At 45.2% G+C, this 141,157-nt stretch overlaps 1 long non-coding RNA gene and 51 other non-coding genes across 52 annotated transcripts; 51 read left to right on the plus strand and 1 right to left on the minus strand.

The window, feature by feature from the left end:
- Positions 1-9,940: 9,940 nt before the first annotated feature.
- Positions 9,941-10,012, plus strand: trnaw-cca (transfer RNA tryptophan (anticodon CCA)). The gene has a single exon. It is a non-coding gene; the product is annotated as a tRNA-Trp (tRNA).
- A 567-nt stretch (positions 10,013-10,579) lies between these two features.
- On the plus strand, positions 10,580-10,652 carry trnav-cac (transfer RNA valine (anticodon CAC)). The gene has a single exon. It is a non-coding gene; the product is annotated as a tRNA-Val (tRNA).
- A 685-nt stretch (positions 10,653-11,337) lies between these two features.
- Positions 11,338-11,420, plus strand: trnal-cag (transfer RNA leucine (anticodon CAG)). Its single transcript has one exon. It is a non-coding gene; the product is annotated as a tRNA-Leu (tRNA).
- Positions 11,421-14,352: 2,932 nt separating this feature from the next.
- On the plus strand, positions 14,353-14,424 carry trnaw-cca (transfer RNA tryptophan (anticodon CCA)). Its single transcript has one exon. It is a non-coding gene; the product is annotated as a tRNA-Trp (tRNA).
- A 567-nt stretch (positions 14,425-14,991) lies between these two features.
- trnav-cac (transfer RNA valine (anticodon CAC)) lies at positions 14,992-15,064 on the plus strand. Its single transcript has one exon. It is a non-coding gene; the product is annotated as a tRNA-Val (tRNA).
- Positions 15,065-15,749: 685 nt separating this feature from the next.
- Positions 15,750-15,832, plus strand: trnal-cag (transfer RNA leucine (anticodon CAG)). The gene has a single exon. It is a non-coding gene; the product is annotated as a tRNA-Leu (tRNA).
- A 3,572-nt stretch (positions 15,833-19,404) lies between these two features.
- trnav-cac (transfer RNA valine (anticodon CAC)) lies at positions 19,405-19,477 on the plus strand. Its single transcript has one exon. It is a non-coding gene; the product is annotated as a tRNA-Val (tRNA).
- Positions 19,478-20,153: 676 nt separating this feature from the next.
- On the plus strand, positions 20,154-20,236 carry trnal-cag (transfer RNA leucine (anticodon CAG)). The gene has a single exon. It is a non-coding gene; the product is annotated as a tRNA-Leu (tRNA).
- Positions 20,237-23,155: 2,919 nt separating this feature from the next.
- On the plus strand, positions 23,156-23,227 carry trnag-ccc (transfer RNA glycine (anticodon CCC)). Its single transcript has one exon. It is a non-coding gene; the product is annotated as a tRNA-Gly (tRNA).
- Positions 23,228-23,794: 567 nt separating this feature from the next.
- On the plus strand, positions 23,795-23,867 carry trnav-cac (transfer RNA valine (anticodon CAC)). Its single transcript has one exon. It is a non-coding gene; the product is annotated as a tRNA-Val (tRNA).
- A 685-nt stretch (positions 23,868-24,552) lies between these two features.
- On the plus strand, positions 24,553-24,635 carry trnal-cag (transfer RNA leucine (anticodon CAG)). The gene has a single exon. It is a non-coding gene; the product is annotated as a tRNA-Leu (tRNA).
- Positions 24,636-27,555: 2,920 nt separating this feature from the next.
- Positions 27,556-27,627, plus strand: trnaw-cca (transfer RNA tryptophan (anticodon CCA)). The gene has a single exon. It is a non-coding gene; the product is annotated as a tRNA-Trp (tRNA).
- A 567-nt stretch (positions 27,628-28,194) lies between these two features.
- On the plus strand, positions 28,195-28,267 carry trnav-cac (transfer RNA valine (anticodon CAC)). The gene has a single exon. It is a non-coding gene; the product is annotated as a tRNA-Val (tRNA).
- Positions 28,268-28,944: 677 nt separating this feature from the next.
- Positions 28,945-29,027, plus strand: trnal-cag (transfer RNA leucine (anticodon CAG)). The gene has a single exon. It is a non-coding gene; the product is annotated as a tRNA-Leu (tRNA).
- A 2,920-nt stretch (positions 29,028-31,947) lies between these two features.
- Positions 31,948-32,019, plus strand: trnaw-cca (transfer RNA tryptophan (anticodon CCA)). Its single transcript has one exon. It is a non-coding gene; the product is annotated as a tRNA-Trp (tRNA).
- Positions 32,020-32,586: 567 nt separating this feature from the next.
- trnav-cac (transfer RNA valine (anticodon CAC)) lies at positions 32,587-32,659 on the plus strand. The gene has a single exon. It is a non-coding gene; the product is annotated as a tRNA-Val (tRNA).
- Positions 32,660-33,344: 685 nt separating this feature from the next.
- Positions 33,345-33,427, plus strand: trnal-cag (transfer RNA leucine (anticodon CAG)). Its single transcript has one exon. It is a non-coding gene; the product is annotated as a tRNA-Leu (tRNA).
- Positions 33,428-36,352: 2,925 nt separating this feature from the next.
- On the plus strand, positions 36,353-36,424 carry trnaw-cca (transfer RNA tryptophan (anticodon CCA)). Its single transcript has one exon. It is a non-coding gene; the product is annotated as a tRNA-Trp (tRNA).
- A 567-nt stretch (positions 36,425-36,991) lies between these two features.
- Positions 36,992-37,064, plus strand: trnav-cac (transfer RNA valine (anticodon CAC)). Its single transcript has one exon. It is a non-coding gene; the product is annotated as a tRNA-Val (tRNA).
- Positions 37,065-37,749: 685 nt separating this feature from the next.
- trnal-cag (transfer RNA leucine (anticodon CAG)) lies at positions 37,750-37,832 on the plus strand. Its single transcript has one exon. It is a non-coding gene; the product is annotated as a tRNA-Leu (tRNA).
- Positions 37,833-40,757: 2,925 nt separating this feature from the next.
- On the plus strand, positions 40,758-40,829 carry trnaw-cca (transfer RNA tryptophan (anticodon CCA)). Its single transcript has one exon. It is a non-coding gene; the product is annotated as a tRNA-Trp (tRNA).
- Positions 40,830-41,396: 567 nt separating this feature from the next.
- On the plus strand, positions 41,397-41,469 carry trnav-cac (transfer RNA valine (anticodon CAC)). The gene has a single exon. It is a non-coding gene; the product is annotated as a tRNA-Val (tRNA).
- Positions 41,470-42,154: 685 nt separating this feature from the next.
- trnal-cag (transfer RNA leucine (anticodon CAG)) lies at positions 42,155-42,237 on the plus strand. The gene has a single exon. It is a non-coding gene; the product is annotated as a tRNA-Leu (tRNA).
- Positions 42,238-45,162: 2,925 nt separating this feature from the next.
- On the plus strand, positions 45,163-45,234 carry trnaw-cca (transfer RNA tryptophan (anticodon CCA)). Its single transcript has one exon. It is a non-coding gene; the product is annotated as a tRNA-Trp (tRNA).
- A 567-nt stretch (positions 45,235-45,801) lies between these two features.
- On the plus strand, positions 45,802-45,874 carry trnav-cac (transfer RNA valine (anticodon CAC)). The gene has a single exon. It is a non-coding gene; the product is annotated as a tRNA-Val (tRNA).
- Positions 45,875-46,559: 685 nt separating this feature from the next.
- Positions 46,560-46,642, plus strand: trnal-cag (transfer RNA leucine (anticodon CAG)). The gene has a single exon. It is a non-coding gene; the product is annotated as a tRNA-Leu (tRNA).
- Positions 46,643-49,575: 2,933 nt separating this feature from the next.
- Positions 49,576-49,647, plus strand: trnaw-cca (transfer RNA tryptophan (anticodon CCA)). The gene has a single exon. It is a non-coding gene; the product is annotated as a tRNA-Trp (tRNA).
- A 568-nt stretch (positions 49,648-50,215) lies between these two features.
- On the plus strand, positions 50,216-50,288 carry trnav-cac (transfer RNA valine (anticodon CAC)). The gene has a single exon. It is a non-coding gene; the product is annotated as a tRNA-Val (tRNA).
- Positions 50,289-50,973: 685 nt separating this feature from the next.
- On the plus strand, positions 50,974-51,056 carry trnal-cag (transfer RNA leucine (anticodon CAG)). Its single transcript has one exon. It is a non-coding gene; the product is annotated as a tRNA-Leu (tRNA).
- A 2,933-nt stretch (positions 51,057-53,989) lies between these two features.
- On the plus strand, positions 53,990-54,061 carry trnaw-cca (transfer RNA tryptophan (anticodon CCA)). Its single transcript has one exon. It is a non-coding gene; the product is annotated as a tRNA-Trp (tRNA).
- A 567-nt stretch (positions 54,062-54,628) lies between these two features.
- trnav-cac (transfer RNA valine (anticodon CAC)) lies at positions 54,629-54,701 on the plus strand. The gene has a single exon. It is a non-coding gene; the product is annotated as a tRNA-Val (tRNA).
- A 685-nt stretch (positions 54,702-55,386) lies between these two features.
- On the plus strand, positions 55,387-55,469 carry trnal-cag (transfer RNA leucine (anticodon CAG)). The gene has a single exon. It is a non-coding gene; the product is annotated as a tRNA-Leu (tRNA).
- A 2,925-nt stretch (positions 55,470-58,394) lies between these two features.
- On the plus strand, positions 58,395-58,466 carry trnaw-cca (transfer RNA tryptophan (anticodon CCA)). The gene has a single exon. It is a non-coding gene; the product is annotated as a tRNA-Trp (tRNA).
- A 567-nt stretch (positions 58,467-59,033) lies between these two features.
- On the plus strand, positions 59,034-59,106 carry trnav-cac (transfer RNA valine (anticodon CAC)). Its single transcript has one exon. It is a non-coding gene; the product is annotated as a tRNA-Val (tRNA).
- A 685-nt stretch (positions 59,107-59,791) lies between these two features.
- trnal-cag (transfer RNA leucine (anticodon CAG)) lies at positions 59,792-59,874 on the plus strand. The gene has a single exon. It is a non-coding gene; the product is annotated as a tRNA-Leu (tRNA).
- A 2,925-nt stretch (positions 59,875-62,799) lies between these two features.
- On the plus strand, positions 62,800-62,871 carry trnaw-cca (transfer RNA tryptophan (anticodon CCA)). The gene has a single exon. It is a non-coding gene; the product is annotated as a tRNA-Trp (tRNA).
- Positions 62,872-63,437: 566 nt separating this feature from the next.
- Positions 63,438-63,510, plus strand: trnav-cac (transfer RNA valine (anticodon CAC)). Its single transcript has one exon. It is a non-coding gene; the product is annotated as a tRNA-Val (tRNA).
- Positions 63,511-64,195: 685 nt separating this feature from the next.
- Positions 64,196-64,278, plus strand: trnal-cag (transfer RNA leucine (anticodon CAG)). The gene has a single exon. It is a non-coding gene; the product is annotated as a tRNA-Leu (tRNA).
- A 2,933-nt stretch (positions 64,279-67,211) lies between these two features.
- trnaw-cca (transfer RNA tryptophan (anticodon CCA)) lies at positions 67,212-67,283 on the plus strand. Its single transcript has one exon. It is a non-coding gene; the product is annotated as a tRNA-Trp (tRNA).
- A 567-nt stretch (positions 67,284-67,850) lies between these two features.
- On the plus strand, positions 67,851-67,923 carry trnav-cac (transfer RNA valine (anticodon CAC)). Its single transcript has one exon. It is a non-coding gene; the product is annotated as a tRNA-Val (tRNA).
- A 685-nt stretch (positions 67,924-68,608) lies between these two features.
- Positions 68,609-68,691, plus strand: trnal-cag (transfer RNA leucine (anticodon CAG)). The gene has a single exon. It is a non-coding gene; the product is annotated as a tRNA-Leu (tRNA).
- A 2,925-nt stretch (positions 68,692-71,616) lies between these two features.
- trnaw-cca (transfer RNA tryptophan (anticodon CCA)) lies at positions 71,617-71,688 on the plus strand. The gene has a single exon. It is a non-coding gene; the product is annotated as a tRNA-Trp (tRNA).
- A 567-nt stretch (positions 71,689-72,255) lies between these two features.
- trnav-cac (transfer RNA valine (anticodon CAC)) lies at positions 72,256-72,328 on the plus strand. The gene has a single exon. It is a non-coding gene; the product is annotated as a tRNA-Val (tRNA).
- Positions 72,329-73,013: 685 nt separating this feature from the next.
- On the plus strand, positions 73,014-73,096 carry trnal-cag (transfer RNA leucine (anticodon CAG)). The gene has a single exon. It is a non-coding gene; the product is annotated as a tRNA-Leu (tRNA).
- A 2,925-nt stretch (positions 73,097-76,021) lies between these two features.
- Positions 76,022-76,093, plus strand: trnaw-cca (transfer RNA tryptophan (anticodon CCA)). Its single transcript has one exon. It is a non-coding gene; the product is annotated as a tRNA-Trp (tRNA).
- A 567-nt stretch (positions 76,094-76,660) lies between these two features.
- On the plus strand, positions 76,661-76,733 carry trnav-cac (transfer RNA valine (anticodon CAC)). The gene has a single exon. It is a non-coding gene; the product is annotated as a tRNA-Val (tRNA).
- Positions 76,734-77,418: 685 nt separating this feature from the next.
- Positions 77,419-77,501, plus strand: trnal-cag (transfer RNA leucine (anticodon CAG)). The gene has a single exon. It is a non-coding gene; the product is annotated as a tRNA-Leu (tRNA).
- A 3,219-nt stretch (positions 77,502-80,720) lies between these two features.
- trnaw-cca (transfer RNA tryptophan (anticodon CCA)) lies at positions 80,721-80,793 on the plus strand. The gene has a single exon. It is a non-coding gene; the product is annotated as a tRNA-Trp (tRNA).
- An 11,498-nt stretch (positions 80,794-92,291) lies between these two features.
- Positions 92,292-92,374, plus strand: trnal-gag (transfer RNA leucine (anticodon GAG)). Its single transcript has one exon. It is a non-coding gene; the product is annotated as a tRNA-Leu (tRNA).
- Positions 92,375-105,953: 13,579 nt separating this feature from the next.
- On the minus strand, positions 105,954-111,265 carry LOC147090885 (uncharacterized). Its single transcript, XR_015075297.1, has 2 exons — positions 111,044-111,265; positions 105,954-106,192 (listed from the first exon to the last, which is right to left on the minus strand). It is a non-coding gene; the product is annotated as an uncharacterized LOC147090885 (long non-coding RNA).
- Positions 111,266-115,661: 4,396 nt separating this feature from the next.
- Positions 115,662-115,733, plus strand: trnaw-cca (transfer RNA tryptophan (anticodon CCA)). The gene has a single exon. It is a non-coding gene; the product is annotated as a tRNA-Trp (tRNA).
- A 1,730-nt stretch (positions 115,734-117,463) lies between these two features.
- On the plus strand, positions 117,464-117,535 carry trnae-cuc (transfer RNA glutamic acid (anticodon CUC)). Its single transcript has one exon. It is a non-coding gene; the product is annotated as a tRNA-Glu (tRNA).
- The last annotated feature ends 23,622 nt before the right edge of the window (positions 117,536-141,157 follow it).

A 141,157-nucleotide genomic window follows, 5' to 3' on the forward strand; every position in this document is an offset into this window, starting at 1 on the left:
GGGTTGATGCTGTATTCTGGGACAGCTGTGGCGCAGTGGGGAGCGCCCTCGCCTCTGAGTCAGAAGGTTGTGGGTTCACAGTCCCACTCCAGGGACTTGAGCACAAAAATCTAGACTGACACTCCCAGTGCAGTGCTGAGGGAGTGCTACACTGTTGATGAGAGGTGAGTGATCCCATGGCACTATTCCAAAGGACAGCAGGGGGAGCTTATCCTCAGTGTCCTGGGGCCAATATTTATCCCTCAATCAACATCACTAAAAAGCAGATGATCTGGTCATTATCACATTGCTGTTTGTGGGAGCTTGCTGTGCGCAGATGGCTGCTGCGTTTCCTACATTTCAAATTCATTGGCTGTAAAGCGCTTTGGGACGTCCAGTGGTCGTTGAAAGGCACTGTATAAATGGAAGTGTTTCAACTGAATGGTGTTTCTCAATAATCTGATGGGGTTGTCACTAAGCTGAGACGAATGCACAGCCAGTATCCCTGATCATGTGGATCAGAAAATGAGACACATACAGTAATGGGCCAGAACTTCGGGTCTCCACAGGTGAGTACGCGCGGGGTACTCACGCGTAGGCCCAACGAAAGTGCCGGTTTTGTGCATGCACTGCGCATGCGCGGGAAACCGGAACTTCCGTTCCCTTAAAGGAAGGGGTTCACATGTCGAACGCGTGCGCTGGACAGGCAGCGCGTACGCCTGGATCTTCCGGTTTTTTTTCCAGGTTTCTCCGGGAGGGTAAGTCTCCAGGAGCTACACTTCTAAAAAGCAGTCACAAGGCCTTATTTTTAACAAGGTAAGTGCTGAATTAAGTAAAATTAAAACATTTTTTCCACAGGTTTATTATTTTTAAATACTCTAAAGAAAGGTGGCCTAGAAATTGGGTTGGTAGCGCCAGCGCTGAGCGCCTAAAGAGACCTAGAATTGGGGCGAAGCACTATGTTGGGGTGGACGCTATGATGATAGCGCCAACTCAGATATTGACTATACATTTAGCGCCTGCGCTAAGTGTTTGCGCGCGCCCGCGAGCGCAAGCAGCTCATGACGTCATTTCAGTGTGCAACGCCTTTCAGGAGCACCTGAGCGCATATTGGGTGGCGCCCGGAGCCTTAGCACCCAGCACTATTAGTGACAGTTTGAGGGAGGGCTAACAGGCCCTTCTCGGAGTAGGGGGGCGCTATTTAAAGGGGACAGCTCCACTGCAGAATTTTCTGCCACTTGGCCTGCTCATTGCGATCGCTGCTAAAGAGAGTTGGCGAGCTAATGTGGAGCGGAGTTCTGGGAATTTAGCTTTACAGTACTTGGGACCTTCAACCCTGTCCGAAGCACTTGCAGCACTACACCTAAAAGCCTTTTGACCAACTGGCATCGGAATGGGAGCTTGTTGGGAGGGCGACGGCCTCATTGCCCAACACTGTGAAGGGGCAGAGAGATGGCGGGAGAGAGGGCCGGGATTGGCCAGAAGGAGGAGGGGCAATGGAGGTCGGCCAATGCGATGGGATGCTGCGAGGGTCTTTAGGCAGCAGGTGACAAGCCTTGACATGTCGGAGGAGCAGTGTTTGGAAAGGATCCGAATCTGGAGGGACATTGTTACTGATCTGTGCCACCTGCTTGGTCAGGATCTGCAGCCGCGTGAACGCTGCAGAACCTCTCTGTCCGTGTTGGCTAAACTGACTGATGGCCTCCATTTTAATGCCAACGGATCCTTTCAGTCAGCCATTGGGGACAATGTGACTGTCACTCAGGCTGCAGTCCACTGTTGCATCCGGCAAGTGACAGATGGCCTTTATAGGCGAACGCGTCATTTCATTACCTTCCCTCGGACCCTGCACAAGCAGGCGGAGGAGGAGGTGTATGAGGAGGAGGAGGATGAGGAGGAGGAAGAGCAGGTGGAGGAGGAGGAGGAGGAGGAGGAAGATGGAAGGGCTGCTGAAAGTGGAAGGTCCATAAGTTAGAGGCTCCTCTGGACTCCTGTCGACACCCCTGTGGCGGAATGATGAGAGTCTTAACTCATGCGCACTTTGGATGTTTGAGGGCCTCTGAATGCCAGCATCACTGAAAGTGGTCACATGCACCATGCCACATTGAAACTTCTGTTTATTGGTACAAAATTCTTTCATTACAGCTAAACAACGTCATGTCAGCAGAAACCATAACTTTCAAAATAACTGTTCGGCAAAGCCGCAAAACTCAACAAACCTTCTGCAAATATAACAGCATGTGAGGGTGTCCTTGAATTTGGACAAACAAACGTCTCAGCACCTCCCTCTACAACTGGCCCCTTGAGGGAGAATGACTTCTCTTTCGCGCCTGGCCCCTTCCCTCCCTGCTGCTTCTACGTAAGTGGACCCCAGTGGCGGGCTCAAGGCTGGGGGATGCATCCTGACTGTTTGGAAGCGCAGAAGCCCCTGAGGGACGGGCTAGCCGACCTCTGGGCTTGGAGGGTGCAGACGCAGGATGCTTGCTGTGACCATGGCTGGAAGCAGTGTGGCCTGCAGGTGGTGGCAGCTGCAATGCAGGCGTCCCAGCGCTGGCATGTGCAATGGTCTCCTGCCGAGAGAGGACACCTGCACCATGGTCGGACGACACACTGGCTATCTGAGGGGAGCGGCTCGGCTCATCCGCCACAGTCGCATGCTCCACTGATTCTTGGCCTTGTACGGGAGTGGAAGGGCCCGGGGTGATCCTGTCTGATGCAGAGAGGGTGGCTGCAGTGAGAGATCGCATTGCGTCAATCTGGCTGTGGAGGAGCCCAGCAAGTGACTGCGTGGCAACAGTGAGGACCTGTGTGCCAAGTGCCAGTGCATCGGAGAAGGCCTGGACAGTTCTTCCCATTGCTTCGGACAAGGCAGGTGCCAACTGCTCCACTGCCTCGGACAAGCCCTGCACAGACCTTTCCAGGGATTGTCCGAAACCCTGAACAGTCCTTTCCCTCACCGACACAAAGCCGTGGACAGTCCTCTCCATTGTTGGGCCGAAGCCCTGGATAGTCCTGTCCATTGTTTCCCCGAACACCTGGAGAGACCTCGCCATTGCTGCCCCAAAGCCCTGCAGAGTCCACTCCATTGTTGCCCCGAAGTCCAACATACTCCTAGCCAATGAATCTATTGACTCAGGCATCTTCTCCACTGCAGCCATCAGCTCCGTGTGTCTGAGCCGGGCCTGTTTGCTCATCTCAGCCAGGCGACGGACCTCATCTGCACTCTGTGCAGCAGTCATGACGACCTGCCTTGCCCTGCGGGGAGACGGTGGCCGCACTTGCCTATCCCCCGTGCGTGGCTGCATGCCGCTTGGTCCGGCAACTGCGTCATCCTCAGAGCCCCCCCCTCCCCTCCAGGGGACTACTATCCCCAGACGGTAGATGTGTCAGCTCCCCGGATTCTGCAACAGCTGGTCCGGATTCCTCCTGGTCCTCGCCTCCGGTGGCACTGGCACTGGCAGCTTCAGCGCGTTGAGCCTGAGTTGGTGCTGCTTCATCTGAAAGTGGGAGGTGGAAGAGTGGCTTTAGCAAAAGGACAGCTTTGCTGAAAGGCATGCCAGATTGCGGCAAGGCTCTGACATGGCTGCACACTGAGGATGCATGCTGGCGGGGGGACCAAGTGAAAGGCAACAGGTGAAAAAGGTGAGCGTCTTACACTCGCTGTCGGTAATGGGGTCGGCAGATGCAGTGGTCACAGGACCAGACAGACGTCCTCCAAGTATCTGGTGCACTCTCTCCTCCAGATCCGTGAGAGTGACCACTTGTGGAGGTCCGCCACCGGTTCGACACTGCTCCTTTCGAATCATCGCCAGCTTGGACTGCAGGGGAAAGAAGGGGAAGTTCTGTAACATGATGACTTGAGATCTCATCGCATGCCCCCCATGGTGCAAGAGCCCTTACATGAGGCCTGGAGACCTCTTCGCATGCCCCCCATGGTGCAAGAGACCTTACTTAACGCCTTGAGACCTCTTCACATGCCCCCCATGGTGCAAGAGCCCTTACATGAGGCCTTGAGACATCTGTCCATGTGTGTGGCCAGAAAGGGTCATGGGTGCTTGCTGACAGATGGCCATTGGGGCATCATGGCAACAGGGTGCCCGAAGTCAGCTGCAGATGGAGGGAAGCACAAGTTTGGTAAACCATCACTCACCCTAACGATCCGTGTGAGGTCGTTGAATTTCTTCCTGCACTGAACAGGGGTCCTGGTCGCCATGCTGCTGGAGTTGACCCTCACAGCAACCTCCCTCCAAGATCATCGGTAGGCCTTCTGATTCGGCCTCATGCCATTATCCGGATACAGGACCTCTCGACGGTGTTCAACTGCAGCCACCAAGTGGTCCAGAGCCTAAGTGCTGAAGCACTCTGCTCTCTGTCTAACCTTCTCCATGATGAACAAGTTTGTACCGCCAGGCAAGGGCGAGCGCCGAATCTGAGGCCTACAGGGCGTTAGGTGTTGATGCTCAGGCTGACTGACCCACCCCTTTAAGAGCCGGCCGGCGCCTGCAGGTCTCGTGCTTTCCCGTCATTGAGTTCACCTGCGCTGCGCCCGTCCGCGTCGATATTGAGTAGCGCCTGACCTTTTGCGCCTTAAGAGCACCGTGCAACGGCTGATTTAGCGCCTCAATCCCCTCTGGGGGCGATGCAACCCAATATCACGCCAGGCAGCGATAAGTTTCGTCTGGCTATAAACTTTGCGCATCACCAGTTCTAACGCCTCAAGCAGGGCTATACCCAATTTCTAGGCCGGTAAGTTAATTTTTAGCCCCATTAGAAACTGTAATTAATTTTTTCAAAAATTTAAATTATTGTTTAAAATAGTTATTTTATGTAATTTATGGTTATTTTAAAAATGTGATTTAAAAAAAAATTATTGAAGTTTTAGTTATGTTTTGGGGCTGATCTCTAATTCATGGATTTGACAGGTCTTCCTGTCAAATCTATGAATAAAGATTCCCTGCTACCATTGGCTCCCCATGGCCCACGTGATACCAGGGGACGGTTTGAACTAACTACGCCCCTGGGATATGCAAGCACTGCGTACCGGCAGTTGGAGCAGGCCCAGGATCGGAATTCCACCTGGGCCCACAGCACAACGGCCGGCGCGCTAGGTAAGTGCAGGTCGGAAGCTTGCACCCGCGGGAAGCCCCCGACCCGAATTTCTGGGCCAATGTTTTCTGTACAACATGAAACTGAGCACTACAGGTCAGATAAACACAGGTTAGATACAAGCATAGCTCCCTTTGCAGTATACATGATGCTATCAAACACTGCCAGGCAGGTACAATACAACAAACACAAAGATAAATTCCCTCTGTACTGTCCATCACATCAAATACTTCCTCACTTTCCTGTGAAGTTTCTTCTTTCTGTCTTTTCAACCATTATATTTTCCTTCCTGCTATCCTTGCTCTTTGAGTGTCAGCTGTGGCTCAGTGGGTAGCACATTTGCCTTTGAGTCCAGATGCTTGTGAGTCCAAATCCCACTCCAAGGAACTTGAGCATATAAAGCTAGGCTGACACTACCAGTGCAGTGCTAAGGAAGCGCTGCACTGTCGGAGTGTAACTTGAGCATATAAAGCTAGGCTGACACTCCCAGTGCAGTGCTGAGGGAGCGCTGCACTGTCGGAGGTGCTGTCTTCTGGATGAGACATTAAACCAAGGCCCTGTCTGCTCTCTCAAGTGGACGTAAAAGATCCCGTGGCACTATTTCGATGAAGAGTAGGGGAGTTCTTCCTGGGGCCAATATTTATCCCTCAATCAACATCACTAAAACAGATTATCTGATCATTATCACATTGCTGTTTGTTGGAGCTTACTATGTGCGAATTGGCTGCCATGTTTCCCACATTACAACAGTGACTCCACTTCATTGGCTGTAAAGCGCTTTCGGACATCCAGTGGTCATGAAAGGCGCTGTAGAGACGCAAGTCTTTCTTTCTTTCTCTTCCTCCCTCCATTTCTCCTTTTTCTTTTTCATCGATGTCAGGCCTCAGCTGGAGTATTGAGGACAATTCTGGACACCACATTTCAGGAAAGATGTAAAAGGCCTTAGAAAGGGTACAGAGGAGGTTTACCAGGGATGTCACCAGGGATGAGGGGCTTCAGTTATGAGGAGAGGTTGGAGAAGTTTGGACTGTTCTCCTTGGAACAGAGAAGGTTAAGAGGTGACCTAATAGAGGTTTTCAAGATGGTGAGAGGTTTGGCTCGATAAATAGAGAAAAATTTCCATCAGGTGAGTGAGTCGATAACCAGAGGTCACAGATTCAAAACCATTGGAAAAAGATCTGGAGGGGAGATGAGGAGAATTGTTTTCACTCAGAAAGTTGTGAGGGTCTGGAACGCTGGATCTGGAAAGGCGGTGGAAGCTGATTCCATAAATCATTTTAAAGCAGAGTCGGACAGGCCCTCGAGATTGAGCAACTTACAGGGTTACGGACAGAATGCGGGGAGGGCGAGACTAAGCGTGACTGCTCTTTCAACGACGGGCCGAATGGCCTCCTTCTGTGCTGTAAGTTTATCTGCTTCGATGATGTTCTTTTATTTTTTTCTTCCCTTCTTTACATTTTTATTTTCCTCACCCACCCTCACAGTTCAGGAAAGCCAGTTACAAAGCAGGTCTGGGAGGAACAAGTCCGAATATGACGAAGATTGCAGAGTGGGGAGAAGTAGGCTGTATCAAAGGGAAAACGAAGTTAGCAGCAACTGCATTTGCCCATATAACATCTCAAGCTAGCCACTGAATCACAATACTAATGAGGCACAAAGGGATAAAGAGCGCAAATATACAATAACAGCAACTTGTATTGAGACAGCACCTTTAACATAGCAAAATCTCCCAAGGCACTTCAAAGGAGCGATTATCAAACAAAATTTGACACCGAGCCACATAAAAAGGTAATGGCCCAGAAATTCGGGTCCCCACGGGTGAGTACGCACGGGGTACTCACGCGTAGGCCCAACGAAAGTGCCAGTTTCGTGCATGCACTGCGCATGCGCGGGAAACCGGAACTTCTGTTCCCCTGAAAGAAGCGGTTGAGAGGTGGAACATGTGCGCCGGAGAGGCAGTGCGTGCGCATCGAACTTACGTTTTTTTTTGCAGGTTTCTCCGGGAGGATAAGTCTCCAGGAGTTACACATATAAAAAGCAGGTGCAAGGCCTGCTTTTAACAAGGTAAGTGGTGAATTAATTAAAATTAAAACATTTTTTCCACAGATTTATTATTTTTAAATATTTAAAGAAAGTTAAGTTTATTTTTAGCCCCATTAGAAGATATAATTAATTTTTTCAAAAATTTAATTATTGTTTAAAATAGTTATTTCATGTAATTTATAGTTATTTTAAAATGTGATTTTTTAAAAAATTATTTGAAGGTTTAGTGATGTTTTGCAGCTGAAAGTATTTATAGGTTTGACAGCCCTTCCTGTCAAACTTATGAATGAAGCATTCCCTGCTACCATTGGCTCTCCATGGCCCACGTGATCAAAGGGGATGCATCGAACTAACTGCGCCCCTGGGATACGCAAGCACCGCGCGCCGGCAGTTGGAGTAGGCCCAGGATCGGAATCTCATGCGGGCCCACAGATCAATGGCCTGTGCGCTAGGTAAGTGCAGGTCGGGGGCTTGCACCCGCGGGAAGCCCCAGACTCGAATTTCAGGGCCACTAGGTTAAGTGCTCAGTAAAAGAGGTAGGTTTTAAGGAGAGTCTTAAAGGACAAGAGAGAGCTAGTGAGATCGAGAGGTTTAGGGAAGGAATTCCAGAGCTTAGGGCCCAGGTAGCTGAAGGCACGGCCGCCAATGGCGGAGCGATGAAAATCGGGGGTGCTCAAGAGGCCAGAATTGGAGGAGCGCAGAGATCTCGGAGGGTTGGACGAGGTTACAGAGATAGGGAGGGGACGAGGCCGCGGATGGATTTGATAACAAGGATGAGAATCTGAATTAACTTGGGTCATAAGGTGACTAATATGCGACAGATAGTTGTCGTGTAAAAATTATAACTTTGTTGCAACGTCTCTCTTAGCGCTTCAAGACAATCCCATATTTTTTTGCTGAATGTCAACAGGATGGGGCTTGGAAGACCCCCGCGTACAGATGTCAGCGTAAGTGGTATTACACATTATTGGAACATTTTCTTTCTTAGGATTGAAATTGAATAGTGCGTAGCCGCGGTAGCATTGGGAAAATACCCGTTTAGAAATACTCTTTGCTTCCTGTCTGCCAACCAGTTCTCTATCCAAGTCAGTACCTTACCCCCGATCCCATGTGCTTTAACTTTGCACGCCAATCTGTTATGTGGGACCTTATCAAAAGCCTTCTGAAAGTCGAAATACACCACATCCACTGGTTCTCCCTTATCTATTCTACCAGTTACATGCTCAAAAAATTTTAACATTTCCATCTGAACTGGTACTGAAAGTGGAGACGGTTCCACAGTGTAGCTGTTATCACGTTTGCGGAACCATTTGGTTGGAACTTGCTCCTTCTGCTTGTCCAGGGGCGAGATTGCTCTCCTGTGTGAGGAAATAACAACTAAGAACAAACGAATTAGGAGCTGGAGTAGCCCATATATTGTGTAAAATGAGATATGGGTAACAGTTAACAGTTAACATGCAAAGCACAAAACCTGCTGACAAGGGTGGTGCTGTTGCTGTTTGGTGAACCGACCGCTACCTAGCAGAAGCTGTACGCCAACTCTCCAACACCTCCTCCTACCTCCACCTGGACCATGACCCCACTACCGAATATCAAGTCACCATTTGCAAGACTGTCACTGACCTCGTATGAGAAGAGATTGAGTAAATTAGGACTGCAGTCTCTTGAATTCGGAAGAATGAAAGGGGATCTCTTTAAGCATGCAAAATTATTACAGGGTTTGATCGGTTGGATGCTGGGAGAATGTTTCCCTTGGCTGGGAAGTCTAGAACCAGGGGCCACAGCCTCAGGATAAAGGTTAGGCCATTCAGGACTGAGAGGAGAAGAAATTTCTTCACACAGAGGGTGGTGAATCTTTGGAATTCTCTACCCCAGAGGGCTGTGGAGGCTCAGTCATTGCGTATGTTCAAAACAGAAGTCGGTAGACTTCTGACTGGTAAGGGCATCAAGAGATATGGCAATAGGGCCGGTGAATGGAATTGAGGCAGGAGATCAGCCATGATCTCATAGAATCCCCTACAGTTGCTTAAAAATCTGTTCCATTACCTCTTTTTTCCAGTTCTGACGAAAGGTTATCGACCTGAAACGTTAACTCTGTTTCTCTCTTCGCAGAAGCTGCCTGACCTGCTGAGTATCTCCAGCATTTTCTGTTTCAATTCAGATTTCCAGCTTCTGCAGTATTTTCTCAGTTCGCATTTCTTTCATTGTGCAAAACAAGGTTATCGCTCAATTAATGACGCTTTGAAAGCAACATAAAAGTTTAACAAATTAAATACCGCTCAACCTGGGAGCTCGAACCCACAAATTCTGAGATTAAGAGTCTCATGCTTTACCGACTGAGCTAGCCGGGCCTGTTAAAACTGCATTTCATTGTCGCTGATTGCAGTCAGGTACCTGGTGGCTCCGGCCCGGTCACAACAGCATGTCTGAGCCGCATTTCTGCAAACTACGAAACAAGTTCTCCAGAAGCCCAAGGCGTATAAGGAACTCAAGCAGCAATAATCCCTTTCATTAACCACAGGGGTTCAGGCAATTTTCTGATCGCAAAACGCTTTAGTCCTTGTCAATATATCTTGTCTATTTCCCGGAGATTCCCGATTCTGTCTTTCTCTCTGGCTCTGTTTATTGTGTCTGTGGCCACCTGCGGGTTGATTTTGAAGGAATACCTGTGTTTGTGTCTGCTTGTTACGTTAAACAAATGAGGGCATGAGGCGCCTCTGTGCATGACACTGAGGAATCAGGAGAAGGCAGGAGGAATGAAACAGTGTTTGTGGAACGTGTGTATATAAAAACAGCGCGGTTTAGATGGTAGGACCTCGTGGCGCAACGGTAGCGCGTCTGATTCCAGATCAGAAGGCTGCGTGTTCAAATCACGTCGGGGTCACTGTTTTTCCGGGTAATTCCAGAATTATTGTTTTCTTTGCCGTTTCACAATAACCAGACACTTGCTCCAAAGACTGTCTCACTCTTTCCCCAGTGTCAGGGAGAGAAGCGCCACAATTCCTCATTTATTTAATGTGACAAAACACAAGCACAGGTATTCGCTCAAAATCAACCTGCAGGTGGTCACACAGAATAAACAGAGCCAGAGAGACAGGCAGAATCGGGAAACACAGGCAAATAGACGAGAGATATTGATAAGGTGAGAAAGCGCTTTGCGATCAGGAAATTGCCTGAATCCCTGTGGTTAATGAAAGGGCTTTTGAAGCTTGATTTCCTTACACACCTTGTAATTCAGGTGAACCTGGTTCATGGTTTGCAGAACAAGTTAAACGCCTGGGTTAAACCAGAGGGAAGGAAATTCGACAGTTTAATGAGTTTGAAAGGAACATTTTTGACTTGTGCAGTTCGGTCAGAGAAATGCCAGTGAAAGGAAATCATTGCAGAAAGAGCGATTCTGTAGTGTCCCTTCTGTCTGAACAGTGCTTTCTCGATGCTCAATTCAGCAGAGGTTTCCGTAGTGTAGCGGTTATCACGTTCGCCTCACACGCGAAAAGTCCCCGGTTCGAGCTCGGGCGGAAACATTATTTTTCTGTGAAATAAATTTAACAGGTTTCTTGTGTCAGAAGCAACGAACAATTTAAAGCAGACTCCTAAAATACACAGTGCGTAAATTCTGAAAGGGTATAAATCTTCGTCAATGAATAAACTTTCACAAATTATTAAAGTTAAATTACTCAACTTTCGACTGTCCCTTACTGTGAGCATTTATTTCATTCTGCAAAACAACGCTTTCGGTTAATGAATGTTGATTAAAACAATTAAACCACTAAACTACCAGAACACACATTAAAGAGTTCTTCACAATTGCTGATATTTCTTATCTTTTTTCTGGTGTTTTTTCAGCTCTTGGTCCTTTTCAGCTCCTGACTGCGGATATTCCTCTGATTAAACGTGAACAAACTGAAATATCTCGCAGCCCCGGCCTCGGTTAATACCAACAGATCTAAGCCGCATTTCAGGCCCGAAAACAAACCCATTAATTATTCGCTTCTCCCCAGCTCCAGAGCTCAGATTGATACTGCCCATCCCTGGAGCTGCAAGATAATAGGGACCCGGGACAAACCTCCCCATACACCGAGCACAAGCTCAGGAAAACCCCGGGGGAGATGATATCCCGGTCACTGAGCCTTCAACAGCATTGAACAAGCACCCGGACGGAAGCGTTCTTCATGTGGAAGTGATGAGATGCAGAAATTAATGTAGCAAGTCAGGGTGGCCGAGCGGTCTAAGGCGCTGCGTTCAGATCGCAGTCTCCTCTGGAGGCGTGGGTTCGAATCCCACTTCTGACAGTCTTTACTTTTAATTACCAAGCGGAACTCATTTATTTTCACACCACTGTCAAGCACTTTGGGACATCCCTTAAAAGTGGGATTCAGCAGTTCACCTGCTCCATTCACATAGAAACATAGAAGATAGGAGCAGGAGTAGGCCATTCGGCCCGTCGAGCCTGCTCCGCCATTTAATGAGATCATGGCTGATCATCCACATTCAGTACCCTGTCCCTGCTTTCTCCCCATATCCCGTTATCTCTTTAGCCTTAAGAAATATATCTAACTCCTTCTTGAATATATTTAATGAATTGGCCTCAACTGCCTTCTGTGGTACAGAATTCAACAGGTTCACCACTCTCTGGGTGAAGAAATTCCTCCTCATCTCAGCCCTAAGTGGCTTACCCCTTATCCTTAGACTGTGACCGCTGGTTCTGGATTCCCGCACCATCGGGATCATTCTTCCTGCATCTAGTGTGTCTAGTCCTGTTAGAATTTTGTAAGTTTCAATGAGATCCCCTCTCGTTCTTCTAAACCCTAGCGAATATAAGCCAAATCATCTCAATCTGTCTTCATACGTCATTCCTGCCATCCCATGTATCAGTCTGGTGAATCTTCGCTGCACTCCCTCCATGGCAAGAACATCCTTCCTCAGATAAGGTGACCAAAGCTGCACACAATACTCAAGGTATGGTCTCACCAAGGCCTTGTACAACTGCAGCAAGACATCCTTGCTCCTGTACTTGAAACCTCTCACTATAAAGGCCAACATTTGCCTTCTTAACCACCTGCTGCACCTGCATGCTTACCTTCAGCGATTGGTGTACACGGACACCCAGGTCTCATTGCAGTTCCCCTTTTCCCAATCTATTGACATTCTGATAATAATCTGTCTTCCTGTTTTTGCCACCAAAGTTGATAACCTCACATTTATCCACATTATACTGCATCTGCCATGCTTCTGCTAAATCACCTAACCTGTCCATATCATACTGGAGTTTCTCTGCATCCTCCTCACAGCACACATGCCCACCCAGCTTTGTGTCGTCTGCAAACTTGGAGTTATTATATCAAGTTCAACCTTCTAGATCATTCATATATATTGTGAGTAGCTGGGGTCCTAGCACTTATCCCTGCCCTACCCCACGAGTAACTGCCTGCCACTTGGAAAAATACCCGTTTAGACATACTCTTTGCTTCCTGTCTGCCAACCAGTTCTCTATCCAAGTCAGTACCTTACCCCCGATCCCATGTGCTTTAACTTTGCACACCAATCTCTTATGTGGGACCTTATCGAAAGTCTTCTGAAAGTCCAAATACACCACATCCACTTATTCTCCCTTATCTATTCTACCAGTTACATCCTCAAAAAATTTTAACATTTCCATCTGACCTGGTACTGAAAGTGGAGACGGTTCCACAGTGTAGCTGTTATCACGTTTGCGGAACCATTTGGTTGGAACTTGCTCCTTCTGCTTGTCCAGGGGCGAGATTGCTCTCCTGTGTGAGGAAATAACAACTAAGAACAAACGAATTAGGAGCTGGAGTAGCCCATATATTGTGTAAAATGAGATATGGGTAACAGTTAACAGTTAACATGCAAAGCACAAAACCTGCTGACAAGGGTGGTGCTGTTGCTGTTTGGTGAACCGACCGCTACCTAGCAGAAGCTGTACGCCAACTCTCCAACACCTCCTCCTACCTCCACCTGGACCATGACCCCACTACCGAATATCAAGTCACCATTTGCAAGACTGTCACTGACCTCGTATGAGAAGAGATTGAGTAAACTAGGAATGCAGTCTCTTGAATTCGGAAGAATGAGAGGGGATCTCATTAAGCATGCAAAATTATTACAGGGTTTGATCGGTTGGATGCTGGGAGAATGTTTCCCTTGGCTGGGAAGTCTAGAACCAGGGGCCACAGCCTCAGGATAAAGGTTAGGCCATTCAGGACTGAGAGGAGAAGAAATTTCTTCACACAGAGGGTGGTGAATCTTTGGAATTCTCTACCCCAGAGGGCTGTGGAGGCTCAGTCATTGCGTATGTTCAAAACAGAAGTCGGTAGATTTCTGACTGGTAAGGGCATCAAGAGATATGGCAATAGGGCCGGTGAATGGAATTGAGGCAGGAGATCAGCCATGATCTCATAGAATCCCCTACAGTTGCTTAAAAATCTGTTCCATTACCTCTTTTTTCCAGTTCTGACGAAAGGTTATCGACCTGAAACGTTAACTCTGTTTCTCTCTTCGCAGAAGCTGCCTGACCTGCTGAGTATCTCCAGCATTTTCTGTTTCAATTCAGATTTCCAGCTTCTGCAGTATTTTCTCAGTTCGCATTTCTTTCATTGTGCAAAACAAGGTTATCGCTCAATTAATGACGCTTTGAAAGCAACATAAAAGTTTAACAAAATAAATACCGCCCAACGTGGGAGCTCGAACCCACGACCCTGAGATTAAGAGTCTCATGTTCTGCCGACTGAGCTGGCCGCGCCTGTTGAAACAACATTTCATTGTCGCTGATTGCAGTCAGGTACCTGGTGGCTCCGGCCCGGTCACAACAGCATGTTTGAGCCGCATTTCTGCAAACTACGAAACAAGTTCTCCAGAAGCCCAAGGCGTATAAGGAACTCAAGCAGCAATAATCCCTTTCATTAACCACAGGGGTTCAGGCAATTTTCTGATCGCAAAACGCTTTAGTCCTTGTCAATATATCTTGTCTATTTCCCGGAGATTCCCGATTCTGTCTTTCTCTCTGGCTCTGTTTATTGTGTCTGTGGCCACCTGCGGGTTGATTTTGAAGGAATACCTGTGTTTGTGTCTGCTTGTTACGTTAAACAAATGAGGGCATCAGGCGCCTCTGTGCATGACACTGAGGAATCAGGAGAAGGCAGGAGGAATGAAACAGTGTTTGTGGAACGTGTGTATATAAAAACAGCGCGGTTTCGATTGTAGGACCTCGTGGCGCAACGGTAGCGCGTCTGACTCCAGATCAGAAGGCTGCGTGTTCAAATCACGTCGGGGTCACTGTTTTTCCGGGTAATTCCAGAATTATTGTTTTCTTTGCCGTTTCACAATAACCAGACACTTGCTCCAAAGACTGTCTCACTCTTTCCCCAGTGTCAGGGAGAGAAGCGCCACAATTCCTCATTTATTTAATGTGACAAAACACAAGCACAGGTATTCGCTCAAAATCAACCTGCAGGTGGTCACACAGAATAAACAGAGCCAGAGAGACAGGCAGAATCGGGAAACACCGGCAAATAGACGAGAGATATTGACAAGGTGAGAAAGCGCTTTGCGATCAGAAAATTGCCTGAATCCCTGTGGTTAATGAAAGGGCTTTTGAAGCTTGATTTCCTTACACACCTTGGAATTCAGCTGAACCTGGTTCATGGTTTGCAGAACAAGTTAAACGCCTGGGTTAAACCAGAGGGAAGGAAATTCGACAGTTTAATGAGTTTGAAAGGAACATTTTTGACTTGTGCAGTTCGGTCAGAGAAATGCCAGTGAAAGGAAATCATTGCAGAAAGAGCGATTCTGTAGTGTCCCTTCTGTCTGAACAGTGCTTTCTCGATGCTCAATTCAGCAGAGGTTTCCGTAGTGTAGCGGTTATCACGTTCGCCTCACACGCGAAAGGTCCCCGGTTCGAGCCCGGGCGGAAACATTATCTTTCTGTGAAATAAATTTAACAGGTTTCTTGTGTCAGAAGCAACGAACAATTTAAAGCAGACTCCTAAAATACACAGTGCGTAAATTCTGATAGGGTATAAATCTTCGTCAATGAATAAACTTTCACAAATTATTAAAGTTAAATTACTCAACTTTCGACTGTCCCTTACTGTGAGCATTTATTTCATTCTGCAAAACAACGCTTTCGGTTAATGAATGTTGATTAAAACAATTAAACCACTAAACTACAAGAACACACATTAAAGAATTGATCACAATTGCTGATATTTCTTATCTTTTTTCTGGTGTTTTTTCAGCTCTTGGTCCTTTTCAGCTCCTGACTGCGGATATTCCTCTGATTAAACGTGAACAAACTGAAATATCTCGCAGCCCCGGCCTCGGTTAATACCAACAGATCTAAGCCGCATTTCAGGCCCGAAAACAAACCCATTAATTATTCGCTTCTCCCCAGCTCCAGAGCTCAGATTGATACTGCCCATACCTGGAGCTGCAAGATAATAGGGACCCGGGACAAACCTCCCCATACACCGAGCACAAGCTCAGGAAAACCCCGGGGGAGATGATATCCCGGTCACTGAGCCTTCAACAGCATTGAACAAGCACCCGGACGGAAGCGTTCTTCATGTGGAAGTGATGAGATGCAGAAATTAATGTAGCAAGTCAGGATGGCCGAGCGGTCTAAGGCGCTGCGTTCAGGTCGCAGTCTCTTCTGGAGGCGTGGGTTCGAATCCCACTTCTGACAGTTTTTACTTTGAATTACCAAGCGGAACTCATTTATTTTCACACCACGGTCAAGCACTTTGGGACATCCCTTAAAAGTGGGATTCAGCAGTTCACCTGCTCCATTCACATAGAAACAAAGAAGATAGGAGCTAGGAGTAGGCCATTCGGCCCGTCGAGCCTGCTCCGCCATTTAATGAGATCATGGCTGATCATCCACATTCAGTACCCTGTCCCTGCTTTCTCCCCATATCCCGTTATCTCTTTAGCCTTAAGAAATATATCTAACTCCTTCTTGAATATATTTAATGAATTGGCCTCAACTGCCTTCTGTGGTACAGAATTCAACAGGTTCACCACTCTCTGGGTGAAGAAATTCCTCCTCATCTCAGCCCTAAGTGGCTTACCCCTTATCCTTAGACTGTGACCGCTGGTTCTGGATTCCCGCACCATCGGGATCATTCTTCCTGCATCTAGTGTGTCTAGTCCTGTTAGAATTTTGTAAGTTTCAATGAGATCCCCTCTCGTTCTTCAAAACTCTAGCGAATATAAGCCAAATCATCTCAATCTGACTTCATACGTCATTCCTGCCATCCCATGTATCAGTCTGGTGAATCTTCGCTGCACTCCCTCCATGGCAAGAACATCCTTCCTCAGATAAGGTGACCAAAGCTGCACACAATACTCAAGGTATGGTCTCACCAAGGCCTTGTACAACTGCAGCAAGTCATCCTTGCTCCTGTACTCGAAACCTCTCACTATAAAGGCCAACATTTGCCTTCTTAACCACCTGCTGCACCTGCATGCTTACCTTCAGCGATTGGTGTACACGGACACCCAGGTCTCATTGCAGTTCCCCTTTTCCCAATCTATTGACATTCTGATAATAAGCTGTCTTCCTGTTTTTGCCACCAAAGTTGATAACCTCACATTTATCCACATTATACTGCATCTGCCATGCTTCTGCTAAATCACCTAACCTGTCCATATCATACTGGAGTTTCTCTGCATCCTCCTCACAGCACACATGCCCACCCAGCTTTGTGTCGTCTGCAAACTTGGAGTCATTATATCTAGTTCAACCTTCTAGATCATTAATATATATTGTGAGTAGCTGGGGTCCTAGCACTTATCCCTGCCCTACCCCACGAGTAACTGCCTGCCACTTGGAAAAATACCCGTTTAGACATACTCTTTGCTTCCTGTCTGCCAACCAGTTCTCTATCCAAGTCAGTACCTTACCCCCGATCCCATGTGCTTTAACTTTGCACACCAATCTCTTATGTGGGACCTTATCGAAAGCCTTCTGAAAGTCCAAATACACCACATCCACTGGTTCTCCCTTATCTATTCTACCAGTTACATCCTCAAAAATTTTTAACATTTCCATCTGACCTGGTACTGAAAGTGGAGACGGTTCCACAGTGTAGCTGTTATCACGTTTGCGGAACCATTTGGTTGGAACTTGCTCCTTCTGCTTGTCCAGGGGCGAGATTGCTCTCCTGTGTGAGGAAATAACAACTAAGAACAAACGAATTAGGAGCTGGAGTAGCCCATATATTGTGTAAAATGAGATATGGGTAACAGTTAACAGTTAACATGCAAAGCACAAAACCTGCTGACAAGGATGGTGCTGTTGCTGTTTGGTGAACCGACCGCTACCTAGCAGAAGCTGTACGCCAACTCTCCAACACCTCCTCCTACCTCCACCTGGACCATGACCCCACTACCGAATATCAAGTCACCATTTGCAAGACTGTCACTGACCTCGTATGAGAAGAGATTGAGTAAACTAGGACTGCAGTCTCTTGAATTCGGAAGAATGAGAGGGGATCTCATTAAGCATGCAAAATTATTACAGGGTTTGATCGGTTGGATGCTGGGAGAATGTTTCCCTTGGCTGGGAAGTCTAGAACCAGGGGCCACAGCCTCAGGATAAAGGTTAGGCCATTCAGGACTGAGAGGAGAAGAAATTTCTTCACACAGAGGGTGGTGAATCTTTGGAATTCTCTACCCCAGAGGGCTGTGGAGGCTCAGTCATTGCGTATGTTCAAAACAGAAGTCGGTAGATTTCTGACTGGTAAGGGCATCAAGAGATATGGCAATAGGGCCGGTGAATGGAATTGAGGCAGGAGATCAGCCATGATCTCATAGAATCCCCTACAGCTGCTTAAAAATCTGTTCCATTACCTCTTTTTTCCAGTTCTGACGAAAGGTTATCGACCTGAAACGTTAACTCTGTTTCTCTCTTCGCAGAAGCTGCCTGACCTGCTGAGTATCTCCAGCATTTTCTGTTTCAATTCAGATTTCCAGCTTCTGCAGTATTTTCTCAGTTCGCATTTCTTTCATTGTGCAAAACAAGGTTATCGCTCAATAAATGACGCTTTGAAAGCAACATAAAAGTTTAACAAAATAAATACCGCCCAACGTGGGAGCTCGAACCCACGACCCTGAGATTAAGAGTTTCATGTTCGACTGACTGAGCTCGCCACGCCTGTTGAAACTGCATTTCATTGTCGCTGATTGCAGTCAGGGACCTGGTGGCTCCGGCCCGGTCACAACAGCATGTTTGAGCCGCATTTCTGCAAACTACGAAACAAGTTCTCCAGAAGCCCAAGGCGTATAAGGAACTCAAGCAGCAATAATCCCTTTCATTAACCACAGGGGTTCAGGCAATTTTCTGATCGCAAAACGCTTTAGTCCTTGTCAATATATCTTGTCTATTTCCCGGAGATTCCCGATTCTGTCTTTCTCTCTGGCTCTGTTTATTGTGTCTGTGGCCACCTGCGGGTTGATTTTGAAGGAATACCTGTGTTTGTGTCTGCTTGTTACGTTAAACAAATGAGGGCATCAGGCGCCTCTGTGCATGACACTGAGGAATCAGGAGAAGGCAGGAGGAATGAAACAGTGTTTGTGGAACGTGTGTATATAAAAACAGCGCGTTTCCGATTGTAGGACCTCGTGGCGCAACGGAAGCGCGTCTGATTCCAGATCAGAAGGCTGCGTGTTCAGATTACGTCGGGGTCACTGTTTTTCCGGGTAATTCCAGAATTGTTGTTTTCTTTGCCGTTTCACAATAACCAGACACTTGCTCCAACGACTGTCTCACTCTTTCCCCAGTGTCAGGGAGAGAAGCGCCACAATTCCTCATTTATTTAATGTGACAAAACACAAGCACAGGTATTCGCTCAAAATCAACCTGCAGGTGGTCACACAGAATAAACAGAGCCAGAGAGACAGGCAGAATCGGGAAACACCGGCAAATAGACGAGAGATATTGACAAGGTGAGAAAGCTCTTTGCGATCAGAAAATTGCCTGAATCCCTGTGGTTAATGAAAGGGCTTTTGAAGCTTGATTTCCTTTTCCACCTTGGAATTCAGGTGAACCTGGTTCATGGGTTGCAGAACAAGTTAAACGCCTGGGTTAAACCAGAGGGAAGGAAATTCGACAGTTTAATGAGTTTGAAAGGAACATTTTTGACTTGTGCAGTTCGGTCAGAGAAATGCCAGTGAAAGGAAATCATTGCAGAAAGAGCGATTCTGTAGTGTCCCTTCTGTCTGAACAGTGCTTTCTCGATGCTCCATTCAGCAGAGGTTTCCGTAGTGTAGCGGTTATCACGTTCGCCTCACACGCGAAAGGTCCCCGGTTCGAGCCCGGGCGGAAACATTATCTTTCTGTGGAATAAATTTAACAGGTTTCTTGTGTCAGAAGCAACGAACAATTTAAAGCAGACTCCTAAAATACACAGTGCGTAAATTCTGATAGGGTATAAATCTTCGTCAATGAATAAACTTGCACAAATTATTAAAGTTAAATTACTCAACTTTCGACTGTCCCTTACTGTGAGCATTTATTTCATTCTGCAAAACAACGCTTTCGGTTAATGAATGTTGATTAAACCACTAAACTACCAGAACACACATTAAAGAGTTGATCACAATTGCTGATATTTCTTATCTTTTTTCTGGTGTTTTTTCAGCTCTTGGTCCTTTTCAGCTCCTGACTGCGGATATTCCTCTGATTAAACATGAACAAACTGAAATATCTCGCAGCCCCGGCCTCGGTTAATACCAACAGATCTAAGCCGCATTTCAGGCCCGAAAACAAACCCATTAATTATTCGCTTCTCCCCAGCTCCAGAGCTCAGATTGATACTGCCCATCCCTGGAGCTGCAAGATAATAGGGACCCGGGACAAACCTCCCCATACACCGAGCACAAGCTCAGGAAAACCCCGGGGGAGATGATATCCCGGTCACTGAGCCTTCAACAGCATTAAACAAGCACCCGGACGGAAACGTTCTTCATCTGGAAGTGATGAGATGCAGAAATTAATTGAGCAAGTCAGGATGGCCGAGCGGTCTAAGGCGCTGCGTTCAGGTCGCAGTCTCCTCTGGAGGCGTGGGTTCGAATCCCACTTCTGACAGTCTTTACTTTTAATTACCAAGCGGAACTCATTTATTTTCACACCACTGTCAAGCACTTTGGGACATCCCTTAAAAGTGGGATTCAGCAGTTCACCTGCTCCATTCACATAGAAACATAGAAGATAGGAGCAGGAGTAGGCCATTCGGCCCGTCGAGCCTGCTCCGCCATTTAATGAGATCATGGCTGATCATCCACATTCAGTACCCTGTCCCTGCTTTCTCCCCATATCCCGTTATCTCTTTAGCCTTAAGAAATATATCTAACTCCTTCTTGAATATATTTAATGAATTGGCCTCAACTGCCTTCTGTGGTACAGAATTCAACAGTTTCACCACTCTCTGGGTGAAGAAATTCCTCCTCATCTCAGCCCTAAGTGGCTTACCCCTTATCCTTAGACTGTGACCGCTGGTTCTGGATTCCCGCACCATCGGGATCATTCTTCCTGCATCTAGTGTGTCTAGTCCTGTTAGAATTTTGTAAGTTTCAATGAGATCCCCTCTCGTTCTTCTAAACTCTAGCGAATGTAAGCCAAATCATCTCTATCTGTCTTCATACGTCATTCCTGCCATCCCATGTATCAGTCTGGTGAATCTTCCATGGCAAGAACATCCTTCCTCAGATAAGGTGACCAAAGCTGCACACAATACTCAAGGTATGGTCTCACCAAGGCCTTGTACAACTGCAGCAAGACATCCTTGCTCCTGTACTCGAAACCTCTCACTATAAAGGCCAACATTTGCCTTCTTAACCACCTGCTGCACCTGCATGCTTACCTTCAGCGATTGGTGTACACGGACACCCAGGTTTCATTGCAGTTCCCCTTTTCCCAATCTATTGACATTCTGATAATAAGCTGTCTTCCTGTTTTTGCCACCAAATTTGATAACCTCACATTTATCCACATTATACTGCATCTGCCATGCTTCTGCTAAATCACCTAACCTGTCCATATCATACTGGAATTTCTCTGCATCCTCCTCACAGCACACATGCCCACCCAGCTTTGTGTCGTCTGCAAACTTGGAGTTATTATATCTAGTTCAACCTTCTAGATCATTAATATATATTGTGAGTAGCTGGGGTCCTAGCACTTATCCCTGCCCTACCCCACGAGTAACTGCCTGCCACTTGGAAAAATACCCGTTTAGACATACTCTTTGCATCCTGTCTGCCAACCAGTTCTCTATCCAAGTCAGTACCTTACCCCCGATCCCATGTGCTTTAACTTTGCACACCAATCTCTTATGTGCGACCTTATCGAAAGCCTTCTGAAAGTCCAAATACACCACATCCACTGGTTCTCCCTTATCTATTCTACCAGTTACATCCTCAAAAAATTTTAACATTTCCATCTGACCTGGTACTGAAAGTGGAGACGGTTCCACAGTGTAGCTGTTATCACGTTTGCGGAACCATTTGGTTGGAACTTGCTCCTTCTGCTTGTCCAGGGGCGAGATTGCTCTCCTGTGTGAGGAAATAACAACTAAGAACAAACGAATTAGGAGCTGGAGTAGCCCATATATTGTGTAAAATGAGATATGGGTAACAGTTAACAGTTAACATGCAATGCACAAAACCTGCTGACAAGGGTGGTGCTGTTGCTGTTTGGTGAACCGACCGCGACCTAGCAGAAGCTGTACGCCAACTCTCCAACACCTCCTCCTACCTCCACCTGGACCATGACCCCACTACCGAATATCAAGTCACCATTTGCAAGACTGTCACTGACCTCGTATGAGAAGAGATTGAGTAAACTAGGACTGCAGTCTCTTGAATTCGGAAGAATGAGAGGGGATCTCATTAAGCATGCAAAATTATTACAGGGTTTGATCGGTTGGATGCTGGGAGAATGTTTCCCTTGGCTGGGAAGTCTAGAACCAGGGGCCACAGCCTCAGGATAAAGGTTAGGCCATTCAGGACTGAGAGGAGAAGAAATTTCTTCACACAGAGGGTGGTGAATCTTTGGAATTCTCTACCCCAGAGGGCTGTGGAGGCTCAGTCATTGCGTATGTTCAAAACAGAAGTCGGTAGATTTCTGACTGGTAAGGGCATCAAGAGATATGGCAATAGGGCCGGTGAATGGAATTGAGGCAGGAGATCAGCCATGATCTCATAGAATCCCCTACAGTTGCTTAAAAATCTGTTCCATTACCTCTTTTTTCCAGTTCTGACGAAAGGTTATCGACCTGAAACGTTAACTCTGTTTCTCTCTTCGCAGAAGCTGCCTGACCTGCTGAGTATCTCCAGCATTTTCTGTTTCAATTCAGATTTCCAGCTTCTGCAGTATTTTCTCAGTTCGCATTTCTTTCATTGTGCAAAACAAGGTTATCGCTCAATTAATGACGCTTTGAAAGCAACATAAAAGTTTAACAAAATAAATACCGCCCAACGTGGGAGCTCGAACCCACGAACCTGAGATTAAAAGTCTCATGTTCGACCGACTGAGCTAGCCGCGCCTGTTGAAACTGCATTTCATTGTCGCTGATTGCAGTCAGGTACCTGGTGGCTCCGGCCCGGTCACAACAGCATGTTTGAGCCGCATTTCTGCAAACTACGAAACAAGTTCTCCAGAAGCCCAAGGCGTATAAGGAACTCAAGCAGCAATAATCCCTTTCATTAACCACAGGGGTTCAGGCAATTTTCTGATCGCAAAACGCTTTAGTCCTTGTCAATATATCTTGTCTATTTCCCGGAGATTCCCGATTCTGTCTTTCTCTCTGGCTCTGTTTATTGTGTCTGTGGCCACCTGCGGGTTGATTTTGAAGGAATACCTGTGTTTGTGTCTGCTTGTTACGTTAAACAAATGAGGGCATCAGGCGCCTCTGTGCATGACACTGAGGAATCAGGAGAAGACAGGAGGAACGAAACAGTGTTTGTGAAACGTGTGTATATAAAAACAGCGCGTTTTCGATTGTAGGACCTCGTGGCGCAACGGTAGCGCGTCTGATTCCCGATCAGAAGGCTGCGTGTTCAAATTACGTCGGGGTCACTGTTTTTCCGGGTAATTCGAGAATTGTTGTTTTCTTTGCCGTTTCACAATAACCAGACACTTGCTCCAACGACTGTCTCACTCTTTCCCCAGTGTCAGGGAGAGAAGCGCCACAATTCCTCATTTATTTAATGTGACAAAACACAAGCACAGGTATTCGCTCAAAATCAACCTGCAGGTGGTCACACAGAATAAACAGAGCCAGAGAGACAGGCAGAATCGGGAAACACCGGCAAATAGACGAGAGATATTGACAAGGTGAGAAAGCGCTTTGCGATCAGAAAATTGCCTGAATCCCTGTGGTTAATGAAAGGGCTTTTGAAGCTTGATTTCCTTACACACCTTGGAATTCAGGTGAACCTGGTTCATGGTTTGCAGAACAAGTTAAACGCCTGGGTTAAACCAGAGGGAAGGAAATTCGACAGTTTAATGAGTTTGAAAGGAACATTTTTGACTTGTGCAGTTCGGTCAGAGAAATGCCAGTGAAAGGAAATCATTGCAGAAAGAGCGATTCTGTAGTGTCCCTTCTGTCTGAACAGTGCTTTCTCGATGCTCAATTCAGCAGAGGTTTCCGTAGTGTAGTGGTTATCACGTTCGCCTCACACGCGAAAGGTCCCCGGTTCGAGCCCGGGCGGAAATATTATCTTTCTGTAAAATAAATTTAACAGGTTTCTTGTGTCAGAAGCAACGAACAATTTGAAGCAAACTCCTAAAATACACAGTGCGTAAATTCTGATAGGGTATAAATCTTCGTCAATGAATAAACTTTCACAAATTATTAAAGTTAAATTACTCAACTTTCGACTGTCCCTCACTGTGAGCATTTATTTCATTCTGCAAAACAACGCTTTCGGTTAATGAATGTTGATTAAAACAATTAAACCACTAAACTACCAGAACACACATTAAAGAGTTGATCACAATTGCTGATATTTCTTATCTTTTTTCTGGTGTTTTTTCAGCTCTTGGTCCTTTTCAGCTCCTGACTGCGGATATTCCTCTGATTAAACGTGAACAAACTGAAATATCTCGCAGCCCCGGCCTCGGTTAATACCAACAGATCTAAGCCGCATTTCAGGCCCGAAAACAAACCCATTAATTATTCGCTTCTCCCCAGCTCCAGAGCTCAGATTGATACTGCCCATCCCTGGAGCTGCAAGATAATAGGGACCCGGGACAAACCTCCCCATACACCGAGCACAAGCTCAGGAAAACCCCGGGGGAGATGATATCCCGGTCACTGAGCCTTCAACAGCATTAAACAAGCACCCGGACGGAAACGTTCTTCATCTGGAAGTGATGAGATGCAGAAATTAATTGAGCAAGTCAGGATGGCCGAGCGGTCTAAGGCGCTGCGTTCAGGTCGCAGTCTCCTCTGGAGGCGTGGGTTCGAATCCCACTTCTGACAGTCTTTACTTTTAATTACCAAGCGGAACTCATTTATTTTCACACCACTGTCAAGCACTTTGGGACATCCCTTAAAAGTGGGATTCAGCAGTTCACCTGCTCCATTCACATAGAAACATAGAAGATAGGAGCAGGAGTAGGCCATTCGGCCCGTCGAGCCTGCTCCGCCATTTAATGAGATCATGGCTGATCATCCACATTCAGTACCCTGTCCCTGCTTTCTCCCCATATCCCGTTATCTCTTTAGCCTTAAGAAATATATCTAACTCCTTCTTGAATATATTTAATGAATTGGCCTCAACTGCCTTCTGTGGTACAGAATTCAACAGGTTCACCACTCTCTGGGTGAAGAAATTCCTCCTCATCTCAGCCCTAAGTGGCTTACCCCTTATCCTTAGACTGTGACCGCTGGTTCTGGATTCCCGCACCATCGGGATCATTCTTCCTGCATCTAGTGTGTCTAGTCCTGTTAGAATTTTGTAAGTTTCAATGAGATCCCCTCTCGTTCTTCTAAACTCTAGCGAATGTAAGCCAAATCATCTCAATCTGTCTTCATACGTCATTCCTGCCATCCCATGTATCAGTCTGGTGAATCTTCCATGGCAAGAACATCCTTCCTCAGATAAGGTGACCAAAGCTGCACACAATACTCAAGGTATGGTCTCACCAAGGCCTTGTACAACTGCAGCAAGACATCCTTGCTCCTGTACTCGAAACCTCTCACTATAAAGGCCAACATTTGCCTTCTTAACCACCTGCTGCACCTGCATGCTTACCTTCAGCGATTGGTGTACACGGACACCCAGGTTTCATTGCAGTTCCCCTTTTCCCAATCTATTGACATTCTGATAATAAGCTGTCTTCCTGTTTTTGCCACCAAATTTGATAACCTCACATTTATCCACATTATACTGCATCTGCCATGCTTCTGCTAAATCACCTAACCTGTCCATATCATACTGGAATTTCTCTGCATCCTCCTCACAGCACACATGCCCACCCAGCTTTGTGTCGTCTGCAAACTTGGAGTTATTATATCTAGTTCAACCTTCTAGATCATTAATATATATTGGGAGTAGCTGGGGTCCTAGCACTTATCCCTGCCCTACCCCACGAGTAACTGCCTGCCACTTGGAAAAATACCCGTTTAGACATACTCTTTGCATCCTGTCTGCCAGCCAGTTCTCTATCCAAGTCAGTACCTTACCCCCGATCCCATGTGCTTTAACTTTGCACACCAATCTCTTATGTGCGACCTTATCGAAAGCCTTCTGAAAGTCCAAATACACCACATCCACTGGTTCTCCCTTATCTATTCTACCAGTTACATCCTCAAAAAATTTTAACATTTCCATCTGACCTGGTACTGAAAGTGGAGACGGTTCCACAGTGTAGCTGTTATCACGTTTGCGGAACCATTTGGTTGGAACTTGCTCCTTCTGCTTGTCCAGGGGCGAGATTGCTCTCCTGTGTGAGGAAATAACAACTAAGAACAAACGAATTAGGAGCTGGAGTAGCCCATATATTGTGTAAAATGAGATATGGGTAACAGTTAACAGTTAACATGCAATGCACAAAACCGGCTGACAAGGGTGGTGCTGTTGCTGTTTGGTGAACCGACCGCGACCTAGCAGAAGCTGTACGCCAACTCTCCAACACCTCCTCCTACCTCCACCTGGACCATGACCCCACTACCGAATATCAAGTCACCATTTGCAAGACTGTCACTGACCTCGTATGAGAAGAGATTGAGTAAACTAGGACTGCAGTCTCTTGAATTCGGAAGAATGAGAGGGGATCTCATTAAGCATGCAAAATTATTACAGGGTTTGATCGGTTGGATGCTGGGAGAATGTTTCCCTTGGCTGGGAAGTCTAGAACCAGGGGCCACAGCCTCAGGATAAAGGTTAGGCCATTCAGGACTGAGAGGAGAAGAAATTTCTTCACACAGAGGGTGGTGAATCTTTGGAATTCTCTACCCCAGAGGGCTGTGGAGGCTCAGTCATTGCGTATGTTCAAAACAGAAGTCGGTAGATTTCTGACTGGTAAGGGCATCAAGAGATATGGCAATAGGGCCGGTGAATGGAATTGAGGCAGGAGATCAGCCATGATCTCATAGAATCCCCTACAGTTGCTTAAAAATCTGTTCCATTACCTCTTTTTTCCAGTTCTGACGAAAGGTTATCGACCTGAAACGTTAACTCTGTTTCTCTCTTCGCAGAAGCTGCCTGACCTGCTGAGTCTCTCCAGCATTTTCTGTTTCAATTCAGATTTCCAGCTTCTGCAGTATTTTCTCAGTTCGCATTTCTTTCATTGTGCAAAACAAGGTTATCGCTCAATTAATGACGCTTTGAAAGCAACATAAAAGTTTAACAAAATAAATACCGCCCAACGTGGGAGCTCGAACCCACGACCCTGAGATTAAAAGTCTCATAGTTCGACCGACTGAGCTAGCCGCGCCTGTTGAAGTTGCATTTCATTGTCGCTGATTGCAGTCAGGTACCTGGTGGCTCCGGCCCGGTCACAACAGCATGTTTGAGCCGCATTTCTGCAAACTACGAAACAAGTTCTCCAGAAGCCCAAGGCGTATAAGGAACTCAAGCAGCAATAATCCCTTTCATTAACCACAGGGGTTCAGGCAATTTTCTGATCGCAAAACGCTTTAGTCCTTGTCAATATATCTTGTCTATTTCCCGGAGATTCCCGATTCTGTCTTTCTCTCTGGCTCTGTTTATTGTGTCTGTGGCCACCTGCGGGTTGATTTTGAAGGAATACCTGTGTTTGTGTCTGCTTGTTACGTTAAACAAATGAGGGCATCAGGCGCCTCTGTGCATGACACTGAGGAATCAGGAGAAGACAGGAGGAATGAAACAGTGTTTGTGGAACGTGTGTATATAAAAACAGCGCGTTTTCGATTGTAGGACCTCGTGGCGCAACGGTAGCGCGTCTGATTCCAGATCAGAAGGCTGCGTGTTCAAATTACGTCGGGGTCACTGTTTTTCCGGGTAATTCGAGAATTGTTGTTTTCTTTGCCGTTTCACAATAACCAGACACTTGCTCCAACGACTGTCTCACTCTTTCCCCAGTGTCAGGGAGAGAAGCGCCACAATTCCTCATTTATTTAATGTGACAAAACACAAGCACAGGTATTCGCTCAAAATCAACCTGCAGGTGGTCACACAGAATAAACAGAGCCAGAGAGACAGGCAGAATCGGGAAACACCGGCAAATAGACGAGAGATATTGACAAGGTGAGAAAGCGCTTTGCGATCAGAAAATTGCCTGAATCCCTGTGGTTAATGAAAGGGCTTTTGAAGCTTGATTTCCTTACACACCTTGGAATTCAGGTGAACCTGGTTCATGGTTTGCAGAACAAGTTAAACGCCTGGGTTAAACCAGAGGGAAGGAAATTCGACAGTTTAATGAGTTTGAAAGGAACATTTTTGACTTGTGCAGTTCGGTCAGAGAAATGCCAGTGAAAGGAAATCATTGCAGAAAGAGCGATTCTGTAGTGTCCCTTCTGTCTGAACAGTGCTTTCTCGATGCTCAATTCAGCAGAGGTTTCCGTAGTGTAGTGGTTATCACGTTCGCCTCACACGCGAAAAGTCCCCGGTTCGAGCCCGGGCGGAAACATTATCTTTCTGTAAAATAAATTTAACAGGTTTCTTGTGTGAGAAGCAACGAACAATTTGAAGCAGACTCCTAAAATACACAGTGTGTAAATTCTGATAGGGTATAAATCTTCGTCAATGAATAAACTTTCACAAATTATTAAAGTTAAATTACTCAACTTTCGACTGTCCCTCACTGTGAGCATTTATTTCATTCTGCAAAACAACGCTTTCGGTTAATGAAAGTTGATTAAAACAATTAAACCACTAAACTACCAGAACACACATTAAAGAGTTGATCACAATTGCTGATATTTCTTATCTTTTTTCTGGTGTTTTTTCAGCTCTTGGTCCTTTTCAGCTCCTGACTGCGGATATTCCTCTGATTAAACGTGAACAAACTGAAATATCTCGCAGCCCCGGCCTCGGTTAATACCAACAGATCTAAGCCGCATTTCAGGCCCGAAAACAAACCCATTAATTATTCGCTGCTCCAGAGCTCAGATTGATACTGCCCATCCCTGGAGCTGCAAGATAATAGGGACCCGGGACAAACCTCCCCATACACCGAGCACAAGCTCAGGAAAACCCCGGGGGAGATGATATCCCGGTCACTGAGCCTTCAACAGCATTAAACAAGCACCCGGACGGAAACGTTCTTCATCTGGAAGTGATGAGATGCAGAAATTAATTGAGCAAGTCAGGATGGCCGAGCGGTCTAAGGCGCTGCGTTCAGGTCGCAGTCTCCTCTGGAGGCGTGGGTTCGAATCCCACTTCTGGCAGTCTTTACTTTTAATTACCAAGCGGAACTCATTTATTTTCACACCACTGTCAAGCACTTTGGGACATCCCTTAAAAGTGGGATTCAGCAGTTCACCTGCTCCATTCACATAGAAACATAGAAGATAGGAGCAGGAGTAGGCCATTCGGCCCGTCGAGCCTGCTCCGCCATTTAATGAGATCATGGCTGATCATCCACATTCAGTACCCTGTCCCTGCTTTCTCCCCATATCCCGTTATCTCTTTAGCCTTAAGAAATATATCTAACTCCTTCTTGAATATATTTAATGAATTGGCCTCAACTGCCTTCTGTGGTACAGAATTCAACAGGTTCACCACTCTCTGGGTGAAGAAATTCCTCCTCATCTCAGCCCTAAGTGGCTTACCCCTTATCCTTAGACTGTGACCGCTGGTTCTGGATTCCCGCACCATCGGGATCATTCTTCCTGCATCTAGTGTGTCTAGTCCTGTTAGAATTTTGTAAGTTTCAATGAGATCCCCTCTCGTTCTTCTAAACTCTAGCGAATGTAAGCCAAATCATCTCTATCTGTCTTCATACGTCATTCCTGCCATCCCATGTATCAGTCTGGTGAATCTTCCATGGCAAGAACATCCTTCCTCAGATAAGGTGACCAAAGCTGCACACAATACTCAAGGTATGGTCTCACCAAGGCCTTGTACAACTGCAGCAAGACATCCTTGCTCCTGTACTCGAAACCTCTCACTATAAAGGCCAACATTTGCCTTCTTAACCACCTGCTGCACCTGCATGCTTACCTTCAGCGATTGGTGTACACGGACACCCAGGTCTCATTGCAGTTCCCCTTTTCCCAATCTATTGACATTCTGATAATAAGCTGTCTTCCTGTTTTTGCCACCAAATTTGATAACCTCACATTTATCCACATTATACTGCATCTGCCATGCTTCTGCTAAATCACCTAACCTGTCCATATCATACTGGAATTTCTCTGCATCCTCCTCACAGCACACATGCCCACCCAGCTTTGTGTCGTCTGCAAACTTGGAGTTATTATATCTAGTTCAACCTTCTAGATCATTAATATATATTGTGAGTAGCTGGGGTCCTAGCACTTATCCCTGCCCTACCCCACGAGTAACTGCCTGCCACTTGGAAAAATACCCGTTTAGACATACTCTTTGCATCCTGTCTGCCAACCAGTTCTCTATCCAAGTCAGTACCTTACCCCCGATCCCATGTGCTTTAACTTTGCACACCAATCTCTTATGTGCGACCTTATCGAAAGCCTTCTGAAAGTCCAAATACACCACATCCACTGGTTCTCCCTTATCTATTCTACCAGTTACATCCTCAAAAAATTTTAACATTTCCATCTGACCTGGTACTGAAAGTGGAGACGGTTCCACAGTGTAGCTGTTATCACGTTTGCGGAACCATTTGGTTGGAACTTGCTCCTTCTGCTTGTCCAGGGGCGAGATTGCTCTCCTGTGTGAGGAAATAACAACTAAGAACAAACGAATTAGGAGCTGGAGTAGCCCATATATTGTGTAAAATGAGATATGGGTAACAGTTAACAGTTAACATGCAATGCACAAAACCTGCTGACAAGGGTGGTGCTGTTGCTGTTTGGTGAACCGACCGCTACCTAGCAGAAGCTGTACGCCAACTCTCCAACACCTCCTCCTACCTCCACCTGGACCATGACCCCACTACCGAATATCAAGTCACCATTTGCAAGACTGTCACTGACCTCGTATGAGAAGAGATTGAGTAAACTAGGACTGCAGTCTCTTGAATTCGGAAGAATGAGAGGGGATCTCATTAAGCATGCAAAATTATTACAGGGTTTGATCGGTTGGATGCTGGGAGAATGTTTCCCTTGGCCGGGAAGTCTAGAACCAGGGGCCACAGCCTCAGGATAAAGGTTAGGCCATTCAGGACTGAGAGGAGAAGAAATTTCTTCACACAGAGGGTGGTGAATCTTTGGAATTCTCTACCCCAGAGGGCTGTGGAGGCTCAGTCATTGCGTATGTTCAAAACAGAAGTCGGTAGATTTCTGACTGGTAAGGGCATCAAGAGATATGGCAATAGGGCCGGTGAATGGAATTGAGGCAGGAGATCAGCCATGATCTCATAGAATCCCCTACAGTTGCTTAAAAATCTGTTCCATTACCTCTTTTTTCCAGTTCTGACGAAAGGTTATCGACCTGAAACGTTAACTCTGTTTATCTCTTCGCAGAAGCTGCCTGACCTGCTGAGTATCTCCAGCATTTTCTGTTTCAATTCAGATTTCCAGCTTCTGCAGTATTTTCTCAGTTCGCATTTCTTTCATTGTGCAAAACAAGGTTATCGCTCAATTAATGACGCTTTGAAAGCAACATAAAAGTTCAACAAAATAAATACCGCTCAACCTGGGAGCTCGAACCCGCGAACTCTAAAATTAAGAGTCTCATGCTTTACCGACTGAGCTAGCCGGGCCTGTTAAAACTGCATTTCATTGTCGCTGATTGCAGTCAGGTACCTGGTGGCTCCGGCCCGGTCACAACAGCATGTCTGAGCCGCATTTCTGCAAACTACGAAACAAGTTCTCCAGAAGCCCAAGGCGTATAAGGAACTCAAGCAGCAATAATCCCTTTCATTAACCACAGGGGTTCAGGCAATTTTCTGATCGCAAAACGCTTTAGTCCTTGTCAATATATCTTGTCTATTTCCCGGAGATTCCCGATTCTGTCTTTCTCTCTGGCTCTGTTTATTGTGTCTGTGGCCACCTGCGGGTTGATTTTGAAGGAATACCTGTGTTTGTGTCTGCTTGTTACGTTAAACAAATGAGGGCATGAGGCGCCTCTGTGCATGACACTGAGGAATCAGGAGAAGGCAGGAGGAATGAAACAGTGTTTGTGGAACGTGTGTATATAAAAACAGCGCGGTTTAGATTGTAGGGCCTCGTGGCGCAACGGTAGCGCGTCTGACTCCAGATCAGAAGGCTGCGTGTTCAAATCACGTCGGGGTCACTGTTTTTCCGGGTAATTCCAGAATTATTGTTTTCTTTGCCGTTTCACAATAACCAGACACTTGCTCCAAAGACTGTCTCACTCTTTCCCCAGTGTCAGGGAGAGAAGCGCCACAATTCCTCATTTATTTAATGTGACAAAACACAAGCACAGGTATTCGCTCAAAATCAACCTGCAGGTGGTCACACAGAATAAACAGAGCCAGAGAGACAGGCAGAATCGGGAAACACCGGCAAATAGACGAGAGATATTGACAAGGTGAGAAAACGCTTTGCGATCAGAAAATTGCCTGAATCCCTGTGGTTAATGAAAGGGCTTTTGAAGCTTGATTTCCTTACACACCTTGGAATTCAGGTGAACCTGGTTCATGGTTTGCAGAACAAGTTAAACGCCTGGGTTAAACCAGAGGGAAGGAAATTCGACAGTTTAATGAGTTTGAAAGGAACATTTTTGACTTGTGCAGTTCGGTCAGAGAAATGCCAGTGAAAGGAAATCATTGCAGAAAGAGCGATTCTGTAGTGTCCCTTCTGTCTGAACAGTGCTTTCTCGATGCTCAATTCAGCAGAGGTTTCCGTAGTGTAGCGGTTATCACGTTCGCCTCACACGCGGAAGGTCCCCGGTTCGAGCCCGGGCGGAAACATTATTTTTCTGTGAAATAAATTTAACAGGTTTCTTGTGTCAGGAGCAACGAACAATTTAAAGCAGACTCCTAAAATACACAGTGCGTAAATTCTGATAGGGTATAAATCTTCGTCAATGAATAAACTTTCACAAATTATTAAAGTTAAATTACTCAACTTTCGACTGTCCCTTACTGTGAGCATTTATTTCATTCTGCAAAACAACGCTTTCGGTTAATGAATGTTGATTGAAACAATTAAACCACTAAACTACCAGAACACACATTAAAGAGTTGATCACAATTGCTGATATTTCTTATCTTTTTTCTGGTGTTTTTTCAGCTCTTGGTCCTTTTCAGCTCCTGACTGCAGATATTCCTCTGATTAAACGTGAACAAACTGAAATATCTCGCAGCCCCGGCCTCGGTTAATACCAACAGATCTAAGCCGCATTTCAGGCCCGAAAACAAACCCATTAATTATTCGCTTCTCCCCAGCTCTAGAGCTCAGATTGATACTGCCCATCCCTGGAGCTGCAAGATAATAGGGACCCGGGACAAACATCCCCATACACCGAGCACAAGCTCAGGAAAACCCCGGGGGAGATGATATCCCGGTCACTGAGCCTTCAACAGCATTGAACAAGCACCCGGACGGAAACGTTCTTCATGTGGAAGTGATGAGATGCAGAAATTCATGAAGCGAGTCAGGATGGCCGAGCGGTCTAAGGCGCTGCGTTCAGGTCGCAGTCTTCTCTGGAGGCGTGGGTTCGAATCCCACTTCTGACAGTCTTTACTTTGAATTACCAAGCGGAACTCATTTATTTTCACACCACTGTCAAGCACTTTGGGACATCCCTTAAAAGTGGGATTCAGCAGTTCACCTGCTCCATTCACATAGAAGATAGGAGCAGGAGTAGGCCATTCGGCCCGTCGAGCCTGCTCCGCCATTTAATGAGATCATGGCTGATCATCCACATTCAGTACCCTGTCCCTGCTTTCTCCCCATATCCCGTTATCTCTTTAGCCTTAAGAAATATATCTAACTCCTTCTTGAATATATTTAATGAATTGGCCTCAACTGCCTTCTGTGGTACAGAATTCAACAGGTTCACCACTCTCTGGGTGAAGAAATTCCTCCTCATCTCAGCCCTAAGTGGCTTACCCCTTATCCTTAGACTGTGACCGCTGGTTCTGGATTCCCGCACCATCGGGATCATTCTTCCTGCATCTAGTGTGTCTAGCCCTGTTAGAATTTTGTAAGTTTCAATGAGATCCCCTCTCGTTCTTCTAAACTCTAGCGAATATAAGCCAAATCATCTCAATCTGTCTTCATACGTCATTCCTGCCATCCCATGTATCAGTCTGGTGAATCTTCGCTGCACTCCCTCCATGGCAAGAACATCCTTCCTCAGATAAGGTGACCAAAGCTGCACACAATACTCAAGGTATGGTCTCACCAAGGCCTTGTACAACTGCAGCAAGACATCCTTGCTCCTATACTCGAAACCTCTCACTATAAAGGCCAACATTTGCCTTCTTAACCACCTGCTGCACCTGCATGCTTACCTTCAGCGATTGGTGTACACGGACACCCAGGTCTCATTGCAGTTCCCCTTTTCCCAATCTATTGACATTCTGATAATAAGCTGTCTTCCTGCTTTTGCCACCAAAGTTGATAACCTCACATGTATCCACATTATACTGCATCTGCCATGCTTCTGCTAAATCACCTAACCTGTCCATATCATACTGGAGTTTCTCTGCATCCTCCTCACAGCACACATGCCCACCCAGCTTTGTGTCGTCTGCAAACTTGGAGTTATTATATCAAGTTCAACCTTCTAGATCATTCATATATATTGTGAGTAGCTGGGGTCCTAGCACTTATCCCTGCCCTACCCCACGAGTAACTGCCTGCCACTTGGAAAAATACACGTTTAGACATACTCTTTGCTTCCTGTCTGCCAACGAGTTCTCTATCCAAGTCAGTACCTTACCCCCGATCCCATGTGCTTTAACTTTGCACACCAATCTCTTATGTGGGACCTTATCGAAAGCCTTCTGAAAGTCCAAATACACCACATCCACTGGTTCTCCCTTATCTATTCTACAAGTTACATCCTCAAAAAATTTTAACATTTCCATCTAACCTGGTACTGAAAGTGGAGACGGTTCCACAGTGTAGCTGTTATCACGTTTGCGGAACCATTTGGTTGGAACTTGCTCCTTCTGCTTGTCCAGGGGCGAGATTGCTCTCCTGTGTGAGGAAATAACAACTAAGAACAAACGAATTAGGAGCTGGAGTAGCCCATATATTGTGTAAAATGAGATATGGGTAACAGTTAACAGTTAACATGCAAAGCACAAAACCTGCTGACAAGGGTGGTGCTGTTGCTGTTTGGTGAACCGACCGCTACCTAGCAGAAGCTGTACGCCAACTCTCCAACACCTCCTCCTACCTCCACCTGGACCATGACCCCACTACCGAATATCAAGTCACCATTTGCAAGACTGTCACTGACCTCGCATGAGAAGAGATTGAGTAAACTAGGACTGCAGTCTCTTGAATTCGGAAGAATGAGAGGGGATCTCATTAAGCATGCAAAATTATTACAGGGTTTGATCGGTTGGATGCTGGGAGAATGTTTCCCTTGGCCGGGAAGTCTAGAACCAGGGGCCACAGCCTCAGGATAAAGGTTAGGCCATTCAGGACTGAGAGGAGAAGAAATTTCTTCACACAGAGGGTGGTGAATCTTTGGAATTCTCTACCCCAGAGGGCTGTGGAGGCTCAGTCATTGCGTATGTTCAAAACAGAAGTCGGTAGATTTCTGACTGGTAAGGGCATCAAGAGATATGGCAATAGGGCCGGTGAATGGAATTGAGGCAGGAGATCAGCCATGATCTCATAGAATCCCCTACAGTTGCTTAAAAATCTGTTCCATTACCTCTTTTTTCCAGTTCTGACGAAAGGTTATCGACCTGAAACGTTAACTCTGTTTATCTCTTCGCAGAAGCTGCCTGACCTGCTGAGTATCTCCAGCATTTTCTGTTTCAATTCAGATTTCCAGCTTCTGCAGTATTTTCTCAGTTCGCATTTCTTTCATTGTGCAAAACAAGGTTATCGCTCAATTAATGACGCTTTGAAAGCAACATAAAAGTTCAACAAAATAAAGACCGCTCAACCTGGGAGCTCGAACCCGCGAACTCTAAGATTAAGAGTCTCATGCTTTACCGACTGAGCTAGCCAGGCCTGTTAAAACTGCATTTCATTGTCGCTGATTGCAGTCAGGTACCTGGTGGCTCCGGCCCGGTCACAACAGGATGTCTGAGCCGCATTTCTGCAAACTACGAAACAAGTTCTCCAGAAGCCCAAGGCGTATAAGGAACTCAAGCAGCAATAATCCCTTTCATTAACCATAGGGGTTCAGGCAATTTTCTGATCGCAAAACGCTTTAGTCCTTGTCAATATATCTTGTCTATTTCCCGGAGATTCCCGATTCTGTCTTTCTCTCTGGCTCTGTTTATTGTGTCTGTGGCCACCTGCGGGTTGATTTTGAAGGAATACCTGTGTTTGTGTCTGCTTGTTACGTTAAACAAATGAGGGCATGAGGCGCCTCTGTGCATGACACTGAGGAATCAGGAGAAGGCAGGAGGAATGAAACAGTGTTTGTGGAACGTGTGTATATAAAAACAGAGCGGTTTAGATTGTAGGGCCTCGTGGCGCAACGTTAGCGCGTCTGACTCCAGATTAGAAGGCTGCGTGTTCAAATCACGTCGGGGTCACTGTTTTTCCGGGTAATTCCAGAATTATTGTTTTCTTTGCCGTTTCACAATAACCAGACACTTGCTCCAAAGACTGTCTCACTCTTTCCCCAGTGTCAGGGAGAGAAGCGCCACAATTCCTCATTTATTTAATGTGACAAAACACAAGCACAGGTATTCGCTCAAAATCAACCTGCAGGTGGTCACACAGAATAAACAGAACCAGAGAGACAGGCAGAATCGGGAAACACCGGCAAATAGACGAGAGATATTGACAAGATGAGAAAACGCTTTGCGATCAGAAAATTGCCTGAATCCCTGTGGTTAATGAAAGGGCTTTTGAAGCTTGATTTCCTTACACACTTTGGAATTCAGGTGAACCTGGTTCATGGTTTGCAGAACAAGTTAAACGCCTGGGTTAAACCAGAGGGAAGGAAATTCGACAGTTTAATGAGTTTGAAAGGAACATTTTTGACTTGTGCAGTTCGGTCAGAGAAATGCCAGTGAAAGGAAATCATTGCAGAAAGAGCGATTCTGTAGTGTCCCTTCTGTCTGAACAGTGCTTTCTCGATGCTCAATTCAGCAGAGGTTTCCGTAGTGTAGCGGTTATCACGTTCGCCTCACACGCGAAAGGTCCCCGGTTCGAGCCCGGGCGGAAACATTATTTTTCTGTGAAATAAATTTAACAGGTTTCTTGTGTCAGGAGCAACGAACAATTTAAAGCAGACTCCTAAAATACACAGTGCGTAAATTCTGATAGGGTATAAATCTTCGTCAATGAATAAACTTTCACAAATTATTAAAGTTAAATTACTCAACTTTCGACTGTCCCTTACTGTGAGCATTTATTTCATTCTGCAAAACAACGCTTTCGGTTAATGAATGTTGATTAAAACAATTAAACCACTAAACTACCAGAACACACATTAAAGAGTTGATCACAATTGCTGATATTTCTTATCTTTTTTCTGGTGTTTTTTCAGCTCTTGGTCCTTTTCAGCTCCTGACTGCGGATATTCCTCTGATTAAACGTGAACAAACTGAAATATCTCGCAGCCCCGGCCTCGGTTAATACCAACAGATCTAAGCCGCATTTCAGGCCCGAAAACAAACCCATTAATTATTCGCTTCTCCCCAGCTCCAGAGCTCAGATTGATACTGCCCATCCCTGGAGCTGCAAGATAATAGGGACCCGGGACAAACATCCCCATACACCGAGCACAAGCTCAGGAAAACCCCGGGGGAGATGATATCCCGGTCACTGAGCCTTCAACAGCATTGAACAAGCACCCGGACGGAAACGTTCTTCATGTGGAAGTGATGAGATGCAGAAATTCATGAAGCGAGTCAGGATGGCCGAGCGGTCTAAGGCGCTGCGTTCAGGTCGCAGTCTCCTCTGGAGGCGTGGGTTCGAATCCCACTTCTGACAGTCTTTACTTTGAATTACCAAGCGGAACTCATTTATTTTCACACCACGGTCAAGCACTTTGGGACATCCCTTAAAAGTGGGATTCAGCAGTTCACCTGCTCCATTCACATAGAAGATAGGAGCAGGAGTAGGCCATTCGGCCCGTCGAGCCTGCTCCGCCATTTAATGAGATCATGGCTGATCATCCACATTCAGTACCCTGTCCCTGCTTTCTCCCCATATCCCGTTATCTCTTTAGCCTTAAGAAATATATCTAACTCCTTCTTGAATATATTTAATGAATTGGCCTCAACTGCCTTCTGTGGTACAGAATTCAACAGGTTCACCACTCTCTGGGTGAAGAAATTCCTCCTCATATCAGCCCTAAGTGGCTTACCCCTTATCCTTAGACTGTGACCGCTGGTTCTGGATTCCCGCACCATCGGGATCATTCTTCCTGCATCTAGTGTGTCTAGTCCTGTTAGAATTTTGTAAGTTTCAATGAGATCCCCTCTCGTTCTTCTAAACTCTAGCGAATATAAGCCAAATCATCTCAATCTGTCTTCATACGTCATTCCTCCCATCCCATGTATCAGTCTGGTGAATCTTCGCTGCACTCCCTCCATGGCAAGAACATCCTTCCTCAGATAAGGTGACCAAAGCTGCACACAATACTCAAGGTATGGTCTCACCAAGGCCTTGTACAACTGCAGCAAGACATCCTTGCTCCTGTACTCGAAACCTCTCACTATAAAGGCCAACATTTGCCTTCTTAACCACCTGCTGCACCTGCATGCTTACCTTCGGCGATTGGTGTACACGGACACCCAGGTCTCATTGCAGTTCCACTTTTCCCAATCTATTGACATTCTGATAATAAGCTGTCTTCCTGCTTTTGCCACCAAAGTTGATAACCTCACATTTATCCACATTATACTGCATCTGCCATGCTTCTGCTAAATCACCTAACCTGTCCATATCATACTGGAGTTTCTCTGCATCCTCCTCACAGCACACATGCCCACCCAGCTTTGTGTCGTCTGCAAACTTGGAGTTATTATATCAAGTTCAACCTTCTAGATCATTCATATATATTGTGAGTAGCTGGGGTCCTAGCACTTATCCCTGCCCTACCCCACGAGTAACTGCCTGCCACTTGGAAACATACCCGTTTAGACATACTCTTTGCTTCCTGTCTGCCAACCAGTTCTCTATCCAAGTCAGTACCTTACCCCCGATCCCATGTGCTTTAACTTTGCACACCAATCTCTTATGTGGGACCTTATCGAAAGCCTTCTGAAAGTCCAAATACACCACATCCACTGGTTCTCCCTTATCTATTCTACCAGTTACATCCTCAAAAAATTTTAACATTTCCATCTGACCTGGTACTGAAAGTGGAGACGGTTCCACAGTGTAGCTGTTTTCACGTTTGCGGAACCATTTGGTTGGAACTTGCTCCTTCTGCTTGTCCAGGGGCGAGATTGCTCTCCTGTGTGAGGAAATAACAACTAAGAACAAACGAATTAGGAGCTGGAGTAGCCCATATATTGTGTAAAATGAGATATGGGTAACAGTTAACAGTTAACATGCAAAGCACAAAACCTGCTGACAAGGGTGGTGCTGTTGCTGTTTGGTGAACCGACCGCTACCTAGCAGAAGCTGTACGCCAACTCTCCAACACCTCCTCCTACCTCCACCTGGACCATGACCCCACGACCGAATATCAAGTCACCATTTGCAAGACTGTCACTGACCTCGTATGAGAAGAGATTGAGTAAACTAGGACTGCAGTCTCTTGAATTCGGAAGAATGAGAGGGGATCTCATTAAGCATGCAAAATTATTACAGGGTTTGATCGGTTGGATGCTGGGAGAATGTTTCCCTTGGCCGGGAAGTCTAGAACCAGGGGCCACAGCCTCAGGATAAAGGTTAGGCCATTCAGGACTGAGAGGAGAAGAAATTTCTTCACACAGAGGGTGGTGAATCTTTGGAATTCTCTACCCCAGAGGGCTGTGGAGGCTCAGTCATTGCGTATGTTCAAAACAGAAGTCGGTAGATTTCTGACTGGTAAGGGAATCAAGAGATATGGCAATAGGGCCGGTGAATGGAATTGAGGCAGGAGATCAGCCATGATCTCATAGAATCCCCTACAGTTGCTTAAAAATCTGTTCCATTACCTCTTTTTTCCAGTTCTGACGAAAGTTTATCGACCTGAAACGTTAACTCTGTTTATCTCTTCGCAGAAGCTGCCTGACCTGCTGAGTATCTCCAGCATTTTCTGTTTCAATTCAGATTTCCAATTTCTGCAGTATTTTCTCAGTTCGCATTTCTTTCATTGTGCAAAACAAGGTTATCGCTCAATTAATGACGCTTTGAAAGCAACATAAAAGTTCAACAAAATAAATACCGCTCAACCTGGGAGCTCGAACCCGCGAACTCTAAGATGAAGAGTCTCATGCTTTGCCGACTGAGCTAGCCGGGCCTGTTAAAACTGCATTTCATTGTCGCTGATTGCAGTCAGGTACCTGGTGGCTCCGGCCCGGTCACAACAGCATGTCTGAGCCGCATTTCTGCAAACTACGAAACAAGTTCTCCAGAAGCCCAAGGCGTATAAGGAACTCAAGCAGCAATAATCCCTTTCATTAACCACAGGGGTTCAGGCAATTTTCTGATCGCAAAACGCTTTAGTCCTTGTCAATATATCTTGTCTATTTCCCGGAGATTCCCGATTCTGTCTTTCTCTCTGGCTCTGTTTATTGTGTCTGTGGCCACCTGCGGGTTGATTTTGAAGGAATACCTGTGTTTGTGTCTGCTTGTTACGTTAAACAAATGAGGGCATGAGGCGCCTCTGTGCATGACACTGAGGAATCAGGAGAAGGCAGGAGGAATGAAACAGTGTTTGTGGAACGTGTGTATATAAAAACAGCGCGGTTTAGATTGTAGGGCCTCGTGGCGCAACGGTAGCGCGTCTGACTCCAGATCAGAAGGCTGCGTGTTCAAATCACGTCGGGGTCACTGTTTTTCCGGGTAATTCCAGAATTATTGTTTTCTTTGCCGTTTCACAATAACCAGACACTTGCTCCAAAGACTGTCTCACTCTTTCCCCAGTGTCAGGGAGAGAAGCGCCACAATTCCTCATTTATTTAATGTGACAAAACACAAGCACAGGTATTCGCTCAAAATCAACCTGCAGGTGGTCACACAGAATAAACAGAGCCAGAGAGACAGGCAGAATCGGGAAACACCGGCAAATAGACGAGAGATATTGACAAGGTGAGAAAACGCTTTGCGATCAGAAAATTGCCTGAATCCCTGTGGTTAATGAAAGGGCTTTTGAAGCTTGATTTCCTTACACACCTTGGAATTCAGGTGAACCTGGTTCATGGTTTGCAGAACAAGTTAAACGCCTGGGTTAAACCAGAGGGAAGGAAATTCGACAGTTTAATGAGTTTGAAAGGAACATTTTTGACTTGTGCAGTTCGGTCAGAGAAATGCCAGTGAAAGGAAATCATTGCAGAAAGAGCGATTCTGTAGTGTCCCTTCTGTCTGAACAGTGCTTTCTCGATGCTCAATTCAGCAGAGGTTTCCGTAGTGTAGCGGTTATCACGTTCGCCTCACACGCGGAAAGTCCCCGGTTCGAGCCCGGGCGGAAACATTATTTTTCTGTGAAATAAATTTAACAGGTTTCTTGTGTCAGGAGCAACGAACAATTTAAAGCAGACTCCTAAAATACACAGTGCGTAAATTCTGATAGGGTATAAATCTTCGTCAATGAATAAACTTTCACAAATTATTAAAGTTAAATTACTCAACTTTCGACTGTCCCTTACTGTGAGCATTTATTTCATTCTGCAAAACAACGCTTTCGGTTAATGAATGTTGATTGAAACAATTAAACCACTAAACTACCAGAACACACATTAAAGAGTTGATCACAATTGCTGATATTTCTTATCTTTTTTCTGGTGTTTTTTCAGCTCTTGGTCCTTTTCAGCTCCTGACTGCAGATATTCCTCTGATTAAACGTGAACAAACTGAAATATCTCGCAGCCCCGGCCTCGGTTAATACCAACAGATCTAAGCCGCATTTCAGGCCCGAAAACAAACCCATTAATTATTCGCTTCTCCCCAGCTCTAGAGCTCAGATTGATACTGCCCATCCCTGGAGCTGCAAGATAATAGGGACCCGGGACAAACATCCCCATACACCGAGCACAAGCTCAGGAAAACCCCGGGGGAGATGATATCCCGGTCACTGAGCCTTCAACAGCATTGAACAAGCACCCGGACGGAAACGTTCTTCATGTGGAAGTGATGAGATGCAGAAATTCATGAAGCGAGTCAGGATGGCCGAGCGGTCTAAGGCGCTGCGTTCAGATCGCAGTCTCCTCTGGAGGCGTGGGTTCGAATCCCACTTCTGACAGTCTTTACTTTGAATTACCAAGCGGGACTCATTTATTTTCACACCACTGTCAAGCACTTTGGGACATCCCTTAAAAGTGGGATTCAGCAGTTCACCTGCTCCATTCACATAGAAGATAGGAGCAGGAGTAGGCCATTCGGCCCGTCGAGCCTGCTCCGCCATTTAATGAGATCATGGCTGATCATCCACATTCAGTACCCTGTCCCTGCTTTCTCCCCATATCCCGTTATCTCTTTAGCCTTAAGAAATATATCTAACTCCTTCTTGAATATATTTAATGAATTGGCCTCAACTGCCTTCTGTGGTACAGAATTCAACAGGTTCACCACTCTCTGGGTGAAGAAATTCCTCCTCATCTCAGCCCTAAGTGGCTTACCCCTTATCCTTAGACTGTGACCGCTGGTTCTGGATTCCCGCACCATCGGGATCATTCTTCCTGCATCTAGTGTGTCTAGTCCTGTTAGAATTTTGTAAGTTTCAATGAGATCCCCTCTCGTTCTTCTAAACTCTAGCGAATATAAGCCAAATCATCTCAATCTGTCTTCATACGTCATTCCTGCCATCCCATGTATCAGTCTGGTGAATCTTCGCTGCACTCCCTCCATGGCAAGAACATCCTTCCTCAGATAAGGTGACCAAAGCTGCACACAATACTCAAGGTATGGTCTCACCAAGGCCTTGTACAACTGCAGCAAGACATCCTTGCTCCTGTACTCGAAACCTCTCACTATAAAGGCCAACATTTGCCTTCTTAACCACCTGCTGCACCTGCATGCTTACCTTCAGCGATTGGTGTACACGGACACCCAGGTCTCATTGCAGTTCCCCTTTTCCCAATCTATTGACATTCTGATAATAAGCTGTCTTCCTGCTTTTGCCACCAAAGTTGATAACCTCACATTTATCCACATTATACTGCATCTGCCATGCTTCTGTTAAATCTCCTAACCTGTCCATATCATACTGGAGTTTCTCTGCATCCTCCTCACAGCACACATGCCCACCCAGCTTTGTGTCGTCTGCAAACTTGGAGTTATTATATCAAGTTCAACCTTCTAGATCATTAATATATATTGTGAGTAGCTGGGGTCCTAGCACTTATCCCTGCCCTACCCCACGAGTAACTGCCTGCCACTTGGAAAAATACCCGTTTAGACATACTCTTTGCTTCCTGTCTGCCAACCAGTTCTCTATCCAAGTCAGTACCTTACCCCCGATCCCATGTGCTTTAACTTTGCACACCAATCTCTTATGTGGGACCTTATCGAAAGCCTTCTGAAAGTCCAAATACACCACATCCACTGGTTCTCCCTTATCTATTCTACCAGTTACATCCTCAAAAAATTTTAACATTTCCATCTGACCTGGTACTGAAAGAGGAGACGGTTCCACAGTGTAGCTGTTATCACGTTTGCGGAACCATTTGGTTGGAACTTGCTCCTTCTGCTTGTCCAGGGGCGAGATTGCTCTCCTGTGTGAGGAAATAACAACTAAGAACAAACGAATTAGGAGCTGGAGTAGCCCATATATTGTGTAAAATGAGATATGGGTAACAGTTAACAGTTAACATGCAAAGCACAAAACCTGCTGACAAGGGTGGTGCTGTTGCTGTTTGGTGAACCGACCGCTACCTAGCAGAAGCTGTACGCCAACTCTCCAACACCTCCTCCTACCTCCACCTGGACCATGACCCCACTACCGAATATCAAGTCACCATTTGCAAGACTGTCACTGACCTCGTATGAGAAGAGATTGAGTAAACTAGGACTGCAGTCTCTTGAATTCGGAAGAATGAGAGGGGATCTCATTAAGCATGCAAAATTATTACAGGGTTTGATCGGTTGGATGCTGGGAGAATGTTTCCCTTGGCCGGGAAGTCTAGAACCAGGGGCCACAGCCTCAGGATAAAGGTTAGGCCATTCAGGACTGAGAGGAGAAGAAATTTCTTCACACAGAGGGTGGTGAATCTTTGGAATTCTCTACCCCAGAGGGCTGTGGAGGCTCAGTCATTGCGTATGTTCAAAACAGAAGTCGGTAGATTTCTGACTGGTAAGGGCATCAAGAGATATGGCAATAGGGCCGGTGAATGGAATTGAGGCAGGAGATCAGCCATGATCTCATAGAATCCCCTACAGTTGCTTAAAAATCTGTTCCATTACCTCTTTTTTCCAGTTCTGACGAAAGGTTATCGACCTGAAACGTTAACTCTGTTTATCTCTTCGCAGAAGCTGCCTGACCTGCTGAGTATCTCCAGCATTTTCTGTTTCAATTCAGATTTCCAGCTTCTGCAGTATTTTCTCAGTTCGCATTTCTTTCATTGTGCAAAACAAGGTTATCGCTCAATTAATGACGCTTTGAAAGCAACATAAAAGTTCAACAAAATAAATACCGCTCAACCTGGGAGCTCGAACCCGCGAACTCTAAGATGAAGAGTCTCATGCTTTACCGACTGAGCTAGCCGGGCCTGTTAAAACTGCATTTCGTTATCGCTGATTGCAGTCAGGTACCTGGTGGCTCCGGCCCGGTCACAACAGCATGTCTGAGCCGCATTTCTGCAAACTACGAAACAAGTTCTCCAGAAGCCCAAGGCGTATAAGGAACTCAAGCAGCAATAATCCCTTTCATTAACCACAGGGGTTCAGGCAATTTTCTGATCGCAAAACGCTTTAGTCCTTGTCAATATATCTTGTCTATTTCCCGGAGATTCCCGATTCTGTCTTTCTCTCTGGCTCTGTTTATTGTGTCTGTGGCCACCTGCGGGTTGATTTTGAAGGAATACCTGTGTTTGTGTCTGCTTGTTACGTTAAACAAATGAGGGCATGAGGCGCCTCTGTGCATGACACTGAGGAATCAGGAGAAGGCAGGAGGAATGAAACAGTGTTTGTGGAACGTGTGTATATAAAAACAGCGCGGTTTAGATTGTAGGGCCTCGTGGCGCAACGGTAGCGCGTCTGACTCCAGATCAGAAGGCTGCGTGTTCAAATCACGTCGGGGTCACTGTTTTTCCGGGTAATTCCAGAATTATTGTTTTCTTTGCCGTTTCACAATAACCAGACACTTGCTCCAAAGACTGTCTCACTCTTTCCCCAGTGTCAGGGAGAGAAGCGCCACAATTCCTCATTTATTTAATGTGACAAAACACAAGCACAGGTATTCGCTCAAAATCAACCTGCAGGTGGTCACACAGAATAAACAGAGCCAGAGAGACAGGCAGAATCGGGAAACACCGGCAAATAGACGAGAGATATTGACAAGGTGAGAAAACGCTTTGCGATCAGAAAATTGCCTGAATCCCTGTGGTTAATGAAAGGGCTTTTGAAGCTTGATTTCCTTACACACCTTGGAATTCAGGTGAACCTGGTTCATGGTTTGCAGAACAAGTTAAACGCCTGGGTTAAACCAGAGGGAAGGAAATTCGACAGTTTAATGAGTTTGAAAGGAACATTTTTGACTTGTGCAGTTCGGTCAGAGAAATGCCAGTGAAAGGAAATCATTGCAGAAAGAGCGATTCTGTAGTGTCCCTTCTGTCTGAACAGTGCTTTCTCGATGCTCAATTCAGCCGAGGTTTCCGTAGTGTAGCGGTTATCACGTTCGCCTCACACGCGAAAGGTCCCCGGTTCGAGCCCGGGCGGAAACATTATTTTTCTGTGAAATAAATTTAACAGGTTTCTTGTGTCAGGAGCAACGAACAATTTAAAGCAGACTCCTAAAATACACAGTGCGTAAATTCTGATAGGGTATAAATCTTCGTCAATGAATAAACTTTCACAAATTATTAAAGTTAAATTACTCAACTTTCGACTGTCCCTTACTGTGAGCATTTATTTCATTCTGCAAAACAACGCTTTCGGTTAATGAATGTTGATTAAAACAATTAAACCACTAAACTACCAGAACACACATTAAAGAGTTGATCACAATTGCTGATATTTCTTATCTTTTTTCTGGTGTTTTTTCAGCTCTTGGTCCTTTTCAGCTCCTGACTGCGGATATTCCTCTGATTCAACGTGAACAAACTGAAATATCTCGCAGCCCCGGCCTCGGTTAATACCAACAGATCTAAGCCGCATTTCAGGCCCGAAAACAAACCCATTAATTATTCGCTTCTCCCCAGCTCCAGAGCTCAGATTGATACTGCCCATCCCTGGAGCTGCAAGATAATAGGGACCCGGGACAAACCTCCCCATACACCGAGCACAAGCTCAGGAAAACCCCGGGGGAGATGATATCCCGGTCACTGAGCCTTCAACAGCATTGAACAAGCACCCGGACGGAAACGTTCTTCATGTGGAAGTGATGAGATGCAGAAATTCAGGAAGCGAGTCAGGATGGCCGAGCGGTCTAAGGCGCTGCGTTCAGGTCGCAGCCTCCTCTGGAGGCGTGGGTTCGAATCCCACTTCTGACAGTCTTTACTTTGAATTACCAAGCGGAACTCATTTATTTTCACACCACTGTCAAGCACTTTGGGACATCCCTTAAAAGTGGGATTCAGCAGTTCACCTGCTCCATTCACATAGAAACATAGAAGATAGGAGCAGGAGTAGGCCATTCGGCCCGTCGAGCCTGCTCCGCCATTTAATGAGATCATGGCTGATCATCCACATTCAGTACCCTGTCCCTGCTTTCTCCCCATATCCCGTTATCTCTTTAGCCTTAAGAAATATATCTAACTCCTTCTTGAATATATTTAATGAATTGGCCTCAACTGCCTTCTGTGGTACAGAATTCAACAGGTTCACCACTCTCTGGGTGAAGAAATTCCTCCTCATCTCAGCCCTAAGTGGCTTACCCCTTATCCTTAGACTGTGACCGCTGGTTCTGGATTCCCGCACCATCGGCATCATTCTTCCTGCATCTAGTGTGTCTAGTCCTGTTAGAATTTTGTAAGTTTCAATGAGATCCCCTCTCGTTCTTCTAAACTCTAGCGAATATAAGCCAAATCATCTCAATCTGTCTTCATACGTCATTCCTGCCATCCCATGTATCAGTCTGGTGAATCTTCGCTGCACTCCCTCCATGGCAAGAACATCCTTCCTCAGATAAGGTGACCAAAGCTGCACACAATACTCAAGGTATGGTCTCACCAAGGCCTTGTACAACTGCAGCAAGACATCCTTGCTCCTGTACTCGAAACCTCTCACTATAAAGGCCAACATTTGCTTTCTTAACCACCTGCTGCACCTGCATGCTTACCTTCAGCGATTGGTGTACACGGACACCCAGGTCTCATTGCAGTTCCCCTTTTCCCAATCTATTGACATTCTGATAATAAGCTGTCTTCCTGCTTTTGCCACCAAAGTTGATAACCTCACATTTATCCACATTATACTGCATCTGCCATGCTTCTGCTAAATCTCCTAACCTGTCCATATCATACTGGAGTTTCTCTGCATCCTCCTCACAGCACACATGCCCACCCAGCTTTGTGTCGTCTGCAAACTTGGAGTTATTATATCAAGTTCTACCTTCTAGATCATTAATATATATTGTGAGTAGCTGGGGTCCTAGCACTTATCCCTGCCCTACCCCACGAGTAACTGCCTGCCACTTGGAAAAATACCCGTTTAGACATACTCTTTGCTTCCTGTCTGCCAACCAGTTCTCTATCCAAGTCAGTACCTTACCCCCGATCCCATGTGCTTTAACTTTGCACACCAATCTCTTATGTGGGACCTTATCGAAAGCCTTCTGAAAGTCCAAATACACCACATCCACTGGTTCTCCCTTATCTATTCTACCAGTTACATCCTCAAAAAATTTTAACATTTCCATCTGACCTGGTACTGAAAGAGGAGACGGTTCCACAGTGTAGCTGTTATCACGTTTGCGGAACCATTTGGTTGGAACTTGCTCCTTCTGCTTGTCCAGGGGCGAGATTGCTCTCCTGTGTGAGGAAATAACAACTAAGAACAAACGAATTAGGAGCTGGAGTAGCCCATATATTGTGTAAAATGAGATATGGGTAACAGTTAACAGTTAACATGCAAAGCACAAAACCTGCTGACAAGGGTGGTGCTGTTGCTGTTTGGTGAACCGACCGCTACCTAGCAGAAGCTGTACGCCAACTCTCCAACACCTCCTCCTACCTCCACCTGGACCATGACCCCACTACCGAATATCAAGTCACCATTTGCAAGACTGTCACTGACCTCGTATGAGAAGAGATTGAGTAAACTAGGACTGCAGTCTCTTGAATTCGGAAGAATGAGAGGGGATCTCATTAAGCATGCAAAATTATTACAGGGTTTGATCGGTTGGATGCTGGGAGAATGTTTCCCTTGGCCGGGAAGTCTAGAACCAGGGGCCACAGCCTCAGGATAAAGGTTAGGCCATTCAGGACTGAGAGGAGAAGAAATTTCTTCACACAGAGGGTGGTGAATCTTTGGAATTCTCTACCCCAGAGGGCTGTGGAGGCTCAGTCATTGCGTATGTTCAAAACAGAAGTCGGTAGATTTCTGACTGGTAAGGGCATCAAGAGATATGGCAATAGGGCCGGTGAATGGAATTGAGGCAGGAGATCAGCCATGATCTCATAGAATCCCCTACAGTTGCTTAAAAATCTGTTCCATTACCTCTTTTTTCCAGTTCTGACGAAAGGTTATCGACCTGAAACGTTAACTCTGTTTATCTCTTCGCAGAAGCTGCCTGACCTGCTGAGTATCTCCAGCATTTTCTGTTTCAATTCAGATTTCCAGCTTCTGCAGTATTTTCTCAGTTCGCATTTCTTTCATTGTGCAAAACAAGGTTATCGCTCAATTAATGACGCTTTGAAAGCAACATAAAAGTTCAACAAAATAAATACCGCTCAACCTGGGAGCTCGAACCCGCGAACTCTAAGATGAAGAGTCTCATGCTTTACCGACTGAGCTAGCCGGGCCTGTTAAAACTGCATTTCGTTATCGCTGATTGCAGTCAGGTACCTGGTGGCTCCGGCCCGGTCACAACAGCATGTCTGAGCCGCATTTCTGCAAACTACGAAACAAGTTCTCCAGAAGCCCAAGGCGTATAAGGAACTCAAGCAGCAATAATCCCTTTCATTAACCACAGGGGTTCAGGCAATTTTCTGATCGCAAAACGCTTTAGTCCTTGTCAATATATCTTGTCTATTTCCCGGAGATTCCCGATTCTGTCTTTCTCTCTGGCTCTGTTTATTGTGTCTGTGGCCACCTGCGGGTTGATTTTGAAGGAATACCTGTGTTTGTGTCTGCTTGTTACGTTAAACAAATGAGGGCATGAGGCGCCTCTGTGCATGACACTGAGGAATCAGGAGAAGGCAGGAGGAATGAAACAGTGTTTGTGGAACGTGTGTATATAAAAACAGCGCGGTTTAGATTGTAGGGCCTCGTGGCGCAACGGTAGCGCGTCTGACTCCAGATCAGAAGGCTGCGTGTTCAAATCACGTCGGGGTCACTGTTTTTCCGGGTAATTCCAGAATTATTGTTTTCTTTGCCGTTTCACAATAACCAGACACTTGCTCCAAAGACTGTCTCACTCTTTCCCCAGTGTCAGGGAGAGAAGCGCCACAATTCCTCATTTATTTAATGTGACTAAAACACAAGCACAGGTATTCGCTCAAAATCAACCTGCAGGTGGTCACACAGAATAAACAGAGCCAGAGAGACAGGCAGAATCGGGAAACACCGGCAAATAGACGAGAGATATTGACAAGGTGAGAAAACGCTTTGCGATCAGAAAATTGCCTGAATCCCTGTGGTTAATGAAAGGGCTTTTGAAGCTTGATTTCCTTACACACCTTGGAATTCAGGTGAACCTGGTTCATGGTTTGCAGAACAAGTTAAACGCCTGGGTTAAACCAGAGGGAAGGAAATTCGACAGTTTAATGAGTTTGAAAGGAACATTTTTGACTTGTGCAGTTCGGTCAGAGAAATGCCAGTGAAAGGAAATCATTGCAGAAAGAGCGATTCTGTAGTGTCCCTTCTGTCTGAACAGTGCTTTCTCGATGCTCAATTCAGCCGAGGTTTCCGTAGTGTAGCGGTTATCACGTTCGCCTCACACGCGAAAGGTCCCCGGTTCGAGCCCGGGCGGAAACATTATTTTTCTGTGAAATAAATTTAACAGGTTTCTTGTGTCAGGAGCAACGAACAATTTAAAGCAGACTCCTAAAATACACAGTGCGTAAATTCTGATAGGGTATAAATCTTCGTCAATGAATAAACTTTCACAAATTATTAAAGTTAAATTACTCAACTTTCGACTGTCCCTTACTGTGAGCATTTATTTCATTCTGCAAAACAACGCTTTCGGTTAATGAATGTTGATTAAAACAATTAAACCACTAAACTACCAGAACACACATTAAAGAGTTGATCACAATTGCTGATATTTCTTATCTTTTTTCTGGTGTTTTTTCAGCTCTTGGTCCTTTTCAGCTCCTGACTGCGGATATTCCTCTGATTAAACGTGAACAAACTGAAATATCTCGCAGCCCCGGCCTCGGTTAATACCAACAGATCTAAGCCGCATTTCAGGCCCGAAAACAAACCCATTAATTATTCGCTTCTCCCCAGCTCCAGAGCTCAGATTGATACTGCCCATCCCTGGAGCTGCAAGATAATAGGGACCCGGGACAAACATCCCCATACACCGAGCACAAGCTCAGGAAAACCCCGGGGGAGATGATATCCCGGTCACTGAGCCTTCAACAGCATTGAACAAGCACCCGGACGGAAACGTTCTTCATGTGGAAGTGATGAGATGCAGAAATTCATGAAGCGAGTCAGGATGGCCGAGCGGTCTAAGGCGCTGCGTTCAGATCGCAATCTCCTCTGGAGGCGTGGGTTCGAATCCCACTTCTGACAGTCTTTACTTTGAATTACCAAGCGGAACTCATTTATTTTCACACCACTGTCAAGCACTTTGGGACATCCCTTAAAAGTGGGATTCAGCAGTTCACCTGCTCCATTCACATAGAAACATGGAAGATAGGAGCAGGAGTAGGCCATTCGACCCGTCGAGCCTGCTCCGCCATTTAATGAGATCATGGCTGATCATCCACATTCAGTACCCTGTCCCTGCTTTCTCCCCATATCCCGTTATCTCTTTAGCCTTAAGAAATATATCTAACTCCTTCTTGAATATATTTAATGAATTGGCCTCAACTGCCTTCTGTGGTACAGAATTCAACAGGTTCACCACTCTCTGGGTGAAGAAATTCCTCCTCATCTCAGCCCTAAGTGGCTTACCCCTTATCCTTAGACTGTGACCGCTGGTTCTGGATTCCCGCACCATCGGGATCATTCTTCCTGCATCTAGTGTGTCTAGTCCTGTTAGAATTTTGTAAGTTTCAATGAGATCCCCTCTCGTTCTTCTAAACTCTAGCGAATATAAGCCAAATCATCTCAATCTGTCTTCATACGTCATTCCTCCCATCCCATGTATCAGTCTGGTGAATCTTCGCTGCACTCCCTCCATGGCAAGAACATCCTTCCTCAGATAAGGTGACCAAAGCTGCACACAATACTCAAGGTATGGTCTCACCAAGGCCTCGTACAACTGCAGCAAGACATCCTTGCTCCTGTACTCGAAACCTCTCACTATAAAGGCCAACATTTGCCTTCTTAACCACCTGCTGCACCTGCATGCTTACCTTCAGTGATTGGTGTACACGGACACCCAGGTCTCATTGCAGTTCCCCTTTTCCCAATCTATTGACATTCTGATAATAAGCTGTCTTCCTGCTTTTGCCACCAAAGTTGATAACCTCACATTTATCCACATTATACTGCATCTGCCATGCTTCTGCTAAATCACCTAACCTGTCCATATCATACTGGAGTTTCTCTGCATCCTCCTCACAGCACACATGCCCACCCAGCTTTGTGTCGTCTGCAAACTTGGAGTTATTATATCAAGTTCAACCTTCTAGATCATTCAAATATATTGTGAGTAGCTGGGGTCCTAGCACTTATCCCTGCCCTACCCCACGAGTAACTGCCTGCCACTTGGAAACATACCCGTTTAGACATACTCTTTGCTTCCTGTCTGCCAACCAGTTCTCTATCCAAGTCAGTACCTTACCCCCGATCCCATGTGCTTTAACTTTGCACACCAATCTCTTATGTGGGACCTTATCGAAAGCCTTCTGAAAGTCCAAATACACCACATCCACTGGTTCTCCCTTATCTATTCTACCAGTTACATCCTCAAAAAATTTTAACATTTCCATCTGACCTGGTACTGAAAGAGGAGACGGTTCCACAGTGTAGCTGTTATCACGTTTGCGGAACCATTTGGTTGGAACTTGCTCCTTCTGCTTGTCCAGGGGCGAGATTGCTCTCCTGTGTGAGGAAATAACAACTAAGAACAAACGAATTAGGAGCTGGAGTAGCCCATATATTGTGTAAAATGAGATATGGGTAACAGTTAACAGTTAACATGCAAAGCACAAAACCTGCTGACAAGGGTGGTGCTGTTGCTGTTTGGTGAACCGACCGCTACCTAGCAGAAGCTGTACGCCAACTCTCCAACACCTCCTCCTACCTCCACCTGGACCATGACCCCACTACCGAATATCAAGTCACCATTTGCAAGACTGTCACTGACCTCGTATGAGAAGAGATTGAGTAAACTAGGACTGCAGTCTCTTGAATTCGGAAGAATGAGAGGGGATCTCATTAAGCATGCAAAATTATTACAGGGTTTGATCGGTTGGATGCTGGGAGAATGTTTCCCTTGGCCGGGAAGTCTAGAACCAGGGGCCACAGCCTCAGGATAAAGGTTAGGCCATTCAGGACTGAGAGGAGAAGAAATTTCTTCACACAGAGGGTGGTGAATCTTTGGAATTCTCTACCCCAGAGGGCTGTGGAGGCTCAGTCATTGCGTATGTTCAAAACAGAAGTCGGTAGATTTCTGACTGGTAAGGGCATCAAGAGATATGGCAATAGGGCCGGTGAATGGAATTGAGGCAGGAGATCAGCCATGATCTCATAGAATCCCCTACAGTTGCTTAAAAATCTGTTCCATTACCTCTTTTTTCCAGTTCTGACGAAAGGTTATCGACCTGAAACGTTAACTCTGTTTATCTCTTCGCAGAAGCTGCCTGACCTGCTGAGTATCTCCAGCATTTTCTGTTTCAATTCAGATTTCCAGCTTCTGCAGTATTTTCTCAGTTCGCATTTCTTTCATTGTGCAAAACAAGGTTATCGCTCAATTAATGACGCTTTGAAAGCAACATAAAAGTTCAACAAAATAAATACCGCTCAACCTGGGAGCTCGAACCCGCGAACTCTAAGATGAAGAGTCTCATGCTTTACCGACTGAGCTAGCCGGGCCTGTTAAAACTGCATTTCGTTATCGCTGATTGCAGTCAGGTACCTGGTGGCTCCGGCCCGGTCACAACAGCATGTCTGAGCCGCATTTCTGCAAACTACGAAACAAGTTCTCCAGAAGCCCAAGGCGTATAAGGAACTCAAGCAGCAATAATCCCTTTCATTAACCACAGGGGTTCAGGCAATTTTCTGATCGCAAAACGCTTTAGTCCTTGTCAATATATCTTGTCTATTTCCCGGAGATTCCCGATTCTGTCTTTCTCTCTGGCTCTGTTTATTGTGTCTGTGGCCACCTGCGGGTTGATTTTGAAGGAATACCTGTGTTTGTGTCTGCTTGTTACGTTAAACAAATGAGGGCATGAGGCGCCTCTGTGCATGACACTGAGGAATCAGGAGAAGGCAGGAGGAATGAAACAGTGTTTGTGGAACGTGTGTATATAAAAACAGCGCGGTTTAGATTGTAGGGCCTCGTGGCGCAACGGTAGCGCGTCTGACTCCAGATCAGAAGGCTGCGTGTTCAAATCACGTCGGGGTCACTGTTTTTCCGGGTAATTCCAGAATTATTGTTTTCTTTGCCGTTTCACAATAACCAGACACTTGCTCCAAAGACTGTCTCACTCTTTCCCCAGTGTCAGGGAGAGAAGCGCCACAATTCCTCATTTATTTAATGTGACAAAACACAAGCACAGGTATTCGCTCAAAATCAACCTGCAGGTGGTCACACAGAATAAACAGAGCCAGAGAGACAGGCAGAATCGGGAAACACCGGCAAATAGACGAGAGATATTGACAAGGTGAGAAAACGCTTTGCGATCAGAAAATTGCCTGAATCCCTGTGGTTAATGAAAGGGCTTTTGAAGCTTGATTTCCTTACACACCTTGGAATTCAGGTGAACCTGGTTCATGGTTTGCAGAACAAGTTAAACGCCTGGGTTAAACCAGAGGGAAGGAAATTCGACAGTTTAATGAGTTTGAAAGGAACATTTTTGACTTGTGCAGTTCGGTCAGAGAAATGCCAGTGAAAGGAAATCATTGCAGAAAGAGCGATTCTGTAGTGTCCCTTCTGTCTGAACAGTGCTTTCTCGATGCTCAATTCAGCAGAGGTTTCCGTAGTGTAGCGGTTATCACGTTCGCCTCACACGCGGAAGGTCCCCGGTTCGAGCCCGGGCGGAAACATTATTTTTCTGTGAAATAAATTTAACAGGTTTCTTGTGTCAGGAGCAACGAACAATTTAAAGCAGACTCCTAAAATACACAGTGCGTAAATTCTGATAGGGTATAAATCTTCGTCAATGAATAAACTTTCACAAATTATTAAAGTTAAATTACTCAACTTTCGACTGTCCCTTACTGTGAGCATTTATTTCATTCTGCAAAACAACGCTTTCGGTTAATGAATGTTGATTGAAACAATTAAACCACTAAACTACCAGAACACACATTAAAGAGTTGATCACAATTGCTGATATTTCTTATCTTTTTTCTGGTGTTTTTTCAGCTCTTGGTCCTTTTCAGCTCCTGACTGCAGATATTCCTCTGATTAAACGTGAACAAACTGAAATATCTCGCAGCCCCGGCCTCGGTTAATACCAACAGATCTAAGCCGCATTTCAGGCCCGAAAACAAACCCATTAATTATTCGCTTCTCCCCAGCTCTAGAGCTCAGATTGATACTGCCCATCCCTGGAGCTGCAAGATAATAGGGACCCGGGACAAACATCCCCATACACCGAGCACAAGCTCAGGAAAACCCCGGGGGAGATGATATCCCGGTCACTGAGCCTTCAACAGCATTGAACAAGCACCCGGACGGAAACGTTCTTCATGTGGAAGTGATGAGATGCAGAAATTCATGAAGCGAGTCAGGATGGCCGAGCGGTCTAAGGCGCTGCGTTCAGGTCGCAGTCTTCTCTGGAGGCGTGGGTTCGAATCCCACTTCTGACAGTCTTTACTTTGAATTACCAAGCGGAACTCATTTATTTTCACACCACTGTCAAGCACTTTGGGACATCCCTTAAAAGTGGGATTCAGCAGTTCACCTGCTCCATTCACATAGAAGATAGGAGCAGGAGTAGGCCATTCGGCCCGTCGAGCCTGCTCCGCCATTTAATGAGATCATGGCTGATCATCCACATTCAGTACCCTGTCCCTGCTTTCTCCCCATATCCCGTTATCTCTTTAGCCTTAAGAAATATATCTAACTCCTTCTTGAATATATTTAATGAATTGGCCTCAACTGCCTTCTGTGGTACAGAATTCAACAGGTTCACCACTCTCTGGGTGAAGAAATTCCTCCTCATCTCAGCCCTAAGTGGCTTACCCCTTATCCTTAGACTGTGACCGCTGGTTCTGGATTCCCGCACCATCGGGATCATTCTTCCTGCATCTAGTGTGTCTAGCCCTGTTAGAATTTTGTAAGTTTCAATGAGATCCCCTCTCGTTCTTCTAAACTCTAGCGAATATAAGCCAAATCATCTCAATCTGTCTTCATACGTCATTCCTGCCATCCCATGTATCAGTCTGGTGAATCTTCGCTGCACTCCCTCCATGGCAAGAACATCCTTCCTCAGATAAGGTGACCAAAGCTGCACACAATACTCAAGGTATGGTCTCACCAAGGCCTTGTACAACTGCAGCAAGACATCCTTGCTCCTGTACTCGAAACCTCTCACTATAAAGGCCAACATTTGCCTTCTTAACCACCTGCTGCACCTGCATGCTTACCTTCAGCGATTGGTGTACACGGACACCCAGGTCTCATTGCAGTTCCCCTTTTCCCAATCTATTGACATTCTGATAATAAGCTGTCTTCCTGCTTTTGCCACCAAAGTTGATAACCTCACATGTATCCACATTATACTGCATCTGCCATGCTTCTGCTAAATCACCTAACCTGTCCATATCATACTGGAGTTTCTCTGCATCCTCCTCACAGCACACATGCCCACCCAGCTTTGTGTCGTCTGCAAACTTGGAGTTATTATATCAAGTTCAACCTTCTAGATCATTCATATATATTGTGAGTAGCTGGGGTCCTAGCACTTATCCCTGCCCTACCCCACGAGTAACTGCCTGCCACTTGGAAAAATACACGTTTAGACATACTCTTTGCTTCCTGTCTGCCAACGAGTTCTCTATCCAAGTCAGTACCTTACCCCCGATCCCATGTGCTTTAACTTTGCACACCAATCTCTTATGTGGGACCTTATCGAAAGCCTTCTGAAAGTCCAAATACACCACATCCACTGGTTCTCCCTTATCTATTCTACAAGTTACATCCTCAAAAAATTTTAACATTTCCATCTAACCTGGTACTGAAAGTGGAGACGGTTCCACAGTGTAGCTGTTATCACGTTTGCGGAACCATTTGGTTGGAACTTGCTCCTTCTGCTTGTCCAGGGGCGAGATTGCTCTCCTGTGTGAGGAAATAACAACTAAGAACAAACGAATTAGGAGCTGGAGTAGCCCATATATTGTGTAAAATGAGATATGGGTAACAGTTAACAGTTAACATGCAAAGCACAAAACCTGCTGACAAGGGTGGTGCTGTTGCTGTTTGGTGAACCGACCGCTACCTAGCAGAAGCTGTACGCCAACTCTCCAACACCTCCTCCTACCTCCACCTGGACCATGACCCCACTACCGAATATCAAGTCACCATTTGCAAGACTGTCACTGACCTCGCATGAGAAGAGATTGAGTAAACTAGGACTGCAGTCTCTTGAATTCGGAAGAATGAGAGGGGATCTCATTAAGCATGCAAAATTATTACAGGGTTTGATCGGTTGGATGCTGGGAGAATGTTTCCCTTGGCCGGGAAGTCTAGAACCAGGGGCCACAGCCTCAGGATAAAGGTTAGGCCATTCAGGACTGAGAGGAGAAGAAATTTCTTCACACAGAGGGTGGTGAATCTTTGGAATTCTCTACCCCAGAGGGCTGTGGAGGCTCAGTCATTGCGTATGTTCAAAACAGAAGTCGGTAGATTTCTGACTGGTAAGGGCATCAAGAGATATGGCAATAGGGCCGGTGAATGGAATTGAGGCAGGAGATCAGCCATGATCTCATAGAATCCCCTACAGTTGCTTAAAAATCTGTTCCATTACCTCTTTTTTCCAGTTCTGACGAAAGGTTATCGACCTGAAACGTTAACTCTGTTTATCTCTTCGCAGAAGCTGCCTGACCTGCTGAGTATCTCCAGCATTTTCTGTTTCAATTCAGATTTCCAGCTTCTGCAGTATTTTCTCAGTTCGCATTTCTTTCATTGTGCAAAACAAGGTTATCGCTCAATTAATGACGCTTTGAAAGCAACATAAAAGTTCAACAAAATAAAGACCGCTCAACCTGGGAGCTCGAACCCGCGAACTCTAAGATTAAGAGTCTCATGCTTTACCGACTGAGCTAGCCAGGCCTGTTAAAACTGCATTTCATTGTCGCTGATTGCAGTCAGGTACCTGGTGGCTCCGGCCCGGTCACAACAGGATGTCTGAGCCGCATTTCTGCAAACTACGAAACAAGTTCTCCAGAAGCCCAAGGCGTATAAGGAACTCAAGCAGCAATAATCCCTTTCATTAACCATAGGGGTTCAGGCAATTTTCTGATCGCAAAACGCTTTAGTCCTTGTCAATATATCTTGTCTATTTCCCGGAGATTCCCGATTCTGTCTTTCTCTCTGGCTCTGTTTATTGTGTCTGTGGCCACCTGCGGGTTGATTTTGAAGGAATACCTGTGTTTGTGTCTGCTTGTTACGTTAAACAAATGAGGGCATGAGGCGCCTCTGTGCATGACACTGAGGAATCAGGAGAAGGCAGGAGGAATGAAACAGTGTTTGTGGAACGTGTGTATATAAAAACAGAGCGGTTTAGATTGTAGGGCCTCGTGGCGCAACGTTAGCGCCTCTGACTCCAGATCAGAAGGCTGCGTGTTCAAATCACGTCGGGGTCACTGTTTTTCCGGGTAATTCCAGAATTATTGTTTTCTTTGCCGTTTCACAATAACCAGACACTTGCTCCAAAGACTGTCTCACTCTTTCCCCAGTGTCAGGGAGAGAAGCGCCACAATTCCTCATTTATTTAATGTGACAAAACACAAGCACAGGTATTCGCTCAAAATCAACCTGCAGGTGGTCACACAGAATAAACAGAGCCAGAGAGACAGGCAGAATCGGGAAACACCGGCAAATAGACGAGAGATATTGACAAGATGAGAAAACGCTTTGCGATCAGAAAATTGCCTGAATCCCTGTGGTTAATGAAAGGGCTTTTGAAGCTTGATTTCCTTACACACTTTGGAATTCAGGTGAACCTGGTTCATGGTTTGCAGAACAAGTTAAACGCCTGGGTTAAACCAGAGGGAAGGAAATTCGACAGTTTAATGAGTTTGAAAGGAACATTTTTGACTTGTGCAGTTCGGTCAGAGAAATGCCAGTGAAAGGAAATCATTGCAGAAAGAGCGATTCTGTAGTGTCCCTTCTGTCTGAACAGTGCTTTCTCGATGCTCAATTCAGCAGAGGTTTCCGTAGTGTAGCGGTTATCACGTTCGCCTCACACGCGAAAGGTCCCCGGTTCGAGCCCGGGCGGAAACATTATTTTTCTGTGAAATAAATTTAACAGGTTTCTTGTGTCAGGAGCAACGAACAATTTAAAGCAGACTCCTAAAATACACAGTGCGTAAATTCTGATAGGGTATAAATCTTCGTCAATGAATAAACTTTCACAAATTATTAAAGTTAAATTACTCAACTTTCGACTGTCCCTTACTGTGAGCATTTATTTCATTCTGCAAAACAACGCTTTCGGTTAATGAATGTTGATTAAAACAATTAAACCACTAAACTACCAGAACACACATTAAAGAGTTGATCACAATTGCTGATATTTCTTATCTTTTTTCTGGTGTTTTTTCAGCTCTTGGTCCTTTTCAGCTCCTGACTGCGGATATTCCTCTGATTAAACGTGAACAAACTGAAATATCTCGCAGCCCCGGCCTCGGTTAATACCAACAGATCTAAGCCGCATTTCAGGCCCGAAAACAAACCCATTAATTATTCGCTTCTCCCCAGCTCCAGAGCTCAGATTGATACTGCCCATCCCTGGAGCTGCAAGATAATAGGGACCCGGGACAAACATCCCCATACACCGAGCACAAGCTCAGGAAAACCCCGGGGGAGATGATATCCCGGTCACTGAGCCTTCAACAGCATTGAACAAGCACCCGGACGGAAACGTTCTTCATGTGGAAGTGATGAGATGCAGAAATTCATGAAGCGAGTCAGGATGGCCGAGCGGTCTAAGGCGCTGCGTTCAGGTCGCAGTCTCCTCTGGAGGCGTGGGTTCGAATCCCACTTCTGACAGTCTTTACTTTGAATTACCAAGCGGAACTCATTTATTTTCACACCACGGTCAAGCACTTTGGGACATCCCTTAAAAGTGGGATTCAGCAGTTCACCTGCTCCATTCACATAGAAGATAGGAGCAGGAGTAGGCCATTCGGCCCGTCGAGCCTGCTCCGCCATTTAATGAGATCATGGCTGATCATCCACATTCACTACCCTGTCCCTGCTTTCTCCCCATATCCCGTTATCTCTTTAGCCTTAAGAAATATATCTAACTCCTTCTTGAATATATTTAATGAATTGGCCTCAACTGCCTTCTGTGGTACAGAATTCAACAGGTTCACCACTCTCTGGGTGAAGAAATTCCTCCTCATATCAGCCCTAAGTGGCTTACCCCTTATCCTTAGACTGTGACCGCTGGTTCTGGATTCCCGCACCATCGGGATCATTCTTCCTGCATCTAGTGTGTCTAGTCCTGTTAGAATTTTGTAAGTTTCAATGAGATCCCCTCTCGTTCTTCTAAACTCTAGCGAATATAAGCCAAATCATCTCAATCTGTCTTCATACGTCATTCCTCCCATCCCATGTATCAGTCTGGTGAATCTTCGCTGCACTCCCTCCATGGCAAGAACATCCTTCCTCAGATAAGGTGACCAAAGCTGCACACAATACTCAAGGTATGGTCTCACCAAGGCCTTGTACAACTGCAGCAAGACATCCTTGCTCCTGTACTCGAAACCTCTCACTATAAAGGCCAACATTTGCCTTCTTAACCACCTGCTGCACCTGCATGCTTACCTTCGGCGATTGGTGTACACGGACACCCAGGTCTCATTGCAGTTCCACTTTTCCCAATCTATTGACATTCTGATAATAAGCTGTCTTCCTGCTTTTGCCACCAAAGTTGATAACCTCACATTTATCCACATTATACTGCATCTGCCATGCTTCTGCTAAATCACCTAACCTGTCCATATCATACTGGAGTTTCTCTGCATCCTCCTCACAGCACACATGCCCACCCAGCTTTGTGTCGTCTGCAAACTTGGAGTTATTATATCAAGTTCAACCTTCTAGATCATTCATATATATTGTGAGTAGCTGGGGTCCTAGCACTTATCCCTGCCCTACCCCACGAGTAACTGCCTGCCACTTGGAAACATACCCGTTTAGACATACTCTTTGCTTCCTGTCTGCCAACCAGTTCTCTATCCAAGTCAGTACCTTACCCCCGATCCCATGTGCTTTAACTTTGCACACCAATCTCTTATGTGGGACCTTATCGAAAGCCTTCTGAAAGTCCAAATACACCACATCCACTGGTTCTCCCTTATCTATTCTACCAGTTACATCCTCAAAAAATTTTAACATTTCCATCTGACCTGGTACTGAAAGTGGAGACGGTTCCACAGTGTAGCTGTTTTCACGTTTGCGGAACCATTTGGTTGGAACTTGCTCCTTCTGCTTGTCCAGGGGCGAGATTGCTCTCCTGTGTGAGGAAATAACAACTAAGAACAAACGAATTAGGAGCTGGAGTAGCCCATATATTGTGTAAAATGAGATATGGGTAACAGTTAACAGTTAACATGCAAAGCACAAAACCTGCTGACAAGGGTGGTGCTGTTGCTGTTTGGTGAACCGACCGCTACCTAGCAGAAGCTGTACGCCAACTCTCCAACACCTCCTCCTACCTCCACCTGGACCATGACCCCACGACCGAATATCAAGTCACCATTTGCAAGACTGTCACTGACCTCGTATGAGAAGAGATTGAGTAAACTAGGACTGCAGTCTCTTGAATTCGGAAGAATGAGAGGGGATCTCATTAAGCATGCAAAATTATTACAGGGTTTGATCGGTTGGATGCTGGGAGAATGTTTCCCTTGGCCGGGAAGTCTAGAACCAGGGGCCACAGCCTCAGGATAAAGGTTAGGCCATTCAGGACTGAGAGGAGAAGAAATTTCTTCACACAGAGGGTGGTGAATCTTTGGAATTCTCTACCCCAGAGGGCTGTGGAGGCTCAGTCATTGCGTATGTTCAAAACAGAAGTCGGTAGATTTCTGACTGGTAAGGGAATCAAGAGATATGGCAATAGGGCCGGTGAATGGAATTGAGGCAGGAGATCAGCCATGATCTCATAGAATCCCCTACAGTTGCTTAAAAATCTGTTCCATTACCTCTTTTTTCCAGTTCTGACGAAAGTTTATCGACCTGAAACGTTAACTCTGTTTATCTCTTCGCAGAAGCTGCCTGACCTGCTGAGTATCTCCAGCATTTTCTGTTTCAATTCAGATTTCCAATTTCTGCAGTATTTTCTCAGTTCGCATTTCTTTCATTGTGCAAAACAAGGTTATCGCTCAATTAATGACGCTTTGAAAGCAACATAAAAGTTCAACAAAATAAATACCGCTCAACCTGGGAGCTCGAACCCGCGAACTCTAAGATGAAGAGTCTCATGCTTTGCCGACTGAGCTAGCCGGGCCTGTTAAAACTGCATTTCATTGTCGCTGATTGCAGTCAGGTACCTGGTGGCTCCGGCCCGGTCACAACAGCATGTCTGAGCCGCATTTCTGCAAACTACGAAACAAGTTCTCCAGAAGCCCAAGGCGTATAAGGAACTCAAGCAGCAATAATCCCTTTCATTAACCACAGGGGTTCAGGCAATTTTCTGATCGCAAAACGCTTTAGTCCTTGTCAATATATCTTGTCTATTTCCCGGAGATTCCCGATTCTGTCTTTCTCTCTGGCTCTGTTTATTGTGTCTGTGGCCACCTGCGGGTTGATTTTGAAGGAATACCTGTGTTTGTGTCTGCTTGTTACGTTAAACAAATGAGGGCATGAGGCGCCTCTGTGCATGACACTGAGGAATCAGGAGAAGGCAGGAGGAATGAAACAGTGTTTGTGGAACGTGTGTATATAAAAACAGCGCGGTTTAGATTGTAGGGCCTCGTGGCGCAACGGTAGCGCGTCTGACTCCAGATCAGAAGGCTGCGTGTTCAAATCACGTCGGGGTCACTGTTTTTCCGGGTAATTCCAGAATTATTGTTTTCTTTGCCGTTTCACAATAACCAGACACTTGCTCCAAAGACTGTCTCACTCTTTCCCCAGTGTCAGGGAGAGAAGCGCCACAATTCCTCATTTATTTAATGTGACAAAACACAAGCACAGGTATTCGCTCAAAATCAACCTGCAGGTGGTCACACAGAATAAACAGAGCCAGAGAGACAGGCAGAATCGGGAAACACCGGCAAATAGACGAGAGATATTGACAAGGTGAGAAAACGCTTTGCGATCAGAAAATTGCCTGAATCCCTGTGGTTAATGAAAGGGCTTTTGAAGCTTGATTTCCTTACACACCTTGGAATTCAGGTGAACCTGGTTCATGGTTTGCAGAACAAGTTAAACGCCTGGGTTAAACCAGAGGGAAGGAAATTCGACAGTTTAATGAGTTTGAAAGGAACATTTTTGATTGTGCAGTTCGGTCAGAGAAATGCCAGTGAAAGGAAATCATTGCAGAAAGAGCGATTCTGTAGTGTCCCTTCTGTCTGAACAGTGCTTTCTCGATGCTCAATTCAGCCGAGGTTTCCGTAGTGTAGCGGTTATCACGTTCGCCTCACACGCGAAAGGTCCCCGGTTCGAGCCCGGGCGGAAACATTATTTTTCTGTGAAATAAATTTAACAGGTTTCTTGTGTCAGGAGCAACGAACAATTTAAAGCAGACTCCTAAAATACACAGTGCGTAAATTCTGATAGGGTATAAATCTTCGTCAATGAATAAACTTTCACAAATTATTAAAGTTAAATTACTCAACTTTCGACTGTCCCTTACTGTGAGCATTTATTTCATTCTGCAAAACAACGCTTTCGGTTAATGAATGTTGATTAAAACAATTAAACCACTAAACTACCAGAACACACATTAAAGAGTTGATCACAATTGCTGATATTTCTTATCTTTTTTCTGGTGTTTTTTCAGCTCTTGGTCCTTTTCAGCTCCTGACTGCGGATATTCCTCTGATTAAACGTGAACAAACTGAAATATCTCGCAGCCCCGGCCTCGGTTAATACCAACAGATCTAAGCCGCATTTCAGGCCCGAAAACAAACCCATTAATTATTCGCTTCTCCCCAGCTCCAGAGCTCAGATTGATACTGCCCATCCCTGGAGCTGCAAGATAATAGGGACCCGGGACAAACATCCCCATACACCGAGCACAAGCTCAGGAAAACCCCGGGGGAGATGATATCCCGGTCACTGAGCCTTCAACAGCATTGAACAAGCACCCGGACGGAAACGTTCTTCATGTGGAAGTGATGAGATGCAGAAATTCATGAAGCGAGTCAGGATGGCCGAGCGGTCTAAGGCGCTGCGTTCAGATCGCAGTCTCCTCTGGAGGCGTGGGTTCGAATCCCACTTCTGACAGTCTTTACTTTGAATTACCAAGCGGAACTCATTTATTTTCACACCACTGTCAAGCACTTTGGGACATCCCTTAAAAGTGGGATTCAGCAGTTCACCTGCTCCATTCACATAGAAACATGGAAGATAGGAGCAGGAGTAGGCCATTCGACCCGTCGAGCCTGCTCCGCCATTTAATGAGATCATGGCTGATCATCCACATTCAGTACCCTGTCCCTGCTTTCTCCCCATATCCCGTTATCTCTTTAGCCTTAAGAAATATATCTAACTCCTTCTTGAATATATTTAATGAATTGGCCTCAACTGCCTTCTGTGGTACAGAATTCAACAGGTTCACCACTCTCTGGGTGAAGAAATTCCTCCTCATCTCAGCCCTAAGTGGCTTACCCCTTATCCTTAGACTGTGACCGCTGGTTCTGGATTCCCGCACCATCGGGATCATTCTTCCTGCATCTAGTGTGTCTAGTCCTGTTAGAATTTTGTAAGTTTCAATGAGATCCCCTCTCGTTCTTCTAAACTCTAGCGAATATAAGCCAAATCATCTCAATCTGTCTTCATACGTCATTCCTCCCATCCCATGTATCAGTCTGGTGAATCTTCGCTGCACTCCCTCCATGGCAAGAACATCCTTCCTCAGATAAGGTGACCAAAGCTGCACACAATACTCAAGGTATGGTCTCACCAAGGCCTTGTACAACTGCAGCAAGACATCCTTGCTCCTGTACTCGAAACCTCTCACTATAAAGGCCAACATTTGCCTTCTTAACCACCTGCTGCACCTGCATGCTTACCTTCAGTGATTGGTGTACACGGACACCCAGGTCTCATTGCAGTTCCCCTTTTCCCAATCTATTGACATTCTGATAATAAGCTGTCTTCCTGCTTTTGCCACCAAAGTTGATAACCTCACATTTATCCACATTATACTGCATCTGCCATGCTTCTGCTAAATCACCTAACCTGTCCATATCATACTGGAGTTTCTCTGCATCCTCCTCACAGCACACATGCCCACCCAGCTTTGTGTCGTCTGCAAACTTGGAGTTATTATATCAAGTTCAACCTTCTAGATCATTCAAATATATTGTGAGTAGCTGGGGTCCTAGCACTTATCCCTGCCCTACCCCACGAGTAACTGCCTGCCACTTGGAAACATACCCGTTTAGACATACTCTTTGCTTCCTGTCTGCCAACCAGTTCTCTATCCAAGTCAGTACCTTACCCCCGATCCCATGTGCTTTAACTTTGCACACCAATCTCTTATGTGGGACCTTATCGAAAGCCTTCTGAAAGTCCAAATACACCACATCCACTGGTTCTCCCTTATCTATTCTACCAGTTACATCCTCAAAAAATTTTAACATTTCCATCTGACCTGGTACTGAAAGAGGAGACGGTTCCACAGTGTAGCTGTTATCACGTTTGCGGAACCATTTGGTTGGAACTTGCTCCTTCTGCTTGTCCAGGGGCGAGATTGCTCTCCTGTGTGAGGAAATAACAACTAAGAACAAACGAATTAGGAGCTGGAGTAGCCCATATATTGTGTAAAATGAGATATGGGTAACAGTTAACAGTTAACATGCAAAGCACAAAACCTGCTGACAAGGGTGGTGCTGTTGCTGTTTGGTGAACCGACCGCTACCTAGCAGAAGCTGTACGCCAACTCTCCAACACCTCCTCCTACCTCCACCTGGACCATGACCCCACTACCGAATATCAAGTCACCATTTGCAAGACTGTCACTGACCTCGTATGAGAAGAGATTGAGTAAACTAGGACTGCAGTCTCTTGAATTCGGAAGAATGAGAGGGGATCTCATTAAGCATGCAAAATTATTACAGGGTTTGATCGGTTGGATGCTGGGAGAATGTTTCCCTTGGCCGGGAAGTCTAGAACCAGGGGCCACAGCCTCAGGATAAAGGTTAGGCCATTCAGGACTGAGAGGAGAAGAAATTTCTTCACACAGAGGGTGGTGAATCTTTGGAATTCTCTACCCCAGAGGGCTGTGGAGGCTCAGTCATTGCGTATGTTCAAAACAGAAGTCGGTAGATTTCTGACTGGTAAGGGCATCAAGAGATATGGCAATAGGGCCGGTGAATGGAATTGAGGCAGGAGATCAGCCATGATCTCATAGAATCCCCTACAGTTGCTTAAAAATCTGTTCCATTACCTCTTTTTTCCAGTTCTGACGAAAGGTTATCGACCTGAAACGTTAACTCTGTTTATCTCTTCGCAGAAGCTGCCTGACCTGCTGAGTATCTCCAGCATTTTCTGTTTCAATTCAGATTTCCAGCTTCTGCAGTATTTTCTCAGTTCGCATTTCTTTCATTGTGCAAAACAAGGTTATCGCTCAATTAATGACGCTTTGAAAGCAACATAAAAGTTCAACAAAATAAATACCGCTCAACCTGGGAGCTCGAACCCGCGAACTCTAAGATGAAGAGTCTCATGCTTTACCGACTGAGCTAGCCGGGCCTGTTAAAACTGCATTTCGTTATCGCTGATTGCAGTCAGGTACCTGGTGGCTCCGGCCCGGTCACAACAGCATGTCTGAGCCGCATTTCTGCAAACTACGAAACAAGTTCTCCAGAAGCCCAAGGCGTATAAGGAACTCAAGCAGCAATAATCCCTTTCATTAACCACAGGGGTTCAGGCAATTTTCTGATCGCAAAACGCTTTAGTCCTTGTCAATATATCTTGTCTATTTCCCGGAGATTCCCGATTCTGTCTTTCTCTCTGGCTCTGTTTATTGTGTCTGTGGCCACCTGCGGGTTGATTTTGAAGGAATACCTGTGTTTGTGTCTGCTTGTTACGTTAAACAAATGAGGGCATGAGGCGCCTCTGTGCATGACACTGAGGAATCAGGAGAAGGCAGGAGGAATGAAACAGTGTTTGTGGAACGTGTGTATATAAAAACAGCGCGGTTTAGATTGTAGGGCCTCGTGGCGCAACGGTAGCGCGTCTGACTCCAGATCAGAAGGCTGCGTGTTCAAATCACGTCGGGGTCACTGTTTTTCCGGGTAATTCCAGAATTATTGTTTTCTTTGCCGTTTCACAATAACCAGACACTTGCTCCAAAGACTGTCTCACTCTTTCCCCAGTGTCAGGGAGAGAAGCGCCACAATTCCTCATTTATTTAATGTGACAAAACACAAGCACAGGTATTCGCTCAAAATCAACCTGCAGGTGGTCACACAGAATAAACAGAGCCAGAGAGACAGGCAGAATCGGGAAACACCGGCAAATAGACGAGAGATATTGACAAGGTGAGAAAACGCTTTGCGATCAGAAAATTGCCTGAATCCCTGTGGTTAATGAAAGGGCTTTTGAAGCTTGATTTCCTTACACACCTTGGAATTCAGGTGAACCTGGTTCATGGTTTGCAGAACAAGTTAAACGCCTGGGTTAAACCAGAGGGAAGGAAATTCGACAGTTTAATGAGTTTGAAAGGAACATTTTTGACTTGTGCAGTTCGGTCAGAGAAATGCCAGTGAAAGGAAATCATTGCAGAAAGAGCGATTCTGTAGTGTCCCTTCTGTCTGAACAGTGCTTTCTCGATGCTCAAATAAGCAGAGGTTTCCGTAGTGTAGCGGTTATCACGTTCGCCTCACACGCGGAAGGTCCCCGGTTCGAGCCCGGGCGGAAACATTATTTTTCTGTGAAATAAATTTAACAGGTTTCTTGTGTCAGGAGCAACGAACAATTTAAAGCAGACTCCTAAAATACACAGTGCGTAAATTCTGATAGGGTATAAATCTTCGTCAATGAATAAACTTTCACAAATTATTAAAGTTAAATTACTCAACTTTCGACTGTCCCTTACTGTGAGCATTTATTTCATTCTGCAAAACAACGCTTTCGGTTAATGAATGTTGATTGAAACAATTAAACCACTAAACTACCAGAACACACATTAAAGAGTTGATCACAATTGCTGATATTTCTTATCTTTTTTCTGGTGTTTTTTCAGCTCTTGGTCCTTTTCAGCTCCTGACTGCAGATATTCCTCTGATTAAACGTGAACAAACTGAAATATCTCGCAGCCCCGGCCTCGGTTAATACCAACAGATCTAAGCCGCATTTCAGGCCCGAAAACAAACCCATTAATTATTCGCTTCTCCCCAGCTCTAGAGCTCAGATTGATACTGCCCATCCCTGGAGCTGCAAGATAATAGGGACCCGGGACAAACATCCCCATACACCGAGCACAAGCTCAGGAAAACCCCGGGGGAGATGATATCCCGGTCACTGAGCCTTCAACAGCATTGAACAAGCACCCGGACGGAAACGTTCTTCATGTGGAAGTGATGAGATGCAGAAATTCATGAAGCGAGTCAGGATGGCCGAGCGGTCTAAGGCGCTGCGTTCAGGTCGCAGTCTTCTCTGGAGGCGTGGGTTCGAATCCCACTTCTGACAGTCTTTACTTTGAATTACCAAGCGGAACTCATTTATTTTCACACCACTGTCAAGCACTTTGGGACATCCCTTAAAAGTGGGATTCAGCAGTTCACCTGCTCCATTCACATAGAAGATAGGAGCAGGAGTAGGCCATTCGGCCCGTCGAGCCTGCTCCGCCATTTAATGAGATCATGGCTGATCATCCACATTCAGTACCCTGTCCCTGCTTTCTCCCCATATCCCGTTATCTCTTTAGCCTTAAGAAATATATCTAACTCCTTCTTGAATATATTTAATGAATTGGCCTCAACTGCCTTCTGTGGTACAGAATTCAACAGGTTCACCACTCTCTGGGTGAAGAAATTCCTCCTCATCTCAGCCCTAAGTGGCTTACCCCTTATCCTTAGACTGTGACCGCTGGTTCTGGATTCCCGCACCATCGGGATCATTCTTCCTGCATCTAGTGTGTCTAGCCCTGTTAGAATTTTGTAAGTTTCAATGAGATCCCCTCTCGTTCTTCTAAACTCTAGCGAATATAAGCCAAATCATCTCAATCTGTCTTCATACGTCATTCCTGCCATCCCATGTATCAGTCTGGTGAATCTTCGCTGCACTCCCTCCATGGCAAGAACATCCTTCCTCAGATAAGGTGACCAAAGCTGCACACAATACTCAAGGTATGGTCTCACCAAGGCCTTGTACAACTGCAGCAAGACATCCTTGCTCCTGTACTCGAAACCTCTCACTATAAAGGCCAACATTTGCCTTCTTAACCACCTGCTGCACCTGCATGCTTACCTTCAGCGATTGGTGTACACGGACACCCAGGTCTCATTGCAGTTCCCCTTTTCCCAATCTATTGACATTCTGATAATAAGCTGTCTTCCTGCTTTTGCCACCAAAGTTGATAACCTCACATGTATCCACATTATACTGCATCTGCCATGCTTCTGCTAAATCACCTAACCTGTCCATATCATACTGGAGTTTCTCTGCATCCTCCTCACAGCACACATGCCCACCCAGCTTTGTGTCGTCTGCAAACTTGGAGTTATTATATCAAGTTCAACCTTCTAGATCATTCATATATATTGTGAGTAGCTGGGGTCCTAGCACTTATCCCTGCCCTACCCCACGAGTAACTGCCTGCCACTTGGAAAAATACACGTTTAGACATACTCTTTGCTTCCTGTCTGCCAACGAGTTCTCTATCCAAGTCAGTACCTTACCCCCGATCCCATGTGCTTTAACTTTGCACACCAATCTCTTATGTGGGACCTTATCGAAAGCCTTCTGAAAGTCCAAATACACCACATCCACTGGTTCTCCCTTATCTATTCTACAAGTTACATCCTCAAAAAATTTTAACATTTCCATCTAACCTGGTACTGAAAGTGGAGACGGTTCCACAGTGTAGCTGTTATCACGTTTGCGGAACCATTTGGTTGGAACTTGCTCCTTCTGCTTGTCCAGGGGCGAGATTGCTCTCCTGTGTGAGGAAATAACAACTAAGAACAAACGAATTAGGAGCTGGAGTAGCCCATATATTGTGTAAAATGAGATATGGGTAACAGTTAACAGTTAACATGCAAAGCACAAAACCTGCTGACAAGGGTGGTGCTGTTGCTGTTTGGTGAACCGACCGCTACCTAGCAGAAGCTGTACGCCAACTCTCCAACACCTCCTCCTACCTCCACCTGGACCATGACCCCACTACCGAATATCAAGTCACCATTTGCAAGACTGTCACTGACCTCGCATGAGAAGAGATTGAGTAAACTAGGACTGCAGTCTCTTGAATTCGGAAGAATGAGAGGGGATCTCATTAAGCATGCAAAATTATTACAGGGTTTGATCGGTTGGATGCTGGGAGAATGTTTCCCTTGGCCGGGAAGTCTAGAACCAGGGGCCACAGCCTCAGGATAAAGGTTAGGCCATTCAGGACTGAGAGGAGAAGAAATTTCTTCACACAGAGGGTGGTGAATCTTTGGAATTCTCTACCCCAGAGGGCTGTGGAGGCTCAGTCATTGCGTATGTTCAAAACAGAAGTCGGTAGATTTCTGACTGGTAAGGGCATCAAGAGATATGGCAATAGGGCCGGTGAATGGAATTGAGGCAGGAGATCAGCCATGATCTCATAGAATCCCCTACAGTTGCTTAAAAATCTGTTCCATTACCTCTTTTTTCCAGTTCTGACGAAAGGTTATCGACCTGAAACGTTAACTCTGTTTATCTCTTCGCAGAAGCTGCCTGACCTGCTGAGTATCTCCAGCATTTTCTGTTTCAATTCAGATTTCCAGCTTCTGCAGTATTTTCTCAGTTCGCATTTCTTTCATTGTGCAAAACAAGGTTATCGCTCAATTAATGACGCTTTGAAAGCAACATAAAAGTTCAACAAAATAAAGACCGCTCAACCTGGGAGCTCGAACCCGCGAACTCTAAGATTAAGAGTCTCATGCTTTACCGACTGAGCTAGCCAGGCCTGTTAAAACTGCATTTCATTGTCGCTGATTGCAGTCAGGTACCTGGTGGCTCCGGCCCGGTCACAACAGGATGTCTGAGCCGCATTTCTGCAAACTACGAAACAAGTTCTCCAGAAGCCCAAGGCGTATAAGGAACTCAAGCAGCAATAATCCCTTTCATTAACCATAGGGGTTCAGGCAATTTTCTGATCGCAAAACGCTTTAGTCCTTGTCAATATATCTTGTCTATTTCCCGGAGATTCCCGATTCTGTCTTTCTCTCTGGCTCTGTTTATTGTGTCTGTGGCCACCTGCGGGTTGATTTTGAAGGAATACCTGTGTTTGTGTCTGCTTGTTACGTTAAACAAATGAGGGCATGAGGCGCCTCTGTGCATGACACTGAGGAATCAGGAGAAGGCAGGAGGAATGAAACAGTGTTTGTGGAACGTGTGTATATAAAAACAGAGCGGTTTAGATTGTAGGGCCTCGTGGCGCAACGTTAGCGCGTCTGACTCCAGATCAGAAGGCTGCGTGTTCAAATCACGTCGGGGTCACTGTTTTTCCGGGTAATTCCAGAATTATTGTTTTCTTTGCCGTTTCACAATAACCAGACACTTGCTCCAAAGACTGTCTCACTCTTTCCCCAGTGTCAGGGAGAGAAGCGCCACAATTCCTCATTTATTTAATGTGACAAAACACAAGCACAGGTATTCGCTCAAAATCAACCTGCAGGTGGTCACACAGAATAAACAGAGCCAGAGAGACAGGCAGAATCGGGAAACACCGGCAAATAGACGAGAGATATTGACAAGATGAGAAAACGCTTTGCGATCAGAAAATTGCCTGAATCCCTGTGGTTAATGAAAGGGCTTTTGAAGCTTGATTTCCTTACACACTTTGGAATTCAGGTGAACCTGGTTCATGGTTTGCAGAACAAGTTAAACGCCTGGGTTAAACCAGAGGGAAGGAAATTCGACAGTTTAATGAGTTTGAAAGGAACATTTTTGACTTGTGCAGTTCGGTCAGAGAAATGCCAGTGAAAGGAAATCATTGCAGAAAGAGCGATTCTGTAGTGTCCCTTCTGTCTGAACAGTGCTTTCTCGATGCTCAATTCAGCAGAGGTTTCCGTAGTGTAGCGGTTATCACGTTCGCCTCACACGCGAAAGGTCCCCGGTTCGAGCCCGGGCGGAAACATTATTTTTCTGTGAAATAAATTTAACAGGTTTCTTGTGTCAGGAGCAACGAACAATTTAAAGCAGACTCCTAAAATACACAGTGCGTAAATTCTGATAGGGTATAAATCTTCGTCAATGAATAAACTTTCACAAATTATTAAAGTTAAATTACTCAACTTTCGACTGTCCCTTACTGTGAGCATTTATTTCATTCTGCAAAACAACGCTTTCGGTTAATGAATGTTGATTAAAACAATTAAACCACTAAACTACCAGAACACACATTAAAGAGTTGATCACAATTGCTGATATTTCTTATCTTTTTTCTGGTGTTTTTTCAGCTCTTGGTCCTTTTCAGCTCCTGACTGCGGATATTCCTCTGATTAAACGTGAACAAACTGAAATATCTCGCAGCCCCGGCCTCGGTTAATACCAACAGATCTAAGCCGCATTTCAGGCCCGAAAACAAACCCATTAATTATTCGCTTCTCCCCAGCTCCAGAGCTCAGATTGATACTGCCCATCCCTGGAGCTGCAAGATAATAGGGACCCGGGACAAACATCCCCATACACCGAGCACAAGCTCAGGAAAACCCCGGGGGAGATGATATCCCGGTCACTGAGCCTTCAACAGCATTGAACAAGCACCCGGACGGAAACGTTCTTCATGTGGAAGTGATGAGATGCAGAAATTCATGAAGCGAGTCAGGATGGCCGAGCGGTCTAAGGCGCTGCGTTCAGGTCGCAGTCTCCTCTGGAGGCGTGGGTTCGAATCCCACTTCTGACAGTCTTTACTTTGAATTACCAAGCGGAACTCATTTATTTTCACACCACGGTCAAGCACTTTGGGACATCCCTTAAAAGTGGGATTCAGCAGTTCACCTGCTCCATTCACATAGAAGATAGGAGCAGGAGTAGGCCATTCGGCCCGTCGAGCCTGCTCCGCCATTTAATGAGATCATGGCTGATCATCCACATTCAGTACCCTGTCCCTGCTTTCTCCCCATATCCCGTTATCTCTTTAGCCTTAAGAAATATATCTAACTCCTTCTTGAATATATTTAATGAATTGGCCTCAACTGCCTTCTGTGGTACAGAATTCAACAGGTTCACCACTCTCTGGGTGAAGAAATTCCTCCTCATATCAGCCCTAAGTGGCTTACCCCTTATCCTTAGACTGTGACCGCTGGTTCTGGATTCCCGCACCATCGGGATCATTCTTCCTGCATCTAGTGTGTCTAGTCCTGTTAGAATTTTGTAAGTTTCAATGAGATCCCCTCTCGTTCTTCTAAACTCTAGCGAATATAAGCCAAATCATCTCAATCTGTCTTCATACGTCATTCCTCCCATCCCATGTATCAGTCTGGTGAATCTTCGCTGCACTCCCTCCATGGCAAGAACATCCTTCCTCAGATAAGGTGACCAAAGCTGCACACAATACTCAAGGTATGGTCTCACCAAGGCCTTGTACAACTGCAGCAAGACATCCTTGCTCCTGTACTCGAAACCTCTCACTATAAAGGCCAACATTTGCCTTCTTAACCACCTGCTGCACCTGCATGCTTACCTTCGGCGATTGGTGTACACGGACACCCAGGTCTCATTGCAGTTCCACTTTTCCCAATCTATTGACATTCTGATAATAAGCTGTCTTCCTGCTTTTGCCACCAAAGTTGATAACCTCACATTTATCCACATTATACTGCATCTGCCATGCTTCTGCTAAATCACCTAACCTGTCCATATCATACTGGAGTTTCTCTGCATCCTCCTCACAGCACACATGCCCACCCAGCTTTGTGTCGTCTGCAAACTTGGAGTTATTATATCAAGTTCAACCTTCTAGATCATTCATATATATTGTGAGTAGCTGGGGTCCTAGCACTTATCCCTGCCCTACCCCACGAGTAACTGCCTGCCACTTGGAAACATACCCGTTTAGACATACTCTTTGCTTCCTGTCTGCCAACCAGTTCTCTATCCAAGTCAGTACCTTACCCCCGATCCCATGTGCTTTAACTTTGCACACCAATCTCTTATGTGGGACCTTATCGAAAGCCTTCTGAAAGTCCAAATACACCACATCCACTGGTTCTCCCTTATCTATTCTACCAGTTACATCCTCAAAAAATTTTAACATTTCCATCTGACCTGGTACTGAAAGTGGAGACGGTTCCACAGTGTAGCTGTTTTCACGTTTGCGGAACCATTTGGTTGGAACTTGCTCCTTCTGCTTGTCCAGGGGCGAGATTGCTCTCCTGTGTGAGGAAATAACAACTAAGAACAAACGAATTAGGAGCTGGAGTAGCCCATATATTGTGTAAAATGAGATATGGGTAACAGTTAACAGTTAACATGCAAAGCACAAAACCTGCTGACAAGGGTGGTGCTGTTGCTGTTTGGTGAACCGACCGCTACCTAGCAGAAGCTGTACGCCAACTCTCCAACACCTCCTCCTACCTCCACCTGGACCATGACCCCACGACCGAATATCAAGTCACCATTTGCAAGACTGTCACTGACCTCGTATGAGAAGAGATTGAGTAAACTAGGACTGCAGTCTCTTGAATTCGGAAGAATGAGAGGGGATCTCATTAAGCATGCAAAATTATTACAGGGTTTGATCGGTTGGATGCTGGGAGAATGTTTCCCTTGGCCGGGAAGTCTAGAACCAGGGGCCACAGCCTCAGGATAAAGGTTAGGCCATTCAGGACTGAGAGGAGAAGAAATTTCTTCACACAGAGGGTGGTGAATCTTTGGAATTCTCTACCCCAGAGGGCTGTGGAGGCTCAGTCATTGCGTATGTTCAAAACAGAAGTCGGTAGATTTCTGACTGGTAAGGGAATCAAGAGATATGGCAATAGGGCCGGTGAATGGAATTGAGGCAGGAGATCAGCCATGATCTCATAGAATCCCCTACAGTTGCTTAAAAATCTGTTCCATTACCTCTTTTTTCCAGTTCTGACGAAAGTTTATCGACCTGAAACGTTAACTCTGTTTATCTCTTCGCAGAAGCTGCCTGACCTGCTGAGTATCTCCAGCATTTTCTGTTTCAATTCAGATTTCCAATTTCTGCAGTATTTTCTCAGTTCGCATTTCTTTCATTGTGCAAAACAAGGTTATCGCTCAATTAATGACGCTTTGAAAGCAACATAAAAGTTCAACAAAATAAATACCGCTCAACCTGGGAGCTCGAACCCGCGAACTCTAAGATGAAGAGTCTCATGCTTTGCCGACTGAGCTAGCCGGGCCTGTTAAAACTGCATTTCATTGTCGCTGATTGCAGTCAGGTACCTGGTGGCTCCGGCCCGGTCACAACAGCATGTCTGAGCCGCATTTCTGCAAACTACGAAACAAGTTCTCCAGAAGCCCAAGGCGTATAAGGAACTCAAGCAGCAATAATCCCTTTCATTAACCACAGGGGTTCAGGCAATTTTCTGATCGCAAAACGCTTTAGTCCTTGTCAATATATCTTGTCTATTTCCCGGAGATTCCCGATTCTGTCTTTCTCTCTGGCTCTGTTTATTGTGTCTGTGGCCACCTGCGGGTTGATTTTGAAGGAATACCTGTGTTTGTGTCTGCTTGTTACGTTAAACAAATGAGGGCATGAGGCGCCTCTGTGCATGACACTGAGGAATCAGGAGAAGGCAGGAGGAATGAAACAGTGTTTGTGGAACGTGTGTATATAAAAACAGCGCGGTTTAGATTGTAGGGCCTCGTGGCGCAACGGTAGCGCGTCTGACTCCAGATCAGAAGGCTGCGTGTTCAAATCACGTCGGGGTCACTGTTTTTCCGGGTAATTCCAGAATTATTGTTTTCTTTGCCGTTTCACAATAACCAGACACTTGCTCCAAAGACTGTCTCACTCTTTCCCCAGTGTCAGGGAGAGAAGCGCCACAATTCCTCATTTATTTAATGTGACAAAACACAAGCACAGGTATTCGCTCAAAATCAACCTGCAGGTGGTCACACAGAATAAACAGAGCCAGAGAGACAGGCAGAATCGGGAAACACCGGCAAATAGACGAGAGATATTGACAAGGTGAGAAAACGCTTTGCGATCAGAAAATTGCCTGAATCCCTGTGGTTAATGAAAGGGCTTTTGAAGCTTGATTTCCTTACACACCTTGGAATTCAGGTGAACCTGGTTCATGGTTTGCAGAACAAGTTAAACGCCTGGGTTAAACCAGAGGGAAGGAAATTCGACAGTTTAATGAGTTTGAAAGGAACATTTTTGACTTGTGCAGTTCGGTCAGAGAAATGCCAGTGAAAGGAAATCATTGCAGAAAGAGCGATTCTGTAGTGTCCCTTCTGTCTGAGCAGTGCTTTCTCGATGCTCAATTCAGCAGAGGTTTCCGTAGTGTAGCGGTTATCACGTTCGCCTCACACGCGAAAGATCCCCGGTTCGAGCCCGGGCGGAAACATTACTTTTCTGTGAAATAAATTTAACAGGTTTCTTGTGTCAGGAGCAACGAACAATTTAAAGCAGACTCCTAAAATACACAGTGCGTAAATTCTGATAGGGTATAAATCTTCGTCAATGAATAAACTTTCACAAATTATTAAAGTTAAATTACTCAACTTTCGACTGTCCCTTACTGTGAGCATTTATTTCATTCTGCAAAACAACGCTTTCGGTTAATGAATGTTGATTAAAACAATTAAACCACTAAACTACCAGAACACACATTAAAGAGTTGATCACAATTGCTGATATTTCTTATCCTTTTTCTGGTGTTTTTTCAGCTCTTGGTCCTTTTCAGCTCCTGACTGCGGATATTCCTCTGATTAAACGTGAACAAACTGAAATATCTCGCAGCCCCGGCCTCGGTTAATACCAACAGATCAAAGCCGCATTTCAGGCCCGAAAACAAACCCATTAATTATTCGCTTCTCCCCAGCTCCAGAGCTCAGATTGATACTGCCCATCCCTGGAGCTGCAAGATAATAGGGACCCGGGACAAACCTCCCCATACACCGAGCACAAGCTCAGGAAAACCCCGGGGGAGATGATATCCCGGTCACTGAGCCTTCAACAGCATTGAACAAGCACCCGGACGGAAACGTTCTTCATGTGGAAGTGATGAGATGCAGAAATTCATGAAGCGAGTCAGGATGGCCGAGCGGTCTAAGGCGCTGCGTTCAGGTCGCAGTCTCCTCTGGAGGCGTGGGTTCGAATCCCACTTCTGACAGTCTTTACTTTGAATTACCAAGCGGAACTCATTTATTTTCACACCACTGTCAAGCACTTTGGGACATCCCTTAAAAGTGGGATTCAGCAGTTCACCTGCTCCATTCACATAGAAACATAGAAGATAGGAGCAGGAGTAGGCCATTCGGCCCGTCGAGTCTGCTCCGCCATTTAATGAGATCATGGCTGATCATCCACATTCAGTACCCTGTCCCTGCTTTCTCCCCATATCCCGTTATCTCTTTAGCCTTAAGAAATATATCTAACTCCTTCTTGAATATATTTAATGAATTGGCCTCAACTGCCTTCTGTGGTACAGAATTCAACAGGTTCACCACTCTCTGGGTGAAGAAATTCCTCCTCATCTCAGCCCTAAGTGGCTTACCCCTTATCCTTAGACTGTGACCGCTGGTTCTGGATTCCCGCACCATCGGCATCATTCTTCCTGCATCTAGTGTGTCTAGTCCTGTTAGAATTTTGTAAGTTTCAATGAGATCCCCTCTCGTTCTTCTAAACTCTAGCGAATAAAAGCCAAATCATCTCAATCTGTCTTCATACGTCATTCCTGCCATCCCATGTATCAGTCTGGTGAATCTTCGCTGCACTCCCTCCATGGCAAGAACATCCTTCCTCAGATAAGGTGACCAAAGCTGCACACAATACTCAAGGTATGGTCTCACCAAGGCCTTGTACAACTGCAGCAAGACATCCTTGCTCCTGTACTCGAAGCCTCTCACTATAAAGGCCAACATTTGCCTTCTTAACCACCTGCTGCACCTGCATGCTTACCTTCAGCGATTGGTGTACACGGACACCCAGGTCTCATTGCAGTTCCCCTTTTCCCAATCTATTGACATTCTGATAATAAGCTGTCTTCCTGTTTTTGCCACCAAAGTTGATAACCTCACATTTATCCACATTATACTGCATCTGCCATGCTTCTGCTAAATCACCTAACCTGTCCATATCATACTGGAGTTTCTCTGCATCCTCCTCACAGCACACATGCCCACCCAGCTTTGTGTCGTCTGCAAACTTGGAGTTATTATATCTAGTTCAACCTTCTAGATCATTAATATATATTGTGAGTAGCTGGGGTCCTAGCACTTATCCCTGCCCTACTCCACGAGTAACTGCCTGCCACTTGGAAAAATACCCGTTTAGACATACTCTTTGCTTCCTGTCTGCCAACCAGTTCTCTATCCAAGTCAGTACCTTACCCCCGATCCCATGTGCTTTAACTTTGCACACCAATCTCTTATGTGGGACCTTATCGAAAGCCTTCTGAAAGTCCAAATACACCACATCCACTGGTTCTCCCTTATCTAGTCTACCAGTTGCATCCTCAAAAAATTTTAACATTTCCATCTGACCTGGTACTGAAAGTGGAGACGGTTCCACAGTGTAGCAGTTATAACGTTTGCGGAATCATTTTGCTGGAATTTGCTCCTTCTGCTTGTCCAGGGGCGAGATTGCTCTCCTGTGTGAGGAAATAACAACTAAGAACAAAAGAATTAGGAGCTGGAGTAGCCCATATATTGTGTAAAATGAGATATGGGTAACAGTTAACAGTTAACATGCAAAGCACAAAACCTGCTGACAAGGGTGGTGCTGTTGCTGTTTGGCGAACCGACCTCTGCCTAGCGGAAGCTGTACGCCAACTCTCCAACACCTCCTCCTACCTCCGCCTGGATCATGACCCCACTACCGAATATCAAGTCACCATTTGCAAGACTGTCACTGACCTCGTATGAGAAGAGATTGTGTAAACTAGGCCTGCAATCTCTTGAATTCGGAAGAATGAGAGGGGATCTCATTACGCATGCAAAATTATTACAGGGTTTGATCGGGTGGATGCTGGGAGAAAGTTTCCCTTGGCTGGGCAGTCTAGAACCAGGGGCCACAGCCTCAGGATAAAGGTTAGGCCATTCAGGACTGAGAGGAGAAGAAATTTCTGCACACAGAGGGTGGTGAATATTTTGAATTCTCTACTCCAGAGGGCTGTGGAGGCTCAATCATTGGGTATGTTCAAAACAGAAGTCGGTAGATTTCTGACTGGTAAGGGCATCAAGGGATATGGCGATAGGGCCGGTGAATGGAATTGAGGCAGGAGATCAGCCATGATCTCATAGAATCCCCTACACTTGCTTAAAAATCTGTTCAATTACCTCTTTCTTCCAGTTCTGACGAAAGGTTAACTCTGTTTGTCTCTTCGCAGAAGCTGCCTGACCTGCTGAGTATCTCCAGCATTTTCTGTTTCAATTCAGATTTCCAGCATCTGCAGTATTTTCTCAGTTCGCATTTCTTTCATTGTGCAAAACAAGGTTATCGCTCAATTAATGACGCTTTGAAAGCAACATATCAGCTTAACAAAGTAAATATCGCCCAACGTGGGGCTCGAACCCCCGACCCGGAAATTAAGAGTCTCACCGCTCTATCGGTTGAGCTAGCCGGGCTAGTTGGAACTATATTTCATTGTCGCTGATTGCAGTCAGGTACCTGGTGGCTCCGGCCCGGTCACAACAGCATGTCTGAGCCGCGTTGCTGCAAACTACGAAATTAGTTCTCCAAAAAGCCCAAGGCGTATAAGGAACTCAAGCAGCAAAATCCCTTTCATTAACCACAGGGGTTCAGGCAATTTTCTGATCGCAAAGCGCTTTAGTCCTTGTCAATATCTCTTGTCTATTTCCCGGAGATTCCCGATTCTGTCTTTCTCTCTGGCTCTGTTTATTGTGTCTGTGGCCACCTGCGGGTTGATTTTGAAGGAATACCTGTGTTTGCTTGTTACGCTGGCATAGTTACGGTGGCATGGTGGTTAGAACTGTTGCCTCATCAGCGCAAGGGTCCCGGGTTCGAATCCGGCCTCGGGCGACTGTCTGTTTGCGCATTCTCCCCGTGTTTGCGTGGGTTTTCTCCGGGTGCTCCGGTTTTCTCCCACAGTCCAAAGATGTGCGGGTTGGGTTGATTGGCTATCATAAATTGATCCTTGGTGTTCGGGGGATTAAATACGTGGGGTTACGGGGATAGGGTGGGATATGTGTCGGTGCAGGTTCGATGGGCCGAAATTGCCTCTATCTGCTCTGTGGCGTTTCTGTGATTTCTGTGAAATGAGGGCATCAGGCGCTTCTGTGCATGACACTGAGGAATCAGGAGAAGGCAGGAGGAATGAAACAGTGTTTGTGGAACGTGTGTATATAAAAACAGCGCGGTTTGTGCTGTAGGTCCTCGTGGCGCAACGGTTGCGCGTCTGATTCCACATCAGAAGGCTGCGTGTTCAAATCACGTCGGGGTCACTGTTTTTCCGGGTAATTCCAGAATTATTGTTTTCTTTGCCGTTTCACAATAACCAGACACTTGCTCCAAAGACTGTCTCACTCTTTCCCCAGTGTCAGGGAGAGAAGCGCCACAATTCCTCATTTATTTAATGTGACAAGACACAAGCACAGGTGTTCGCTCAAAATCAACCTGCAGGTGTTCACATAGAATAAACAGAGCCAGAGAGACAGGCAGAATCGGGAAACACCGGCAAATAGACGAGAGATATTGACAAGGTGAGAAAGCGCTTTGCGATCAGAAAATTGCCTGAATCCCTGTGGTTAATGAAAGGGCTTTTGATGCTTGATTTCCTTACACACCTTGGAATTAAGGAGAACCTGGTTCGTGGTTTAGCCTGGGGCCGAGCCACTAGGCGGCTGGCTGCAATCAAAGACAAGAACGTATCAGCTTCTCCAGCCCGGCTAGCTCAGTCGGTCGGGACTCTTAATTGTAGGATCGTGGGTTCGAGCCCCGTGTTGGGAGAATGATTTTTGTTCAACTTTTATGTTGCTTTCACGGAAAAGCATAATTATTTAACCGATAAAATTCTTTTGCACAATGAAAGAAATGACAACTGAGCGAGAGTCGATACTTCAATCACTTTATTTGTGCTTTGCATGTTAACTGTTACCCATATCTCATTTTACACACTGTGCTTTAGGAGTCTGGGTTAAAGTGCTCATTGCTGATGACACCAGGAATCTGGGACAGCATTTGTCATATTGCACAGGAAAATAGAATCAGCAGTGAACATCAAACCGCATGGTGCTGATTTTCAGCTTCTACGCAGCTCGAATTGGAATAAAGTGATATAATTTTAACAGTGAAGATTTGGAAGTAAGTGTTCCTCGTATTTGTGCTTTTAATTAAAGTTTGTGGCGTCTGACTCCCGTTCATGTCACTGAATAAGAAAGGAGGGGCTTCTCGTTGCCCAGACTGCCCTGCGCCTGGTGTTTGTGAGCTCATCCTTTATATTGAGCGGTTTCTCGTTCTTTAACCGGTGTCAGCTTTCGATCAGCGGTTACTTCACAGCACCAACTGTTTTGTAAGTTCGAACTCTGTCTCACCGAGGGCGCAATCTGGGCTTATTATTGTCATTTTCAATCCCCTTCTTCAACACCGAAACACATTACAGCAGTGATTTTAATTTAGTTGTGTGACATTTTTCGAGGGCATCATTAAATGATTCAATAACTTATTCCTATCAGCGCTGCGAGATGGGTTCGATTCGCAGTTAGGGAAGAAATTTTGATATCACCGTTTTTTATTCATGAATGCGATGTAACTTTATTAAATTAATTACATGCATCTAATGTGAATAAATAAGAACTGCTTTAATCACCATTAATTAACCGGTAACTTTATTTTGCAGAATGAAAGACATGATAATATGGTTACTGAGGGACAGTCGAAACTTCATTCATTTATTTTGCTCTTTGCATCTCCTGAACTGTTAACCCATATCTCATTTTACACATTGCATTTTAGGAGAATGGTTTAAAATGTTCATTGCTTGAGAGAGCAGCGATCTGGGGCAACATTTGTTAAATTTAACGGGACCGGCTATTTCACAGAAAAAAAACCTATTCTCTCACATGATGTTTTCAGACCACAAACTGACTGATCTTTGCTCGGCCCCAAGTGGATGATCTGACACTTGCCCGCGTTGAACTCCATTAATCACTGGTCAGGGGAGATTTAATAGAGGTGATCAAAATTATGGGGGAAACAGTTTCCACTGGCAGGAGTGTCAGCAGGGCTATGGGGGAAGAGCAGCGGAGTGGGACTGATTGGATAGCTCTTTCAAAGATGCAACATGAATTGCTCATTTTAACCTGCGATTGATAGATTTTAGTTAACCAACGGTATTAAGGGATCATTGAAGTCTGTGAGACACTTCATAATTGTTTCTATTATCATTAATCAACCCACAACATTTTGTTGCGCACTGCAGGAATTGCTAACATGTATACCGGATGACAGACAAACTTTAATTACATTTTATAGAATCATAGAAAATTGCCTGAACTCCTGTGGTTAATGAAAGGGATTTTAATGGTTGAGTTCCTTATACACCTTGGAATTCTGGAAAACATGGTTCGTAGTTTGCAGAAACGCGGCTTAGATCTGCTGTTGTGAACCGAGTTAAAGCTGCAGGATCCTTGAATAATCTTTCACAATTCAACTGAAAGCAGCCGGAATGTGCAGCTTTGAGAGGGGCTGTCTGCACGGTCAGAGCTGGAAACGGGAGTGAGCGAGCGACACTGTAGTATTCTGAGTGAGTGCAGAACTGTACAGAGAAACACAAATGTAACAGGACTTTGTTACATTGCATTAGAAATGCGAATTGTTCCATTTTTTCGATTATTTAAATGAACATGGTTTACAAAATGTTTGCGCTCGGTTTCGAACTGGGGACTATTATCACGTGTTAATCGAACGTGATAACCAGTACACTACGGAAACGCTGGGTTGTATAGTCGGCTTCTGTGGTAAATCTCTGATTCTATTAAAAAGTCGGCTTCTGTAATAAATCTCTGATTCTTTAAAAAAGTTATTAAAGTTTGACTGTCACCCGTCAAACATGTTAGCATTTCCTTCAGTGTGAAACACAATTCTTTGTCGGTTGATTAACACAATTATTAAGAGTCTCACAGACTTCAATTGTCTTTGTCAGAACTGAATTCCCTGACTGGGAATCAAACCTGATTGATTTCAATGATGATAGGGTTGTCCTATCAGGAGAGATTGAGTAGATTGGGCCTACATTCTCTGGAGTTCAGAAGAACGAGAGGTGTTCTAATTGAAAGGTAAAATTTTCTTGGAGGGCTTGAAAGGGTAGAAGCTGCGAGGTTGTTTCCCCTGGCTGGAGAGTCTAGAACTAGGGGACAGAGTCTCAGGATAAGGGGCCGGCCATTTGAGACTGAGGTGAGGAGACGTTTCTTCACTCAGAGGCTTGTGAATCTTTGGAATTCCCAACCTCAGAGGGCAGTGGAGGCTCAGTCATTGGGTATATTCAAAACAGAAGTCGATAGATTTCTGACTAGTAAGGGCATCAAGGGATATGATGATAAGGCTGGTGAATGGAATTGAGGTAGAAGATCAGCCATGATCTCATTGAATGGCAGAGCAGGCTCGAAGGGCCGAATGGCCTACTCCTGCTACTGTTTCTTTTGTTCTTATTTTTAAATGTCCTATTAATGCTCCTGATTCTTATGTAACTTATGTAACAGGGTTAGGGATTTGGGGTTAATTGGTGTAGGGCTTCCAGACGTCATTGGGACCCCGTTTTAAAGTCCCCACATTGTGGTTTGGGTAATATGCAAGGTAGCTACAGTGGGTCGAACCGGAGACTGGTGCACACTGAGAAGTTGGGGCAGGTAAACCTGTGCTGCTGCAGCGGCACCAAGTGGTGACACAAAGAGTTGCCATTATTATTATGGACAGACCAATTTATTACAGAAAAGTTGGCACAGAAGTGTGAAAAAAAAGTGAGAGGAAGTTTTGTAGTAAGGAACTGACGCAGATATAATGTTTTTATTACATTTTATTGAATCGATAAATATATGGAATGAGTGATAGAGTAATTTGATACATTTCAACATTAATAAAGTGCAGGTGGGGACATTGAGAGTATTTGGATATTGTAGGAACGGAGGTTCCTATCGAAAAGACTGAGTTCGAATCAGGTAATTAAAACAATGAACTTTAATTGAACAAAACAGGTTTTAACTAGAAACTGCTGGAATACATCAAATACAGGTCTACTTTCCTTGAAGGCTCCATCCCCTGGCCTCAAGGCTGACGTCATGACGTCATCGTGATCTTCGCGCCATTGGGCAATCACGTGACTAACGGCATTACATCATCACGTTGAAACCGCGCTGTAAAGGTAACTGGACATTGTACAGTCAAACAGTGTAATTAAAGGTACAGGCACAGACAGTAACTACATTGCTGTTAAAGGAATTATGTACAACCGCTCTGAGTCCTTTGGTGGCTCCGCCACGATATAATCATTCTTGCATATTCCAGACTTTGTGCCCGGGTACGAGAACTAAATCAAGCAGTTTATAGTTCCTCAACATGTCAAGGAATTCTAATCTAATTAGTACTGCCTCTCGTCAGAAGTCAATTCAAAGTGGATATGTGTCATATACACGTGTGTATATATAAATCAATTAAATATTTACTTAATAGATGTTTCAAGCCCAGCAAAACACAGAAAATTGAGCAAAATGGCATGAGAACATGGGGCAACCTTATCTTACAGGATATAGTAGTTAACCCATCCTGGGAACACAGCCATCCAACATCTCTGCCCAGAACTGAATACAATACTCCAACTGAGGCCTAATCAGGGGTTTGTATAGCTGCAGCATAACTTCTACCCCCTTGTAGTCTAGTTTTCTAGATATAAAGGCCAGCATTCCATTAAACATTTTGATTATATTCTGTACCTGTTCATGATATTTTAATCATCTATGTACATAGACCACCCAAGTGTCTTTGGACAGCAATGGGATTTAAAGAACTTTGTAGGAAGGGAATACGAGAATATCCCTGTGAAAAGTTTTTACAAGTATATTATGGTAAAGAGGGAGGTGAAGGAGAATATGGGCCCCTTAAAGACAGAGCCATGTGTTACTGTAATTGGAAATAAGAACACGATAGGCATGCTTAATAATTACTTTGCATCGGTCTTCATAGTAGAGGATAATCCACCAGAGAAACGAGGAAAAGTGAAACTGAATCAAGGGGAGGGATTATCTAGATTTAATATGATGACTTCTAGCAGGCATCTGATAAGGTTTCGCACAAGATACTGTTAGCAAAAATGTAATACAGTGTTAAATCAGCAACTGTTAATAATATATTACATTAATAAATTTAATTAGGTACACCTTAGTCTTAATTTTCTGTAAAGTTAGTTAAGAGTCAAACAAATAAAGGCATGGCAGGGCAGCTCAGTGCCACGGAATGTGCATCCTGTGCCATGTGGGAAATCCAGGTGCTTCCCATGTCCTGGACAACCACCTGCGCAGGAAGTGTCATCAGCTGGAGGAGCTCGAGCTCTGGGTTTTGGAACTTGAGCAGCAGCTGGCGTCACTGCGGTGCATCCGCGAGGCTGAGAGCTACGGGAACAGCACTGTGGTGTATGTGCCTTTAAGAGCCCCTGTGTGCTGTAATGCCGGTAATGGCCACTCAGGCTATATAAGCCTGTATAGTGTCTTGTATCTGTTAGTTCACCTCCAGACTTTGTTCAGTAAATACCTGTGAAACCAACTCCTGCATTCCGTGTCTCCATTAACACATAGATACAACAGTGGCGACGAATTGGAAACGGACGTACCTGCAATTCGGCAGCACTTCAAGGAGATCGATTCCTCAGACGAAAGTCGAAGAAAAACAAGAAAGAAAAAAAGAAAAAAAACTGTGGTTTCACCAGCTAGCCGAGCTGGTGGCAGGTACTGCAATAATCCTTCCTGGGCCGCGGGCTGGGGCTCCATTGGCTGGCTCTGCAGCGGGGCCGAGCAGCGAAGGCGGAGGCAAATGGAGACAGAGGGTGGAGCACTCAGGAGACGGCCGGCGCTGCAAAGCAGGTCGGCGGTCGGACCAAGCAGAGGGAGGGAAAAGTCCCAGAGAGTCCGGTGGGAAGGAGTCTCCACCTATTAAATATACCTATGTAAATAAAAACCGCGGAGAACAGTGTTGTCAGAAGCGGCAGCGGCTGGAAAGCGCGGGAGGTGACATTTTTTTCTGCGGGGAAGAAAGGAAAGCGCGGGAGGCGCCATTTTTTTTCAGGATGCCTAAGACTGGCAATATTACTGATTTCGATAGCAATATATAGGTTTGGACCACATATGTGGAAAGAGTGGAGGTATATTGCACAGCAAATGAAATAGAGGATGATAAAAAGACATCAGTACTTCTAAACCTAATGGGCGCAAGGACATACGGGCTGTTACAAAACTTAATCACTCCAGCCAAACCGAAGGACAACAATTTTAAGGAGATTGTTGATACCCTACAGGAGCACTTAAACCCAACACTGCTGCTGATAGCAGAACGATTCAAATTCTTCAGGAGGAATCAGCACAAGAATGAAAGTAACGCTGATTACCTCACCGAATTAAGGAAGCTGTCAAAGCACTGCCAATTCGGGGCAGGACTGGCAGATTCTCTTCGAGACAAATTCGTCTCCGGTCTCCTAAGTGAAGGAACACAGAAAAGGCTACTTTCTGAGAAAGATTTGACACTGGACAAGGCTTTCAGTGTGGTTGTATCATACGAAGCAGCAGCAGGAGGAGCTGCAGAGATGCAGCAAAAGCCACAGGACTGCAGCACCCATGAAATGACACAGGCTTTCGAGAGATGTTATCGCTGTGGCAGATCCACCCATGACCAGAGGGACTGCTGGTTCAAGGGCAAAGCATGCAGGCAATGCGGAAAAATTGGACACATTGCACGTGTATGTCGATCTGGAAACAAAAAATCCACGGACAGGAAAAAAATCAATAAGGAAAAGTACAGAAAGGTACAAATGATGACGGACAGTAGCTCCGAAGACCAGAAGAGTGATAGCGATTCCGGAAACAAGAGACTAAGCTGTCTCAAATTACATAATGTAATTGCCAAAGAAGATTACCAGACCATTTGGGTTACCCTCACGATAGCGGGGTCCCCAGTTAAAATGGAGCTAGATACAGGATCGGCTCTGACCGTCATAAGTCGACGGAATTACGAGCGGCAATTTCCGCATATACCTTTGAAAGACACATCCATTATCTTGAAAACATATACGGGGCAGAAAGTATACCCCAAAGGGAAAATAAGGGTGCTTGTTGTATACAACGGCAAGGAAATACAGAAGTTGTATTTATACGTTCTGCAAGATGGTGGTCCACCGCTGTTGGGACGTGAATGGATCAGGAAGATGCGTTTAGACTGGCACTCCATTCAGGCACTGACGGTGACCAGTAAGAAAGAAAATGATGATGACGTCATACCTGAACGATTAAAAGACATCTTGGCCAACGCCAAGGAAGTGTTTCAACAGGAACTCGGAACCTTGAAAGGCATCACTTCCTCAATAAAAGTGGAAGATGCGGCAATTCGCAATTTTTAAGGCAAGGCCGGTGCCATACGCAATTCGTCCAGCAGTTGAGGCAGAGCTGGAGAATTTGGAAAAGGCAGGCGTATTATCCAAGATAGATTGGAGCGAGTGGGCAACACCCATCGTCCCGGTCATGAAGAAAACGTTGAATAATGATAAATCTGAAGAACAGAGAAAAATTTGCATCTGTGGGGATTTCAAGGTGACTGAAAACCCGGTCCTTCACACGGTACAGTATCCTCTTCCGAGGATAGAAGATATATTCGCCTCACTATCCGGAGGGAAACGTTTCACCAAAATTGACTTGGCACAAGCATATCTACAGATGGAGGTTGAAGAGGCCTCTAAAAAGTATCTCACGATAAATACACACAAAGGCCTGTACCAGTACAATCGACTGGTTTCCGGAGCAGCATCAGCTCCAGCTATCTGGCAAAGAGCTATGGAGCAAGTCCTCCAAGGGATTCCGGGGACTCAATGCTACCTAGACGGCATCCTTGTAACAGGAGAAAACGACAACGAGCACCTTGCCAATTTGGAGCAGGTGCTCACAAGGCTAAAAGAACGGGGCCTACGAGCAAATCGCCCCAAGTGCGAATTTTTCCAGAAACTAATATGATATTGTGGCCACATAATTAACGAGGAAGGGTTGCATAAGTCACCTGAAAAAATTGAAGCTGTCATAAAAGCCCCAGCACCTGAAAATGTCTCACAATTAAGGTCGTTCCTGGGATTGATAAATTACTATCATAAATTTTTACCGAACTTGTCAGCTCTTCTGCACCCTCTTAACGAACTGCTACAAACGGGAGTTATTTGGAAATGGAGCGAAGACTGTAAATGTGCCTTCCATAAATGCAAAGGCTTGATCATGTCCAAGGAAGTTTTGGCTCATTACAACCCATCACTGCCAATCAGACTGGCGTGCGATGCATCCCCTTACGGCGTAAGAGTGGTATTATCGCATAGATTCCCTGATGGCTCGGAGCGGCCGATAGCTTTTGCGTCATGCTCATTGAACTCAGCTGAGCGTAACTATGCCCAGATCGACAGGGAAGCACTCAGCCTGGTATGGGGAGTGAAGAAATTCAACCATTACCTACACGGACAAAAATTTACCTTGTTGACTGACCATCAACCCCTCGTCTCCATATTCAACCCTAAAAAGGGTGTTCCCATTATGACAGCGCAAAGGCTACAGAGGTGGTCCCTTTTCCTAGGGCCACACCAATATGACATAGAATACAAAGGATCAAAACAGCATGGGAATGCTGACGGTTTATCGCGCCTACCATTGCCAACGGTAGAAGAGGCACCTACAGTGGACCCAGTGGAGATGTTCCACTCAACCATAGTGGAATGTCTACCAGTAACAAATTCTGCCATTGAAAAGGAAACGAGAAATGACCCGACTCTCTCACGAGTCTACGATTTAACGGTGAAGGGATGGCCAGCACATGGCGAACCACTGTTGCCAGCATTCTCGCAAAGAAGATAACAGCTGTCAGTGTGCCGAGGAACCTTGATGTGTGGATCCAGAGTGGTGATTCCACCCAAACTCCAGGATAAAGTGCTAAAGGAGCTTCACGAGGGGCATCTGGGTGGAGTGAAAATGAAGAGCCTAGCCAGAGCGTTTGTGTGGTGGCCAGGTATCGATGGAGACATCGAAGAAATGACCAAGAGCTGCCTAGGATGCCAGAAGGTCCAAAACGCCCCACCACAAGCCCCTCTACATCCATGGGAGTGGCCTTCATCTCCATGGCAAAGGGTACACATCGACTTTGCTGGTCCATTTATGGACTCAATGTTCTTAATCGCAGTTGATGCACACTCCAAGTGGCCTTGGTAATAAAAATGTCCTCCACCACCATGGATAAAACCATCACAGTATTAAGGACCATATTTGCAAGGAATGGGCTGCCTGAACACACCTGTTCTGATAATGGACCGCAATTTGTGTCCGAGGAATTCAGGATGTTCTTAAAAAACAATGGGGTTAAGCACTACACGTCCGCCCCATACCATCCCGCCACCAATGGATTGGCAGAAAGGTTTGTCCAGACCTTCAAGAAGGCCATAAAGGCCATGGGTAATGAAGACATAAATCTACAGCATAAGGTAGATAACTTCTTGTTTGCATACAGGAATGCAACACATGTGGTTACAAACCAAACTCCCGCCATGATGTTCTTCAATAGAAGCCTAAGATGCCGGCTGGATTTGATCAAGCCAAACATCAGAAGGGTCATGGAGAACCGGCAATTTCAAGGCATGAATGTAAGGCCAACTAGAACCTTCCAGATAGGTCAACAAGTTTTGGCCCGGGACTACCGTACCGTGAAATGTCAGCCTGGAACTATTTGCACAGGACTAGGACCGCTGATGTATACCATGGACATTGGGGAAAGCATAATAAGGCGCCATGCTGACCAGATCATAGAGTCATCCGAAAAGGGACAACCTACACCACAACTCTATATGCCTAATGATGAAGCAGAGATACCCATAGTATCTACCTCCGATCCGGTGATACTGGAACCAGATGAACCCGACACTGGCATTCAAGCCGAATCGACCTTGCCAAAAGAACCTACTACACCACCAAAAACTACTACACCACCGAGGCGTTATCCGGACCGAGTCAGGAAGCCTCCAGAGAGACTGACTTATAATTGATTTACTGCAGCAAATGTGTAGATTCTTGTTCCTGTAACATGTTAATTAATGATTACTTAAAATGTTATGTGCTGGTTGTCTAAAAGGGGAGGAATTGTGGTGTATGTGCCTTTAAGTGCCCCTGTGTACTGTAATGCCGGTAATGGCCACTCGGGCTATATAAGCCTGTATAGTGTCTTGTATCTGTTAGTTCACCTCCAGACTTTGTTCAGTAAACACCTGTGAAACCAACTCCTGCATTCCGTGTCTCCATTAACACACGGATACAACAAGCACGTTTCAGGAGGTGGTCACCACACAGCTAAGGAGTATGCAGGCAAAGAGTGAATGGGTGACCGTTAGACAGAAGAGGAGGACAGACATGACTCCAGGATGGTAATGTTGCCTCCCTGGTGCCAGGGTGAAGGATGTCACTGATTGGCTGCAGAATATTCTGAGCTGGAGGTGAAGAGCCAGAGGTCGTGGTCCATATGGATACCAACGACACAGGTAGAAAGAGGGATGAGATTCCTGTGGCATTGTTGCCAGTTCCGGGGGAGGTGGGTCCAGTACAGGCCGGGCGGGTTGCAATCAATCAAGAATGGCAGCTAACATAAAAGGTAATCCAAAAATCTTCTATAGGCATATATTACCAAGTTTAACGACACTAAGTTAGTGGCAGAGTAAGTAATGTGGATGGCAGCAGAAAATTGCAAAGGGACATTAGTTGAGTGGGAAAACTAGAGGCATCAGATTCAGAAGATTCTGCGGGAAGGAAGTTCGGGAGTTTAGTGAGTTTGAAAGGAACATTTTGACGTGTGCAGTTCGGTCAGAGAAATGCCAGTGAAAGGAAATTATTGCAGAAAGAGCGAGTCTGTATTACACCTTCTCTCTGGACAGTGCTTTCTGGATACTTTGCTAAGCAGAGGTTTCCGTAGTTTAGCGGTTATCACGTTTACCGTTTACTTCACACGCGAAAAGTCTCCGTTTCGAGCCCGGGCGCAAACATTTTGTTTCAGTTTATTTTTTTCTCTGAAATAATTTTAACAGGTTTCGTGTCAGAAGCAACGAACAATTTAAAACAGACTCCAAAAATACACAGTGCGTAAATTCTGATAGGTATAAATCTTCATAAATGAATAAACTTTCGCAAATTATTAAAGTTAAATTATTCAACTTTCGACTGTCCATTACTGTGAGCATTTATTTTATTCTACAATACAATGCTATCAGTTAATGAATGGTGATTAAAACAATTAAACCACTAAACTACCAGAACACACATTAAAGAGTTGATCACAATTGCTGATATTTCTTATCTTTTTTCTTGTGTTTTTACAGTTGTTGGTCCTTTTCAGCTCCTCTCTGCGGATATTCCTCTGATAAAACGTGAACAAAATGAAATATCTCGCAGCCCCGGCCTCGGTTAACACCAACAGATCTAAGCCGCATTTCAGGCCCGGAATCAATCCCATTAATTATTCGCTCTTTCCCAGCACCAGAGCTCAGATTGTTATTACCCATCCCTGGCGCTGCAAGATACCAGGGAACCGGGACAAAACTCCCCACACACCGAGCACAAGCTCAGGAAAACCCCGGGGGAGATGATATCTTGGTCACTGAGCCTTCAACAGCATTGAACAAGCACCCGGACGGAAACGTTCTTCATGTGGAAGTGATGAGATGCAGAAATTAATGAAGCAAGCCAGGGTGGCCGAGCGGTCTAAGACGCTGCGTTGAGGTCGCAATCTTTTCTGGAGGCGTGGGTTCGAATCCCACTTCTGACAGTCTTTACTTTTAATTACCAAGCGGAACTCATTTATTTTCACACCACTGTCAAGCACTTTGGGATATCCCTTAAAAGTGGGATTCAGCAGTTCACCTGCTCCATTCACAGAAACATAGAAGATACGAGGAGGAGTAGCACGGTGGCGTAGTGGTTAGCACTGTTGCCTCACTAGCGCTAAAGACTCCGGGTTCGAATCGGGCCTCGGGCAACTGTCTGTGCGGAGTTTGCACATTTCACAGAATCCCACAGTGCAAATATATGGCCATTTCGGCCCCTCGAGCCTGCACCAACGCATAACCCACCCTATCCCCGTAACCCCATGTATTTAAACCCCCTCACACTAAGGGTCAATTTACCATAGCCAATCAACCTAACCCGCACATCTTTGGACTGTTTGCGTGGGTTTTCTCCGGGTGCTCTGAGTTCCCTCCCACCGTCCAAAGATGTGAGGGTCAGGTTGACCAGCTATGATAAATTGACCCTTAGTGTTAGGGGGATTAAATATGTGGGGTTACTGGGATATGTGTTGTTGAAGGGGTGTGGGGATCGGGTGGGATATGTGTCGGTGCAGGCTTGATGGGCCGAAATGGCCTCCATCTGCACTGTGGGGTTTCTGTGAGGCGTAGGCCATTCAGCCCCTCGAGCCTGCTCCGCCATTTATATGAGATCATGGCTGATCATGCACATTCAGTACCCTGTCCCTGCTTTCTCCCCATATCCCGTTATCTCTTTAGCCTTAAGAAATATATCTAACTCCTTCTTGAATATATTTAATGAATTGGCCTCAACTGCCTTCTGTGGTACAGAATTCAACAGGTTCACCACTCTCTGGGTGAAGAAATTCCTCCTCATCTCAGCCCGAAGTGGCTTACCCCTTATCCTTAGACTGTGGCCGCTGGTTCTGGATTCCCGCACCATCGGGATCATTCTTCCTGTGTCTAGTCCTGTTAGAATTTTGTAAGATTTCAATGAGATCCCCTCTCGCTCTTCTAAACTATAGCGAATATAAGCCTAATCATCTCAATCTGTCTTCATACGTCATTCCTGCCATCCCATGTATCAGTCTGGTGAATCTTCGCTGCACTCCCTCCATGGCAAAACATCATTCCTCAGATAAGGTGACCAAAGCTGCACACAATACTCAAGGTATGGTCTCATCAAGGCCTTGTACAACTGCAGCAAGACATCCTTGCTCCTGTACTCGAAACCTCTCACTATAAAGGCCTTCCTTTGCCTTCTTAACCACCTGCTGCACCTGCATGCTTACCTTCAGCGATTGCTGCACACGGGCACCCAGGTCTCATTGCAGTTCCCCTTTTCCCAATCTATTGACATTCTGATAATAAGCTGTCTTCCTGTTTTTGCCACCAAAGTTGATAACCTCACATTTATCCACATTATACTGCATCTGCCATGCTTCTGCTCAATCACCTAATCTGTCCATATCATACTGGAGTTTCTCTGCATCCTCCTCACAGCACACATGCCCACCCAGCTTTGTGTCGTCTGCAAACTTGTAGTTATTACATCTAGTTCAACCTTCTAGATCATTAATATATATTGTGAGTAGCTGGGGTCCTAGCATTTATCCCTGCCCTACCCCACTAGTAACTGCCTGCCACTTGGAAAAAGACCCGTTTAGACATACTCTTTGCTTCCTGTCTGCCAACCAGTTCTCTCTCCAAGTCAGTAACTTACCCCCGATCCCATGTGCTTTAACTTTGCACGCCAATCTCTTATGTGGGACCTTATCGAAAGCCTTCTGAAAGTCCAAATACACCACATCCACTGGTTCTCCCTTATATATTCTACCAGTTACATCCTCAAAAAATTTTAACATTTCCATCTGACCTGGTACTGAAAGTGCAGACGGTTCCACAGTGTAGCAGTTATCACGTTTGCGGAATCGTTTTGTTGGAACTTGCTCCTTCTGCTTGTCCAGGGGCGAGATTGCTCTCCTGTGTGAGGAAATAACAACTAAGAACAAAAGAATTAGGAGCTGGAATAGCCCATATATTGTGTAAAATGAGATATGGGTAACAGTTAACATGCAAAGCACAAAACCTGCTGACAAGGGTGGTGCTGTTGCTGTTTGGTGAACCGACCTCTACCTAGTGGAAGCTGTACGCCAACTCTCCAACACCTCCTCCTACCTCCGCCTGGACCATGACCCCACTACCGAATATCAAGTCACCATTTGCAAGACTGTCACTGACCTCGTATGAGAAGAGATTGAGTAAACTAGGCCTGCAATCTCTTGAATTCGGAAGAATGAGAGGGGATCTCATTAAGCATGCAAAATTATTACAGGGTTTGATCGGTTGGATGCTGGGAGAATGTTTCCCTTGGCTGGGGAGTCTAGAACCAAATGGCCACAGCCTCAGGATAAAGGTTAGGCCATTCAGGACTGAGAGGAGAAGAAATTTCTTCACACAGATGGTGGTGAATCTTTGGAATTCTCTACCCCAGAGGGCTGTGGAGGCTCAGTCATTGGGTATGTTCAAAACAGAAGTCGGTAGATTTCTGACTGGTAAGGGCATCAAGGGATGTGGCGATAGGGCCGGTGAATGGAATTGAGGCAGGAGATCAGCCATGATCTCATAGAATCCCCTACACTTGCTTAAAAATCTGTTCCATTACCCCTTTTTTCCAGTTCTGACGAAAGGTTATCGACCTGAAACTTTAACTCTGTTTCTCTCTTCGCAGAAGCTGCCTGACCTGCTGAGTATCTCCAGCATTTTCTGTTTCAATTCAGATTTCCAGCATCTGCAGTATTTTCTCAGTTCGCATTTATTTCATTGTGCAAAACAAGGTTATCGCTCAATTAATGACGCTTTGAAAGCAACATAAAAGTTTAACAAAATAAATACCGCCCAACGTGGGGCTCGAACACACGACCCTGAGATTAAAAGGTCGCATGCTCTACCGACTAAGCTAGCCGGGCCTGGTAAAACGGCATTTCTTTGTCGCTGATTGCAGTCAGGAACCTGGTGGCTGCGGCCCGGTCAAAACAGTATGTCTGAGCCGCGTTTCTGCAAACTACGAAACATGTTCGCCAGAATCACAAGGCTTATAAGGAACTCAAGCAGCTAAATCCCTTTCATTAACCACAGGGGTTCAGGCAATTTTCTGATCGCAAAGCGCTTTAGTCCTTGTCAATATCTCTTGTCCATTTCCCGGAGATTCCCGATTCTGTCTTTCTCTCTGGCTCTGTTTATTGTGTCTGTGGCCACCTGCCGGTTGATTTTGAAGGAATACCTGTGTTTGTGTCTGCTTGTGACGTTCAACAAATGAGGGCATCAGGCGCTTCTGTGCATGATACTGAGGAATCGGGAGAAGGCAGGAGGAATGAAACAGTGTTTGTGGAACGTGTGTATATAAAAACAGCGCGGTTGATAGTGTCGGATCTGGTGGCGCAACGGTGGCGCGTCTGACTCCAGATCAGACGGCTGCGTGTTCAAATCACGTCGCGGTCGCTGTTTTTCCGCATAATTCTGGATTTGATGTTTTCTTTGCTGTTTCACAATAACCAGACACTTGCTCCAAAAACTGTCTCACTCTTTCCCCAGTGTCAGGGAGAAAAGCGCCACAATTCCTCATTTATTTAATCTAACAAGGCACAAGCACAGGTATTCGCTCAAAATCAACCTGCAGGTGGTCACACAGAATAAACAGAGCCAGAGAGACAGGCAGAATCGGGAAACACCGGCAAATAGACGAGAGATATTGACAAGGTGAGAAAGCGCTTTGCGATCAGAAAATTGCCTGAACGCCTGTGGTTAATGAAAGGGCTTTTGATGCTTGATTTCCTTACACACCTTGGAATTAATGAGAACCTGGTTCTTGGTTTACCCTGGGGCCGAGCCATTTGGCGCCTGGCTGCAATCAAAGACAAGAACGCATCAGCTTCTCCAGCCCGTCTAGCTCAGTCGGTCGGGACTCTTAATTGCAGGGTCGTGGGTTCGAGCCCCATGTTGGGAGAATTATTTTTGTTCAACTTTTATTTTGCTTTCACGGCAATGCATAATTAATTAACCGATAATGTTCTTTTGCCCAATGAAAGAAATGATAACTGAGCGAGAGTCGATACTTCAATCACTTTATTTTTGCTTTGCATGTTAACTGTTACCCATATCTCATTTTACACACTGAGCTTTAGGAGTCTGGGTTAAAGTGCTCATTGCTGATGACACCAGGAATCTGGGCCAACTTTTGTCATATTGAACAGGAAAATAGAATCAGCAGTGAACATCAAATCCCATGGTGCTGATTTTCAGATTCTACGCAGCCCGAATTGGAAAAAAGTGATATCATTTTAACAGTGAAGATTTGGAAGTAAGTGTTACTCGTATTTGTGCTTTTAATTAAAGTTTGTGGCGTCTGACTCCCGTTCATGTCTCTGAATAAGGAAGGAGGGGCTTGTCGTTGACCAGACTGCACTGCGCCTGGTGTTTGTGAGCTCATCCTTTATATTGAGCGGCTTCTCGTTCTTTAACCGGTGTCAGCTTTCGCTCAGCGGTTACTTCGCAGCACCAACTTATTTCTAAGTTCGAACTCTGTCTCACTGCGGGCGCAGTCTGGGCTTTTTATTGTCATTTTCAATCCCCTTCTTCAACAATGAAACACATTATAGCAGTGATTTTAATTTAGCAGTGTGACATTTTTCGAGGGCATCATAAAATTATTCAATAACGTATTCCTATCAGCGCTGCGAGATGGGTTCGATTCCCAGTTAGGGAAGAAATTTTGGTATCACCGTTTTTTATTCATGAATGCGATGTAATTTTATTAAATTAATTACATGCATCTAATGTGAATAAATAAGAACTGCTTTAATCACCATTAATTAACCGGTAACTTTATTTTGCAGAATGAAAGACATGATAATATGGTTACTGAGGGACAGTCGAAACTTCATTCATTTATTTTCCTCTTTGCATCTCCTGAACTGTTAACCCATATCTCATTTTACACATTGCATTTTAGGAGAATGGTTTAAAATGTTCATTGCTTGAGAGAGCAGCGATCTGGGGCAACATTTGTTAAATTTAACGGGACCGGCTATTTCACAGAAAAAAAACCTATTCTCTCACATGATGTTTTCAGACCACACACTGACCGATCTTTGCTAGGCACCAAGTGGATGATCTGATACTTGCCCGCGTTGAACTCCATTAATCACTGGTCAGGGGAGATTTAATAGAGGTGATCAAAATTATGGGGGAAACAGTTTCCACTGGCAGGAGTGTCAGCAGGGCTATGGGGGAAGAGCAGCGGAGTGGGACTGATTGGATATCTCTTTCAAAGATGCAACATGAATTGCTCATTTTAACCTGCGATTGATAGATTTTAGTTAACCAACGGTATTAAGGGATCATTGAAGTCTGTGAGACACTTCATAATTGTTTCTATTATCATTAATCAACCCACAACATTTTGTTGCGCACTGCAGGAATTGCTAACATGTATACCGGATGACAGACAAACTTTAATAACATTTTATAGAATCATAGAAAATTTCCTGAACTCCTGTGGTTAATGAAAGGGTTTTTAATGGTTGAGTTCCTTATACACCTTGGAATTCTGGAAAACATGGTTCGTAGTTTGCAGAAACGCGGCTTAGATCTGCTGTTGTGAACCGAGGTAAAGCTGCAGGATCCTTGAATAATCTTTCACAATTCAACTGAAAGCAGCCGGAATGTGCAGCTTTGAGAGGGGCTGTCTGCACGGTCAGAGCTGGAAACGGGAGTGAGCGAGCGACACTGTAGTGCTTTGAGTGAGTGCAGAACTGTACAGAGAAACACAAATGTAACAGGATTTTGTTACATTGCATTAGAAATGCGAATTGTTCCATTTTTTCTACTATTTAAATGAACACGATTTACAAAATGTCTCTGCTCGCTTTCGAACCGGGGAGTTTTCGCGTGTTAGGCGAACGTGATAACCCCTACACTACGATAACATTGGATTGAGTGATCGGCGTCTGTCATAAATCTCTGATTCTATAAAAAGGTTATTAGAGTTTGACTGTCACCCAGCAAACATGTTAGCAATTCCTTCATTGTGCAACACAATTTTTTGTCGGTTGATTAAAACATTTTTTTTAATGATATAACACATACATTTAAAATTACTTTAGGTAAATTCTGGCCTGCTTTAAAATGTTCAAATTTATATTTCATATCATTCAATTATATTTTAAATCTTTAATTAATTTCATTACGTTTGAACAAGTGACCATTTATTTTTATTTCCGTGGTGTGAAATGTTCTTTATTTGGAGATTTCTAATATGCTTATGGGGATTCCGTACATTCATGGAATCCCAATTCGCCTCATAGGAATCCCCCTATTTGATTGGTTGACCTGCCCCATGTGATCCCAGGGATGAAACATGGAAACATAGAAGATAGGAGCAGGAGTAGGCCATTCAGCCCCTCGAGCCTGCTCCGCTATTCAATGCGATCATGGCTGATCATCCAATTTCAGTACCCGGTCACTGCTTTCTCCCCATACACCTGGATCCCTTTAGCCTTAAGAAATATATCCAACTCCTTCTTGAATAAATTTAATGAATTGGCTTCTACTGCCTTCTGTGGTAGAGAATTCCACAGGGTCACCACTCTCTGGGTGAATAAATTCCTCCTCATGTCTGTCCTAAATGGCCTACCCCTTATCCTTAGACTGTGACCCCTGGTTCTGGAGTCCCAGACCATCAGGAACATCCTTCCTGCATCTAGTCTTTCCAGTACTGTCAGAATTTTATAAGTTTCAATGAGATCCCCTGTCATTCTTCTAAACTCCAGCGAGTACGAGCCCAATCGTCCCAATCTCTCCTCAGATGTCATTCCTGCCATCCCAGGTATCAGCCTGGTGAATATTAGCTGAACTCCTTCCATGGCAAGAACATCCTTCCTCAGATAAGGCGACCAAAACTGCACACAATACTCAAGATGTGGTCTCACCAAGGCCCTGTACAACTGCAGCAACGCATCCTTGCTCCTGTACTCGAATCCTCTCGCTACGAAGGCCAACATACCATTTGCCTTCTTAACCGCCTGCTGCACCTGCATGCTTACCTTCAGCGACTGGTGCATAAGGACACCCAGGCTTGCGAACCGTGTGCGCCCCTGGGATCCATGGGCCTTTATGCAGGCGTATGCCAGCAGGCCCAGCGCAGCAAGAGTCCGAAGCTCTGGAGACACCAAGTAAGTCGTATTGGTTTTTTGATTCGGAGGCGTTAGCCAGCGGCGAGTTTCCGATCGCTTTTCCAGGCCGATTGTATTTCAGGAGTCTGGTTTAAAATGTTCGTTGCTTATGTCACCAGGAATCTGGGGCAACTTTTGTTTAATTTAATGGGACCAGTTATTGCACAGGATAAAATTTTCTGGAACACATAATTTCTGCAGTTGTGGCCGAACCAGTGTTTTATAAAGGTTCATCATAACTTCCTTGCTTTTGTACTCTGCGCCTTTATTTTTAAAGCCCCGGATTCTGTAAGCTTTTTAAACTGATTTCTCAACCTGTCCTGCCACATTGAACGATTTGTGTACATACACCCCCAGGTATCTCTGTTCCTGCAACCACTTTGGAATTGTATCCTTTAGTTTATATTGCCTCTCCTCATTCTTCCGACCAAAATGTATCAATTCGCACTTTTCTGTTTTTAACTTCATCTGCCACATGTCCGCCCATTCCACCAGCCTATCCATGTCCTCTTGAAGTCTATCACTGTACTCCTCACTGCTCACTATACTTCCAAGTTTTGTATCATCTGCAAATTTTGAAATTGTGCCCTGGACACCTAACTCCAAATGATTAATATATATCAAGAAGGGCCGTGGTCCTAGTACCGACCCCTGGGGAACACCACTGTGTACCTTCCTCCATTCAGAGAAACAACAGTTTAGCACTACTCTCTGTTTCCTGTCACTGAGCCAATTTGACATCCATGCTGCCACTGTCCCTTTTATTCCATGGGCTTCAGCTTTGCTGGCAAGCCTGTTACGTGGCACTTTATCAAATGCCTTTTGGAAGTCCATGTCCACCACATCAACTGCATTTCCCTCATCAACCCTCTCTTTCACCTCATCAAAAAATGCAATCAAGTTGGGAAAAGACGATTTGCGTTTAACAAATCCGAGCAGACTTTCCATAATTAATCCACACTTGTCCAAGTGACTGGTCATTTTGTGCAGGGTTACCCTTTCTAAAAGTTTCCTCACTACCGACGTTAAGCTGACTGGCGTGTAGTTGCTGGGTTGAGCCTTATACACTTTTTTCAACAAGGGTGTAACATTTGCGATTCTCCAGACGTCTGGCACCACCCCATATCCAATGATTATTGGAAGATTATGGTCAGCACCTCCGTAATTCCCACCTTTACTCCCCTCCGCATCCTAGGATGCATTTCAACTGGTCCTGGTACAGCCAGCTTTCTAGTACCTCCTCTTTATCAATTTTTATCCCATCCAATATTCAACTACAGCTCATTAACTGTAGCAGTGGGCCCGGGCGGCGCTTCAGTAGACAGTTCGAAAAGACAAAGTCACTGTTTCGGTCTTAAGTGCTCTGCTCATCAAGAACAACCACACAAACAAAATGGTTTTACAATGCTTACCTCTTATCTCCAGTCAAATTTATCAGTTGGCTCGTTGGTATGATTCTCGCTTCGGGGTTACTGGTTGAAACTTGCGAGGGATCCCAGACGAGCCGTTATTTTGCCCGCGAATTATGAACTTGCTGTTCGAACTTTTGCAAAAAAAAACATTGGCTTTGATACAGAGCTTTTCACGAACTCAGGACGTCCCAAAGCGCTTTAAGCCCATTGAAGTCCCTTTGAAGTGTTGCAATGTGGGGAAAGATGTGCCGAAATCACCCCCACATGAATCTCAACTCTTTGGGAAGGAGTTCGGTGCAAAGACTCAGGCGCCTCAATGATGTGAACTTTCTTTGAATGAGTTCTGCTTGTAACTGCACTCGAGCTTGAAACAGCTCCTGGGCCTCCATCTCACGGGAGCACAGTGTGGTCGCTGTGCAGCGGTTAGCAAGTCGGTGACGAGCTTGGGGTTGAGAGGCGTCGCTTTCAATCTATGAAATTTCACCAAGGCCCAGAGAAAAGAAATGCTGAATGGAACAGTCCCTGTGAGCGATGGATTGAAGGGGACGGCGCTCCGAGCACAGCTGGAGAACGCGCAGTGCAGCAAAAGTGTTCGCAGCATTAAATGTCAGATTTATTAATCCCGCAATAATTAGACATATAATTAACAACAGCTCTTAAACAAATCTTTGCGAATTTTAGCCGAGGAACTCCAACACGTTATAGTTCCGAGTTCGATATACAAGTTAATCAAACCTTTATCGAATTCTAAAGTATCTGTTCCAAACTTTTGATATCTTTTCCTTACCTCTGCTACGTGACAATTTGCACGTTTAATAGTGTAACCTAACACAACTGCCCACCTTCTGATGGAAGGTTTTCGACCGGAAACGTTAAATCTGCTTCTCTCTCCACAGCTGCTGCCTGACCTGTTGAGTGTTTCCAGCACTTTCTATTTTTATTACCCGACCTTGTTACCAGAGTATCACTTCCCTTATCTCCTTACCACACTCCTTCCTTACATGTAGCATTGTCCGACAAACAGGCTCCATTCGCACAACGGGATGTTCTGCTTCAGGCATTCATTGGAACTATAAGGGGAACCAGTGGAGGCAGCATATTTGGATTTCCAAAAGCCATTCGATAAGGAAACACGTTAAAGCTTGTTACACAAGATAAGGGCTCATGGGACTGGAGGTAATGTATTAGCAAGAATAGAGGATTGGTTAACGGACAGAAAATAGAGAGTAGGAATTATCGGGTCATTTTCAGATTGGCAGGCTGTAACTAGTGGGGTGCCGCAAGGATCAAGTGCGCATGCTTCAGCTATTTACAGTCTATATTACTGACTTAGATGAAGGGACAGAGTGTAATGTATCCAAGTTTTCTGATGATCCAAAGCTAGGTGGGAAAGTAAGCTGTGACGAGGACACAAAGAGCCTACAATGGGATATAGACAGATTAAGTGAGTAGGCGGGCAATAAGGTGGCAGATGGAATGTAATGTAGGGAAATGTGATGTTATTCACTTTGGTAGGAAGAATAGACAAACATAATATTTTTAAATGGTGCAAAGCTATTAATTCTTTCGTTCTGCAAATGAAAGTTATGGGGTAAGTAATGGTAATTTATACAATTCTAATTTTTTCAAATCAGCTGAATGTACTCAATTTCATCAGGTTGTGATTTAAAAACTGTGTTATAAAAGTCACTTTCCTGACCAGGAATCGAAACCGTGTGGCGGAGGTGAAAGGACTGGTTTTCTGAATCATTTAAAGGTGATCGCTATGAATCACGCAGCATAGGTTTAAAGTCACGGCTACAATTTGTTTCGGTGCAGAAGAAGGGGATTGAATATGACAATAAAATCACCATGCAGCGCCCGTGGTGAGAAAGAGTTCGAGCATACAATTAAATTAAGGCTGCGAAGTTACCGCTGAGCTAAACCTGACGCCGATCAAAGATGAGAAACCGCTCAATATAAAGGATGAGTTCACAAACATCAGGCACAGTGCAGTCTGGTCAACGTCAAGCCTCTCTTTCTTATTCAAAGACATGAACGGGAGTCAGACGCCACAAACTTTAATTAAAGGCACAGATGCGAGTAACACTTCCAAATCTTTTCACTGTAAAATTATTTCACTTTATTTAATGGCTGACTGCATTGAATCTGAAAATGATCAACATGAGATTTTATGTTCGCTGCTGATTCGCTTTTCCGTGGACACTAACGCGTCGGTTTCCGTAGTGCAGCGACTATCATGTTCGCCTCCTACAAGAACAGTTCCCAAATCGAACCCGGGTGGATATGTTCGAGTGGAACATTTTTATTCTCTGCAATAACCGGTCCGGTTATATTGAACAAAATTTGTCCCAGATTCCTGATGTCGTAAGTAATGAACATTTTAAACCAGCCTCCCAAAATACGATGGGCCTTGAAATTGCGATCGGAGGTTTGTCGCCGGCTTACGCCTTCGAACTGAGAAACAAATCCCAATTAACTGGTGTCTCCGGAGCTTCGCACTCTTGCGGTCTTGGGCCTGCTGGCGCACGCCTGCATAAAGGCCCACGGATACCATTGGCGCTCACGGTTCGGCAGCATCCGTTGGCCAGGCCAACCAATCACACAGGGGATTCCTAGGATGCTGTATGTGCGGAATCCCATAAGCATAATAGAAATCTCCAAATAAATAACATTTCACACCACGGAAGTAAGAATAATTGGTCACATGTTCAAAATAAATGAATTTAATTAAGCATTCAATGGTCTCATTCTGTGCCGTTATGACTCCTCTCTGCCCCACACAACAGTGAGAGGGAAATAGAGGGAGAGCACGATTCCAACGAGGAACAGGTGCAGGAAGTTTTTATACAGTTATTCATATGCCAGTAAATCTTTTTAAATTATTTCACTTGAACTTTTCCAGTTCAATTTTTCCAAGGAGCATTTCAAGGAGCTGGGAAGAAGTTAAAAAATTGGGGTTGTTAAAAAAAAAAACTCCCCGTCGGGGAATTGAACCCCGGTCTCCCGCGTGACAGGCGGGGATACTCACCACTATACTAACGAGGAACTGAAATATGCAGTGTTTGATCAGAACTAGAATGGACCTGTGAACAGAGTGAGAAAGAGACAGACAGAGAGAGAAACAGGGACAAAGAGAGAGGCAGAGACAAAGAGAGAGAGACAGATAGAGAGTAAGAAAGAGAGGCACGCACAAAGAGAGAGTGGTCCCAGGGATGAGTTGACTTCAATATAATTGCAAAATACTGCGGATGCTGGAAATCTGAAATAACAACAGAAAATGCTGGAAATACTCAGCAGGCCAGGCAGCATCCGTGGAGAGAGAAACAGAGTTAACGGTTCAGGTCTGGGGCCCTTCATCAGAACTGGAAAAAGCTGGAGATGTAACAGATATTGAGCAGGTGCAGAGACAGGGGGGCGGGGTTAGGAGGGGACGAAGAAATAGAAAGAACATCCTGTACTTTTGTAAGAGGCAGGAAAGAAAAAATGTTGCAAATGGGAATGGCAAAAATCTGACTGCATGAAAAATGGGGGCAGGGATAATTATGTGAAATTGTTGAACTCAATGTTGAGTCCGGCAGGCTGCAAAGTGCCCAATCGAAAGATGAGGTGCTGTTCCTCGAGCTTACGTTGAGCGTCATTGGAACAATGCAATAGCCCGAGGACAGAGAGATCAGAGTGGGAGTGAAGCGGTGAATTAAAGTGACAGGCGACCGGAAGCTCAGGGTCACCCGTACGGACTGAGCGGAGGTGTTCCGCAAAGTGGTCGCCCAATCTGCGTTTGGTCTCCCCAATGTAGAGGAGACCGCATCGTGAGCAGCGAATACAGTATATTAAATTGCAAGAAGTACAAGTAAATCGCTGTTTCAGTTATTTTGAGAGACTGAGAAGCTGCAATTGTTATCTGCAGAAGGTTAAGAGGAAATTTAATCGAGGTTTTTAAATTTACAAGATGTTATGATAAGAGTAAATAAGGAGAATCTGTTTCCAGTGGCAGGAGGGTCGGTAACTGGAGGACACCGATTGAACCTAACCGGCAAAATTACCAGAGGGGAGATGAGGAGTTTTTTTTTTTACCGCAGCCAGTTGTTGTGATCGGGAATGCGCTGCCTGAAAGGGCGGTGGAGCAGATGCAATAGTAACTTTCAAAAGAGAATTGAATAAATAATTGTAAAGGAGAAATTTGCAGGACTATGGGGAAAAGCAGGGGAGTGGGACTATTTGAAGAGCTCTTTCAAAGTGCCAGTGCAGACTCAATGGGCTGCATGGCCTCCTTCTTTGCCGTATCAATCTTTGATTCTATGAATCTATGATTTAAAATTCAAATTGAATGTTTTGAAATATAAATGTAACATTTTAAAACTTAACAAAATTTACCTAAACGAATTTTAATATTGATTTTAACCCTTACAATGGTAAAAGAAGGCCTTTCGCCTGCTATTACCAGGTGTAAGGGTTTCGTGGGCATTCGCTGGGCAGTAGTTAGCCCAACTCTGTGACAGCAAAAGTGATGTTGCAGCGGATGCGGTGGATGTGTCCAAGCGAAACTTGACAGACCGCAATTTCTGGGCGTGCGGATACCTGGCACTTGTGTCGTCGTTCTGAAGGCGCACAATAGCCTATGCTGTGCATTCACTGTCGGAAGCACCGTAAAATCCGGGCCATGGTGTAAAATGAGATCTGCATAACAGTTCATCACATAGAAAGCACAATATATGTTATTGAAGTATCTTTAGCATTTATGTCATTCTATAAATTAAGATTATCGGTTAATTAATAATAATTAAAACAATTTTCCACGTTAGATGCCTGTTAGAGTTGAAACAAAATTAGTTTAATTTAATAAAAAACTTATAAAAATAACATCCCTGACCGGGAATTGAACCCGGGCAGTAAGAGTGCCGAATCCTGATCACGAGACTACCAGGGAACACTGCAGTAAAGTGACGCAATAATCGTAATTAGAATGAGTCAATCTGTATTGGATACAAATTAATTTTGCGTGTTTACATGTAAAGCATTTCATGACTCTGCGGCTTACAGATCTATTTACATTGTATCTGAAATATTTTGTCATTTATTGGGGTGCATCTATCTTCATTGGAAACCTCATTAAAGTGCTCGAACCTCTTCTATTTCCCTCAGACCGGCTGTACAACAACCACAGTCTCATACCGTGCACTGGCATCTTCCAGTTCTAGATATGTATATAGAGAATTAATGGTGAAAGGTCATCGACGTAAAGGTTACACATACATGTAAAAATACTGGAGTCAGTTGTAGATTTATTTTCTTTATTTTTATAACATTCTTCAGGATATTAATATATAAATATCTGTGTTTGAAACTGTGATTCTTCTAAATGGATTTTGGGTGTATCATTGCGTTGCTGATGAATAAGTGTGAATGTATGTGTGTGTTATTGATCAATGTATTTGTGTGTATCGGTGTTCTGTATAAAGTCATTTGCGTGTAATTTAAAAGTAAGACAGAAATAAATAGCCAGAACATATTTTTGAATGAGACAGATTCACCCAAATAAATGAATAAATAATACCGATACATGTAAATATTGGATATGTAACTGAAGGAATAAAGTGTGCAGGCCTACGGGGAAAGGGCGGGGGAGTGGGACTAGCTGAAGGGCTCTTGCAGAGAGCCGGCACGGGCTGGACGGGCCGAATGGCCTCCTTCTGTGCTGGAACCATTCTATGATTCTATGATGTAGATCTGTAAGTGGTGAAAGGCGACTACAGTGTCGCACCACCACCCCAGGGATGGGCAATAAATGCTGGCCTTGCCAGCGAGACCTACATCCCTTGAGCCAATATAAAAAACGCATCTAATACAAGTTCTCATTGTTGTGAGATAACAATTAATATATTAATTATCCAGACTCATATGAGCTGTAAAGGAACCGTGACCCCAACATCATTTGAACACGCAACTTCAGGATCTGCAGTCAGGTGCACTACCGTTGCGACATGAGGTCTAGACAGCTTCCTAGTCATATTCAGGTTGATATATATATTATATCTTATATATATACAGGCATCATAACTGGACCCTGGTGGTCGACTGGAACGCATCCGGTTACGATTCTTACTCAAGGAATTCAGCGTGACAAAAGATTGTATAAAGCACTGTATAAAAATAATTCAAACCTGTGAGACGAGTAATAATTGCTTGAATCACCGTTAATAAACCCAGTACTTTCTGTTACAGATTTAGGTTACTGACTCTCTTTGCGGGGCACTTGTTCCGGGTTTAATATTACAAACTGGGTGACATCGCTGATCGTGATGAGGCAAGGGGCGTCTGAGCGGCCCCACTGTGTGGGTGCGGAAGAGAACACGTTAGGGGTGTGCGGGGGGAATCAGTGACATTCTTTGTAAAGGGCAGCGGAGAAGAAGGACTGAGAACTTTCAGTGTGGGACAGAAGCTGTTTAAAGTGAGGCAACACATTGCCGATCAGCACAGAGGGAGTTCACTGAGTCAGGTCCCCTCTGCTGCTGCTATAGAGCCGGGGGTGTCCGCAGTGTCGCGGTTGTCACGTTCGAGGTTTGGCGAACAATCAGAGGCGAATTTATCCTCCTGTCAAAAGGGCCACAGCGGCTTCTCCCTTGTTCTTTAATTGTTCTTTATTTCACTTCACTGAATAGATAACTTCGAGTGAGAGAAAACTGATCCACAGTGAGACCCATTTCATCTTTTGTTCACTTTTAAGCACTGGAATCTCCGAATCGCTGAAGTTCAGAAATATAATCCATTAATCTGCAGGGTGGCAGTCAGTAAGAAACCTTTTCTGTCTGGATCCGGGCGAGGAGATGGCTTCAGGCTCAAGATTGCCGATACTGGCGATAGATTTTTGTTGGGTAAGGGTATTCAAGGTTACGGAACCAAAGCGGGTAGATGGAGTGAAGAACAGATCAGCTCTGATCTAATTGAATGACGTATGAGGAGAGATTGGGTCGATTGGGCTTATACTCGCTGGAGTTTAGAAGAATGAGAGGGGATCTCATTGAAACTTATAAAATTCTAACAGGACTAGACAGACTAGATGCAGGATGGATGTTCCCGATGGCGAGGGAGTCCAGAACCAGGGGTCACAGTCTAAGGATAAGGGGTAAGCCATTTAGGACAGAGATTAGGAGGAATTTCTTCACCCAGAGAGTGGTGAACCTGTGGAATTCTCTACCACAGAAGACAGTTGAGGCCAATTTATTAAATATATTCAAGACGGAGTTAGATATATTTCTTAAGGCTAAAGGGATCAAGGGATATGGGGAGAAGGCAGGGACAGGGTACTGAATTTGGATGATCAGCCATGATCTCATTGAATGGTAGAACAGGCTCGAGGGGCCGAATGGCCTACTCCTGCTCCTATCCTCTGTCTTTCTATGATTTGAGGTGCTATATTAGTTTGATGCGATGTATTAGTTTGAGGTGCTGTATTAATTTTATGTGCTGTATTAGTTTGAGCCGCTGTATTAGTTTGAGGTGTTGTATTAGTTTGAGGTGCTGTATTAGTTTGAGGTGCTGTATTACTTTGCTGTGCTGTATTAGTTTGCTGCGCTGTATTAGTTTGAGGCGCTGTATTAGTTTGAGGTGTTGTACATTACACATTACAGCTGACTGAATCCGAGGTCCGGAGAACCTTCAGGAGGGTGAAAGCACGGAAGGCAGCCAGCCCAGACGGGGTTTCACCCCATATCTTCAAGACCTGCGCAGACCAGCTGGCTCCTGTGTTCACGGACATTTTTAACATCTCATTGCAGCAGTCTGTTGTACCAGTGTGCTTCAAGGAGACAACCATTGTGCCGTTACCTAAGAAGACCAAGGTAACAGGCCTCAATGACTATCGTCCCGTGGCTCTGACATCCATAGCCATGAAGTGCCTGGAAAAGCTGGTCATGACACACATAAGCAGCGTCATATCCGATTCCTTGGACCTGTTCCAGTTCGCATATAGGGCGAACAGGTCTGTAGACGATGCCATCTCCCTAACTCTACACACTGCCCTGGAACACCTAGACAGGAGGGACACTTACGTCAGACTGTTGTTCATTGACTACAGTTCTGCATTTAATACTATTATGCCCTCCAAGTTGGTCCTAAAACTGAGGGACCTAGGCCTGGGCACCCCCATCTGCATTTGGATTCTGGATTTCTTGACTGGTAGGCCTCAAGTGGTGAAAATAGCGAACAACACCTCATCCACTCTGGTTCTCAACACCGGAGCGCCACAAGGCTGCTGCCTCAGTCCTTGGCTGTACTCTCTGTTTACACATGACTGTACAGCCATACACAGCGATAATCGGATTATCAAGTTTGCCGACGACACCACAGTAATTGGCCTGATAAGCAACGATGATGAGACGGAGTACAGAGATGAGATAGTCCAGCTGATGAGATGGTGCAATGACAACAACCTTGCCCTGAACGTTGGCAAAACTAAGGAGCTCATCGTGGACTTCAGAAGCCACCGAGGGAACCATCGCCCCATCAGCATAGACGGGACACCAGTGGGAGTCGTCAGTTGCTTCCGATTCCTGGGTCTGCAGATCTCTGATGACCTGGCCTGGAACCATAATACTGAGGCTATGCTGAAGAAGGCACACCAGCGCCTTTAGCCTCTACGGTGCCTGAGGAAATGCAGCATAAGCACACAGTGGCTTGTGAACTTTTACCGTGGCACCATAGAGAGTGTCCTTGACGAGTGGTGTCAATGTGTGGTATGGTAACACCACTGCACAGAACAAGAAAGCCATCCAGAGAGTTGTGAATACGGCAGAAAAGATCATCGGGTGCGCACTTCCGTCCATCGAGGAGATCTTCCAGACCAGGTGCCGGAACAAGGCCCGCTCCATCATCCAGGACCCCAATCACCCTGGGCACAAACTGCTCGCCCTCTTGTGGTCTGGACGTCGGTACCGCAGCATCCGAACCAGGACCAGCAGGTTTAAGAACAGTTTCTATCCACAGGCAGTGCACCTACTGAACTGCTAATCGCACTGCCCCATATATTATAATTATATGTTTATGTAAATATATATATTATACTTATATTACCATATATTTATCATATTACATTACTATTATTTCCAGTGGTAATTGAGGCTTTTTTGCACTATTCATCATATCCTGCAACTTGGACTGTTATTGCTATACTTTTTGCTTATTTGCTTATTGTTTTTATTTATACTTGTTTTTATTTTTTTGCTTTTATATTATACTAGCTGGGGAGCCCAGCGTTGCCGGGGCTGTTTTGGGGCAGGCGGTTTAAATCGAGTGCCAGGCTTTGGGGCCCTGTCTGTGTCCCTTTGTGAATCTGGTGCTGGGCAACATTTTAAATCGAGTGGCAGGCTTTAGGGCCCTGTGTGTGTCCCTGTCTGTCTACCTTTTAAAAGGTTGAAAAATGAAAGTGAAACTACTTATGGCTTTGGGGCCCTGTCTGTGTCCCTTTGTGAATCTGGTGCTGGGCAACATTTTAAATCGAGTGGCAGGCTTTAGGGCCCTGTGTGTGTCCCTGTCTGTCTACCTTTTAAAAGGTTGAAAAATGAAAGTGAAACTACTTATGGCTTTGGGGCCCTGTCTGTGTCCCTTTGTGAATCTGGTGCTGGGCAACATTTTAAATCGAGTGGCAGGCTTTAGGGCCCTGTGTGTGTCCCTGTCTGTCTACCTTTTAAAAGGTTGAAAAATGAAAGTGAAACTACTTATGGCTTTGGGGCCCTGTCTGTGTCCCTTTGTGAATCTGGTGCTGGGCAACATTTTAAATCGAGTGGCAGGCTTTAGGGCCCTGTGTGTGTCCCTGTCTGTCTACCTTTTAAAAGGTTGAAAAATGAAAGTGAAACTATTTATGGCTTTGGGGCCCTGTCTGTGTCCCTTTGTGAATCTGGTGCTGGGCAACATTTTAAATCGAGTGGTAGGTTTAGGGCCCGGTCTGTGTCCCTGTATGTCTACCTTTTAAAAGGTTGAAAAATGAAAGTGAAAGTACTTATAAAACGTTTTTGGTATATCTTATGTTATTTTTAAAAGAGATACTAACTTGGAAAGTCGTTTTAGCTGGAAGCTGAAGTCATTTGAGCTGCAAGCTGAACAGAGCTGGTAGTGAAACAATGGCTGGCAGCTCCCCGAGATGAAAACGAATAGTCCCGCCCACACACACACCGATTGGCCAACCATCAGGGGACCGTACTGTAGGATTGGTCAATCGTGACGAAACAGGATTGGTGGAACCTTGATGTCAGTCAATCAATGCTAGCAGATAATGAGTTTAATTTGGAAGGTTTTTTGCATAAGGCACGAATAATTTTCGTCCGACCGAAAAGTAAATACGCTTAAAACCGTCTCTGAAGCGTAAGCTTTCTTTGGAGGTAACGCGCGCGTAGGTACGCCCTGTAACTTTCGAGCGCATAGCCCGACAGATGCACAGGAAATGACAGATAGACAGAATGACAGAATGACAGACAGAATGACAGACAGATCGACCGATTTATATATATAGATGCTTGTATTGTGGGAGTGAGTGGGGAGTAAGCATTCCATTGTACTAGTTACATATGGCAATAAAATGATCTTGAATCTTGAATCTTGAATCTTGTATTAGTTTGAGGTGCTGTATTAGTTTGAGGGGTTGTATTACTTTGAGATGCTCTATTAGTTTGAGGCACTGTATTAGTTTGAGGCATTGTATTCGTTTGAGGTGCTGTACTAGATTGAGGTGCTGTATTAGTTTGAGGTGCTTTATTAGTTTGAGGTGCTGTATTAGATTGAGGTGCTGTATTAGTTTGAGATGCTCTATTAGTTTGAGGTGCTGTATTAGTTTGAGGCGCTGTATTCGTTTGAGGTGGTGTATTAGAATGAGGTGCTGTATTAGTTTGAGGTGCTTTATTAGTTTGAGGTGCTTTATTAGTTTGAGGTGCTGTATTAGATTGAGGTGCTGTATTAGTTTGAGGTGCTGTATTAGTTTGAGGTGCTGTATTAGATTGAGGTGCTGTATTAGTTTGAGGCGCTGTATTAGTTTGAGGTGCTGTATTAGTTTGAGGCGCTGTATTAGTTTGAGGTGCTGTATTAGATTGAGGTGCTGTATTAGTTTGAGGCGCTGTATTAGTTTGAGGCACTGTATTAGTTTGAGGTGCTGTATTAGTTTGAGGTGCTGTATTAGTTTGAGGTGCTTTATTAGTTTGAGGTGCTTTATTAGTTTGAGGTGCTGTATTAGTTTGAGGTGCTTTATTAGTTTGAGGTGCTGTATTAGTTTGAGGTGCTGTATTAGTTTGAGGTGCTTTATTAGTTTGAGTTGCTGTATTCGTTTGAGGTTGTGTATTCGTTTGATGTAGTGTACTATTTTGAGGTGTATTATTTTGAGGTTTTTCATTAGTTTGAGGTGCGATATTAGTTTGAGGGGCTGTATTATTTTTAGCTGTTGTATTATTTTGACACAATGTATTAGCTTGAGGAGTTGTATTATTATGACATCGTGTATTAGTTTGAGAATTTGTATTAGTTGGAGGTAGTGTATTATTTTGAGGTGTACTAGTTTGAGGTGTATTGGTTTGAGGTGCTGTATTAGTTTGAGGTGTTGTATTAATTTGATGTGCCGTATTAGTTTGACCTGTATTAGTTTGAGGTGTTCGATTAGTTTGAGGTGCTGCATTAGTTTGAGGAGCTGAATTGGTTTGAGGTGCTGTATTAGTTTGATGTGCCGTATTAGTTTGACCTGTATTAGTTTGAGGTGTTCGATTAGTTTGAGGTGCTGCATTAGTTTGAGGAGCTGAATTGGTTTGCGGTGCTGTATTAGTTTGAGGTGCTACATTATTTTGAGGTGTTGTATTAATTTGAGATAGTGTATCAGTTTGAGAATTTGTATTAGGTGAGGTGATGCATCCATTTGAACAGCTGTAATAGTTTGAGGAGCCGCGTAGAAGAGGAGAGGAAAGGATGTAAAAGTGACGTTTGGAACAGATACTTTAGAATCCGATAAAGGTTTGATTAACTTGTATATCGATTTCGGAACTACAACGTATTTGAATTCTCCGGTAAAATTCGCAAGGATTTGTCTAAATACTGTTGCTAATTATAAGTCTAATTATTGCATGATTAATTAATCTGACATTTAATGTTGTGAACCCTTTTACTGCACTACGCGTTCTCCAGCTGTGCTCGGAGCGCCGTCCCCTTCAATCCATCGCTCACAGGGACAGTTTCATTCAGCGTTTCTATTCTCTGGCCCTTGGTGAAATTTCATAGATTGAAAGCGACCTGTCTCGCCCCCGAGCTCGTCACCGACTCGCTAACCGCTGCACAGCGACCACACTCTGCTCCCGTGAGATGGAGGCCCAGGAGCTGTTTCAAGCTCGAGTGCAGTTACAAGCAGAACTCATTCAAACAAAGTCCACGTCATTGAGGAGCCTGAGTCTTTGCACCGAACTCCTTCCCAAAGTGCTAAAATTCACGTGGGGGGAATTTGAGCACATCTTTCCCCACATTACAACACTTCAAAGGTGCTTCAATGGTTGTAAAGCGCTTTGGACTGTCCTGAATTCGTGAAAAGCGCTGTATCAATGCAAGTCTTTCTTTGCAATAGTTTCAACTGCAAGTTCAAAATCCGCGGACAAAAGTAGTGCACGTCCAGGATTTCAACCCAGGATATCTCGCAAGTTTTAAGCAGCGAGAACCATACCCCTAGACCAAAGAGACAACTGATTGGCGCTAGTGCAGATAAGAGGTAACCATTCTAAAACCATTTTGTGTGTGTGGCTATTCTTGATGAGCAGAGCACTTGAGACGAGACAGTGACTTTGCCTTTTCGACCTGTCTTCTGAAGCGCCGTCCGGTCCCACTCCTACAGTTAATGAGCTGTTACGATGTTAATGTATCCGGGCTGCAGGAGGCCACTCCAGGCGCAGCAGAGGAGTCTCTGCATTAGTTCTCCGTGGAAACAGTATTTTCCCTCTTCTCTCTTACTCTTCTCTATATCACTCTGCTTTTATGTCTCTATTTCTACCCGCTGTCTCAGTTTCCTGAATCATAACACGGTGTGGGACATTTTTGGAGACGCACTTTCTTTGTTTCTTATTGAAAGGACACCCAGACAGCCCGATTGAAACTGCACTTTGAATCCCGTCGCTGACCCTGTGTTTTCCTATTAATCTGTGTTGTTTTGCTTCCACATTCTCAACCTCTTTCATGTAGCGACACGCGAGGGGGAGATGCCCTAAATCATGCCAACTTTCCCCAAATCCTGCTTAAAGTACCGCAATCCAAACTGTGACCGATATGGGAAATATCATTCAGAATTACTTCACTCACTGTAACGGTGCCATTTGAAAGGTATAATTCGCCTGACAATGCGTGTTTTATTTGTACTTAAACAAGCATATAAATTATTCCTGTTTTCATATTTAGTAAACTTGAATGGAGAAAAGGCATTAAATTGCCTCTACCCACTTTCGAACCATTGAGTTTTCGTGTGTTAGCGGAATGCGATAACCATTACACACCAGAAACCGTCCAGCACTCGGGTACATTGTATTGCAGCGACTCCATAGGAACAGGAGGAGGCCATTCATTCCCTCAAGCCTGTTCCGTCATTGAATTAGATCAGGGCAAGTCTGTATCTTCACTCCCTCTACCCGCTTTGGTTCCTTAACCCTTAATACCCTTACTCAACAAAAATCTATCGACAGTACCGGCAATCTTGAGCCTGAAAGCAGATCCGCTACCGGATCCAGAGAGAAAAGGCCTCTTACTGACGGCCACCCTGCAGATTAATGGATTACATTTCTGGATCCGTTTTCTCTCACTCAAAGTTATCTATTCATAGAAACATAGAAACATAGAAGATAGGAGCAGGAGTAGGCCATTCGGCCCCTCGAGCCTGCTCCGTCATTCAATGAGATCATGGCTGATCATTCAAATTCAGTACCCTGTCCCTGCCTTCTCCCCATATCCCTTGATCTCTTTAGCCTTAAGAAATATATCTAACTCAGTGAAGTGAAATAAAGAGCAATTAAAGAACAAGGTAGAAGCCGCTGTGGCCCTTTTGACAGGAGAATAAATTCGCCTCTGGATGTTCGCCACAGCAAGTTTAAAAAATATATGTTTCCACCCGGGCTCGAACTTGATAACCGCGACAATGTGGAAATCACCGACTCTGAAGCAGCAGCAGAGGGCTACTGAGTCAGTTAACTCCCTCTGTGCTGATCGGCAATGGGTTGCCTCAATTTAAACAGCTTCTGTCCCACACTGAATGCTCTGTCCTTCTCCCCCGCTGCGCTTTACAAAAAATGTCACTGATCCCCCCACACACCCCGAACGTGAATCCTTCCACATCCTGACAGTGGGGCCGTTGAAGCTCCCACTGTCTCCCCGCGATTAGCGATCTCACCCAGTTTGTAAAATTAAACGCGGAACAAATGTCACGCAAAGAGCGTCTGTAACCGAAATCTGTAACAGAAAGTAATGGATTTATTAACCAAGATTAAAGCAATTATTACTCGTCTCACAGACTTGAATTATCTTTCTGCAATTTACTGTTCCCAAATCTTGTGTCAACATAAATTCTTTGATTGAGAATCGAAAGCGGGTGAGTGTCAGTCGACCACCAGGAACCAGGTATGATACTTCTGTATATATGAACTTGAATACACAACAAAAACTGTCTAGGCCTCGTGGCGCAACGGTAGCGCGTCTGACTCCAGATCAGAAGGCTGCGTGTTCAAATCACGTCGGGGTCACTGTTCTTTTACAGCTCATATCAGTCTGGACAATTAATATCTTATTTGTTAACTCACAACAATGAGTATTAGATATATTTTTTATATTTGTTCCTGGGATGTAGGTCTCGCTGGCAAGACCAGCATTTATTGCCCATCTCCGAGGTGGTGGTGAAACACTGTAGTCGCCTTTCATCACTTACAGATCTACATCATAGAATCAGAGAATGGTTACAGCACAGAGGGAGGCCATTCGGCCCGTCCAGCCCGTGTCGCTCTCTGCAAGAGCCCTTCAGCTAGTCCCACTCCCCCGCCCTCTCCCCGTAGCCCAGCACATTTTATGTGCCGCTTAGACTCTATGACTCATTGACATGCAAAGGATCGCATCAGAACACAAACACTCGCTTGATACAGAAACAGGCCACCCATGTACACACACTCACAGCTCATATTGTCACACGAAGCTGGTTCCATTTCTATGAAAAGTCTACACGCCAAAAGTTTAATTGTTTTTCACAAGCTGCCCGCCCTGTTGTGTATTTCGAGCAGTTTCCTACTTTCACAGTGGCGATTCTGGGGCTGGGTGCGTGTCATAAACACTCAACATTTTAAACCAAGGCTCCTAAAATACAATGAGATAGGGATAAAGGTTCATCGCATGCTGAGGGCTAAATAAATGATTGAATTTCTACAAAATAACTTTATGGATTAATAAATGATGTTTAAACCAATTATTCTTTTTTCCACATGAAAGTCATGTAATTCATTTTAATCAGGTCTCGAAGTAAAAACTGTTACTCCCCTGACCTGGAATCAACTTCAAGAGAACGCTGAATCCTACCCACTAGGGAACGTTGCATTGCACCGTCACAATATTTATCAATGCATTTGAGTCTATTCGGAGTAAAGTATGCAATAGCGAAATACTGCAGAGGCTGGGAATCTGACATAAAAACAGAAAATGCTGGAGATACTCAGCAGGTCAGGCAGCATCTGTGGAGAGAGAAACAGAGTTAACGTTTCAGATCGATGACCTTTCGTCAGAACTGGGAAAAGTTAGAGATGAAACAGATTTTAGGCAAATGGGGGAGAGGAGGAAACAGCAAGAGGCAATATTGGTGATAAGGTGGAAGGCAGGAGAGATTAAACGACAAAAGGGATGAAGGTGCGAGGCAAAAGGAGATGGTAATGGGACAAGTAAAGGAAGGAGAGATGGGACCAGAGGAGGTGTAAATGGGAATGGCAGAATCATGAACAGCTGCCACCTGAGAAAATAGGAGCAGAGGTTATGGTCTGAAATTGTTGAACTCGATGTTGTGTCCAGAATGCTATAGAAATAGAAATACAAGTATGTTTCTGACTTGTATTACATGTAAATGAAGTTCATGGCTCTGCTGCTTATAAATATTTTTACATGTATGTGTAATCTGTAGGTCGATGACCTTTTGTCATTAATTCTCTATATACACATATAGAACTGGTAGAGGCCAGCGCGCCGTGTGAGATTACATTTGATTTGTGGATGTTGCACAGCCGGTATGAGGGAAACAGACGAGGTTGGAGCATTTTACTGAGGTTTCGAATGAAGATAAATGCACCCCAATAATTGAGAAAATATTTCAGGTACATGTAACTAGATTTGTAAGTCGCAGAGTCATGAAATGCTTTTAGATGTGAACAATCAAAAATGAATTTGTATCCAATACGGATTGACCCATTCTATGTACAATTATCGCATTCAACTTCCGTGTTCCCTGGTAGTCTAGTGGTTAGGATTCGGCGCTCTCACCGCCGCGGCCCGGGTTCGATTCCCGGTCAGGGAAGTAACTTTTGTAACAGTCTTTAATTAATTTAAACTAACTTGTTAAAATTACTTACATGTATCTAATGTGAACAAATGTTTTAATTAGCATTAATTAACCGATAATCTTAATTTGCAGAATGAATTAAATGCTAAAGATGCTTCAATAACGTGTATTGTGCTTTCTATGTGATGAATTGTTATGCATATCTCATTTTACACCATGGCCCGGGTTTTACGGTGCTTCCGACAGCGAATGCACAGCGTAGGCTCTCGTACGCCTTCAGAACCACCCCGCAAGTTCCAGGTTTCCGCACGCCCGAAAGCCCAGAACTTGTGATCTGTCAAGTTTCGCTTGGACAGATCCACCGCATCTGCTACAACATCACTTTTGCTGGTGCAGAGTTGGGCTAACTACTGCCCAGCGAATGCCCAGGAAACCCTTACACCAGGTAATAGAATCAGAGAAATTTACGGTACAAAAGGAGGCCATTCGGTTCTTAGTGTCCACATTGGTCGAAAGAGCTATCCAGCCTAATAGCAGGCGTAAGACCTTCTTTTGCCAGTGCACGGGTGAAAATAAATGTTAAAATATTTTTTTTAATGATATGAACATACATACATTTTAAATTCGTTTAGGTAAATTCTGGCCCGCTTTAAAATGTTCAAATTTATATTTCATAAAATTAAAAATTGTATTTTAAATGTTTAATTAATTTCATTAAGTTTGAACAAGTGATCATTTATTTTTATTTCCGTGGTGTGAAATGTTTTTTATTTGGAGATTTCGATTGTGGTTTTGAGGATTCCATACATAAATGGAATCCCCATTAGCCTCATAGGAATCCCCTTTTTGATTGGTTGGCCTGGGCCATGTGACCCCAGAGATGGTTGCGAACCTTGTGCGCCCCTGGGATCCGTGGGCCTTTATGCAGGCGGACGCCAGCAGGCCCTGGGCGGCAAGAGTCCGAAGCTCCGGAGACACCAGGTAATTCGCATTTGTTTTTCGATTCCGAGGCGTTAGCCGGTGGCGAGCCCCCGATCGCAATTTCCAGGCCCATTGTATTTCAGGAGTCTGGTTTAAAATGTTCATTGCTTATGTCACCAGGAATCTTGTGCAACTTTTGTTCAATTTAACAGGACCGGTTATTGCACAGAATAACATTTTCTGGAACATGAATACTGCAGTTGTGGCCGAACCAGTGTTTTATAAAGGTTCATCGTAACTTCCTTGCTTTTGTGCTCTATGCCTCTATTTGTAAAGCCCCGGATTCCATAAGCTTTTTAAACTGATTTCTCAACCTGTCCTGCCACCTTCAATGATTTGTGCACATATACCCCCAGGTCTCTCTGTCCCTGCACCCACTTTGGAAATGTATCCTTTAATTTATATTGCCTCTCCTCATTCTTCCAACCAAAATGTATCACTTCACAGTTTTCTGCATTTAACTTCATCTGCCACATGTCCGCCCATTCCACCAGCCTGTCCATGTCCACTTGGAGTCTATCACTAGACTCCTCACTGCTCACTATACTTCCAAGTTTTGTATCATCAGCAAATTTTGAAATTGTGCCCTGGACACCTAACTCCAAATAATTAATATATGTCAAGATGGGCCGTGGTCCTAGTACCGACCCCTGGGGGACATCTTCCTCCAGTCAGAGGAATAACCGTTCACCACTACTCTGTTTCCTGTCTCTTAGCCAATTTCACATCCATGCTGTCACTGTCCCTCTTATTCCATGGGCTTCAACTTTGCTGGCAATCCTGTTATGTGGCACTTTATCAAATGCCTTTTGGAAGTCCATGTTCACCACATCAACCGCATTTCCCTCATCAACGCTTTCTTTCACCTCATCAAAAAATTCAATCAAGTTGGTAAAAGACGATTTGCCTTTAACAAATCCGTGCAGACTTTCCTTAATTCATCCACACTTGTCCAAGTGGCCGGTCATTTTGTCCAGGATTATCCTGTCTAAAAGCTTCCTGACTACCGACGTTAAGCTGACTGGCCTGTAGTTGCTGGGTTGAACCTTATACACCTTTTTGAACAAGGGTGTAACATTTGCAATTCTCCAGACGTCTAGCACCACCCCCGTATCCAATGAGTATTGGAAGGTTGTGGCCCGTAACTTCACAATTTCCACCTGTGCTTCCCTGAGCATCCTAGGATGCATTTGATCTGGTCCTGGTGACTTATGGACATAAATACAGCCAGCTTTCCTGGTACCTCCTCTTTACCAATTGTTATCACATCCAATATCTCAACCACAGCTCATTAACTGTAGGAGTGGGCCCGGGCGGCGCTTCAGAAGACAGGTTGAAAAGGCAAAGTCACTCTCTCGGTCTCAAGTGCTCTGCTCATCAAGAATAGCCACATACACAAAATGGTTTTTACAATAGTTACCTCTTATCTCCACTACTTTTAACCAGTCGGCTCCTTGGTTTTCAGTATGTTATGGGAAAAAGAGAGCGGCAGCTAACCGGCGTCCAGAAGAGAATATAAACAAAAGGTTTACAGCCAGACTTTCTAGTACCTCCTCTTTATCAATTTTTCTCCCATCCAATATCTGAACCACAGCTCATTAACTGTAGGTCTGGGACCGGGCGGCGCTTCAGAAGACAGGTCCAAAGGGCAAAGTCATTGTCTCGGTCTCAAGTGCTCTGATCATCAAGAACAACTACACAGAAAAAATGGTTTTACAATGGTTAGCTTTTATCTCCAACAATATCTGTCAGTTGGCTCGTTGGTCTAGAGGTATGATTTCGCTTCGGGGTTATTTAGTTGAAACTTGCGAGAGGTCCCGGGTTCAAATCCCGGACGAGCCCTTATTTTGCTCGCGAATTATGAACTTGCTGTTCGAACTTTTGCCAAAAAGAAACACTGGCATTGATACAGAGCTTTTCACGAACTCAGGACGTCCCAAAGCGCTTTATAACCAATGAAGTACCTTTGAAGTGTTGTAATGTGGGGAAAGGCGTGCCTAAATCACCCCCACATGAATCTCAACACTTTGGGAAGGTGCAAAGAATCAGGCGCCTCAATGACTTGGACTTTCTTTGAATGAGTTCTGCTTGTAACTGCACTCGAGCTTGAAACAGCACCTGGGCTTCCATCTCACGGGAGCAGAGTGTGGTCGCTGTGCAGCGGTTAGCGAGTCGGTGACGAGCTTGGGGTGAGACACGTCGCTTTCAATCTATGAAATTTCACCAAGGGCCAGAGAAAAGAAACGCTGAATGGAACAGTCCCTGTGAGCGATGGACTGAAGGGGACGGCGCTCCGAGCACAGCTGGAAAACGCGCAGTGCAGTAAAAGGGTTCGCAACATTAAATGTCAGAGTTATTAATCCCGCAATAATTAGACTTATAATTAACAACAGCATTTAGACAAACCCTCGCGAATTTTAACCGGAGAACTCAAATACGTTATAGTTCCGAGTTCGAGATACAAGTTGATCAAACCTTTATCGGATTCTAAAGTATCGGTTCCAAAGGCCACTTTTACATCTTTTCCTCGCCTCTTCTACGTGACACAACTGCCCACCTTCTAATGGAATGTCATCGACCGGAAATGTTAACTCTGTTTCTCTCTCCACAGATGCTGCCTGACCTGCTGAGTGTTTCCAGCATTTTCTCTTTATATTACCCGACCTTGTTACCAGAGTATCACTTCCCTTATCTCCTAACCACACTCCTTCCTTGGATGTAGCCCTGTCCGACAAACAGGCTCCATTCGCACAACGGGATGTTCAGGCATTAATTGGAACTATAGCTTCTTAAGGATAACAACAACAAATTGAAAATGTATGTAGCTTCTCAAACTAATACAGCACATCAACCTTATACAGAATCTGAAACTAATATAATGCCTAAAACTAAGTCAGCACCTCAAACGAATACAGCCCCTCAAACTAATATAGATGTTAAAACTAATGCATCACCTCAACCTAATAAAAATTCTCAAAATGATACACTATATGAAATTAATACAATAGCTCGAAAAAATCTAACACCTCAAACTAATACAGCACCTCAAACTAATACAGTACCAGAAACTAATACAACACCTTAAACTAATACAGCACCTCAAACTAATACAGCACCTCAAACTAATACAGCACCACAAACTATTACAGCACCTCAAACTAATACAGCACCTCAAACTAATACAGCGCCTCAAACTAATACAGCACCTCAAACTAATACAGTACCACAAACTATTACAGCACCACAAACTAATACAGCACCTCAAACTAATACAGCACCTCAAACTATTACAGCACCTCAAACTAATACAGTACCACAAACTATTACAGCACCTCAAACTAATACAGCACCTCAAACTAATACAGCACCTCAAACTAATACAGTACCACAAACTATTACAGCACCTCAAACAAATACAGTACCACAAACTATTACAGCACCACAAACTAATACAGCACCTCGAACTAATACAGCACCTCAAACTAATACAGCACCTCGAACTAATGTAGCACCTCAAACTAATATAGCACCTCAAACTAATACAGCACCTCAAGCTAATACAGCACCTCAAACTAATACAGCCCCTCAAACTAATACAACACATCAGAATAATACAGCACCTCAAACCAATACAACACCTCAAACTAATGCAGCACCACAAACAAATTCAGCACCTCAACATAATTGATCACCTCAAGCTAAATACCTGGAACGACCTGAAAGTAATGCAGTAAATCAAACTAATACCGCCTCAAACTGACACAGTAGCAGCAACTAAAACTAGATAAGTGTCTCAAACTTGTACGGTGGCTAAAACTAACCCAGTGCTATAAACTAAAACATCACCTCAAACTAGAACGGCACCTTAAGTTAAAACACACCCTCCAGCTAACCCAGCTGTTAATTAATATAATTAGAGAAAACAGCTAGGAATTAAGATTCTAAATGCAGAGTCTTAGTTTTAGAGATGTTATTATAGGAATTGATACAAGGAACACGCAGGGCTTCAGGAGACCACTCAGTACAATTATTGATCTCAAGCTACAGGGTGGCCGAACCTCGATCTCCCTAAATAGCGTGAGGATAGTACTCAAATATATACTCCGATAAACTGCTCTGTGGGCAGCTCAGTCCCGGATGCGATTAGCACTTGAATTTAATGGAATCTATACTTTATAACCCTCAGCACAGTGAATGCAATTTAACTATATATACCGTTAGTTTTATCTTACTACAAATCAATCAAAATCTCCCGCAAACAATTCTTAGGTATTGTTGACTCTCCACTGCTTTATGTTTATGTATCTCTCTATCCCTAAGAAAGTATCTATCTATCAGCTATCTATCTGTCTATTTATCTGTATGCCTGTCTATCTATCTATCTATCTATTTATTTCTATCCATCTATCTATCTATCTTTCCTTCTATCTATCTATCTATTAATTTCTATCTATCTATCCATCTATCTATCTCTCACTCTCTCCCTCTATCTATCTATCTCTCTGTCTATCTATCTATCTATTGATTTCTATTTATCTATCTTTCTATCTATCTATCTGTCTATCTTTCTATTTCTCTATCTATCTCTCTGTCTATCTATCTATTTCTATCTATCTCTCTTTCTATCTATTTCTATTTATCTCTCTATCTATCTATCTCGATCTCTCTCTATCTCTCTCTATCTCTATCTGCCTGTCTATCTATTTCTATTTATCTATCTATCTATCTGTCTATCTATCGTTCTATCTATCCACCTAGCTATTTCTATCTATCTCTCTCTATCTCTCTCTCTCTATCTATCTCTATCTCTCTATCTGTCTGTCTATCTATCTGTTTCTAGCTATCCATCTATCTATCTTTCTATCTCTCTATCTATCTCTCTACCTATCTCTCTATCTATCTCTCTATCTATCCATCTATCGCTTTCTATCTATCTATCTTTCTATCTATCTCTCTATCTATCTCTCTAACTATCTCTATCTCTCTCTCCATCTATCGCTCTCTATCTATCTATCTTTCTATCTATCTCTCTATCTATCTCTCTATCTATCTCTATCTCTCTCTCCATCTATCGCTCTCTATCTATCTATCTTTCTATCTATCTCTCTATCTATCTCTCTATCTATCTCTCTCTCTCTCTCCATCTATCGCTTTCTATCTATCTATCTTTCTATCTATCCCTCTATCTATCTCTCTATCTATCTCTATGTCTCTCTCCATCTATCGCTCTCTATCTATCTATCTTTCTATCTATCTCTCTATCTCTCTCTCTATCTATCTCTATCTCTCTCTCCATCTATCGCTCTCTATCTATCTATCTTTCTATCTATCTCTCTATCTATCTCTCTATCTATCTCTATCTCTCTCTCCATCTATCGCTCTCTATCTATCTATCTTTCTATCTATCTCTCTATCTATCTCTCTATCTCTCTCTATCTCTCTCTCCATCTATCTATCTCTATCTATCTCTATCTCTCTCTCCATCTATCGCTCTCTATCTATCTATCTTTCTATCTATCTATCTATCTATCTCTCTATCTATCTCTATCTCTCTCTCCATCTATCTATCTCTATCTATCTCTATCTCTCTCTCCATCTATCGCTCTCTATCTATCTATCTTTCTATCTATCTCTCTATCTATCTCTCTCTCTCTCCATCTATCGCTTTCTTTCTATCTATCTTTCTATCTATCTCTCTTTCTATCTATCTATCTATCCCTATCTCCATCTATCGCTCTCTATCTATCTATCTCTCTATCTCTCTATCTATCTCTCCATCTATCGCTCTCTATCTATCTATCTTTCTATCTATATCTCTATCTATCTCTCTATCTATCTCTATCTCTCTCTCCATCTATCGCTTTCTATCTATCTATCTTTCTATCTATCTCTCTATCTATCTCTCTATCTATCTCTATCTCTCTCTCCATCTATCGCTCTCTATCTATCTATCTATCTCTCTATCTATCTCTCTCTCTCTCTCCATCTACCGCTTTCTATCTATCTATCTTTCTATCTATCTCTATCTCTCTCTCCATCTATCGCTCTCTATCTATCTATCTTTCTATCTATCTCTCTATCTATCTTTGTCTCCCTATCTCTTTCTCTATCTCTATATAAGTTTATCTCTGCTACTGTTTATTGGTTTGATTTTATTTATAGCTTTCTGTTTTCCCTTCTTCATTATTCAGATTTTCCATCGTTTATCAAAAAACGTTCTAATCTTTAACACAAATGCTGTGTTAAAGTACGAGCAGGAATCATTGGGATAAATTAGCAAATTCTGACTATGCGGAAAAATCTCTAATCTCTAACCAAGTATCATTAACCGAGCTGTTAAAGTTCCAGCGGAAGGTGAAGGTCGAGTCTGGTCTCTCAGCAGCCTATTTGTGGGATGGAGAGTAAATATTGACTTACAGGGGAAAGTATGTTTCAGGAGCCCGTTCTTTAATAAGTTAATCCTTTACCTCAGTACAACTTTCGATGAAGGAAACATGTGGTAAGTTATAAAGAAATCCTCAATGTATGAATGTTTAATGAGCATTTCAAGATCATTTGCATTTTTTTAATTTATTGGTTTATTTCAAGGAACTGATGAGGGCTGTATCAGCCGTGCGAGGACACAAATGAAGGCGAGCAACACATACAGAGACACACACACATCTACACAGACCCACACACACAGACCCACACACTGAGACATACACACATCTACACAGACCCACACACACAGACCCACGCACAGAGACACACACACACCCATACACACACACAGGTCCATACACACACACACAGACTCATACACACACAGAACCATACACACCCACATATACCCAGACCCATACACACACAGACCCATACACACCCACATATACCCAGACACACACAAACACAGACCCCACACACACATAGACAGACCCATACACACAGACAGAGACCCATACACACACAGACCCATACACACACCCACAGACTCATACACACACAGAACCATACACACCCACATATACCCAGACCCATACACACACAGAACCATACACACCCACATATACCCAGACACACACACACACAGACCCCACACACACATAGACAGACCCATACACACAGACAGAGACCCATACACACACAGACCCATACACACACACACACACACACAGACCCATACACACACAGAACCATACACACCCACATATACCCAGACACACACACACACACAGACCCACACACACACACAGACAGACACATGCACACACACACAGAGACCCATACACACACAGGCCCATATACACACACCGACAGACACATACACACACACACACACACAGGCCTATACACACACACACACACACACACACACACATACACACACACAGACCTATACAAACACACACATATACACACACACCCATACATACAGACCAATACACACACACAGACCCATACACACACGCACAGACCTATACACACACAGACCCATACACACACACAGGCCCATACACACACACACACAGACCCATACACACACACACACAGACCCATACACACACAGGCCCATACACACACACACACACACAGACCCACACACACACACACACAGACCCATACACACACACACAGACCCATACACACACGCACAGACCCATACACACACACAGACCCATACACACACACAGACCCATACACACACAGACCCATGCACACACACACACACACTGACCCATACACTCACAGGCCCATACACACACACACACACACAGACCCATACACACAGGCCTATACACACACACACACACACACACACATGCACACACACAGACCTATACAAACAAACACATATACACACACACCCATACATACAGACCAATACACACACACAGACCCATACACACACACACACAGACCCATACACATACACAGGCCTATACACACACACACACACACACACATACCTATACAAACACACACATATACACACACACCCTTACATACAGACCAATACACACACACAGACACATACACACACCCACCCACACACACACACGCATATCACCCCCACACACATAACCCCCCCACACACACACAGACCTATACAAACAAACACACACACATACACACACACAGACCCATACACACACAGAGACCTATACACACACACCCATACACATATACACATCCATACACACACACACACACACACACACAGACCCACATACACCCACACGCACACACAGAGACCCCCCACACACACAGACCCATACAGACACACACAGACCCCCCACACACACAGACCCATACACACACCCACACACACAGACCCACACACACACAGACCCATACACACGCACACACAGGCCCATACACACACAGGCCCATACACACACACACACACACAGACCCACACACACACACACACACAGACCCATACACACACACACAGACCCATACACACACGCACAGACCCATACACACACACAGACCCATACACACACACAGACCCATACACACACAGACCCATGCACACACACACACTGACCCATACACTCACAGGCCCATACACACACACACACACAGACCCATACACACAGGCACACACACACACACACACACACACACACACACAGGCCTATACACACACACACACACACTCATACACATACACAGACCTATACAAACAAACACATATAAACACACACCCATACATACAGACCAATACACACACACAGACCCATACACACACACACACACACAGACCCATACACATACACAGGCCTATACACACACACACACACACACACATACCTATACAAACACACACATATACACACACACCCATACATACAGACCAATACACACACACAGACACATACACACACCCACCCACACACACACACGCATATCCCCCCACACACATAACCCCCCCCCACACACACACAGATCTATACAAAAAAACACACACACATACACACACACAGACCCATACACACACAGAGACCTATACACACACACACATACACACATCCATACACACACACACACACACACACACAGACCCACATACACCCACACGCACACACAGAGACCCCCCACACACACAGACCCATACACAGACAAACACAGACCCCCCACACACACAGACCCATACACACACCCACACACACAGACCCACACACACACAGACCCATACACACACACACACACACACACACACAGGCCCATACACACACACAGACCTATACACACACACACACACACATAAACACATAAACACCCACACACACACACACTGACCCACACACACCCATTCATACGGACACACACACAGACACACAAGCCCACACATAGACCCACACACACCCATACACACACACACACAGACCCATACACACACATAGACCCATACACACAAACCCACACACAGACCCACACACACCCATACACACACATAGACCCATACACACACACACACACACACACAGACCCATATATTATTGTGTCTATGTATGTATGCATCCATTGCTGATGATATCTCTATATGTTTCTGCTGAATTGCTTTGATTGATCCTAACAGAGGTATTTAATTGATTTGCAACAGGTCACCTGTATTTTTGTCACTAGTGATATCTGCATCCTGTACCATTCATCTGAACCAACCTTTTGGAGAACTCTCTTCTCCCAACCACCCTCTGCGATATCCAGCTAACAGCAATGAGGTGTGGGACATCTCAGCACCACAAGGTTATATTATCAAAATTTATATACCGTACATCGACATTGAATGGTCGGAAGGATGCCAAACAAACAATATAAAGGTATTGAGACTGTAGACGTGCTGGAGAACATAAGGACATAAGAAACAGGAGCAGGAGTCGGCCACACGGCTCCTTGAGCCTGCTCCGCCATTCAATAAGATCATGGCTGATCATTAACCTCAATTCCACTTTCCCACCTGATCCCCATATCCCTTGATTCCCCTAGAGTCTAAAAATATATTGATCTCAGCCTTGAATATACTCAAAGACTCAGCATTAACATCCCTCTGGGGCAGAGAATTCCCAAGGTTCACAACCCTCTGAGTGAACAAATTCCTCCTCATCTCAGTCTTAAATGGCCAACCCCTTATCCTGAGACTATGCCCCCTAGTTCTAGATGAGAAGGTGCAAACAAGATTTACAAGGATAATACTACAAGAGAGAGCTTATACATATCAGGAAAGATTGAACAGGGTGGGGCTCTTCTCCCTAGAAAAGAGAAGGATGAGGGGCGACCTGATTGAATTCAATGGAAATCAAAATCAGGGGAAGGTGTACATAGAAACATAGAAAAATAGGAGCAGGAGTAGGCCATTCGGCCCTTCAAGCCTGCTCCGCCTTTTAATATGATCATGGCTGATCCTCTATCTCAATACCATATTCCCGCTCTCTCCCCGTACCCCTTGATGCCTTTTGTATCTAGAAATCTATCGATCTCCTTAAATATATTCAGTGACTTGGCCTCCACAGCCTTCTGTGTTGGGGAATTCCACAGATTCACCACCCTCTGAGTGAAGAAATTCCTCCTCATCTCAGTCCTAAATGTCCCACCCCATATGCCGAGAGAGGGCTGAGAGGTGACCTGGGAATCAAAATCAGGGGAAGGTGTACAGGAGATGGTGGCTCCGATATTGCCTGTCTTACACTCTCGCCCAAAGTTAACATGACCCCCCGAAGGAACTGAAATCAGGCTGTGCGATATTAGGCAAAGTGCAAGAATAAGTTTGTCGGAAGCATATCCATTTTAATGAAGGCTAAACAGACGCTTTGGCCTCGATTTTAACTGATCCTTGGAGTCGTGATTGGTGGCGTGCAGGGGGTTAAAGGCCCGAATTCGGGGGTCCTGACACCATCCCGCCCCCAACCTGCCTCCATGTAAGTTTCAAAGGAGGCGGGTACCCACCCCGCACTGGGACCCGCCTACCTGAGGCGGGAAGGGATTAGTGCCAATTAACTGCATGTTTAAACCTTGAAGTGTGGGATTCCCGACGGCTCCAAACCACGCCAAGTTAGAGGAGTCGGGCCGTTGGGTTGAAGGATTTCGAGGGGTCGAGATGTCGGTGTTCAGGTGAGTGATGGGTGCATGAGTGCAAAGGTAAGTGTGTTTGGTGTGTCTAAAGTGTGTAAAGAAGTTTAAATTACCTGTACTTACCTTTTCAGCCTTCCTTCCTCTAGGTTTCGGGAGTCCATCATCTAACCGGCACAGAAAGCAGAACGGCTGCGAACTGTCAAAAGTGACAGCCTGCAGCTTTCTGTGCCAGTGAGATTTCTAACTGAGTCTGTGGAGAAGGATTCATGTTAGAAGTAAGACTGTCAGTGTTTGACAGCTTCAAACAGCTGTGAAACGCTGATATTTCATCTGTCAGAAGATCTTGACAGATGAAATTTCAGTCGGTGATGTCACCTGTTGTCGGGTGGCCATTAATTAGCCTGCTGAGCCCGCTGGGTGGGCTCAACAAGGTCAATCAAGTTAAAATCGCGTGGATTGGCCGCATCTCGATGGAGGCGGGACTACAACCCCGAAAGTTAACTTAGTTCATGAACAAAGGGCAGAAAGACCTATTAAAGTGTTGGTTACTGATCTCGCACAGCAGTCTGAACCTCTTCAAATGTTTAGAAAAGCCCGTGACCATTGAAAGGAGTCGGGTTCATAGACAACTGTATTGTCTGCGTTCATTCTTGCCATTTTGTAGCGAACAGGTGGTAGTGCATCATCATACTGCCCTATTTCCGTTGCCTTTGGCGAGAAATCGGACGGGGTGCAAAACGGGCGGGTGACCCACTACCGCTCGTTTTCCACCAGGCATTAAAAGCAAAGCCGACCCTGTTTCATGGAACTTTAAGCATATTAAACCAAAGGTGTGTGGTGATGATTAGTGTTAATGCTATTACAACAGATCCTATCAGAGGACAACCAGTTGGCTAAGCTGTGTGGCAAACGAGAAGATGATGGAGGTGATCCAGGACTGCAGGAATACTATTCCACCAGTAACTCACTGAGGGTTTTATTTACGTCAGATGGTTCCGAAACCAAACCATTCACTGGGTTTCTGGCACTCTATTCGCGCGTTGGTAAGTCACGAATTGAAGAATTTGACCGGGGACATAATAATTGATTATGTTGGATTACTAGGCCAAGGCTAGACCCTGTTACTTGGACATTGTTTGCTATCCCCACAGACACAGCTTACATTATGATCATATATGGCACTATTTCACAGCTTAAGTGAATTGCTGCCTGGAATATGTCTAATGGCCCAGAAATTCGGGTCGGGGGCTTCCCGCAGGTGCAAGCCCCCGATCTGCACTTACCTAGCGTGCCGGCCGTTGAGCGGTGGGCCCGTGTGGGATTCCGATCCTGGGCCTGCTCCAACTGCCAGCGCGCAGTGCTTGCGTATCCCAGGGGTGCAGTTAGTTCGATGCATCCCCTGGGATCACATAGGCCATAGAGAGCCAATGGTAGCAGGAAATGCTTCATTCATAAGTTTGACAGGAAGACCTGTCAAACCTATAAATACTATAAGCCCCAAAACATCACTAAATCATCAAATAAATTTTAAAAAAACACATTTTTAAAATTACTATAAATTACATAAAATAACTATTTTAAACAATAATTTAAGTTTTTGAAAAAATTAATTACATTTTCTAATGGGGCTAAAAATAAACTTACCTTTCTTTAAAGTATTTAAAAATAATAAACCTGTGGAAAAAATGTTTTAATTTTAATTAATTCACCACTTACCATGTTAAAAGCAGGCCTGGAGACTTACCGTCCCGGAGACACCTGCAAAAAAAAAGTAAGTTACATGTGCACGCGCAGCCTCTCCGGCGCATGTGTTCGACCTCTGAAACCTTTCCTTTAGGGCAATGGAAGTTCCGGTTTCCCACGCATGCGCAGTGCATGCACAAAACCGGCACTTTCATTGGGCCTACGGGTGAGTACCCAGCGCGTACTCACCCGTGGAGACCCGAATTTCTGGGCCAATATATTTATCTTCACACATCTGAACCAGTCTATTTTTTTTTAAATTCATTTACAGGATGTAGGTGTCACTGGCAAGGCCAGCATTTATTGACAATTCCTAGTTGTCCTCGAGACGATCACGATGAGCTGCCTTCTTGAACCGCTGCAGTCCGTGTGGTGAAGCTGCTCCCACAGTGCTGTTAGGGAGGGAGTTCCAGGATTTTGACCCAGTGACGATGAAGGAACGGCTGATATATTTCCAAGTCAGGATGGTGTGTGACTTGGAGGGGAACTTGGAGGTGGTGCTCTTGTCCTTCTAGGTGGTAGCGGCTGTGAATTTGGGAGGTGCAGTCAGCACTGTGGGAGTACCTTCACCACACGGACTGCAGCGGTTCAAGACGAAGGCTCACCACCACCTTCTCAAGGACAACTAGGAATGGACAATAAATGCCGGCGACGCCAACATCCCGAAAATGAATTTAAAAAATTGTAAAGTTGTGGAGAAGGCTTCTTACACTACACACAATGATCAGTTTAAAGAACACCCTTACAATTTCATTACAACGAACAGAAGACATCAGGCTGTAAATTCTACGTGATCGAAATTCTCTTTCACTCAGAACTCTAATTGTTCTTCCTTTATCTCTGTCAAACTTCAATTACCGGGTCTCTTCTGCCCAGATGTCAACGAGTGTGAGCTTGATGCTCACGGGTGCAGCCATTACTGTGGGAATAATATTGGTGGATATCACTGCTACTGCCCAATTGGATTTGTGATTCAGAGCGACAAACGGAACTGTAAAAGTAAGTTTGGGTGCATTTTGGATTAAATAAACCAAACCCGCAATTGTTTTTCACTTCTAATTCATGGTAATGTCAATCATAACACCCCTCGCATTAACTGACAGTACCCTATGATAAAGTCTCTATTATCTGGATTTGAGAAGGATTAAAAAGGATTAGTTGTCACCTCCAACTATAACTTGTTTCCCATTGCCGCACTCCTCTTTAAGGACACTGGATGAAGCTGGGATACAGTTAGATGGGCATCAGCGTAAATCGCCCTCTAGATATGTAATTTTGCAGAAGTGACTTTAAAAAAAACAATAATTCTTTTTTATGGAATGTGGCCATCGCTGGCAAGGCCCAGCATTTATTGTCTATCCCTAATTGCCCTTGAGAAGGTGGTGGTGAGCCGCCTTCTTCAACCGCTGCAGTCCATGTGGTGAAGGTGCTCGCTCCCACAGTGCTGTTAGGGAGGGAGGTCCAGGATTTTGACCCAGCGGCGATGAAGGATCGGCGATATACTTCTAAGTCAGGATGGTGTGTGACTTGGAGGGGAACTTGGAGGTGGTGGTGTTCCCATGTGCCTGCTGCCCTTGTCCTTCTAGGTGGTAGAGGTCGCGGGTTTGGGAGGTGCTGCCGAAGAAGCCTTGGCGAGTTGCTGCAGTACATCTTGTAGATGGTGCACACTGCAGCCACGGTGCGCCGGTGATGGAGGGAGTGAATGTATAAGGTGGTGGATGGGGTGCCGATCAAGCGGGACTGCTTTGTCCTGGATGGTGTCAAACTACTTGACACCCCCCCCCCACCTCCCCACACCCCTCTTCATCGCACCCCATCAACATATCCTTCTTTTCCTTTCTCCCTCATGTGTTTATCTACTATTCACCTCAACTACTCACTGTGGTAGCGAGTTCCACATTCTCACCACTCTCCTGAATTCCCTATCGGATTTATTAGTGAACTTACGGGCTAATGCTCCATTATCTTTTAAAATTATCTTTTAGAATCCCTACGTCAGGAGCATTGAAGCCAATTGTAATCCTGTTGGTCTTCCTGAAGTTATCCAGTTCAGCTGCACACTGACTTTTGACTTTACACAGTGAGCCAATGGCAGTGGCCTTTATTTCTTCCTTCCTTCCCTCTATCCTTCCTTTCTCACGTAGATCTACTTAGCCTTCTGAGAACAATCATCTTATTAGTTCTTTCATTTCCCCTGTATCCGGACAAAGTGATTTTAAATATTCAATCATTTGATTCCATTGCGTGGCACCGTGTTGAAATTCCCTATGATTTTAGTGTTGCGGTAAAAGTCCTAGGGGGTGACTTTGCCAGCCTTGGGGGGGCGGATTTGAAGGCGGGACTGCTGGTAAAATGGCAGAATCTGGGGGACGGGTACTCATCCCACCCCCAATCCGCCTCCATGCCATCTTCCCAGGAGGCGGGTAGCCGACTTGCGCCAGGTCCTATCTCCTGAGGTGGGAAGGGGATTACAGTCACTTAACTGCTTGTTAACAGGTAGTTAACAGGCAGTTAAGAGGATTATCCCCATTTTTCCAAACATCGGGAAACCCCGCCAGGGTCACCGAGGTGAGCCGTGGGTCTGCGGGGGTCAGAGGGGTACAAAAGTGCGCTGTGGAGGTAAGTGGTGGGTGCAAGTGTGGAGCGGTAAGTGTGTGAGGTAAGTGCAAAGTGATAGAAAATGTTTGCTTACCTTTGTTTCTTCCTGCAGGCTTCAACAGTTGGGGATGCGAAGAGTCTCACATCTCACCGGCAGAGATGACAGATGGCCGCTGCATTCTCCGATGCAACAACCATCTAATTTCTGCTCACAAAAGAGGTTTGATGAGGTCTTGAATACAAGAACTCATCAAACTACAGAGACTGTCAGTATTTGACAGCTTCACAGAGCTGTCAAATGATGACAATTCATCTGTCAAAAGGTTTTGACAGATGAAACGTCACTCACTGACGTTCTCTGTTAGCGGCTTCCCCTTAATTGGCCTGCTAAGCCTGCTGGGCGGGCTTAACAAGGTCAATCAAGGGAAAATAGCGCGGGTTGGCCTCAAGTCGATGGAGGCGGGACTAAAACCCGACAAGTGGGAGTCCCGCTTCCAAAAGTTCCCCATTGACAAAATTCAGCCCATAGTAAATGAGTAAATGAGTATTCTTTTGAGCAAAGCATGAAAATTCTATTTAATCGTATGAGGACCGCCTTTGCCTGTTAATCAGCACCAGCAAAACAGCTTTTAAAATTGAAAGAATGAATCATTTTAGCCAAGAGCTCTGTTGATTATATTTGGGTTTGCCTACAGAAGTGGAAACAACTTGCTCCAATCGAGTCTTACCGAACAGCCTTCTGGAGCCTTCGTGGCTGAAATTCAATTTTAAAGACACAGTAAAGGTGACTTGTGTCCGAGGATATGAAATAGTTGAGGTGAGCATTTAACGTCGTCCTTTTATCGGGTTGATGCTGTATTCTGGGACAGCTGTGGCGCAGTGGGGAGCGCCCTCGCCTCTGAGTCAGAAGGTTGTGGGTTCACAGTCCCACTCCAGGGACTTGAGCACAAAAATCTAGACTGACACTCCCAGTGCAGTGCTGAGGGAGTGCTACACCGTTGATGAGAGGTGAGTGATCCCATGGCACTATTCCAAAGGACAGCAGGGGGAGCTTATCCTCAGTGTCCTGGGGCCAATATTTATCCCTCAATCAACATCACTAAAAAGCAGATGATCTGGTCATTATCACATTGCTGTTTGTGGGAGCTTGCTGTGCGCAGATGGCTGCTGCGTTTCCTACATTTCAAATTCATTGGCTGTAAAGCGCTTTGGGACGTCCAGTGGTCGTTGAAAGGCACTGTATAAATGGAAGTGTTTCAACTGAATGGTGTTTCTCAATAATCTGATGGGGTTGTCACTAAGCTGAGACGAATGCACAGCCAGTATCCCTGATCATGTGGATCAGAAAATGAGACACATACAGTAATGGGCCAGAACTTCGGGTCTCCACAGGTGAGTACGCGTGGGATACTCGCGCGTAGGCCCAACGAAAGTGCCGGTTTTGTGCATGCACTGTGCATGCGCGGGAAACTGGAACTTCTGTTCCCTTAAAGGAAGGGGTTCACGGGTCGAACGCGTGCGCTGGAGAGGCAGCGCGTACGCCTGGATCTTCCGGTTTTTTTTCCAGGTTTCTCCGGGAGGGTAAGTCTCCAGGAGCTACACTTCTAAAAAGCAGTCACAAGGCCTTATTTTTAACAAGGTAAGTGCTGAATTAAGTAAAATTAAAACATTTTTTCCACAGGTTTATTATTTTTAAGTACTTTAAAGAAAGGTGGCCTAGAAATTGGGTTGGTAGCGCCAGCGCTGAGCGCCTAAAGAGACCTAGAATTGGGGCGAAGCACTATGTTGGGGCGGACGCTATGATGATAGCGCCAACTCAGATATTGACTATACATTTAGCGCCTGCGCTAAGTGTTTGCGCGCGCCCGCGAGCGCAAGCAGCTCATGACGTCATTTCAGTGTGCAACGCCTTTCAGGAGCGCCTGAGCGCATATTGGGTGGCGCCCGGAGCCTTAGCACCCAGCACTATTAGTGACAGTTTGAGGGAGGGCTAACAGGCCCTTCTCGGAGTAGGGGGGCGCTATTTAAAGGGGACAGCTCCACTGCAGAATCTTCTGCCACTTGGCCTGCTCATTGCGATCGCTGCTAAAGAGAGTTGGTGAGCTAATGTGGAGCGGAGTTCTGGGAATTTAGCTTTACAGTACTTGGGACCTTCAACCCTGTCCGAAGCACTTGCAGCACTGCACCTAAAAGCCTTTTGACCAACTGGCATCGGAATGGGAGCTTGTTGGGAGGGCGACGGCCTCATTGCCCAACACTGTGAAGGGGCAGAGAGATGGCGGGAGAGAGGGCCGGGATTGGCCAGAAGGAGGAGGGGCAATGGAGGTCGGCCAATGCGCTGGGATGCTGCGAGGGTCTTTAGGCAGCAGGTGACAAGCCTTGACATGTCGGAGGAGCAGTGTTTGGAAAGGATCCGAATCTGGAGGGACATTGTTACTGATCTGTGCCACCTGCTTGGTCAGGATCTGCAGCCGCGTGAACGCTGCAGAACCTCTCTGTCCGTGATGGCTAAACTGACTGATGGCCTCCATTTTTATGCCAACGGATCCTTTCAGTCAGCCATTGGGGACAATGTGACTGTCACTCAGGCTGCAGTCCACTGTTGCATCCGGCAAGTGACAGATGGCCTTTATAGGCGAACGCGTCATTTCATTACCTTCCCTCGGACCCTGCACAAGCAGGCGGAGGAGGAGGAGTATGAGGAGGAGGAGGATGAGGAGGAGGAAGAGCAGGTGGAGGAGGAGGAGGAGGAGGAGGAAGATGGAAGGGCTGCTGAAAGTGGAAGGTCCATACGTCAGAGGCTCCTCTGGACTCCTGTCGACACCCCTGTGGCGGAATGATGAGAGTCTTAACTCATGCGCACTTTGGATGTTTGAGGGCCTCTGAATGCCAGCATCACTGAAAGTGGTCACATGCACCATGCCACATTGAAACTTCTGTTTATTGGTACAAAATTCTTTCATTACAGCTAAACAACGTCATGTCAGCAGAAACCATAACTTTCAAAATAACTGTTCGGCAAAGCCGCAAAACTCAACAAACCTTCTGCAAATATAACAGCATGTGAGGGTGTCCTTGAATTTGGACAAACAAACGTCTCAGCACCTCCCTCTACAACTGGCCCCTTGAGGGAGAATGACTTCTCTTTCGCGCCTGGCCCCTTCCCTCCCTGCTGCTTCTACGTAAGTGGACCCCAGTGGCGGGCTCAAGGCTGGGGGATGCATCCTGACTGTCTGGAAGCGCAGAAGCCCCTGAGGGACGGGCTAGCCGACCTCTGGGCTTGGAGGGTGCAGACGCAGGATGCTTGCTGTGACCATGGCTGGAAGCAGTGTGGCCTGCAGGTGGTGGCAGCTGCAATGCAGGCGTCCCAGCGCTGGCATGTGCAATGGTCTCCTGCCGAGAGAGGACACCTGCACCATGGTCGGACGACACACTGGCTATCTGAGGGGAGCGGCTCGGCTCATCCGCCACAGTCGCATGCTCCACTGATTCCTGGCCTTGTACGGGAGTGGAAGGGCCCGGGGTGATCCTGTCTGATGCAGAGAGGGTGGCTGCAGTGAGAGATCGCATTGCGTCAATCTGGCTGTGGAGGAGCCCAGCAAGTGACTGCGTGGCAACAGTGAGGACCTGTGTGCCAGGTGCCAGTGCATCGGAGAAGGCCTGGACAGTTCTTCCCATTGCTTCGGACAAGGCAGGTGCCAACCGCTCCACTGCCTCGGACAAGCCCTGCACAGACCTTTCCAGGGATTGTCCGAAACCCTGAACAGTCCTTTCCATCACTGACTCAAAGCCGTGGACAGTCCTCTCCATTGTTGGGCCGAAGCCCTGGATAGTCCTGTCCATTGTTTCCCCGAACACCTGGAGAGACCTCGCCATTGCTGCCCCAAAGCCCTGCAGAGTCCACTCCATTGTTGCCCCGAAGTCCAACATACTCCTAGCCAATGAATCTATTGACTCAGGCATCTTCTCCACTGCAGCCATCAGCTCCGTGTGTCTGAGCCGGGCCTGTTTGCTCATCTCAGCCAGGCGACGGACCTCATCTGCACTCTGTGCAGCAGTCATGACGACCTGCCTTGCCCTGCGGGGAGACGGTGGCCGCACTTGCCTATCCCCCGTGCGTGGCTGCATGCCATTTGGTCCGGCAACTGCGTCATCCTCAGAGCCCCCCCCCCTCCCCTCCAGGGGACTACTATCCCCAGACTGTAGATGTGTCAGCTCCCCGGATTCTGCAATGGCTGGTCCAGATTCCTCCTGGTCCTCGCCTCCGGTGGCACTGGCACTGGCAGCTTCAGCGCGTTGAGCCTGAGTTGGTGCTGCTTCATCTGAAAGTGGGAGGTGGAAGAGTGGCTTTAGCAAAAGGACAGCTTTGCTGAAAGGCATGCCAGATTGCGGCAAAGCTCTGACATGGCTGCACACTGAGGATGCATGCTGGCGGGGGGACCAAGTGAAAGGCAACAGGTGAAAAAGGTGAGAGTCTTACCCTCGCTGTCGGTAATGGGGTCGGCAGATGCAGTGGTCACAGGACCAGACAGACGTCCTCCAAGTATCTGGTGCACTCTCTCCTCCAGATCCGTGAGAGTGACCACTTGTGGAGGTCCGCCACCGGTTCGACACTGCTCCTTTCGAATCATCGCCAGCTTGGACTGCAGGGGAAAGAAGGGGAAGTCGTGTAACATGATGCCTTGAGATCTCATCGCATGCCCCCCATGGTGCAAGAGCCCTTACATGAGGCCTGGAGACCTCTTCGCATGCCCCCCATGGTGCAAGAGACCTTACTTAACGCCTTGAGACCTCTTCACATGCCCCCCATGGTGCAAGAGCCCTTACATGAGGCCTTGAGACATCTGTCCATGTGTGTGGCCAGAAAGGGTCATGGGTGCTTGCTGACAGATGGCCATTGGGGCATCATGGCAACAGGGTGCCCGAAGTCAGCTGCAGATGGAGGGAAGCACAAGTTTGGTAAACCATCACTCACCCTAACGATCCGTGTGAGGTCGTTGAATTTCTTCCTGCACTGAACAGGGGTCCTGGTCGCCATGCTGCTGGAGTTGACCCTCACAGCAACCTCCCTCCAAGATCATCGGTAAGCCTTCTGATTCGGCCTCATGCCATTATCCGGATACAGGACCTCTCGACGGTGTTCAACTGCAGCCACCAAGTGGTCCAGAGCCTAAGTGCTGAAGCACTCTGCTCTCTGTCTAACCTTCTCCATGATGAACAAGTTTGTACCGCCAGACAAGGGCGAGCACCGAATCTGAGGCCTACAGGGCGTTAGGTGTTGATGCTCAGGCTGACTGACCCACCCCTTTAAGAGCCGGCCGGCGCCTGCAGGTCTCGTGCTTTCCCGTCATTGAGTTCACCTGCGCTGCGCCCGTCCGCGTCGATATTGAGTAGCGCCTGACCTTTTGCGCCTTAAGAGCACCGTGCAACGGCTGATTTAGCGCCTCAATCCCCTCTGGGGGCGATGCAACCCAATATCACGCCAGGCAGCGATAAGTTTCGTCTGGCTATAAACTTTGCGCATCACCAGTTCTAACGCCTCAAGCAGGGCTATACCCAATTTCTAGGCCGGTAAGTTAATTTTTAGCCCCATTAGAAACTGTAATTAATTTTTTCAAAAATTTAAATTATTGTTTAAAATAGTTATTTTATGTAATTTATGGTTATTTTAAAAATGTGATTTAAAAAAAAATTATTGAAGTTTTAGTTATGTTTTGGGGCTGATCTCTAATTCATGGATTTGACAGGTCTTCCTGTCAAATCTATGAATAAAGATTCCCTGCTACCATTGGCTCCCCATGGCCCACGTGATACCAGGGGACGGTTTGAACTAACTACGCCCCTGGGATATGCAAGCACTGCGTACCGGCAGTTGGAGCAGGCCCAGGATCGGAATTCCACCTGGGCCCACAGCACAACGGCCGGCGCGCTAGGTAAGTGCAGGTCGGAAGCTTGCACCCGCGGGAAGCCCCCGACCCGAATTTCTGGGCCAATGTTTTCTGTACAACATGAAACTGAGCACTACAGGTCAGATAAACACAGGTTAGATACAAGCATAGCTCCCTTTGCAGTATACATGATGCTATCAAACACTGCCAGGCAGGTACAATACAACAAACACAAAGATAAATTCCCTCTGTACTGTCCATCACATCAAATACTTCCTCACTTTCCTGTGAAGTTTCTTCTTTCTGTCTTTTCAACCATTATATTTTCCTTCCTGCTATCCTTGCTCTTTGAGTGTCAGCTGTGGCTCAGTGGGTAGCACATTTGCCTTTGAGTCCAGATGCTTGTGAGTCCAAATCCCACTCCAAGGAACTTGAGCATATAAAGCTAGGCTGACACTACCAGTGCAGTGCTAAGGAAGCGCTGCACTGTCGGAGTGTAACTTGAGCATATAAAGCTAGGCTGACACTCCCAGTGCAGTGCTGAGGGAGCGCTGCACTGTCGGAGGTGCTGTCTTCTGGATGAGACATTAAACCAAGGCCCTGTCTGCTCTCTCAAGTGGACGTAAAAGATCCCGTGGCACTATTTCGATGAAGAGTAGGGGAGTTCTTCCTGGGGCCAATATTTATCCCTCAATCAACATCACTAAAACAGATTATCTGATCATTATCACATTGCTGTTTGTTGGAGCTTACTATGTGCGAATTGGCTGCCATGTTTCCCACATTACAACAGTGACTCCACTTCATTGGCTGTAAAGCGCTTTCGGACATCCAGTGGTCATGAAAGGCGCTGTAGAGACGCAAGTCTTTCTTTCTTTCTCTTCCTCCCTCCATTTCTCCTTTTTCTTTTTCATCGATGTCAGGCCTCAGCTGGAGTATTGAGGACAATTCTGGACACCACATTTCAGGAAAGATGTAAAAGGCCTTAGAAAGGGTACAGAGGAGGTTTACCAGGGATGTCACCAGGGATGAGGGGCTTCAGTTATGAGGAGAGGTTGGAGAAGTTTGGACTGTTCTCCTTGGAACAGAGAAGGTTAAGAGGTGACCTAATAGAGGTTTTCAAGATGGTGAGAGGTTTGGCTCGATAAATAGAGAAAAATTTCCATCAGGTGAGTGAGTCGATAACCAGAGGTCACAGATTCAAAACCATTGGAAAAAGATCTGGAGGGGAGATGAGGAGAATTGTTTTCACTCAGAAAGTTGTGAGGATCTGGAACGCTGGATCTGGAAAGGCGGTGGAAGCTGATTCCATAAATCATTTTAAAGCAGAGTCGGACAGGCCCTCGAGATTGAGCAACTTACAGGGTTA

This window comes from Somniosus microcephalus, unplaced genomic scaffold (assembly GCF_052327205.1).
Source record: "Somniosus microcephalus isolate GS21.2 unplaced genomic scaffold, FLI_Smic_1.0 unresolved_chr4, whole genome shotgun sequence".
Taxonomy (NCBI): domain Eukaryota; kingdom Metazoa; phylum Chordata; class Chondrichthyes; order Squaliformes; family Somniosidae; genus Somniosus; species Somniosus microcephalus.